Source organism: Parambassis ranga, chromosome 17 (genome assembly GCF_900634625.1).
Source record: "Parambassis ranga chromosome 17, fParRan2.1, whole genome shotgun sequence".
Lineage (NCBI taxonomy): Eukaryota > Metazoa > Chordata > Actinopteri > Ambassidae > Parambassis > Parambassis ranga.
This window is the reverse complement of record NC_041037.1, coordinates 5,357,068-5,459,576: the sequence shown is the minus strand read 5'-3', so window position 1 is coordinate 5,459,576 and position 102,509 is coordinate 5,357,068. Positions and strand designations below refer to the sequence as shown.

Sequence of the window (102,509 nt, the reverse complement as noted above, 5' to 3'; positions counted from 1 at the left end):
CAGGCGACCTGCTGCTGTCAGTCACTGGCACTGGGGTGGGTGGGGGAAAGCCCACACTGGAAGACCAAAGAAAATACCACAGAAGCCAAAGAATAGGGACGAGAGTTGTAAGACTAGATGGACATGTGTTCTACCCATCATAAACAAATAGAAGTGTTGATTTGAGGAATATTATTGTGGCTTTGAACGTGTGGGTATTAGAAATACTCTTCAACCTTCAATCTGTTATATGTCAAGCATGATAGATTTGAAGTATTACTGTATTTTACAACATGAAGTCATGACATAATTATGGGCCTGACCAGCTGAGTGAAGCAGCTGTCACCACAGTGGAGTCGGTGCTTCCAGTCATATCATTATTGTATTATTCACTATGACTGCTTTATGTGCTGCAAGATGTTGGAGGGTATATAAACATGAAATATGCTTCCAGCAAACCCAGGCAATGAAGAAGAGACGGAAGAGAAACTGTCTGTTGCATTTAAAATCTGTGGAGCTTAAACCTGAAGAATCCTGGTTATTGTTCATTATGGAGCCAGTTTGGTAATTTTTTCACAGGAAAGATATCAGATCCCTAAATGTTGTTGGTCCAATGTGCAAATTAACTTTAACCTTTAACGTGGGTCTCACAGGAGCTCAGCTCACTAACATGCTGAGGTAAGCTGAGCCTGAATATCACCAGGTACAGATAGAGGTGGCAAGAGATTGATGTGCACATCTCACATTTACACATGCAAAGAAAGGCTAAAGAAGTTCAAGTGAAGATGGGCTTCATAATTAATCAATGATATTTCAATTGGGCACTGACTCAAATTCACACACAATAAATGATCAATAGAAATAAACGTCTGAAAGTCAAAGCTGACGCAGCTCTAACTGTAACTGCAATGCAGATGCATGCATATTTAAGTTTTATTACAACATAGATCATTTAATGGAGTTACAAATGGTGATGATTACACACATATAAACGCTTAAATCTGACATTTCTAGGCAGTTAGGATTAGATGGTCTGTAGCATTATAATAAAATGTATTTAATAATAATAATAATTTAATACATTTATTGATAATAATTTAACATTTCAGAAATGACGATACATGATTTTATTATTTTTATTAATTTTATTATGTTTGCACAAGGTAGCCTTGCATCACACATAGACGATTGTAATGCACTATTAATAATAATAATAATAATAATAGTTTTTGTGTAAATTATGACATTTATCATGCAAATTACAAAATGTATAACTTAATTCTGCTCACACTTGTCTTTTCTGGCCTGTTTCATAAAGTAATGTTCTCTGTCTGAATTGAGTCTGCAGCTGTGCAGGTTGCAGGTTTACTGTCACTGGAGGTCGGTGATATTTAGCGGGGTTGTTTACCACCTAACAGTCCGCATTGTTGGTGCGCAGCCCCGCGGAGGCCTGGCCTGTCTGTCTGCTCTCTGCTTCCAGACCTCACCAACAGGCTCCTATCTCCTATCTGCGCAGCGAATGACAAGTCTATTTTGGACAGGAGGCTGCGCCAAAACAGGCACGTCAGCTATTTGGCATCATGAGGCACCGGAGAAGAAAGAAAGAAGAAGAAGTCTAGTCAACCGCCCACCGCAGGAGACTGGGGGATGTTCCGCCATCCTGGATTTACAACCGTTTCAAGGATATTTGAGCACAAAGACGACATTATTTTATTTCTCTCTTTCTGTCAGTGAGTGTGTGTTTTTTTTTGTTTTTGTTTGTTTTGTTTTTTTTTGGCACAGCAGGGGGTCATCTAATCAAACCTGGACCTGAACTGACCATCACATGATTCCGTTTTACCTGCGTGGTTGAAGACTCAAGGTGAGGAAGTAAAGCTAGGCTCAACAATAATAGCTTTCACAACAAATAAGGCACTAATTTATTATACGCTGAATATTTATTTATTTGACTTTTGTTCAGGTTTATTAGTCGCTGTTCTTTTTTCACCTGTGCCTACCGTTGAGTTAGCTAGCTACAATCGATTAGCATCACAAGTTCCTGCTTCAGCTAACCTATACGAACTTTTTAGCCCAAATCTTCGCACTTTTTACAAACTGTAAAAAAGTAGCGAAACTTTTAAAAAGTTAAGAAGTTTTTTTTCCCAGCTGATAGAACACAGACAGCTCTAGAAGTAAAGTGAGTTTCTTTATCAAACAGCTGATGCCCCCTTTGCTTCTACAAATGGAAATGGACAGAGACGGGGCCTGACAGCTGAGGTTATTTTTGGGACAGGCAGTTCAAGCGACAAGAGGTGACAAAGCTGGTAAATGTCACTCTCTGAAAGGCACAGATCTGTTGTATTCGACCTTGTTACAGAGGGATTCATTTGTTGTGTTATTAAACTAAACTTCCACTGAGCAGGCTGCGTGGAAATTTGTGATTTCATTCATAATTGAGCAGAGCCAGGGACAGGACAGGAGCATGCTAGCTGCTGTAACTGACAGCTATAAATATACCAAATCTGAACTGTGGTTTTATGTCTATTTTCATAGCATAACATATATAGAGAGCTCACAGAGCAAACGGTCATATCTTTCAATGGGTTTGAGAGGGCTTGGACGAATATAAAGGGCAGGAAGTAATTTATGTAGGAAGTTTTCTACATGCACACAAAAGGGATTATTATATTACACTTTAATGTTTTTGCTGTTAAATTATTTCATCGGTTTCTCTTCATCTGAAATACCATTTGATGTTTGTTAAAATTGTGTTTGCCAACAGCTCTGACTACATCTGTGTCATAGTTTATTTGTAATGGTGATGAAGTATTCAGATTATATGCTGATGATGAGGTGTTCAGATTATGACCTTTACTTCAGCATTAAGAAGTGAGAATACAAATTCAGTATATGGAATTAAAAGAGCTTTTACGAAAAGTACATAAATATCAGGTCCCTCTGACTGATTTATTATTATTTTATATGACACCTCTGGATTAATAACTAAATTATCCGCGTGTACACAGCATGTTACTGTTAGTTTATACACAGACGCAGCAGATAAATCAGAGGGGCTGTCGGATGATTTATGGGATAGGAAAAAAGAAAAGGAAGCTCTAAAATGTGAGGCAGACTGGAGTAGTGGAATAGATTGTACTTGAGTAAATCTACCTAAATTGGTTGTGGCCATAAGACATTAGGTTGTTACCTATAAAAGTAGCCTTCGACAGATTAAATGTCTGTCTTCATTCTGTGTTGTAATATTTGTGTTGTCTTTGATTACAGGAACAAAAAAATGGATCAAAATTTGTTTGGCGGAGCCCCCAGGTTTCTTACCCGCCCAAAGGCATTCTCAGTGTGCGTGGGGAAGGACGCAACACTGAGCTGCACTATCGTGGGCAACCCAACCCCACTGATCACCTGGGAAAAAGAAAAGCTGAAGCTGACATCCGGGGGCCGCTTCAAGACCGTGGAGGATGGAGACGTATACCGAATGACCATCTATGACCTGACGCTGGAGGACAGCGGACAGTACATGTGCCGAGCCAAGAACAGTGTTGGGGAAGCGTATGCTGCTGTAACCCTGAAAGTGGGCCTTCCAACAGAGATGGCTCAGAGGGCTCCTGTTTTCATGTTGAAGCCTACCTCTACTCGTGTGGGTCTGGGAGGTGATGTTGTCTTCCAGTGTCGGGTGGCAGCCCACCCCGAGGCCAACTTCGACTGGGAGAAGGACGGGCGTTACCTGGGGGAGACTAACCGCATAAAAATCATTTCTGACGGCGACAGCAGCACCCTAAAGATCCAAGGCGTGCGCAACCTGGACAGCGGCACCTACACCTGCAGGGCTCAGAACTCTGTTGGCCGTGCACACGCTGCAGCAGCTCTTGTTGTAGAAGCTCAGGATTCTCGCCACCTGGCTGCAGATAAGAGCACCTCCCTCCTGTCTCACCTACAGAAGCGTAAAGAGGAAATGAAGAAGGACATCTCTATCTATCGCACTGAAGAAAGCAGCACCTCAGTGTCTTCCTCCACCACCGCCAACATAACTGATGCTTTGACCTCTCTGAGTCTGGAGCATGAGCTGAGGGCATCTGCGCTGGCGAAGCTTCCTAAAGGTGTCTTCACCCGTACCTGCACAGTGACAGAGGGCAAACACGCTAAGCTCAGCTGCTTTGTGACGGGTCACCCTAAACCTCACACTATCTGGAGGAAGGATGGCACTAACATCAGTGAAGGCCGCAGGCATGTCATTTATGAGGACCAAGCTGAGAACTTCATCCTCAAGATCCTGTATTGTAAGCAGAGCGATAATGGTCTCTACACCTGCAACGCAACCAATATGGCGGGGCAGACCTACAGTGCTGTGTTGGTTACAGTCAAAGGTAAGCCTTTACAATGGATAATTATGTCATTCATGCATGTTTTGAGTCTGCAGGGCAGAAATAAATGCATCATTTCTAGGTTTACATACATAAAACCAACAAAACCTCTCCCCCTTTGGCACTCAGACCTAGAACTCAGCCTATTCATTCATACTAAAGGGAGGAGCAAGTTCTCTGTGGAGTATTTAGCATCAGATTTATTTGCTGCTCTGGTGAATATTAATAACAGTGAGATGCTGTATGTGTTATTTACTTAAAATAAATTCTGTTCACTGTAAAATGTCAACCAGCACAGCAGTGCGCCTCATTTATGTGTTTTTTATTAGCTGTTTGGCACCAGCATCAGTGGTGTAAGTGTGAGTGTAATCACTACCATAAAGTCTCATTTAAATCTCTCAAAACGAGGTCATATTCTGGCTCACCATCTGAAGGAAGGTGTTGTGTTGCAGTTATTTTCTGCTGGTGATGAGTAGTTCACAGTTGCTAAGATGGTCACTCACTTACTGGACAACTTTGGCACATTGCTGGTGTGACTTCCCCTGGGAAGAAAATGTCCCAGAGGATGAAACTGTAGAGTTTATGTCGGTTATGAATTTTCTGAATATTGCAGTTTGTTGGTTTTGTTTTATTTTATAGGAACATTTTACTGCTGTTTTATGTAATACAAACACTAGTAAAACGTGGTACATTCTGTGTCTAAAAATGTAGGCATCCTCAGTAAAGTGCTGAGAAAATAACAGCACCTTTATTTATTTTCTGTGGAACAGAATATATGACTCTTTACCATTGTTAATGCTTAGTTCATCATGTACCCTTGCTCATGTACCCTTTCATTCAAGTAATTTATGTGAAGACACTGAATGATTTGCTCATCTTAGGGAATTGTGCCATAAATCAAATTGGAGTTCTGCATGTTTCAACACTGAAGATTCCTGGAGTTTCAGTTGCTGGCTTGGATGGATTAGATGCATGGATAGAGTGAAACTGTAACCCATGATCGTGTTGCACAGTGGAGGAAGAAAAATTAGACCTCAGTTGCAGTGGAAGCAATCAGATCATGGGTAAATGGAAATGTTCTTTATGTTGTTGAACGGTTGTTGATAGAAAGATTCTGTTATTTTTCAGAGCCCAAGGTGCCATTCAAGAGGAAGCTGCAGGATGTGGAGGTGCAGGAGAAGAGCTCAGCCACGTTGATGTGTGAGGTGCCTCTTTTTGCCACCCAGGCCAACTGGTTCATGGAGGAAACACGGCTGGAGCAAAATGCCAAATATCGTATGGATGAGGAAGGCACTCTGCGTCGTCTCACCATACACAATGTCACCACCAATGATGACGGTGTTTATATCTGTGAGATGAAAGAGGGCAGCCGCACCGTGGCAGAGCTCACTGTTCTGGGTATGGTAGAATTATTCTCTTTCTTTTGATGATTATTTTACTGCTCTCTCCAGGAACACAGGTTTCTTCTGGGAGTCACTACTGATTTCTTTTTGAAAAATCTGTTTATTTCTATCTTCCAGGCAACATCACTAAGAAACTTCCTCGGAGAACTGTGGTTCCTGTCAGTGACACTGTCATCTTCTGTGTGGAGCTGGAGCATCCCTACCCAGATGCCTTCTGGACCCGCAATGGCGAAAAGCTGAAGGAAGATTCACGTATTTCCATTGCCTGCGTGCTTAGACAGTATACACTTACAATTAGAGATTGCCAGACAGATGATTCAGGAGAAGTGGCCTTCGTGGCTGGAGACTGTAAGACGTCTACCCGATTCTCTGTCACTGGTGAGTCAAATTAACACATTTTTGATCTGCTTGTCCAACTACAGGGATGGGATTTAGGGTCAGCATTTACTGTCCTGCAGGTTCCTAGTTACCTGTCAGAGGACATGGTGTAATAGGAAAAGGCAGTGAAAAAAAACAGTGACAGAAGGTAGTCTGGTCAGATAAAACGCATCCTCTCCACTTTTTCTTCTCTAGCTGCACGGAAGCATCCGCCTGATCCCCCAGTTGAAGCTGTGGTGCAAAACAAGACCGACTCATCCATCACTATTCAGTGGTCTCCTCCTGATAGTGATCGTCCTGTGCCCATCAAAAGCTACATTGTTGAGAGGAGAAAGGTTGGTACTCAGACATGGCAGAGGTGCAATGCTGGAGAAACCGTTGTTTCAACACACATCGCTATCTGCAACTTTGCTGAGGAAGCCAGCTACCAATTCCGAATCTCTGCCATCAATGACTTTGGCCAGAGTCCCTACCTGGAGGTACCTGGAAGCTATTACCTTGGTAAGACTGATGTCTCTGATGTTTATCATTTAACAGCTGTGTTCTGTTTTTGTTTGCCCTCTTGTTTTTTTTAATGTTTTGTTGGTCTGTTCCTCTCAGAACCCACAGCAGAAGTCAGACAAGGCCTGACAAACAGCACTGCAGTCTCTGGTGAGGAGTTCTCTATTTCTGTGGAGCTCTCTGCTGCCTGTTCTGGCTTCTGGTCCATGAATGGCCGTCTCCTGCGCAGCGGAGCTGACTACCTCATCACCAGGACGAAGAACATCCACACACTGCTTATCCGTGTTGTGACCATGGAAATGGATGGAACTGAAGTCAAGTTTGTGGGTGGAGGCTCACAGAGCAGTTGCATCCTATCTGTGAAGGGTATGCATAAAAAAACGGCACTAAATTTAATCTGCATAAAAACCTTACCTGGCTTTGTGAGATGCAAATCTGTCACCAGTTCTTACCAGATGACTGTATTTTTAGCCCCTCCTGTTAGGTTCACCAACAAGTCAGATCATCCAGAGGTGGTGATTTGCAGTGCCCAAGCCTCTGCTCAGTTGACTGCTGAAGTGTCAGATTACGACGCGCAGGTTTGTCATGGAAGCATTTGGTATTTACATCTTTTACTGTTTGCTTGCACACATTCTGTCAATGTATATTAACCCGTGATGAGTGTAGTCATACATTCATAACTTTCAATAATACATTATACCAGACAGATTTTTCAAAAGAATATAAGAAATGTTTCCATTTTGGAAACCCACCCTTTGCCCTGTTTTACTGATATCCTGATACTGTGCTATTCCTTCCTTTAGGTCATTTGGATGAGGAATGGGCGTGAGGTGAAAATGGGTAAGAAGTATGAATATCTGATGACTGACCGCAAGAGGATCCTGATGGTACACAATGTCACAGAGGAAGATGTGGGCATTTATGAGTGTGTTTTAGCCAATGACCGGATGCCCATACAACTCTCCCTTAAAGGTATTTCCATCTAAATAAATGTAGCATAACCTTTAAGCAAAGATGATCTTGTACTGGGTTGAAATATGACATCTGCTAACTTACGTTTGGAGCCATCAAACAGAGGACAGAGCTGTCATCATGTTGTAAATACCAGGGTATCTCTTCCACCCGTGCTCACGCTCCTCCTAAACATGTGCTCTCCTAATGTTGGAATTTGGAGTATTTTTTATGTGTATTATGCTACTTTTTAGGACCCTAGCACAGTCATTTTCTGTAATATGTAATATGTAATGTGTAATAAAAATACCTCTTTACCTCTTAGATGAACCCGCCAAGTTTTTAAACAAAGCCAGAGGTACCATGGGTTTGTCATCGTCCCTTAAAGGAGATCTCGAGCTGAGCTGTGAGGTGTCTCCTGCCAGTGCTGTTGTTGTGTGGAGAAAAGATCAAGTGGAGATCACTGAGGACCAAAGAACTACCTTCATCTCCAAAGGGACTCAAAGGAAGCTCATCATCAAGAATGCCAAGAAAAGTGATGAAGGACATTACTCCTGTGAGACAGCAGCTGACAAAGTCACATTCCAGGTCAAGATAAAAGGTATGACCCTTGCAGAATACAGAATGCGCCCCTTATGTTGTTGTATGTCAATTTAGTAACACTAGTAACGTTTTTTTTCTCTCTCAGAAACGCAAGCCACAGCTGCCTTCTCCAACAAGGAGTCAGTCCAAAAGGAGGTGAAAGCCACACTATCCCAGAAAGCAACTCTTAGTTGCAACGTGTCAGACAGCAAAACGGAGGTGAAATGGTACAAAGATGGCAAGCTGTTAGTATCCAGTAAGACGATATACTCGGAGGTAACAGGCAATGCTCGCCAGCTGGTGATTGAAAAGGTGGAGAAGAGTGATGCTGGAGAGTACACCTGTGAAGCTGGAAGCGATAAGCTTGTCTTCAAGATATCTGTGTCAGGTAGGACTGCCTGAATGATTAAATTACATATAAAATGTTGGTACAGATTTTTGACTAAATGATGAATAATAGTAATATTGATGATGATATGTTCACATTTTTGAGAAGATTCCTTAAACAATTTGTCAGTTACATTGTTTCTAGTTCTGCATATTTCAATTATTGGTGCAATTAATATATATTAATAAACCCCTTAATTTCCATTGATATTATCCACAGAAATTAAGTCTGCCTTCTCCAACAAAGAGTCTGTTCAAAAGGAGGTAAAAGCCACTCTCTCCCAGAAAGCCAGCCTGAGCTGTGAGGTAGCTGACACCAAGACAGAAGTTAAATGGTACAAAGATGGCAAGCTGTTGACTTCCAGCAAGACAATTCATACTGAATCCAAAGGCAAGAGTCGGCAGCTGGTGATTGACAGCGTAGAGAAGAAGGATGCTGGAGAGTACCTATGTGAAGCTGGGACTGAGAAGCTGGCATTTAAGATTCATGTGACAGGTAAGAATGGCTTTTTGAAATAATAAGAGCAAATATTATATGCCTGTTTGTAAGGCTATGAATGAATAGCATCTAATGTTTTACCTTGACATTGCACCTCTGTTAGAGGCACAGTCAGCCTTCTCCAACAAGGAGTCTATCCAGAAGGAGGTGAAAGCCACTCTCTCCCAGAAAGCCACCCTGACCTGTGAGGTAGCTGACACCAAGACAGAAGTGAAATGGTACAAAGATGGCAAGCTGTTGACTTCCAGCAAGACAATTCATACTGAATCGAAAGACAAGAGTCGGCAGCTGGTGATTGACAGTGTAGAGAAGAAGGATGCTGGAGAGTACACCTGTCAGGCTGGGACTGAGAAGCTGGTGTTTAAAATACACGTGGAAGGTATGAAGAATGTGGTATTTTCTATGATTTCACTTACTGTGTAGCATTGTTACTCTATTGTGTGCTCTGTGTTTTATGGCATTTACTTTATTTACCTTCTCTCTTTTGCCCTTTTCTCTGGTTATGTTTGCCTTGTATCACACTTGATGGTATCTTTAATGTTTTGTGTAAAGATTAATTTATTACAATGATATTTTCTATTTCTGTTGCTACAGAGATCCAAATCAAGTCAGCCTTCTCCAACAAGGAGTCTATCCAGAAGGAGGTGAAAGCCACTCTCTCCCAGAAAGCCACCCTGAGCTGTGAGGTAGCTGACACCAAGACAGAAATAAAATGGTACAAAGATGGCAAGCTGTTGACTTCCAGCAAGACAATTCATACTGAATCGAAAGGCAACAGCCGGCAGCTGGTGATTGACAGTGTAGAGAAGAAGGATGCTGGAGAGTACACCTGTCAGGCTGGGACTGAGAAGCTGGTGTTTAAAATACACGTGGAAGGTATGAAGAATGTGGAATTTTCTATGACTTCACTTACTGTGTAGCATTGTTACTCTATTGTGTGCCCTGTGTTTTATGGCATTTCACACTGGGTGGTAGCTTTAATGTTTTGTGTAAAGATGAATTTATTACAGTGATATTGTCTATTTCTGATGCTACAGAGATCCAAATCAAGTCAGCCTTCTCCAACAAGGAGTCTATCCAGAAGGAGGTGAAAGCTACTCTCTCCCAGAAAGCCACCCTGAGCTGTGAGGTAGCTGACACCAAGACAGAAGTGAAATGGTACAAAGATGGCAAGCTGTTGACTTCCAGCAAGACAGTTCATACTGAATCCAAAGGCAAAAGTCGGCAGCTGGTGATAGACAGTGTAGAGAAGAAGGATGCTGGAGAGTACCTATGTGAGGCTGGAAGTGAGAAGCTGTCATTTAAAATACATGTGGAAGGTATGCAGAATGTGGTATTTTCTATGACATGACTATGTGGCATTGTTATTCAATTATGTGCCTTGTTTGTTTTAAGGCTGAAAGTTTCTGGCTGTGTGTGCGTTTCTGGTTGCCTGGTCTATCTTCACATGTACTGTTTCCATATGCTTAGCAGAAGCTCCAGCTGGCTTCTCTAACAAGGAGTCAGTAAAGAAAGAGGTGAAAGCTACACTCTCCCGAAAAGCCACTCTGAGTTGTGAGGTGTCAGATTCTAAAACAGAGGTGAAGTGGTACAAGGATGGAAAGTTGCTGACGTCCGGCAAAGGAATCCACATGGAGTCAAAGGGCAAGACTCGGGAGCTGGTGATCGAAAAAATGGACAAAAAGGATGCTGGAGAATACAGTTGTGAGGCTGGAACAGAGAAGCTGGTATTTAAGCTGCAGTTGACAGGTATGTATGGTTCAAATATAAATTTTGGATCAATATGTTCATACACAAAGCACTGAAAAATATTTTTATTTTAAGATGTAGCAGTCAAGTTCCAGAAGAAGTCTGTCAAAGACACAATTAATGTTCAAGCAAGTGAAAGCATTGTTCTAGCCACAGAGCTGACCTCAGAGAGTGGCAATGTGAAGTGGTTTAGAGACGCTGTGGAGCTCAAAGAGAGCAGCAAGTATGAAATGAAAAAAGATGGCCTTTCTCGAACCCTGATTGTGAAATCTTCAGAAACCAAAGACAGCGGAACATACTCCTGCCAAACTGCTGATGACAAACTGGAGTTTAAAGTTCAGGTTAAAGGTAGGTCACAGAAACCACTGCATAACAGACTTTCTGCTATATGTTGTTTTGATGTTTAACTCTTCCTTTTATTTCAGATTCAGCTCTGAAGTTTGTTGTCCCTTTGAAACCTACCACAGTGGAGCTGGGAGGTACACTTAGCTTGGTGTGTGAACTAAATCAAGCCTCTGGGGATGTTGTCTGGAACCATGATAATTGCGAGATTAAACCTGGAGGCAGGTATTCTGTGAAAGCAGATGGTTCTAAGCGAGTTCTCAGTGTGACTGGTATGGCTAAGGAAGATGAAGGGGAATACAGCTGTGTATGCAGAAGTGACAAAACCACTGCCAAAGTCTCATCTAAAGGTAATTAAGTATAAAAAAAGATGATGAAGAAGAAGAAGCTTTTTGTTTCACACATCTGTCTGCTTCACTTCTTTCAGCACCGAGACTAGTCAGGCTGACCACCAAACTGAACAATGTGGCTGCAATGGAAGGAAAAGATGCCATTTTCAAGTGTGCTGTCACCCCAGCAGACGCCAATGTGAAATGGTTCCACAACAATATCCCTGTCACTCCTGGGTCTAAATACAAGCTGGAACATGGAGGTGGCAGTCACTCGCTTACAATCAACACAGTCTCTCAAAAAGATGCAGGAGAGATTAGTGTTGATGCAGAAGGCAAAAGCTGCAAAGCTACCCTGCAAGTGCAACGTAAGAATACAAATTAATTTGAACAAAAATTGTATTCATGACTAAACACTGCAGTGTCCTCATGCTCTCCTACATTCTTTGTGCCCATCAGATGAGCCTGTGACATTTAAGAAGAAACTGGAAAACCTGACAGTGGAGGAGCAAAGTGAAGTGAAGATGGAAGTGGAGCTCAGTAAGAAATCAGATGAAGTCAGGTGGATGAAGAACAGTGTAGTGCTGCAACCTGAAGGACACGTGGAGATCCGGGTAGATGGAGCTAAGCAGACTCTCGTCTTCAAGAATGTGACTTATGCTGACCGTGGCATCTACTCCTGTGAAACTCTGGATGACAAGACACAGGCCAAGCTCAGTGTGGAGAGTAAGACTGGCCAGATTCAGGATAGAGTGTATTAATTCTTCTAATTCTACATGTCTCCTGTTAACCTTTCCTTCTCCCTACAGTGAGGAAGATTCAGGTGATTAAAGGTCTGACAGAGACCAAGGCCCATGAAACTGAAACAGTAACCTTAGAGGTGGAGCTCAGTCAGGCTGATGTTGAAGGGTCCTGGGCCAGAGATGGGGTGAAGTTAAAATCAGGGTCGAACTGCCAAATTACAACTCTGGGAAAGAAGCATGTCCTCACACTGTCCAGTCTCAAGAAAGAGGATGCAGGAATGATTTCCTTCCAAGCAGAGGGTGTCCATACCTCATGCAAAGTGATTATCACAGGTATGGCCTGCTTCTGCTCCTCTTAGTGCTCTCAGGGTCTTGCTGACCTGTCATTCATGTTCTGTTTACTAACTTGTTGTGATTCCTCAGAACCTCCCGCCATGATCTCCAAACCCATCATGGGCATCAGTGTTCCTGAGAAGGAGAAGGTTACCTTTGAGTGTGAAGTCTCCAGATCAAATGCAGAAGTTAAATGGTTCAAGGTGAGCGCAGATTGTCTGCGTGAGTAAAATAATAGTGTTTAAAGTATGCTGCTAATAAATATGTAAAGTTATTATCATATTTTAAAAAACAATTGATCTTCAGGATGACGTGGAACTGAAACCAGGGAAGAATTTTGGTATTCATTCATTGGGCCGAAAACGTTCTTTAATCATCAACAAGTGCACCCCTGAAGATGGAGGCACTTACATCTGTCGCACTGCTGATGATAACACCTCTGCCAAGCTCACTGTTCAAGGTAATGACTAATCATGTAATCACAAAGTAAACAAACCAGTCATGTAATGTTTTTAGTGTTTCACAGTGTATTCATTTTCTCCTGCAGCTAGAGAAGTAAAAATTGTTAAGAAGCTGGAGGACGTGGAGGTGATGGAGAAGGAGAGTGCTTCATTCGTTTGTGAAATCTCACATGATGAAGTGGAGTGCCAGTGGTACAAAGGAAACAACAAAATAAAAGCCACTGACAACATCAAGATGAGACAAGAGGGTAAAGCCACACGATCCGTCTTATTTAATTAATCGTATATTCATGCAGTTTTGAAAGATTGGAGTAAAACTGTTTTTATTCCAGGCAGAACCTATGTACTCCTGTTCAAGTCTGTTACTCCTGAAGATATGGGTGAGATTAAATTTACAGCTGAGAAGGCATCTGCAACTGCAAAACTTAAAGTGAAAGGTAAACCAATCTTGGTGCTGAAAAAAAGCAGTATTTCAGTATGCACTGTTGCATGGAATTACATAACTATTCTGTCACAATGTCTGATGTGCTTGCAAGTAGATTATTTCTGTCCACTGTGTCAGATCTCATTCTGACAGTGCATAGTTTGGTAAAATAGAAAAATCTGCTTGCAATCTGCATTCACATTGTCATTCCTCATTGAAGCCTGATGGTGAAACAAACAAAGCATCTCAACACAACAACACAACTGTATGTAGGATTATTTTCCAGGGGGCTCTTCATAGCTTGAATTTATTTATAGAGAAGGTTATTTGAGATATCCTTGGCTGTCAGCTGATCATAAGTTGTAATGTGCATCAACATGCATATGCTGCATGGTTTCTGTGTTTGTGTCTTGCTGAATGCAATCATACAAACTGATGTATAAAGAGAAATGTATGATTGCTCCAGCAAGTCACTCTGGTTTCTCCATTTAATTCCGTCATTCTTATAATTTGCTGCAACCTTTGCAAAAACGTTAAAACGTCTCTGAAAGATTTCAGCCCTATTTGCTCTGGCTTTGACGTAACACTTTCAGAGACCATTGTCTACTCTACAATGCGCTTCGACAAAGCTTTGGCAAGGACTTCGCATTAATGGCACTTAATGTTCCTTTGTGGCACAGATGATGGTACTCATTGATTAAGTGTTGTTGTTACTGTAGAGCTGCCTGTCAAGTTTGTGAAGAAGCTCAGGGATAAGATAGCGATGTATAAGCATCGTGGCCATCTTGAATGCCAAGTGTCACGTGCCAGTGCAAAGGTGAAGTGGTACAAGAGCAAGATGGAGATCAAGCCCGGCAAGAAGTACGAGGTCAAAAGCGAAGATGTGTACCGAAAGCTCACCATCAACGATGTGGATTCTGGGGATGAAGACACATATACCTGCGATGCCACTGATGACAAGACATCCTGTAAACTGCTTGTGGAAGGTAACACGGTGGATGATGACATAGGTTGATTATAGATTTAGTACTGGTGTAAGCACATACTGTTATCACAAAACAAGCCATCAGACTTCTGTTCAATGAGGTATTTGTCTGTCATTTTAGCTATCTAAAATATTATACTAATAGAAATTTGAGAGCTTCGTTTCTGCTTCTGTAACAGATTACTGATTGGTACTAAAAATAAACAACTGATTGTTGTTTATTGGTACTTTCTTAAATGTAAATGTTTTTCCTAAAATGTAGTCAATTTAAGCAATTAATTAACAAAACTTAATTTCCGCTATAACTGGAGTAGTTTTGTGACGGTACTTCAGCACATGAAAGTACCACAAATGTCTAAATGCTTTAAAAAATAGCAGAGGGTTCAGCTTGCCTGTGTAACTCATCTGATGTGTTTAGTAGTATAATTTTACTTAATCACTCATTACTAATAGTAGGTTGACATAATAGTAAGTGTCCGGCAGTTTTATGACAACGCTTGTACTTCCTGTAGTGAAATTTTCTGTTTGTGACTAAGTTGTTCTTTTGTCATGATCCCTCCAGAGCAGTCCATCAGCATTGTGCGGGAGCTGAGTGCAGTGGAAGTAACAGAACCTTTTGCAGCTGTTTTTGAAGTTGAAATCAGCATGGAACTGGTGAAACCTCCTATATGGACTTTGAACGGGGTTGCTGTGCAGGAGAGCGCTGATGTTGAGATGGAGAAAGAAGGCACTATGCATCGTCTCACTTTCAAAAAGACCAAAGCAGCGATGACAGGTCCTGTGCAGTTTACTGCTGGGAAGAGCAAATCTTTTGCTGAGCTCACAGTCAAAGGTAAATGTTTTGAAAATGCATGGTCAAAATTACTTTAATTTTGTTTAACTGGTTAGTCACATAATATTCTTTACATTCAGAGCGTCCACTGGAGATTGCAGAGCCCATCAAAGATGTGAAGGCAAAAGAAAAGAGCTCAGCCATACTCTCCTGCAAATTTTCTGCCTCACCCAAAGAGGTTAATTGGTTCAAAGGTCAGGCACCTTTAAAAGCATCAGACAAGTACAACATGAAGCAAGATGCAACAAGGGCCCAGCTTACCATTCAAAGGTTGACAGAGGAGGACAGTGGAGAGTACCGCTGTCAGTCTGGACCCGCAGAGACCAAAGGCACACTTACTGTTGAAGGTACTGTATGCACTAGAAGATTTACACATAAAGAAACTGTTAAGAATTGTAATTAATTGATCTTTAAACTAAACAACTGTCTTGATTCGTCTGCCTAGTGCGTGACATTCAGATCACCAAACACTTGGCTGACGTAGAAGTTGATGAAGACAGTGATGCAATGTTCACCTGTGAGATCAACTATCCAGATGAAGAAGTGCAGTGGCTTCTGAATGACAAGGTGCTCTTCACTAATGAAGTCAACACCATCTTTCATGAGGGGAAGAGTCACAAGCTCACACTGAAGAACCTGGCACCTCAGGATGGAGGAACTATTACCTTCCAAGTACGGAAGCTGAAAGAGTCTGTCACGCTAAAGGTTAAAGGTGGGAGCTATCAGTCTATATATTTTCATATACGTACTCTTTTTGTTGAAAGGAATATTCTCTTCATGTTTACTTTCTTAATATCTCTGCAGAAAAGCGTGCTGTGTTCCTCAAGTCTTTGGATGATGTCATTGGAGAAGAGAAAGGCATGATAACTCTGGCATGTGAGGCATCCAAGCCAAGGGTTTCCCCCACATGGAGAAAAGAAGGCAAAGTCTTAAAAGGTGGACCAAAATATGAGCTCCTCCACACAGGCAAGTCTTTGGGGCTGATCATTAAGGATGTCACCAAAGAAGATGCTGGAGAGTACAGTTGTGATCTGGGCACTGAGGTTTCTAAGTCAAAGGTCACTGTCAGAGGTTGGTATTTTTTACAATTTTGTATTACACTTATGACATAAGTGTAGTTAAATAATACACTTCATGCTTTCTACTCCAGAAATTGGTATTGGAATCACTAAATGGTTGAAATCAGCCGAGGTGAATGAGGGAGAAACATGCAGCTTTGAGTGCATCCTGTCTCGTGAGAGTACAGATGAATGTTCCTGGACCGTTAATGGCCAAACAGTCACAAACGGTGGACGCTTTAAGATTTCCACTAAAGGACGCAAGTACATGCTAACTATAAAGGATGTCACCCCTGCTGATTCTGGCGAGGTGGTCTTCAACATTAAAGACCTGAGCTCTAAAACAACCTTAACAGTTGAAGGTAAGCTACACATCAGTCTTTAAAATATCATGAGGAATGTGCTAAAGTAAATATTTTATCATCCGTTTTTGCAGGGAAAGCCTCATCAGTTGCAAAAGAACTGCAGAATGTTTGTGCTGTTCAAGGCGAAGATGCTGTTTTTACCTGTGAGGTGACACAGGCTAGTTTCACTGTAAATTGGTCCAAGGAAGGCAAAGCCATCAAAAAGAGTCAGAAGTATGAAATCAGCCAACAGGATAAGGTCATGAAGCTGACTATCCATAATGTGTCTGCTCAAGACTCTGGAGAGTACAGCTGTGAAGTTGTTGGAGGTGCGACCACCAAAGCCAAGCTGGAAATCAAGGGTAAGACTCATAAATCCATTTTACTGAACCGTCTTTAAAGTATTTAATAAAACTTTAGTGTTTAGGCAGACATGTAATGGGAGGAATTTTGCTTTGTCTTCCAGCAACATAACTGTGTTCAATATTTGCTTTTCACAGACCCAATCCATAAATTCACCAAAGCACTGAAGGATAGCGAAGCAGATGAGAAGAGCTCTGTGACCTTGCAGTGTGAGACAGAACAAAGCCCATCCACTGTAATATGGCTTAAAGGTCACACAGAGTTAAAGCCTGGAGGTCGATATGAGATGTCTCAGAAGGAAGGGATCTTGACTCTCACTATCAAACAGCTGGAGGAGAAAGATACTGATATCTACACCTGTGATGTGGGCACTGCCAAGAGTATGGCAAAGTTGACCATTAAAGGTAAGAACTTATGCATGTATAAGACTGACTTCCATAAAAATATACACATAGCTACACAAAATGAGCACAATAATGGTTTGCTTGTTTGAGAATGTCATGTTCATGTAGCTCATGTAGTTCTTGGAGAGTGAAACAGGTTCTCTGTTGTTGCTGGATCAGAACATGTGTACATCATCCCTTGTTTTCAAACCACCCATTACCAGGCAGTTACTAATAATCTACAGTGTAGATTTGTCATCCAAGTTTCAGAGGTGGGATACATAAAATTGCTGGCTTCATCAGTTTGATAAAGTGGTGGCTTTCAGTGTTGGTTGGTCTCAGAAAGAGCTGTGGTTTGTGCGCGTTTTTTTGCCAGATCCATAAGATTGGATGTTGCTTCGAGCATCTTGCATGTCCTTAAATACCGTCTTGATCAGCATGACATGTGCTTATTTTTCTGAGCTCTGCTCCTGGCTGTGAAGCTGTTTTTCATTGAAGTTCAAGTCCATGTCGCCTGTGCAGGTCCTTTGATGCCTGAACTTCTTTCTTGTTTGTTTATTAGTTGTATTATTGCGGTTGCCTGTTAATGCTTGTTAAAACGGCTGCGTTCTCTTCAGACCCATGCCATGTTGAAAGTGATATGTCAGTCTTATTAGGTCCAACCTGCATTGTATGGATGATAGGTGATGACCTTTCCCTGTTTAGAGATGGTTGTTCCAGTTAAATGGCTTCCTTTACTCCTTATTTAAATCATTAGTCTTCTCTGGTCAAAACGGATGCATTTTTGTTGTCAAATAAGTGTCAGCTGTTGCTCCACGATCAGTGGATTGATTTTAGTTTGTGTGTGATACCGCTTTGTTACATGTTCAATGTCATTTGTGTCCTTGTTGCACATCCACAAACGGAATGTTTCGATTAGCATGTGCTAATGTTTCTAAGTTACTTGTACTTGAGTATATTATCTTGTTATACATTCGTGAGATGTTAGAGTTTGCATGTGGATTGCGTGCACTATTGTATGCATCATCAACAGTAACATCAGCCCAACTATGTCTAATTTCGGACTTCTGGAGCACCTCAACTCATCCATTATCCTCTCCTCTAATCAAGTGCAACCCTGTGTCATGTTATCAAGTCCTTGTTCATTGTATTTTAGCCGAGCCTGCCAGTTTCAATGAGAAGCTCAAAAACCAGGACAAAAAAGAAGGGGAGTCGGTGACACTTCGCTGTGAGTTATCGAAGTCTGCAACCGACATTCAGTGGACGAAAGGTGCTGAAGTTCTCAAACCAGGAGAAAAGTTTGACATGAAGCAGGAGAAGACCTCTTGTGTTCTTCAGATAAAGAATTTGAAGGTGGAAGATAGTGGAGAGTATTCTTGTGTGTGCGGAGCCCAGAAGACCACTGCAACCTTAAAAGTCAACGGTATGATTTCAGGGTGCAAAGTTTTTTTAAACAACCAATTACACCTAAGTATGAGAAGTAATGAAAACTTGCTTGTGCAGCATTGCCCCCAACATTCAAACAGAAGTTGGAGAGCCAGGAGTCTGAGGAGGGAGTTGACATTACTCTGCGCTGTGAGCTCTCTAAACCTGGAGTCCAGGTGGAGTGGAAGAAGGGCACACAGGTCCTGAAGTCTGGAGACAAGTACCAGATGAAGCAGAAGGCCTCTGTGAATGAACTTGTGATCAACAAGGTGGTACCAGAAGACAGTGGAGATTATAGTTGTGTGTGCGGAGATGAGAAGACCACAACCGCCCTCAAGATAAAGGGTAGGAGGAAGAGCATCTTCTCTGTTGTAAAGTTCTCTTTAAATGCTGCATGTCATTGTGGATTAGAGTTTCTCTGTTTGTTGCTTCTTTATATGTATCTTTATATTAATGTGTTGGCTGACCACTGGTTACTAACAAACTAATAAACTCAGCCCAACCAGTGACCTTCAAACAGAAGTTGGAGAGCCAGCAGTCTGAGGAGGGAGTGGACATTACTCTGCGCTGTGAGCTCACTAAACCTGGAGTCCCAGTAGAGTGGAAGAAGGGAACACAGGTCCTGAAGTCCGGAGAGAAGTACCAGATGAAGCAGGCAGCCTGTATGAATGAACTTGTGATCAACAAGGTGGTGCCAGATGACAGCGGAGACTACAGCTGTGTGTGTGGAGACCAGAAGACCACAGCCAGCCTGAACATAAAGGGTAGGAAGAAGATTTTAAGCTACCTGTATATAACGATCAAAATGTACATACTGTATCTGCATGTCGACAGGGACTGGAAACTGTCAGTATTTGTCTGTTGTATTCTTGGATTGTTTGGTGGCATTTATTTTGTTTGTCAAAGCATGTCACTGACTAATGAACTAATAAATGCTCAGCCCTGCCAGTGACGTTCAAGCAGAAGTTGGAAAACCAGCAGGCCGAGGAGGGAACCAGCATCACTCTGCGCTGTGAGCTCTCTAAAGCTGGAGTCTCAGTGGAGTGGAAGAAGGGAACACAGGTCCTGAAGTCTGGAGACAAGTACCAGATGAACCAGAAGGCCTCTGTGAATGAACTTGTGATCCACAAGGTGGTGCCAGAAGACAGTGGAGACTACAGTTGTGTGTGTGGAGACCAAAAGACCACAGCTACCCTGAACATAAAGGGTAGGGAGATTTTCAGAGTTAGTCGGTTTTCAGTGGTTAGAGCAACAGAAGTCAAGATTTGTGAAATTCCATGTCATTAAGGATGGCAGTTTTTTATATGTATCTTTTATGCTATGAACTGCCAGTGATTACTAACAAACTAATACATGCTCAGCCCAACCAGCGACCTTCAAGCAGAAGTTGGAGAGCCAGGAGGCTGAGGAGGGAAACAGCATCACTCTGCACTGTGAGCTCTCTAAACCTGGAGTCTCAGTGGAGTGGAAGAAGGGAACACACGTCCTGAAGTCTGGAGACAAGTACCAGATGAAGCAGAAGGCCTCTGTGAATGAACTTGTGATCAACAAAGTGGTGCCAGAAGACAGTGGAGACTACAGCTGTGTGTGTGGAGACCAGAAGTCCACAGCTAGCGTGAAGATAAAGGGTAGGACGAAGTTTTTTTTTCAAACAAATCTTATGTAGGTATTTAAGCTTCTTTATTGTGGAGTTTACATGTCATTTGGAGGAGCATACTGGCAGTGTTTGTCTTTCCATTTTTATTGAAATATGTCATGGCATGTCACTGACTACTAATCAACTAATAAATGCTCAGCCCAACCAGTGACATTCAAACAGAAGTTGGAAAACCAGCAGGCTGAGGAGGGAAACAGCATCACTCTGCGCTGTGAGCTCTCTAAAGCTGGAGTCCAGGTGGAGTGGAAGAAGGGAACACAGGTCCTGAAGTCTGGAGACAAGTACCAGATGAAGCAGAAGGCCTCTGTGAATGAACTTGTGATCAAAGAGGTGTTGCCGGAAGACAGCGGAGACTACAGCTGTGTGTGTGGAGACCAGACAACTACAGCCACCCTAAACATAAAGGGTAGGAGAATTTGTGATTTAACCACCTACACTATATTATTGTTTTTAATACAGTAATATTACTTATGTTGTAACATGTTTGTCAACTGTCAATTTACTGTTTAGGAGGAATACATGTTTTTGTGTCTTTTTGTGTCTTTGTTTAACATTATCATTAGAGTTTTTTTCTCACACTGTAATGTGTGAACAGGTTGAAGGTCCTCATCTTGATTACTTTTCTGCAACTCCTCTGAAACTCTTTCACTGTGACAGATTTCTTTTTGCTTTTCTTGAGATGATTTCTCCTCACTTCTCAGACTTCTAAGGCTTCTTCTTGGCTTTGCACAGTCATTGTAACTCGCGTTGCTTATTTGAGCTTGTGTGAATGTCTGTTTTTGCTAGTGTTGGCCACAGACAAACGGCTGTATGGATGGTCGTCTGTAAAAGTTGTTGTCTACCACACTGAAGCAAACTGATCTTTTTGTGGCGTTAAGCTGAAACGTTTGAAGCATTTTATTTTGTGATTCTCCAGTTTTGAGCTGACGTGCTGTGGGGATGTGATTCACTATATTATAGGAAGAATGAATTGAACTTGTTTCTTCTCAGCTGTGAAGCTCACGGCTCCTTCAGATGCTAAACCAGAGGCTAAGAGGCAGGAGACCAAAGAAAAAATAGAAGGTATGAGGGAAAGTATTAATGTGCTTGTGTGACTTTCTTTGTCATGTGCTCTGTTGGGTTTGTTTTGCCATCTGCAGTCTCCCCAATATTTGAGCCTGATCTTTGTGAAGTTGACAGTAGACAATAGACAGATATATTTTGTCAGTTCACCATATTTATTTGGTCAGCAGGTCTGTGTGCTTCTGCTATGTCAATTGATCCTCGTCTTGTGCTATCTGCACAATATGTGTCAGAAATAGAAACCTTGATAATCTGTGCTGGTGTCATGCTAATGACCCCTAGAACAGGGCTGTCATAAACGAGGCTGTCAATGTCATTGCGTGCAGCAGTCACACTGTAGGTTTATCATTAATATTTCAGCCAGCGTGCCTCAGACCTCTCCATCAATACCTGATAAAGAAAAGGACAAGAAGCAGGAGATAAATGAACTGGTAGAAGGTAATTTTCTCAAGATTCCGAGTGTTGGCTTGTTTGTGTAGCATATATGTGATAAATAAGTATGTGCAATGCAGTGTTGTTGTTTAAGGAATGAAAGAAAAACACAATGTTCGTGATTTGGATCATTATCACTTCATGGCTGCCCAGTCGTTGTTGCTGCAGAACAGGTTAATGATTTGGCTTACATGATGTCTTGTTGCTTTCAGGGCCAAAGATGTTTTTGCTCAGATTTTGTTTGTTTTGTTTGGCTGAAGGTGCTCTATTCCATGTGTGTGCTGGTAACGGTGGCGAATAAATGTCGAGCTGTGCTGTGGCTTTTTTTTGTTGTAAACTAAACGGTCACCATCTGTGAATTTCTGTGATTGTTGCATGGCTGTTGCTATAAAGACATATTTGTTGCCATCAGCTGTGTGCTTCATTTGATGAGGCTTGAGTGTTACCTACAGCTGGTGTTTTTCCATGGAAATTTTAAAATTGTGGGCCCAATGATGATGTGTTCAATCATTTTAGCTATAATATTGCCAACAACTGGACAAACCCCTAAACAGCAACCAGTCAAAGACGAGGTTCAGGGAGGTTCAAAGGTTGGAAGTGAAGGTAATGTAACACATTTGCATGGGTTTTGTTGTATACTCATGTACAGTGTGCTACTGCTGTAAATGTAGAATTCCAGGGGAAAAAAACCTCATGAGAGTAGAAAAGGAAAGTGTATTGGTATCAGTTTTATGTTGGCTAAAATGTAAGAAGAAGGTAATTTGTTTTCCTGAGAAATCTTTATATTATTCTCATGTCAGTTTGTTTTGGATCAGCTGATATGATGTGAGAGATGAGCTGTGATCTGTGAGAGAGAGGCTTTGTTGATTCTGAGTCCGATCGCTCTCCTTTCTCACAGTTTTGTTTTGACTCTTACCTTGTGGACACGAGTCAGTATCCACAGTTATACAGCATGTGCATTTTCTTTGCTGGCTCTGGTTGGTTGTTATTTTTAAGTTAAAGACGTACTGCAAGATTATGAGGTGTGTGAGTATGGTGTGTTTCATCCCAGCAGCCCAACAGGACACCCAGAGGCAGGGGACCAAAGAACCAGTAGAAGGTAATAAGGCTTTCAGTGACTTACTGCTTCCTTGCTGTGCAGTACACGTCCCCGCCATGTTCTCACTTTTTGTGTTGCCACACGCAGGTGTTCTTCCTCTACTTGCTCAGTTATTCACTTGTCATTGTTGTATTTAGATGTTTCTTTTATGTTGCCTGTGGCTTGCCTGTATGACTTTTATCTAATTTGACAATATTATATTTGGAAGCAAGTGTATGGCTTACGTATGTGTACCATCTGACAAATTGAATTGTTGAGCTTCTCCGCTGTCAGTCTCAGATAATGGAAACCATGTGTTGTTCTTTGTGGCTATAAAACATGTGTAGCATGTTGCTTTTGATTTGTCACAGTCTGTTGATCGAAGTGAAGTTCCATGCTATGTAATTAAACCTACACCTGTATATGTCTTTATCAGTGACTTCCAAACTTGAAGCTGAGAAGCAGGAATCCAAAAACAAAGTTGAAGAAGGTATGTGCTGGAGATGCAGAGAAACTTGAAAAGCACAGTTTGTGGATGCTCTGTCCCACAGATGTTTTTGTATGCTGGGTTACAGCTGAAGCTGTGTACTCTGATGGCATGTTTGAGCATTCAGATGTCCTTGTGTCTCGGAGGTTTTGTTTTGTTGGTTGGTGAGTTGGAAGTGTCACATAGGCAGTGAATTAATATCTCACTCTGTTTCTCTACCATTATATTACCCCCGCCTCCAAGAGCTGTAAACTTAGGGGGAACACTGTGACAGTTTAGATGGTTGTTTTTCGTATATTTGATCAGTTGTGGTTTTTGCTCTGCAATGAGGTCTTAATTAGTTGCCTGTTGATCCTCTGGTTGTCCTGATTCTAGAGTTTACAAAGTTGGAAACTGACAACGCTGAGCTTTTGTGGCACCTTTTTTAATGTTTGTTTCCCTCACTGGTGGATTTTTTGTATGTTATTTTTCATATTACTGTATTTTGGTTGATTGTTTTTAGATAATTGAGGCCTGTGTTTGTGTCTTTTTGGACTTTTTTTAAATACTTGGCAGCTGCTATTGTTGGATCATTGGCTGTGCATTAGTGTCGTGTGTGTGTATGCAGTATGTATGAAACCAAACATACTTAGGCTTTAATGGAGGTAAGTTAACATATTTATACATAGCAAAGTGTAATCTCAGTGTGGTATTAACTTTTTTACAACAATTTTTTTTTAATTTATTAAATCCCCAGCACTTCCTGTTGTATTCATTCAAGACCTGGAGAGCCAAGTAGTAGCTGAGGAAGGAGGCAGTGTGACTCTGTACGGTGAGCTCTCTAAACCTGGGCTCTGTGTAGAGTGGAAGAAAGAAACTCAAGTCCTGGCATGTGGAAAAAAGTACCAGATAAAACAAAGAGGGTTGAGTTATGAGCTACAAATCTTTGATTTGAGACCTGAAGACACAGGCAGCTACTCATGCTGTGCAGAGGAGACGATAAGCACAGCATCACTTGTAGTGAATGGTAGGATGGAGACCATCCGTCTCATGTTGTCTTCATCCATCTTCAACGTCTTCCATCTTTCACGTCATTCATTTATTTATACACTTCAGTGCACAACAATTCTTTGTTTCTTTTCCTCATTTTGTAGTTGATTGATTGTTTTTCTTTATCAGCTCTTCCAGTTATTTTCACAAGAGAGCTAGAAAGCCAAACAGGTGATGAGGGATCCAGTGTCACATTTCTCTGCGAGCTTTCGAAACCTGGTGTTTCTTTGGAGTGGAGGAAAGGAGAACTGGGTCTTTGCGCTTGTGCCAAATATGAAATAAAGCAAACAGGACGTCTGGCCACTTTAATGATCCATGATTTAGACCCAGAGGATTCTGGAAGTTACACATGTGACACTGGTGAAAATCAAAGCACTGCACAACTAGTTGTGAAGGGTATGCTTGCTGTTACATGTAGTTTTGATGAGGGTGAAAGACTAAAGACCAAATTTAGTCTCTGTTTATTTATCCTAAACATTTGTCCTCATTTCTTTATTTTACCCACAGCTCAGCCTGTCCTTTTCAAAACACAGCTACGGAACCTTGAAAGACAGGCAGGGGAGAGTGCTAGTCTTCGCTGTGAGACCACAAAGGCAGGAGCGTCTGTGGTCTGGAGGTGTGGGGACAGGGTGCTGTCATCCAGCAGCAAGTATCAGCTGAAACAGGAAGGGGCTGTAGTTGAGCTTGTCATCTATAAACTGCAGGCAGCTGACTCAGGAGAATACTCCTGTGATACAGGCAGCCAGAAGACGACATCTGTCCTCACTGTGCAGGGTAGGAAGTTTCTAGTTGAGACTTTGCTTGCACCCTCTGGAGTCCCATCTGTCTATCTGTACTACATCACTCTTTTATTGACCATCTTGTCACAAAACAACACCAGAGCATGAAGTTCATCAACTTATCAAATCCTGCTTGTGTTCTTCTTAACTGCATTTGAAAAGTCACTCTTCACCTCGTCTATTCCTGCTTTGCTGTTCTTCACTTCAGTTGTTTGTACACACTTGAACCACTGATCTTGTCACTGTTGTTTTTGCTTTTATCACTCCTCATAAATATTAACACATTCTACCTTGTGTTTCTTCTCTTGGCACTTCTAACAACCACCCGTTACAAATTGATCAAATTGAACTTCATCAAACTTATGCTGCTGTCATGTGTTTGTCAAACAGATGTGGAGGTCACCATACTGAAATTCTTGGAGAGTTGTGTTGTACATCAGGGTGAAGATGTACGCTTTGAGTGTCTGGTGTCCCATGAAGAGGCACCTCTGGCACAGTGGAAACTCCAGGACGTCCCACTACAGAATAATGAAATGAACCTGATCAGGGCCGAGGGCCGGTTGCATAGCCTTACACTCAGAGGTGTCACCACAGCTGACTCAGGAACAGTCACTTTCACTATTGGAAACCACACTTCTACTGCTTCTCTGACAGTTAGAGGTGAGGGAAATATCAAACCATTTATTTCTAGAGATAGAAATGAATATTTGTTTGGGTCATTCTTTATCAGCTTCCTCGAGGGACACTTTCCCTTCTACCATTTCAAGTTCTCAAAACTAAGCATGAATGATAGTAATTTCCTGAAGGCCACTTTTTAACTTTCTTTTCACCTTTCCCTTATCTTATCTCTTCATCTGAGAAAATCTTCACTTTCCTTCACATTCTCAGTCATATTTCTACAGCACAGTGTGCATGATACTCCTCTTTTCATTGTACCTGACCTAAACATCTCTTTTCTACTTTTCACTGCTGTACTTCACTTTCATTTTCTGTCATTTACCATCCGTATTGCAGTTTATTTGTGTACATTGTTCACAAATCGGTGAGTCCTGGACATTTATTCAGTGGTTGCCTTGCTGCTGCATCATTCTTTGTAGAGATACCTTGTTTAGATGTGACCAGTTTTTTGCAACAGTCCTTGAAATGACTCCTGCTCTGAAGCCAGATTTCCATGTCTTCCAGCCCTGTATATTTATACCTTATTCCTTTTTATGATACTCACACACAAATACATTATGTACAGCTCAGCTATTTAATTTAATCACTGCACTTCATTATATTAAATCAATCAATGTAATGTATTTAACTTTAAAGTGGGCTGAGTGCATCATTAGGTGTACTGTGGTTGTTGAAATTGAGGCTATAAATAATGTTGCCTTTAATTGCAGTGTGTTTTGTGGTAGCCCCATTCACTTCTAAAACATAAAAAATCATTCATCCTGTAAATTGGTCTCTCTGGCAGCCACCCCAGTATTATTCAAGAAGGAGCTGGAAAGTCAAGAGGCCACTGAAGGAGGCGAAGCCTCCCTGTCCTGCGAGACTTCTAGCCCTGATTGCAAGGTCACCTGGCAGAAGGGCTCAACAGTACTCATCCATGGAGAGAAGTACACCATGCAGCAGAAAACTAGTAGCCACGTCCTGGTCATACACAAACTGGTCACTGAGGATAGTGGAGAATACACCTGCAATACAGGAGAAAGGAAAAGCACTGCTACCCTGACTGTCAAAGGTAACGGAGCTCTTCCTCATCTTTGTCTGTTGTATCTTCATCCTTTCTGAAGTTTACATTCATTATCCCATCCGTCCCATTATCATGGATGAAATCTTCCTCTCAGCATCGTGTTCCGTTGTATTTCACAGTTACATATGTCTGAGTTCGGTGTTGTAACTGGACTTAAATTTACCTTTATTGAAATGTACTCAATGGAACCTACAAGAGTTGATCTGCCGTGTGGTGGGACTAATTTTAAGCTTCATATAACGTTTATGTAGCTTAGTTGATTGATGTAAATCCATCTATAGTTATCAGTTGCCACTACATACATGCCCTTGAGATCAATTTGTGTGAGTGACAAATTCAACCTTATGGTGACCTGCGAGATCTGACTTCCCATCATCCCATTCACCCTCAGAGCATGTGCGCATCACCCGAGAACTGTGTGATATCACTGTGACCACTGGTCAGGATGCCGTCTTTGAGGTGGAGCTATCGCACTCTGGTGTTACCAATGGTGAATGGTGGCTAGGGGACAACCTCCTTCAAAACAATGATCTGAATCAAATGAGTTGCCAAGGCAGAGTGCACCGTTTGGTCCTGAAGATGGTAACCACAGATGAATCCGGAGACGTTGCCTTCGTAGTGGGTGAAGAGAAGAGTGTGGCCTGTCTTCAGGTGGAGGAAAAGCCCAAAGGTAAAGGAGATGACATTAATCCAGCCATCCATCTCCATCAACTAAACCATTTATTCTGACATCATCATCATAATCATCATCATTCTAGTTTTTGAGTTGTTTTCTTGTAATTAATTTATGTTTCCTGTAGAGAAGTTTGCTATTTGATAGAATTTCTTAGATTATATCATAACACTGTCATAAATGTTGTCATTTTTTTTGTTTTTTGTAATTAAATGTGTAGCACATACAGTTTTTGGTATAGTAATTAGTGCATGTACTCTGAATGTATATGTATATAGCTGATTAAATGATGATGTCAGAGCTGTAGAGAAGGGGAAAAGACTGCATATAAATGCTACATTTCCCATATTTTCAGTGCTAATATTAGAGAAGCCGCACAACACTGTGGCATTAGAGGGCGAAACTGTCACTCTGGCCTGCACCATCTCTGACCCCCATGGCAAAGTCACCTGGATGAGAAACAACATGACCATTCAAGCTGGTCTTAAGTATGACCTAAAGAACAATGGAGCTTTCCATCAACTTCGCATCCACAACCTGGTGCCTGAGGACTCAGGAACATACACCTGCGACACTGGAGATGCACAGTGTGGTGTCACATTGACTGTGCAAGGTAAAGACCTGTAGGAAAAAAGTCCTTTTCTGTAGACCAAATTCAAAACTGGACCACAATAGGATTGAAATGGACTTCTGAAATATTCTTGAACCTCCACTTCCCTGAACCTCACCTCCAGTCTGGCATCATAGTAGAACTTTGTCTTATGGGATGTTTCTTTTGTCAACCCTGATGCCAGTTCTTCTCTAAATATCTTATGTCAAACTTTTTAAACTCTCCACTAGGTGCGCCAGCATTCTTCCAGAAAGAGCTCCAGAATCAGGATGCCATAGAGGGTGATGATATCACCATGCAATGTCAGCTGTCTAAGCCAGGTGTTCGTGTTGAGTGGAGGAAAGGAGGTGTCGTCCTCCAGTCGGGTAAGAAGTATGAATTGAGGCAGAAAGAGTGTATTCAGGAGCTATGTATACGGAACCTGGAGCCTGAAGACAGTGGCTACTACACCTGCGATGTTGGAGACCAGCTCACTACAGCTTCTTTGGCAGTGCAAGGTAGCCTCCCTATAGTATTGCTGTCTTCACCTGTACATTTTCTGTGTCTCTGATGTAACATCATTTTATTTGTTAATAGAGTTGTTTGAAGCTGAGTGCATGTATATGTATATTTTTTTTTTCACTCAACAGTGAAAGAAGTCTTCATTGTTACTGGTCTTATGACCACTGATGTCTTTGTTGGGGAGTGGGCAACATTCTCCTGCCAGCTGTCTGGTAGGGCCCCTGGCAAGGTGGAGTGGTGGCTGGATGGCACCTTGCTGGAGAACAGCCCCTTTAGTGAGATAGGGCTGAGTGAGAGCCACATCCACACACTCACCTTAAAGAACTTGGCCACAGATGATTCTGGCACTGTCATCTTTAAAGTTAGCAGTTTAACATCAACAGCCAAGCTCTTAGTGAAAGGTATTAAATTAGATATTTCCATATTTCAGCATTTTTTTTATTTTTTTTACGCCCTGCAGAAGTTAATTTTATACTTAGAATCACATGAATACAGTATTCATAATTTATTAATATTTTTGAGTAAAAGGAACAAGTACAAATAATAAGATACTTAATGTATCTTATTTGTGTGTAATAATCAACATTGACCAAAACAAATGTGTCGTTCTGAGTGACAAATAAATCGAATTATTTTCTGCAGGGTTCTGAAGTTTGTGATTAGATTACATAGATTAGATTAATAGCAGATGTTTTTCCATTTTAACATCATGCATGAGAAACATAGTTTGATTAATAATAATAATAATAATAATAATAATAATAATAGTAGATTTTTTTTTGCTTTTTTATAAATAAAATGTGCTACTGGGTGCAGCACCACGGCAACATTTCCTCATAGAGATGAACTACGTAGCTCCTTGACACCTAAATCTTTGGACTAGATGTGCTTGTCTTATATACTTTCTGAATCATAGAGATTTTTGTCTATTTTGGGCTGCAGATACTATAAGATGATAATCACGATTATGTTTCTTATATTTGAGTTTACAGGGATTTGCATTTACTTTTATACATTTTAAACATGGCTGCCATTAGTAATATCTACATTGCTGACTATAATAGGTGTTTAGTTACACAACATGGTAGTTTCATGTATAGGCTTGCAGTTGTGATTGGTTTACAGAGAAGATCTGCACCAGTTTACCTGCTTGATGACCACAGATAAGATTTATTTGTCTAGTCTTTGTCATTATTCCCTGATGGTGTGGTCTGCCTGGGACTTTCAGGTTAGCATTTCTAGTGGCTATATTGTCTGGTGCTTCTGGTGCATTGAGCTGCCATGCTGCTGCTCTGGTACTTTGATAAATGAGATAAATCTGTCTTTCTGAAACTAGTTACTGAAAGGTTGCTTTAAACAAGCAGTGATGCAATGATTCTTTTGTTCTGAAACCACAAAAGCATGGTCGTGATTATTATATGATTGACTGTGTAGCCCTATTTGTTTGAGTAAAACAATGAGCATTATATGTTTGTAAAAAAAAAAAAAAAAAATACTTTTGGTGATGTGAAAATTGGACCCAAGTTTCATTTAGCAGAGTAAGTTGACTATAAATTGTGTGAAGAAAGTGCTGCTCCACCCATCCATACAGCCTGGCTGCTGTTGAATACTCATGTTCTATTCGCCATCTTACCAAGCACTGGCCCTAATGTCGAGCACTAAACCTCTAACTATCACACACTTACTGCAAGTTTGGCATTTCTCTCCATTTACTCCAGTTTATCTCATCTTAGCTGCGTGAATTTTGACTGTTGGACTTTTTGACCCCCTGACAGCTTACATACTTAATACATTGGTTACACTGCACAGTAAAACACACTGTAATATACTGGACCATGCCATATAAAATTTGCACTATAAAACATATCACTCACATATGTACACTTTTAACATCTTTGGGGGTTATAAAGCCCATACGTCAGTCAGCATGTCTTGCTAATATCCTCATATCCTATGGCCAAGCCCTGACCTTATAACCCCCCGATCCCAATCTCAGATCCCACAGTCGAAGTGGTGAGCGAGATGGAGGACCTTCGGGTGGTTGAAAACCAGCCGGCTGAGTTCATCTGCCAGTACTCTCGGCCAGTCAAGGCTCAGTGGAAGAAAGATGGGCAGCCTTTGCAGCCTGATGGCCGAAGGGTGGTAGTGGAGCAGGACTGGAATGTGGCTCGTTTGTACTTTAGCCGTGTGTCCGCAGAGGACAGGGGCACATACTCCTGTGAGGCAGAGGGGACCTGTGTGGTTGCTTCACTTTATGTGGAAGGTGAGCTTCCCTCCACATGGAAAAGCACCAAGCTTTAGGGAGTCTCCTCTGCTCCCTCACACCGAACAACTCTTTGGCCATTTGTCATCACAGAATTTGTGTCCATTGTTAAAATTACTCAATTTTGTTAAAGGCTGCTTTAATTTTCGTTTTCTTTTTCCATTTGGTTTTTTACAGCCAAACCCATTCACATTGTCCAGGGCTTGGAGAATGCAGAAACATTCGATGGAGGTGAAGCACTTTTTGAGTGTGCCCTCTCTCGTCCTGAGAGCAAAGATTGCTGCTGGCTTATGGATGGAAAGCCAGTGAAAGAATCCCCAAATGCAGAGGTTGTGTCATTTGAGAATGGTCGTCGCCATCTGCTCCTGCTGAAAGATTTACATGTTAAAGACTGTTGCACAGTGACCTTCAAAGCTGGCACCGCTTCCACATCTGCCCAGCTGTCTGTCAAAGGTGAGTAATCCAATTGAAGCTGTAGCCACAGTGTTATCTGGCATGAATAGTGACAGCATGTCATTTTGTGGGTTTTCCCTTATTAGGTTGGCAGCTGGACATTGTGAAGGGTTTGGAGGACAAAGTGGCTGCAGTGGGAGATAAGGTTGAGTTTAGTGTTGAACTGACTGAGCCTGTCCCTGTGGCAGAAGTGACGTGGTATGCCAATGGAGTTGAGCTCAAGCCCAGTGACCTCTGGGGCATGAGGGCTGATGGATGTACTTATCACCTTGTGTTGAGACAGGCGCCTCTTTTGCCCCAGCAGGAAATTACATTTGCCGCTAGAGATGCCCTCTCTTTGGCTAAGCTCACCATTATAAGTAAGTGTTTATTAAACAGTACAGCCATGATGCAGCTGTTGATGCTTTGTTTTAGGAGTTTTGCAAACATTTCTAATTACAGTGCTTAATCTTTCTAATTGTAAATGATATGTCCACCCTTACTCACAGTTTTCTTCTTTCTACCAGCTGTACCTGATCCCCCAGAGGACCCAGAGGTCCTTAGTAAGACTCCACAGTCTGTCACTCTCTCCTGGTTTACTCCCCTTCATGATGGAGGGAGTCCCATTCTGGGCTACAGGGTGGAGATGCGGCTGGTAGACAGTGCTCTCTGGCTTCCAAGTCACTCCGAGCCTGTGTGTAACACAGAATTTGTGGCTGAAAATCTTAGCCCAGGGAGCGCCTACAGGTTTAGAATAGCAGGCATTAACAGAGCTGGGACTGGAGAACCTGTTGAGCTGCCTCAGACTGTGCAGCTTGGTGAGTAGACGTCTGTTAAAGCTTATCTGGGCCGTCCTTGGTTGACACAGAAATAAGAAATAAAGCTCTACATATTTTCTAGAATGTAATTTTATGTTTTATCTTGTAACAGAGGGACCTACAACACCACCAATTAGCTCAGGTAAGATAATGTTTGTTTCAGAGCATTCAGAAAGATTTCATATCATATACCCAAGAATTATTATTTAGGAACACTTGTACACACTAACAATAACTCTATTGTGTGTTAATATGTGCAGAAGAAAAACAGGCTGAGGTGGAGGCCTTGGGCCAGCCTAGTCTGCCCCCTGAAGCTGCTGAAGAAGGTGATGTCCATGAGCTATGGGAAGCATTAGCCAAGAAGCGGCGCATGAGTCGAGAGCCCACTCTTGACTCTATTACTGAACAACCTGAGGACGATGGTAAAGGTGGAAAAAACAAATCAGCACAAAAGGACCTTACATCATCCGAGAATGTAAAATCATCAGAGAAAGAGCAGGCCATTGTCTCTAAACAGCAGACAGAATCCAGCACCAGCTCTCTGGATGAGACGGTTTCTGGAGGTTCCACACTTGTGTCCTACCTCAAAACGAGCAGCAAAACTACTGTGACCAGTGAGGTGGAGTCCTTAACCACTGAGAAGTTCTTTGCTCAATTCCAGATGTCAGAACAGAAGATAGTACAGCAGACTGATGAAAAACAGGTGTGCACAGAGGACACTAACATCATGGAGATCAGTAAAGAGGATGAGCCTGAGCTCACAGATGCAGCAATTAAGATTCAAGCTGCCTTCAAGGGCTACAAAGCCCGCAAAGACATGCGTCCTGTCTTCAAAGGGGTCTTCAAAGACCAGACCAAAGAACCTAATGGCACCATACATCTGGAATGTGTCACAGAAGGTAAACCTGAGAAGGTACGCTGGTTGAAAGATGGAGAGCCACTGACCGATGGCAAGCATCATCATATTGACATCTATAACGACGGTACCTGCTCTCTGGTCATTACTGCCATCACCACCAAAGACACTGGAGTGTACACATGTGAAGTGACCAACAAGTTTGGAGTAGCTTCTCACAGTGGTAAGGTGACTGTAGGAACAGTGAGAGAATCATCAGGGAGACGGCCCCTGACAGTGGGCTACAGTGCAGACAGCGAGCCTGAGAGCTCCTCTGGTAGCGAGATGGATGAGTCACTGAGACAGGCGAGCAGACGCCTCCGACGATTGTTGCGCACACGTCTCCCACCTGATGTTGAGGAAGAATCATTTCTCAGTGCAGAGGAAGGAGACCTTCCAGATCCTCACTCCTACCGTGAGGATGACATGTATATATATATTCGCTTTGATTCACGGACAGAGGCTGAGGTTGCTTCTAAAAGGTTCCAGGAGATGTTTACAGTCCATGGGGTCCCTGTTGAGACCGCCATTATTCCAGCAGGACCTCCAAAAGTAGAGCTCCGGATTAGAAAGATGGGCTACATACAAGATGGCACGCAGACCCCCACACAGGATAGAGAGGTTTCTGCTATTATGACTGGAGTTCCAGGTAAGAAACAGATATTCTCAGCTAGCTCCTCAGTTTATCACTAACTGTTAATATTGGGTCTTTTTCTGTTTGCTCTTGTTGTCCAGCTGCCCCAGTCTTCTTGACAGAGCTACAAAGTCAAGATGTTCCAGATGGTTATCCAGTCAGCTTTGACTGTGTTGTGATTGGCAAGCCCCCTCCCACTATTCGCTGGTATAAGGACGGCAAACTGCTGGAGGAGAATGATCATTATATGATCAATGAAGACCAGGAGGGCTGCCACCAACTTATCATCACCTCTGTGTTGCCCACTGACATGGGTGTTTATCGCTGCACAGCTGAAAACAGCAGTGGCATTGGAGCAACTAAAGCTGAACTCAGGGTTGACAGTAAGTGAATTTGACATCACACACACATTTTGTATCATATGTGGAAGTAGGCTTTACCTTCATTCCGTTGTCAGTAAATAAAAGAAATCTACATTTTGTATGATACACAAATTGTTTCCCTCAGTGTCTTGCAGTTCAGACTATGACACTGCTGCTGATGCCACTGAGACATCTTCCTACATCAGTGCCAAGGGCTACGCATCCAGGTGAGTAGACAGTGTTTTACAATTTTCAAGAGATTAACATTGACATAAAGTTTGTAGATATTGAATAGAGACACCCTGTTCTGTCCTATTCAAGTAGGGAAACGGAAACCTTTGAGTCTGTAGCTGAAGATGATCAGTTACCACAGGTTGTGGAAGAGCTACACGATGTTCACGTCAGTCCAGGTGCACCTATTGCAAAGATGCATCTTAAAGTAAAAGGTCAGTTTATTAATCTGTTCTATTTGTAAAGTGACACAATGACATCATGAAGTATGCTTCTAAAATCTACTGTATTACAGGTTTCCCCAAACCCAGAGTGTACTGGTTCAAAGATGGCCACCCTCTGCGACCATCAGACAGAATGCTCTTGTCAGCAGAGCGAGATGTTCATGGAGTGGAGATCCTGGAGGTGAAGAAAGAGGACATGGGGGAGTATTCTGCCTACATCAGCAATGCAGCCGGTTCTGCTTATTCCTCTGCACGCCTGATGGTGTTAAGTAAGTATACCCATGCCCTAATATTTTACTGATACATGCAGCATCACAGATGCTCAAAGATTAACCGTTTCATCTTTAACAGGACCTGGGGAGATGTTGCCACAAGATAAAAAAGGTAATTTGATATTTGTCTTACAAACTTTTGTTAATGTACTGTAACTATCACAGCTCTTGTTTACACACTACATTTTAACAGATTCCAAAGAGCCCCTGGTGCCACCCCGCTTCCTTGAGAGGTTCAGCAACAGGAAGGTCAAACAAGGAACAAGCATCACGCTGTCTGTCAAAGTAGAAGGTTTGTGTTCTTTTTCTTAGAAGCATTACAGCTGAATTCCCAATTCCTTTATACTCACATGTTACTCTTCCAGGGTCTCCTACTCCTATGGTCTCCTGGCTGAAGGAAGAATCACAGGAGGATGTCATCTGGATTAAGCCTGACACCAAGGGATACAAAATGGCAAGCTCTGGCCGACAGCACAGCCTCATCCTGATGGACGTAGGCACAGAGTACACTGGTGCCTACACTTGTATTGCCACAAACAGAGCAGGACAGTCCATCTGCACCGCTCACTTAGAAGTGGATGACAGTAAGAAATGATGTTAATGTTTAATGAAGATATTTGTGAGCCTAAAAACATTAAGTAGAGTGCTATCTAGAGATATTTCAATTTATCACACCTTTCATCTTACAGCACCACAGCCTAAGAAGGACAGCAGACCCTCAGAGTAAGTTTTCTTTCTCATAAATCATGTGTTTAAAATATGTTTTAAATACTTTCAAACACATGAGAATAAAATCTTGTTGTTGTCAGGATTCTTGGGATTACGGTTAGTCCTCCAGAAGATGAGGTTAGCAGAGGGAAAGGTAAGTCACCTTGTACCCTGACATTTATTATTTTTTTTATTTATAGTAACATAAAATAATAGTAATACGTCTTACAATGTTTATGGTATCCCTTCCTTTTTGCACACACATGAAGAGGGTAAACTACCTTACCTTGGGGAAGTAGGTACAGAGGAATTCCTCATGAAACTCACCTCTCAGATCACTGAAATGGTGTCTGCAAAGATAACACAAGGTAAGTGTTTGCTACAGACCTGCTTATAGAGCTTCATATTTTATTCTGTATATTTTATATATTATATGTCCTGGGCATAGTAAAATTTTTGTCTAGCAGCAATAAATAATAATAACATATTTTTTGTTTTAACTGTGTAATTTGGTAGTTTGGTTACATTGTTTACATTGGTGCTGAGTGTCTGGGAGAGTAGTAGATCAATCATTAAATAAATGTATAAGAAAATACAAAATGTTTTCACTAACAGAAAAGCTGTCAAGAGCTGAATGTCTCTGGACACTTAATCTGCATGTGCAACTAATATCTTGCTCTCATGCGGTGCTACGATGGAAATTAATCATATATTATTATTTATAAAATCTCTTCTGCCATCATCAAGTGAACTGGCATAATAACATACTTCGGTCTCATGTCCACTAAAATGTTGACAGGTTTTCATTCCAGCCCAACATTATGGCAAACTTTTGTGTTGATGACAGCTTCACCTAGGTGCTGGATGAAGCTGTCAGACGTGACAGTCTGTTTGTCAGTCATCTAGAGTTGGAATAGAAATCTGCAGGTTGCTTATCCTTCTGCTTCCTAGTTTTTATAAAGATTTTTTTAATCACTTTTACACTTCTTTAACTAAATATCTTTTTCCAATACATTTGGGATTGACACTGAACCTGACAGAAGAGGGCACCTTTCTTGCTTTTCTAGTGCTTGCTTTTCTGCATGCTTTGGTTTATTTATATGTATATTGAGCCTCTCATCGCTTCATACAGACATTTCTTAACCACTTTTACACCCATCAATTTATCAGCCACACCAATTAAATTCTCACTCAATCATTAATTTGTTATTCAGACAGTTTACAGAATCATGAAGTGCTCCAGTGGATGAAATCTTGGCCCAAAAATACCAGTATGTATCCCAAGTGCATCAGCATCACAGTTAATTTTCATTTCTTCATTAAAACACCTTGTAGCTTTAGATGTTAAGTTTACCTTACAGTTACGTACAGGAAAAAAACATCCCACACTTTTCTCTGTCAGCACCTCTTTTTGTGTTTGTGCAATGACATACGAAGTCTCACCTGCTTGTAGTTGGTATACATGCTCACTGACAGACATGTATTTGGGGAGCTCATTGCTGTCCGTACTTGCATGCAGTTACAATACTAACATAGTAGTAATACTTGGTAAAGCATTACTGTGGAATGAGATCATTGCTGTGTATTTTTTCCTTTCCATGTTGGTTACTTAGAGTTACAATTTCAGAATGATTTACCAGGGTTGACATTATCAAGTAAATACATACCAATAGAAAAGATGCAGTAGAGCCTTAGGCCATTGCCTAAAATGTGAATTTAAGCCATTTCAGCCATTCATCAACAAACTGATTGGAATCGGTACTGACAGCAGCTAAATAACTTTAAGCAACAGTTGATCTGTCTCCCTTTGACTGCCTACTTATCCTTCCTGCCCCAGCTTCATTACGCGTACCAGGTGGTGACAGTGATGATGACACTAAGACCCCTTCTGCATCACCTCATCATGGCCGCTCTCGGCCTCCCTCCCTCATTGCAGACTCCTCTTCTGAGTCTGATGAAGGGGAGGCCAGGGGAGAGGTGAGATGTGTGGATATCATACATTTTAATTTATTGTGGCTAAAACTGAAAAAAAAAACAAAGTGGTTTTTGCTGGAGTTATTTGAATGGCATTATGTGAGCTGCCATTAATATGTCTTGTTTTTATTAGATGTTTGACATCTATGTGGCGACGGCTGACTACAATCCCACCATAGCAAGCAAAGATTCCATCTCTCTAAAGGAGGGACAGTATGTTGAGGTTTTGGACTCAGCTCATCCTCTTAAGTGGTTAGTCCGGACCAAACCTACCAAAACTACGCCATCCCGCCAGGGCTGGGTCTCACCTGCATACCTGGACAAAAAACTCAAAGTATGTCTCAGAACAATAACAGCAGATTTTCAAATACATATTGACAACTTTTTTGTTGTTTTATCGCCTTCAGTTAGTTTACATGATGTTTGTAATGTGTTTTTTTAGCTTTCTGCTGAAGCGGGTGACCTCCCAGAAACAAATGTGGAGGAAGTGTCTGAGGGAGAATACAAGAAAAAATTAGTGTAAGTAAATCACATTTAGTATCTATAGTGACAAAGCAAAGGATACACTGTAACTATTATTTTGTGCATCTAGCCAATTGATCCAGGACTTGATTCTTGGAGAGTCGGAGTTTGTCAAGGAGGTGGATTTCTTTACCATGCATCACCAGAAGCAGGCAGACAGCCATGATGCACCACCTGAGGTCACCAGCCAGAAGACGGCCATCTTCAGAAACATTGATGATATCAAGTCCTTCCATAGCAGGTAAGCTTTCTTAATTACTTTTACTATTTTTTTTAATGTGTCTGTGCGTGTTTGGATCTAAGAACAACATTTTTGTTTCTAGGGCATTCCTCCCAAAGCTGAACGACTGTGACACAGATGATGATGTAGCCATGTGCTTCCTGAAGAATAAGGAGGGCTTTGAGAAGTACCTGCAGTATCTTGTAGGTCAGAGTCTGGCTGAATGTGCCATCAGTGACAAAACTGTCCACCGCTTCTTTAAGGTAAGAACAAACCTTTTACTGCTGCACCACTGCCTGAACACTTAGGTCTTCCTTGTTGGACTGTTTAATTGCTACATTCAATGTTCTTCTTACAGGAGTACACTGACAAAGAGCAAGCCAGTGCAGACCCTGCAGGTCCACCTGTACGAAGTATCAACGCCTACCTCCAGCAACCACTGGAGAGGATTCAGAAGTACAAGGCCTTCCTCAAGGTAAAGAACAAATCAAGTATTAACATTACTGAATTATCATCAGTGCAGTTTTGCTGATTTTTCTCCTCTAACATCTTCAGGAGCTGATTCGAAACAAGGCCAGAAATGGTCAGAACTGTTGCCTCCTCGAAGAAGCCTATGCAATGGTGTCTGGGCTTCCTCAGCGTTCTGAGAACACCCACCACGTCTCCATGATTGAGAACTATCCTGCCAACTTGGAAGTTCTTGGAGAGCCAATTCGACAGGTAGTATAAATAGTTACAGCCTGTTGTGTGATACACTGTGTGTAAGTTTGATTTTCTGTGTATGTTTTATTTTCTCCTTGCACCAGGGACCTTTCCAAGTGTGGGAGGGAGCGCCTGGAATTAGAACATCCTCTAGAGGTCACCACCGCCACGTCTTCCTTTTTAAGAACTACTGTATAATCTGCAAACCCAAGAGAGACAGCAACACCGAAACACAAACATATGTGTTCAAGAACATGATGAAGGTACTTCAGTATAATCACTCTTTCTGTTTCTGTCGTCCAGCCTGAATAATAATGATTGCTGTATTATCTTTGTTGCAGCTAAATAATATTGATGTGAATGAAACGGTGGAGGGTGATGACCGTGCCTTTGAGATCTGGCATGAACGTGAGGACTCTGTGAGGAAATACACCTTACAGGCCCGGACTGTCACCATCAAGAACTCATGGCTGAGAGACCTTAGAGAACTGCAGCAGCGATACAGCATGCCTGCATGGAGTGAGTGGAACTCACTATTTGTAGTTGTATTGCTGAGACTTTCAAACAGTGTCTTTCATGCTTAAACTCTTTTTACAGGTCCTCCTGATTTTGATGAAATTCTGGCAAACTGCACAGCAGAGTTGGGCCAGACTGTTAAGCTGGCCTGCAAGGCTACTGGAGTACCCAAACCCACAGTTACCTGGTACAAAGGTAAGACTTTTAGGACTTGTCTGAGCAGTCCTCATTATAAAGTTTAATATGTTCATTTGTTGCTTAATTAATTAATCGGGTCTCTTTTTGAATGCAGACGGACGTGCAGTGGAGGCAGATCCTCATCACATTATTATTGAGGACCCCGATGGTTCCTGCACGTTAATCCTGGATAATATGACCGCAGATGATTCTGGCCAGTATATGTGCTTTGCCACGAGCCCAGCTGGCAATGCTAGTACTCTAGGAAAAATCACTGTTCAGGGTAAACAATCTGATAATGTACTGACATATCAGATGTCTTATCTGCACATATAATTCATTGCTTAAAATATATAATTGATCAGATAACATAACATCTTTTCTGCTGCTTCACTACACTTCTGGTTTGTCTGTTGCAGTACCTCCTCGTTTTGTGAATAAAATGAGGAATGCTGTGTTCATTGCCGGTGAGGATTCTCAGTTCACCTGTGTAATACAGAGCGCCCCCAGTCCTAAGATCAGGTATGAATGCTTTGCATTAATCTGTCAAAATGTGTTGAGTCACAAGTTAAACATTCATTAATCTCTGTTCCAGGTGGTTCAAGGATGGCAGGCTGCTGACAGACCAGGAGAAGTATCAGACCTACAGTGAGCTCCGCAGTGGGGTTCTGGTTCTGGTCATCAAAAACCCAACAGAGAGAGACCTTGGACACTATGAGTGTGAGGTTGGTTAGACATTTTCTGTGAAACAAATTTTTCCCTATCACTTTTTAAGTTTAACACTTTTAGCAATTTTTAATTTAATTTTTTAAAGTTTCTAAAACTGAACTCGGCATGATTATTTACTGTGTTTGCAACTACAATTGGTTCTAAGACAGCTGTTGTCAATTAGCAGCAGTCAGTCATATTTAGAACTCTAAAAATATATCCTGTGTTGTTGCCAGTTGTCTAACCGCTTGGGCAGCGCCAAGTGTGCTGCTGATTTAGTCCTTCCCTCTGCTGTGGCTCGCACTGGTGAGCAAGCCATCACCATTGAAGGTAGGGGCACTGATTTCTTATTAACATTGTTTGTAATATTTTTTTAGATTCTGAATAAACCAATAAACCAACCATATATTGTGCTTAGACTAAGACTAATTTAAGGCTAATCTTCTTGCTTTGCGCATTAAAACTGATGCCTTCTGTTTCTTTTGTAGTTACCGAGCAGGAGACTAGAATACCAAAGAAAACCATCATCATGTAAGTGAAAGCAGAACCAGCTGACAGAGATATGATGATACTCTTAAGAATATTCAGTGGTGTTTGTTGCAGAATGGAGTTCCTCTGCAGTTGCTAGATTTCTGTCGATATTTTTTGCATAAAGGGACTTGGGAGCACTTTCGCCTCTTTGTGTGAGTGAGTGAATGTGTGTGTGTGCGCGTGCTTGCTTTTCTCTCTGGCTCCTATATGTATTGTGTAGTATGTAAAGCCTGAATGCCAAAGAATTCTCTCACAAGCATGATGAAAAGGATGGGCTGTTTCCATCTGGGAGCTGTCTGTTGAACTGCAAACTTACAGCTCATCACTGCTTTTATATTTAAATTCAAGGTTTGAAGTAAGGTCTGTTTTATTTACGTGGTCTAACATCACAGGTCAGACCAAACAAAAGGGGGTTTACAGTCTGTGCAAACACCCTACATTATTATTGTCTTTATTTAAAGTAAATCATACACAAATTATAGTGCATTGGACTATACTCCCATTTGGGTTTTTAAATAGTCGCCCTTTCCTTTATAGTTACATAGCTTAATGTCACATACTCATATTGGTGATTGATGACTGGCCATTTACAAGTTTTAATTATCACTGTGAATGCAAATGCCATTTGTCTACAGTCGTAGTAATGTCCTCTTTCCTCTCCAGTGAGGAGACTATCACCACAGTGGTGAAGAACCCACGTATGAGGAGACACAGATCCCCTGGCCTGACTCTTGCTGGAGCCCACCGCTCTGAGACCTCCACCCCTGAGCCTCCTACAACCCGGCTGAGGAGGGTCCCCACTCCAAGAAAGACGACCATCCCAACACTTTATGTTACTGAGGCAGCGGGGGCCGAAGCCAGGTCAATGGAGAGCAAGCCCAGGTGGGTTGAAGTAGAGGAGGTCATTGAGTACAAGGTCAATAAGTCTCCCAGGCTGTCCAGGAGGAGAGGTATCTCTCCAGCAGGGTCTGAACGCTCAGTCACTCCATCCAGACCGAAACGGTCTCAACTTGAAAACCCAAATGTTAACAACTCCAACAACAAGCTGGTGAAGCAACTACAGGGAGACCTCAGCAGCCAGCCACTCGCCTGGGAGGAAGAGGAGACTAATCCTGCCTCTGAAGCTGCTTCTGGAGAGCCGCATGAGCTCTCATCTGTCCTCAACCCAGCTGGAGACGATAGCGATGACCTGGATGATCAACAGACTGTCATATTTGAACCAGATGATGAAGATGATGATCTGCTCAGAAAACAGGAGGCTGTAAATGTGAAACAAGGGGATCGTGTTTTGACTCTTGAGGATTTGGAGGATTATGTCCCAGAAGAAGGAGAGACGTATGGCACCTTTGACACTCACCATGTTTCCAGTGAAAAGCCTTGTGAGATCTCTGTTCTTCAGAGGGAGATTGGTGGGTCCACGGTGGGGCAGCCGGTGCTTCTCAACGTGGGCCGGCCTGATGTGGTGGTGCCAAGGCAGAGGAGCAGTTTCTTCAGTCGTTTTAGGGATCATCTCTCCAGCAGCCTTTTCTCATCTGCTGTCCCACAGGCCAGCACAGCCCGGTCCGGGACGGAGAGACGCATCCCCATCCAAGTGAGCCATGCACACCTGGAAGTGAAGCCTTCATACTGCTCAGAGGTGCAGAGAGTTGAGGGTGGGCAGCAAAGCTTTAAAACCAAAGTGTCAACTCGCACCTACGGTTACACATCAGTTGGCAACCCTGTCACTGTTCAGATTCGAGATAACCAGTCTCAGAATGAGTAAAGGCAAACACATTTAGAACCCTCTCAGTCTTAAATGAGGACATTTCTACATAGAGAACAAAAACGACATATCCTATCATTTACTACATTTGACAAACCATTCCATTTTGAAGCTGCCAGTTATTTTCTTGAGAAGTGGTTGGCATCAGATGGTCTCCTTAGAAACTGTAGGGATAATGTTACAACTGCTGTGGGTCATATACAGCATTGTGTTATACAGTATATATGCTGGACGGAAGCCAAGAATTGTTCGGTTAAATCCCAGAAGACAACATTTTCCATCCTGACCTTCCTGAAATCATGAGCTTAACTCGTCAATATTACCTGATCCAGGAGTTATTGTTAGTTTGGCCCTTGTTGCATACATAAACAAATCATTTTACAGTACGTATATATTATAAATATATTTTTGGCTTTACTTTTGTACCTTTGTTGCATTTTATAGTTCCTTGGATGCAGGAAATGTTGGGAGTTAATGAGACAATGACAAATGTGCAAAGAACAGGCCTTTGGTTGTAGTCCAGTGGCTGTTGTTGATCCAAGATTTGCAAAATATAGATTTGTCTACGCCACGAATATGGCACCTCTACATGCTTATTTTCTGGTAGGGAAACATTAATATTCACATCATTTATTGTTATGCAGCACATGTTCCTACCATTTTATACTCAGCTCTTCACACCTTTTCTGTGCTTATGCAGTGCAGTTACCTGCAAACACAGGTGAGCACAGGAAGGCATTCATGTGTAAGTGACATATATTTAGATGAGTGACTGCATGTTTTGCTTTTCTAAAGCAAGAAGTTTATACTCAGAGATTTAACTACCTTTAACGCTGAGTGGAATGACTTTCCTCCTTGATGAGATGTGTGGCGTTGGTGTTTAAATGTGTTTCAGTCAGTGGTTATGTGATATTGCTGAAGCCCTAACAGGTTCTATTTGCTTGTACTGTACATGTGTAGTTTTGGACATGGTTGAGAACAAAGTGTTAAATAAATGTACTGCTCAATAATAACCAGATTCGTTTAGATTTTCTTCCTACATCACAAAGAAAAATTTGGCAGTTTTGTAGTGTAACATGTTTATTGAAGTTTCAACATGTAACAATCTGTCTGTTGGACATTTAACAGACATAATATACACAACATTTTTTTCCACCACAAGCTGGTTTAGTTTTAAAGGGCAAGTCAAGAGGGCCGCATGCATTAAACAAGTAGGGTTTCAAATTTGCACGATTATTTTCTTTATTTAACTGACAAATGTTAGTTTTAGGAATATCTGAGCAGAGGAAAATATATTTTAGTTGGGGTGTTTTAATATCCACATGCCAATTTATAAATGGCTGAAACATATTTGTTGTACTTTTCTAGTAAAATAGGAGATTTTCTGTGTGCTTGATTTTGAGAGTTATGTATATAAAAAAAAATCAACTTGCCAATTAATGTTTAAAAAAATTCAAAAACAATCCACTGAATATCATTTTACTGTACAGGTAACGCTGAAAAGTGAGTTACACAATATAAAAGTTTAACAAATTTACAACTGTAAAATAAACAGATTGACTGTTAAATCCCCCGCAATATAGTTTTAAAAAAAAGCAACATTAGATGTACTATTGTCTTTTGTTCTACACAAAGTTTCCATTTTTATAATGGGATTTAATCCTACTAGAGCTTTAGCTTAGCATTAATGGTTATCCAGCAAACTGTAATGGAGTTAGCACATTATCTGGCAATTTACAAAAGTCTCCCAACACTGGAATCATTTTCTTGTTCCAACAGTACAGTTGACTTGCATGTAGCCGCCATGTTTCCAGAAATAAGTCCTGTTTAGGGATGTGATGTTAAACTCTCCCAATGTCCGTCCCTCAAAAAACAACAAAGAAAACCTACCTACCTCATCATCAGCACACTGTCTGTAATAAGCAAAATCATTAGACATATGCTTGTTCATGCTCTTTATAGACCAGTTTGTTTTCCTGATGGAATGAGTTGTTACTCTATATTGGTGCAAACACTCTGCACACCATACCAGTCGCACTTCAAGTAAGAATTACTGGAGTATCTTTATACAAGTGACAATAAAATATGGAAAGCGCTTCCTGTGGGTAAAAAAAAAATGTTCCACTTTGTAATCTCACCATTTGGTAGCTACTACTTATAAACACTATGTAAAACCTACATGTTTGTGTCCCCGTTAGAGGGATGTTGTCTGAGCTGCACAGACCACAATCTGAGGGAATGTACATGAGTGGAATGGAGGTCTGTGGTTTTGTGTGGAGTGGATGGACAGGATCAGGATGAGTCAGGATGCTGCTGTCTCCTATGAAGAGGTGTTGATTTTCTTCACTTGACCAATTTCCTACAAAGATGGGATAAAAAAAACAATGTAAACAACAAATACACAGCCATACACTTCATCTGTGCAACAGCAGCTGCTATAGTGAATAGCAGATACAGTGGACTGTCCAGTTTATCCTGATCTTAAAGGAGATAATGAGGGAGGCACCGAAGCTCGTTTCCTTAGCATTTAGTGTTTACATTTAGTCTTTCTACTGGAGAAACTGATTGAAAGGGTGAAAGTTTCAACTGGACCAATTTGTGCTCACCTCAAGGAGAGCTTTTTGTAACTGCCCATAAGCATCCTCCAAATTATCATTGACAATGATGACATCAAATACACCAGGTTCTTTACCTAGAAGGAGATGCATTGAGTCATTATTTGCATATATATGCCATTTAAAGCTTTGATTTGCTGTGAGGAGTGTGTTTATGATTACTTACTAAACTCTATGTCCACCCTGGCTGCATGTAAACGCTTCTGGAGGCTCTCCTCCGACTCAGTTTTTCTGTCTCTTAAACGCTTTTCCTGAAACATTCAAACCAGATAATTCAGCATCAACTCATAGAAGATTTCACAGAGCTGCCAAAACCAGTATAACCAGATCATTGTAATGCAAAAACAAACAACTCAAAAAATCTTCAAGGTCACACCCACACACTTGAATATGTGCTAACTGGATTTGTGCTCACCAGGACAGCCATGGAAGGCGGCTGGATGGAGATGTAGATGGGATTGAGGTCTGTCTTCTTGATGTTCCTGACACCCTGCATGTCAATGTCAAGTATACAGATGAGGTTCTTGGCCTGGACGTCCTGCACGGCGGCTTTGCTCGTCCCGTACATGTTGCCTGAAAACTCTGCATTCTCAATGAAGTCTCCATTATCGATGCCTTGCTGCATCACCTCCCGTGTAACATAATGGTAATCTGTAAAAAAAAAAAAACAAGCGATTACACATAAAACAAAGCAGAAAGCTGTTGTTTCAGGAGGGTATGAGAGCTTTTAGTTACATGCTGTACCTCTGCCATTCTCTTCTCCCGGTCGAGGATTTCTTGTTGTATCTGAGAAATAACACATAATATAATTTAAAATCTCACAGACTGTGTAAAGATTTTTTTTGCATAAAGAATGTGGAACACTAAAATCCAAAAGGATGCAGCATTTGTGCTCACTCTTGGTTGTTCTGCCTTAATGTGCAACACCAGCTAGTGTTAGCTTGCCTGCTAAGGGGAACAAATTGCCAACTACTGTAATGAATGTAGGAAAATACAGGATCTCTTTCTTTTGGATCTGGTTAGTTTGAAAATTATTTTACCAGCCAAAGACAAACCAGATCCATGCTGTCTATCCAAGTTACATTAGTTAATTAGGGTTTTCTAATTCTTACATTTAGGAGGTTTGGTGGAAATTTTAACTTTTTTAGTGACATTTAACAGATTGTGCCGACACTTGGCGTCGTCTCTGGGTTTGTTGTGGTGTTAATCTACTCTCCAGGTGGCTGATTAGTGGTGGGGGTGCTCACTGTGTTCCTAGGATACACCAGCTTTGGCTGCATTGTAATCACTTCTCCACTCCCCAGAGGCTGGGTTTGTTATGTTGTCCTTGTTAACAATATGTCCCGTCAGCACCCTAATACAAACTGCAACCAAATTTAGTTTATTAGGACATTCTTTGTCACGCTTTTGTTTTGGCTGTTTAAGACAAGTCACCAAAAAAAAAAAATTAACTGATTCATGAACAGCGAGCAGTAAACTTACGAGAGACGCTGAAGCCGAAGACGCTGTCATATTCTTTCATGAGTCTCTTGAGCAGAGTGCTCTTTCCTGCCCCTGATGGGCCGCTAAGCACCACAGGCCTGGGTCCAGCCATAGCTGAAAGAGAGGTGAAGAAAAGAGTGCAGTTTACTACAGGGAAAACAAATGGGTGGACCAGGATGGAGGATGATGACCACTGGAATCTTACATGAGTCATCAGAGGAGTGAACTCAGTCTGTCTGTGTGTCTGTGCACAAAGATAAGACCTAAAAAAAGATATTTTAAGACTGAAGTCTAAAGAAATGTCTTTTTAGTCATGTGGGGGGAAAAAAGCATAAGCCAGCAGTTCTCAAAGTCACACCAAGTGATCAATAGCGGGAGCAAAAACGAAGAAGATCTGAGGTTACCATGACACTGACAAGAAACAATTACTCACTAATTGGATTGCCTCACTCAGGAAAGAACGGCAATAAAAAACCTAGACAAAGACCAAATGCAAACACACTTCCTCCAACTAAATCACGCAGCCATGTAACACCACCACCAAACCAAACAGCTGATGACTAATCTTTTAGACCTCTCAGCATCTCCTCCACCCTGCGACAAAACATTTGTCTTCTTCATCATTTCAAGTGAAGTATAAAGTCTGTAGTGTGCCTTCTTACCTTTCCTTAGAGCACAGAGCTCAAGCAGACAGTGAATTCAAGTGAGCAGGCAGGGTGTGAATGTGTGTCGGAAGATTGTGTATAAAAGCAGAAGGGAGGGAGAAAGAGAGAGGGCAGGGCCAGGCTGTTAAAAGAAACCAAATATTTAATTGACGATGACCTGGCACTACAGTGAAGACATGTTTTGGTTTCAATGTTCAACCTCTTATTCACATTGCAGTGAAATAAAGAAAACAATGTGGAATAGCAGAAAATTCTGACACATTTATTTGCAGTAAGAATGCAGCTTTACCTCTGCTATTAGTTATGCTATTATAACTGGTTACTTACATCAATGTCAGGGATCAGACGGGTTGGTAACTAGTCCAAAAATGAGGTGTTCCACATGGCATGATGACATGCAGAGGATTACAGATTAAAAAAAAACGTATGTAAGTCTAGGCCATCTTTGAAAAGAGAGGTAAACTCTATTATTCTGAACGTCTCCGATCTTTCACACACAGCATTATGAGCCTTCTTGTTTCCATGCAAAGCAGATGCAGCGAGGTGGTCCTTGCAGGTGCAAATGACAAGAGTCATTCTCTGTTGCCTCTTGAATGCTTCCCCTAAACAGCAACTCGACTAATTAAAGGTGCAGGAGGTGTTTTTTTAGGAGACACTGAAGAAGCCTCTTATTTGTTGTTTTTTTTTAGAATGCTGTCTCTGTGTGAGAGTTAAACACATCTCACAGGACATTTTAAAAAGATATCCATGTTATTCAATTCAATTTTATTTATATAGTGCGTTTTACAATCAAGAATTGTCTCAAAGCGCTCTCCCAGAGCCTGAACCCCCCTTAAGAGCAACAGTGGCAAGAAAAACTCCATTTTAACAGGAAGAAGCCTTGAACAGGACCCGACTCATAAGGAGAACCTTCCTGCTGACAGTCGGCCGGGTTAAGGAGGAGAAGAAGAGGTAGACACTACAGTTACCATTCAGCCTGCAGTTTACCATTCAGTACCCAGGATGATTTTCAGAGCCAAAAATGTCTTCAAAAATCAGATGGTTGATAGTATGTTGATAGACTGACTGAGAACAATATTCCTTCTAAAATATCACCATTAATATGTAATACACACACAGAATGAGGTCACCATTCAAGTCATTTAAGGACAGACGACACCATTCCTTCTGCTGAGAAAGTGCCTACCCCTCCCACCACAGATATAGGCATAATTCCTGTGAATATTTTTACTGTACACCTTCTGTCCTCACAGATAGGAATGCATATAGTTACATTTTCTAAAGGTGTTCAACATATTGTGTTTGTATTCTATTTGGTTTAAAGAAGAAACTTTTAATGGCTTATTTACGCTTAATTACACAATTTCCCCATAGTGGGACTAATAAAGGTATTCTTAATCTTAAGCATAGAAAGTATACATTTGCATTTCTGAGTAGCAAAGCTCCTGAAACTGTTCTTAACAGAGAGCTGCATGACAGGAAATGAGAGCCATGTGAGTTCCAATCAGCACGGGCTGTCCCTCGTTAGAAGTCGCAGCGTGATTGTGCATTAAACGACATGTGACTGCACATAAATCATGTGAAATCTATTAAGTCGGATACAATGAGAGCCAAAACATACAATTTTTTTTTTAAAGCAAACATTTCATATCTGTAGCTCATTAGATATGATGTTTCACGTGGTATCTAAGAAGATAGTTCTGAAGTTTGAACTGTTGTTTGGCCTTTGAACATGAACATGCTCTAAGAAAACTAAGTGGTGTATATATATACATATTTACAGTTGTCTGCCACTTTACAACCTGTTAAATTCTGTTTACCCTAAACTGTAAACTTTCAACCAGTTAACCCTTTGGTTAGGATAGTGTAATTTGTATGTTATAAGGTTGATGATCTTGTGGCCGAATCATCAGTCATCAAACCAATAAAATCTACTAGCCCAAGTGTACTTTGACTCAGTGTTAAGAGTAATAAATTGTTGGACTGATAAACAAGGTAAGGGAGAAGAGCTGCAGATACAAATGCTGTTATTAATATGAATGGGACCAATTTGGCCTCACAGACTTAAGTACATTGAAACACGTCACTATAATGGGCAGTAAATTACACAAAGTAATATGATCATTAGTTGAAGTATAGGGTGTAGTGGATATCTAGGGTGTTGTGTTCAGGAGTTAAAACTCAACATAAAAGCAGCCAATAAAAACACACACAGCTGCCATCAAAGGGGTTATCACCTCTCATCTAACCTGCATACCAACAATTACACTACAGGTAACCTTGCATCAGCCATCTTAGCTTTAATACAGCTCGGTAAACACAAGAACCATCATATCATGCAGCAACCTCTCTTCCCAGATGAATGGCAACGCTCACATACTGTGATAACAGCAGTCTAAATTCAACATATCATGAAAAGAAAGCGGCGTCCTCCTTCCTACCTGAAAATAGCCTGGTAAAAAATCTCATGTACATCGGGAGTGACGTTAATCCAAGAGTTTGGGACGGTCTCCGGAGGATTTTCTCCCTCCTCTGCTCTGTGTCTGTGCTGTGAGAGCCATTACAGAAACTGCGCCGCCTGCCTACGTCATCACTGCGGGCCAAAACATCAACACTGCACCTTCGCGAACGTCCAGAATGCGCGCGACAAAACACAGAAATGAGGAGTATTTGTTAGCATTAGCCACAATGATATTACAGACGCAGGCGTTTTAATTATATGTACGTTATATGCCTGAAATAGCAGCTTCTTTCCTAATAGCGGTACACACGTACGCATAGCCGGACACGGTTTTCATTGTAACGTTGTTGTTAGGAAGCCTTGTAACAGTTGATATTTAAGATAGCTGATAGCTTAAGCTAACTCTTGTTTTTACGTAGCTATTTGTCTTGCGCTTTTGCGGCTCCTTTGGAAAAAAACGTAAGCGCAAAGACCACCAGGAGTCACGCCGACCTGACCTAAACGGGGAAGTTCAACTTACCGAAAAACTCCCCGGATGAGTGTATGCTGAAGGCCTGACCGGTCCGCGCAGTTCATGTGCTAACGTGGCTAAAATTAGCTGTCCACGCTAGCTGCACGCTGCTTTTCTCTTCTTGAAGTTAACAATAAACGGCTGAGATGTTTGGTTCCTCAAGAGCTGGAGGGGTGCGAGGAGGCCAGGACCAGTTCAACTGGGATGACGTGAAAGTCGATAAACACAGAGAAAATTATCTCGGTAAGTCGATAGACTGGAAGCCAAGTCTGCTATCAGTGCTAACCAGAGAGTGCTGGAAGTAGCTGTTAACGGAGCAAGTTATATTAAACGACACACCATGCCCACGCACGCTTTTTTTCCTCCCATACCTTTTGTTGTAGAGTCCCTCATCACACAGAGTCTGGACTAGTCTGAGTCGCTTGGTGTTGTTCACCGTTACACACAGCTGGTCCTAACTTTCATCACTCCACCCTCGTTGATCAGGCACACGTAGCCTCTCCGCTATCTGAGCTCACACCACTGCCAGCCTGCCAAAGAGGAGGTCTGCGTAGCAGACACAATAGAGATGAGACATAAATGGCCCAAAACATAACGTTACATAACTATTTTTCCCCCTTTGTTCACCTCCAAATGTTATCACCAGGAAGCACCAGAGTAAAGACGTGACATACCTATTGATATACATTAAATCACTATAGAACGCCAACAATACTTCATTGAACAGCAGGTGAATTTGGGAAACGATGCAACCTAAAAGAACGAAGGGAAATGTCTTTGCCCTTCATTTATTAGAAAACAAATCTGTACTATGTCAGATTGTTTTTCTTTTGCTGCTCCCATAAGTTTGGATATTCAAGTAATGCCTGCCAAAATAAGTGGCACCTCCGTCTGTATTTATTCGGACCTTATCTGTGACAAAGTAGTGGGACATAATATGGAAGGACTGGTTCCAATTTATTTGTTAAAACTGGGCTATTTAGCATTACTTCTATGTTTGCATATGTTTAGAGGGTATGTCAATACCTTGAGAGTAGTTCAGCCATGGATGTTAAAAAGGGGAAAAAGTTCTGTTCAGTTATGTTCCTTCAATTAATACATGGCCTAAGAAATACAAAGGTTAAATTGACCAGGTACTGTAGCATTATTCTTAACCAGCATCACAGTGAGTTTGTTGTTAACAGGGAACTCTTTGATGGCTCCTGTTGGACGATGGCAAAAAGGCAAAGATCTGAGTTGGTACTCAAAAGACAAAAAAGGTGGCGCACCATTGACTAAAGCACAGGAAATCGCTGCTGTTAAGGCAGCAGAGGAAGATGCATTGATGGCTGCACTGTAAGTACAATGTTCATTCAAGGAAAATCCTATGAAAATGCATGTTGAGCTGATAAATAAAGCCTGATTTCTTTTTTCAAGAGGACACAAGAACATAAAGAGGCAACCGACAGGTCTGACCAAAGAGGTATGTGACTCTGCTTATGACCATGTTCACTCTGCCATTGCTAAAAAGGCTGAATGATTTGAACTTCACTTCGTTTTGCTGACAGGATCTTGTGGACGTGTGCAGGAGGGAGGAGACAGATGGTGATGAAAGAAACGTGGACCGTGTGTCAGGCTTGGGAAGCTCCAGGTGATTATAACAATAGTGAAGCCTCAACCTGTGAAAAAAAATGTTTTTTTACAGAATATTTCGGAATGCAAAAATATACAGAAATTGACAACAAATATCCCAACACAAATTTTAATGCTTTATTTTTTATTATACTGCTTACATTAAAAAATTCACAGACATCTGCCATTTTAAAGAGTTCACCACACCTAAGTGTAACCTTTAAAATGCAGTTTTGATTAGAGGGAAACAACAAGAAAAGGTTCTTCTTGACAGTCAAGTGGTGGCAAGTGAGCCGTTCCATGAGCTGCTCTGTGATTGTGAAGTGTTTGTTTTCATTTGCAGTGCAGGGGCAAGAAAAATGGTGCTAACCCAACAAGAAAAGGAGGCAGCTAAAATAGGCCTGCCAGTCTTTACAGTAAGTGACTTTTTTTTTTTAACTCTCCACTGTTTTTCGTAGTTGTCATATTTGAAAGATTGGCTGGTGGAAATACTAAAAACAGTGCTGCAAATATGACCTTCATTGGTTTACTTGTTTTTGGATATCAGTAACAGAGCAGTGTGCTAGACTGTAATAGTTTATTTAATGGGCTCCACAATGTAATGTGAAAAATAATGATGCTTTCCGTCCAGCACCACAAGACTGAGAGGCATCCAGAAACATCAGCGCCAAAAAAAATTGAGAGTCCACAAAAAGAGGAGCCAGAACAACGGTGAGACAGCGTAACATCAGTAATAACCTGTGGGAAGTTTCGGACACAGAAATGCTTCCTGGACCAAAAGTGACCACTATCCCATGTTTTTCCTTCTGCAGACATGAAAGCAAGAAGAAAAAGAAAGAAAAGAAAAACAAAAAGGAGAAAAAGAAGAAGGAGAAAAAGAAGAAGAGGCAAAGAAGAGACTCCTCTTCCTCAGAGTCAAATGATGACAGAAAAAGGTAATATCATTTCTCCATTTACAACCTTTGGTCATTAGCTGCCACCTGTTGGTTGACAAAATTACACAACTAGCACGTCACAAAAACATCTTTTTAAAATGTTGAGGAGATAAAGGCTTTGTGTTGGACATTTGTGTAGCACTCAAATTAACAGTCCTAAAGATTTTCTATGAGACAGCCTGTCAGCACTAGAGGGCACTGAGAGACTGTCCTACACATAGCAGCAACTTGAAAAATTACCTCTCTTAAATCTGGGGCGCATGTACCACAAGCCTTTAGATTTATCAGAATCAGAAATACTTTATTAATCCCATGGGGAAATTGTTTGCATTCCCGGTGCTCCATGCATACTCAGAAACAGGTTAGAAATATAAAATAAGGCAAAACAAGCAAGAACAAAAATAATCTATATCAAAGGCATAGGGAAACGTAGGGATATAACATAGGGATATGTTACTAATGTATTTTTGTAATTAATGGTGATGATCGAGGAGTCATAAAATTTGTGGTATGATATACAAGTTAAAAAGAAGTTTCTACAGCCCATTATATTCATTTAGAGGCATTTTATCTATGCTACTAAATAGTACCTGCTTCTTCCCCATCTGCAACAATATATTTTCTCAGATCCCCACCAGTCACTGAGTGTTTGTGTCCTTTTACTTTTCAGGCACAGAAGGGACCACCACCATCATAATCCATCATACCGTAGTCAGAGTGGAGCCAGACCCCATGACAGCCATTCAGGGTGGGGAGCAAAGGCCGAGCGACATCCCTCCCACCCCCATCATCGACCACAGCGGCATGACACAGACTCTTCTGATGGGGGGTCTCCTGTCCACCGTAACCCTGCTAGCCACAAGAAGGCCCCTGCTGGTCCCACACAAAGCCACAGGCGACGCCACGACACAGACTCGGACGACTAATGTCCTGCCCACCCCCTCATTCAAAGATGTGTAATGTGAACAGAGTGCTCTACAGCAGTTTGACCATCCTTGAAGACCTTATTTACTCCAGAGAAGCAAATAGAGATGTGGATGGAGCTGGTGAAACAGACTCTGGCCTTAAATTTGAACTGCTTCACTCTGTAAGCTGGGCGGTTGCTTGGTTATATTTTTTTCGCATTTAACAAGTTTATCTCTAACATGTGGCGAAATTGTCAAGTAAGTTGTTTTTTTTCTTTTTATGGATCAGTGAAAATACTATGCAAGACACAATATTTTGCAAATCAAATAAAAATCAAAATAATCAATTCTTCTATCAGGCTTTTTTTTTGGGTTGAAAGCTTGAGAAATTTTGGATGTTTAAAAAAAGAAATCACTATAAAAAAATCCCTAATAGTTGCAGCAGCATTTTTTAAGAAATTTACCATTTCTTAAAAAATCACTATAAAAAAATCAAAGTGCAGCAGATATTTCACTATATTATTGTTACAGAAAGTGTCTTCTAACACCACAGTGAGTTTAATGAAGAAATACTGCAGAATTATGGAGAAATGGAAGGTTGAATTGGCACTAAAATCTGGATTTTTGAGAAATTTTGCATTTTTAAAAGAATTCACTATAAATCATCCATAAAAGCTGCAGCAGATATGTCACTGTATTATTGTTACAGAATGTCTTCTCTATGACCACAGTGAGTTTGATGAAAAAATACTACAGAATTATGGAGAAATGGAAGATTGAATTGGCACTAAAATTCGAATGTTTGAGAAATTTTGCTTTTCTTAAAAAATTCACTATAAAACATTAATAAAAGCTGCAGCAGATATTTCAATGTATTATTGTTACAGAAGGTCTCCTGTAACACCACATTGAGCTTGATGAAAGAATACTGCAGAATTATGGAGAAATGGAAGGTTGAATTGGCACTAAAATCTGGATTTTTGAGAAATTTTGCATTTCTTAAAAAGTTCACTATAAAAAATCTATACAAGCTGCAGCAGATATTTCTCTGTATTATTGTTACAGAAGGTCTCCTCTATGACCACAGTGAGCTTGATGAAAGAATACTGCAGAATTATGGAGAAATGGAAGATTGAATTGGCACTAAAATTCGAATGTTTGAGAGATTTTGCATTTCTTAAAAAATTCACTATAAAACATCCATAAAAGCTGCAGCAAATATGTCACTGTATTATTGTTACAGAAGGTCTCCTCTAACACCACATTGAGTTTGATGAAATAATATTGCAGAATTATGGAGAAATGGAAGGTTGAATTGGCACTAAAATCTGGATTTTTGAGAAATTTTGCATTTTTAAAAAATTCACTATAAAAAATCCATAAAAGTTGCAGCAAATATTTCACTGTATTATTGTTACAGAATGTCTCCTCTTACACTACAGTGAGTTTGATGAAAAAATGCTGCATAATTATGGAGAAATAGAAGATTGAATTGGCACTAAAATCTGGATTTTTGAGAAATGTTTTCATTTATTAAAATATTCACTATGAAAAATCTATACAAGCTGCAGCAGATATATCACTGTATTATTCTTACAGAAGGTCTCCTCTATGACCACAGTGAGTTTGATGAAAAAATACTGCAGAATTATGGAGAAATGGAAGATTGAATTGGCACTAAAATTCGAATGTTTGAGAAATTTTGCATTTCTTAAAAAATTTACTATAAACCATCCATAAAAGTTGCAGCAAATATTTCACTGTATTATTGTTACAGAAGGTCTCCTCTAACACTACAGTAAGTTTGATGAAAAAATACTGCAGACTTATGGAGAAATGGAAGATTGAATTGGCAGTAAAATCTGGATTTTTGAGACTTTTTGCATTTCTTAAAACATTCACTATAAAAATCCATAAAAGTTGCAGCAAATATTTCACTGTATTATTGTTACAGAAGGTCTCCTCTATGACCACAGTGAGTTTGATGAAAAAATACTGCAGAATTATGGAGAAATTGAAGATTGAATTGGCACTAAAATTCGAATGTTTGAGAAATTCTGCATTTCTTAAAAAATTAACTATAAAAAATCCATAAAAGCTGCAGCAGATATTTCAATGTATTATTGTTACAGAAGGTCTCCTCTAACACCACATTGAGTTTGATGAAATAATATTGCAGAATTATGGAGAAATGGAAGGTTGAATTGGCACTAAAATCTGGATTTTTGAGAAATTTTGCATTTTTAAAAATTCACTATAAAAAATCCATAAAAGTTGCAGCAAATATTTCACTGTATTATTGTTACAGAATGTCTCCTCTAACACTACAGTGAGTTTTAAGAAAGAATACTGCATAATTATGGAGAAATGGAAGGTTGAATTGGCACTAAAATCTGGATTTTTGAGAAATTTTGCATTTTTAAAAAATTTACTATAAAACATCCATAAAAGCTGCAGCAGATATTTCACTATATTATTATCACAGAAGGTCTCCTCTAACACCACATTGAGTTCGATGAAAAAATACTGCAGAATTATGGAGAAATGGAAGGTTGAATTGGCACTAAAATCTGTATTTTTGAGAAATTTTGTATTTTTAAAAAATTCAGTATAACAAATCCATAAAAGCTGCAGCAGATATGTCACTGTATTATTGTTACCGAAGGTCTCTCTAATACTACAGTGAGTTTGATAAAAAAAATTCTGTAGAATTGGGGAGAAATGGAAGATTTAATTGGCACTAAAATTCAGATTTTTGAGACATTTTACATTTTTAAAAAATTCACTATAAAAAATCCATAAAAGCTGTAGATATTTCACTATATTATTGTTATAGAAGGTCTCCTCTATCACCAGAGTTGTGGTTCAATTTTTAATACATTTGGCTTACTGAGACCATTACGGAAATGTCTCACTTGACTTGACTCTCACTTTTTTATAAAAGAGATTTAATGAAAGCGCAGAATGTCCCCTTTAAAATCATACCAAACATAATACCAATACCTATACCAAGATATGCACCAAAAATGCATTTTATTTTCACTGGGGGAGGATAACTAACAGCTGACAACAATAATTTAGCCGTGACTTCAATCATGCCAAAATGCTGACTACAGACTTGTGTCTTTTTAAAAGTATCATCAACCTTTGCCACCTTGGGTGGTACTGACATCTCGTCTGGCTCATGGACTATGACAAGTGTGATACCATTGGAATGCTCTCTACTGCTCATAATAGAGTGTAGTGTTTGCATTTGCCTTGAATTGGTCTGAAAGGGGGTATTCTGCTGGCAGGCACCTGGGGGTACACTAAAAAAGAGCAAGGCATTCATAAAGAAGAGTGCAAAAAACCAGCCTGGTCCTTTTTTATATGGCAGAGTACCGTTAGACCACCACACACAAACCAAGCTGATGAAGCAGCAGGAGAGGAGGCTAGACAAAGACAACCTATGAGAGGACCTGGAACTCAAACTACCCCCCTATCCACCACTACCATACTCTCCTACAATGTTTTACAGGCTTGGCTGCATTAACCACAGCAGCCTAATCAACCTGCAAGAATGCTGTCCTGAATTGCCACCCTTATACAAAGTGAGACAGGTTGTGCACTCTGCATTACTGCTTTAACCTAAATACTGGGTGGTTTCATCACCTTGGGGCATCACATTTCTCCTCGGTCAAAGGGTGACAGCCCTAAAGAGGTTGCTATGACACCATTTTTTTGGGGTTTGTCTTGTACAACAATTTCAGACACTATGTCCTTTACTTACTGAATGTATTCTTTTAAAGGATCAATTCAATCAAAAAATTGACAATTACAGGTCTTAATAATTCAGGATTTAGTCAATTATCTAACAAATTATCAACAAATAATCATGTTTATGACAAAATGTGCCCTGCATAAAAAATAGCTATATGAAACACACTTTAAAATTAAAATGAAATAATGAAAATCAGCTGCAGGATCATTTTCCAATCACTTTAATAACAGTGTCTTTTTCCTCACAAAGCTTTACATAAAAACATATGCAAAATTAAGAGATTAATATAACGTAAATAAAAAAAAATGCACCCATAAGATAAGAACACCTTTTAGAAATTCAGTTTGGAAAAAAGGCAATGTTCCTTGGATAAAAAGGCATTTGTTTGGCCTCCAAGGACGGTGCAATGTTAACAAAGGAATACTGGCACTATGTAGTTTTTTTTTGTATTGCCATCAAAATGCCATTTCCTAGTTCGTTCGAGCTGAATTAAAAAAAGGCATAACAAACAGCTTCTTACAGCTACTGCTCACAGTACACAACATAATGAAACAGGATACTGGGCTGCAGAATTATGGTAGGTACTCAATCGGGTAGTTGTCCCTCTGCTGCCTAATAACACCCAGTAGATATGCATGCCCTTAAAGACCAACAGACCACATCGTGCAGTTTTGCTAAGAAGTACATTGCAAAGGCATCACAACCTGAGACTCTAAAATACAAAAATCCGATGCATACTCAACAGCCTTTCCCAACAGAGTACGTAGAGTTCCTCCTCTATAACAAAGGCTGGTGAGTATTCACAGAGCGGTGTCAGTACAAATAGTCAATGCCAGTGTTTACTTAATGGTAGTTTGCGGGGCTGGTATGTAGTCACAGGCAAATGTTGCCAGAGTAGCTGCAGATAGTGCATCGGTATACAGTTTTTTTTTGATAATGAGGCCCTCAGTGATCACTTGCTACAGTACACAGGACCAGATAAATCACAAGTCATTAGATTGCACTGAGGTCTGGTTGACAACAAGTGCTGGTATATTTCTTGTCTTGTCCCTTTTCTTATTAAACACACACATGGCTGTCCAACAGCCAGAAAGAGGAATAACCACAGTAGGATTTATAGAGTGCAACAAGCTGCCCCATTACCAGATATATTTACAGTTACATAAAAAAAAAAAAAACAACAGCTTTAAGGGAATAAATCACCCCCATCACTGGCCTGTATGTTTGTGATATTAACAGGTGAGATGAGGGCAGCTTCCAGTACAAGGAATTCAGTTTACACCTTAAGAATAAAGAGTAGGATCAGAGAATACGGGACTTGATTAGTTTTTCTGGATAGCTGTTATTATTAATGGTTTTTGAGCTGATTAGACAGCCAGTCTAGTCCTTCATAGAGACCATCTCCAGTGGTGGCGCAGGTTGCCTGAATGTACCAGTGTCTGTTACGCAGGGAGTGAAGATTCATCTTGTCTGTGAGTTCTGCTGCATTCATCGCATTTGGAAGGTCCTGTCAACAAAAACAGTGAAATAAAACAATTGAAGCCTGTGAACACTAGTTATGACGTACATCTGCTTATATCCAAGGCTTTGACGACTTACTTGTTTGTTAGCAAACACTAGTAGTACAGCATCACGCAGCTCATCCTCTGACAACATTCTCATGAGCTCTTCACGAGCCTCTGCACATCGCTCTCTGTCGTTGCTATCCACAACAAAGATGAGGCCTGCAGCAAGAGAAAAATAAAGGATGTTTAATACAAAGCTATTAAAGTATTCAAGTCACCGTGATTTCATGTAGTAAGAAAAATTACCCTGTGTGTTTTGGAAGTAATGACGCCACAGCGGTCGAATTTTGTCTTGACCACCAACATCCCATACTGTGAAACTGATGTTCTTGTACTCAACTGTTTCTACATTAAAACCTAAGAGGGAACAGAAACATTAGAAAAACAATAACTCTTAGTAATAAGAAAGAACAATGCATGCATGTTGCTTCCTAATCCATGTCATATACCTTACACACCTCACCTAACTGACCTGTTAATCCTGAAAGTTGTTATTTTTCTTTGCTAATATAAGACTGACATGGTCATTTATTATCTGGACAGTAAAGATATAACTTCAATTTCAAGTTGTTTTTAGCTTGCAGCTGCAAACTTTCTTGTATTTTCTTTAACTGGCGTGCAATTTATTTAGAAAAAAAAAAGTTTAATAGAGAAGCCCTGCATTGTACCTGGTGTATAATAACAATAAAAATAATTAGTTCATACCTATTGTTGGAATGGTAGTCACAATCTCTCCAAGTTTAAGTTTGTACAAAATGGTTGTCTTTCCGGCAGCATCTAGACCAACCATGAGTATCCTCATCTCCTTCTTTCCAAACATTTTAAAGAGCCCTGCAAACATATTCCCCATGGTGGCGGGTGATGGGAATCTCCTTTGTGGAAAAAAAAGGAAAGCCTGCAGAAAAAAGAAGAAACAGGATAAAAAGGTTACATGTTCTGTCTAAAGCAAGAGAAAAAGTGGCAATATACAAAGTAAACTCAAGTACTTTATTATAGATTACACTGTGATAAATAAAGGACTGCTTCTGATATTTGTATTCTGTGCCAAATAAAACAAAATTCTCTTTGGGCTACAGGAAGCATGTTATTTATTGCTACCTGTATGCTGGCAGGATTTAATCATACAAAAACAACAACAATGCTTTGTTCACCCATACTTAAGTCTAGATTAGACAATGTGATACAAACAAGGAAAACAGCTCTGTGAGGCTACAGTGTGTCTGCAAATTCACCACAGCAGATTCAAACCGTGTGAGAGTTTTAACCCCACTTAATAAAAATGTGTCCCACTGGAATATTTTTTAAATCATCGTGGTGGAAACAATCATACATTCTTAATGAAAACATTATTATCTGCAAAGAGGTCCAATGCTAAAAGTTGTCCAGCCACGAAAACAACAGCCGACGTTAGCTTGCTGTAGTACAGCTGTAGCACAGCAAGCTAGCCGTCCGATAGTTCACATTTTTGTCGGTGTATTTTAAGAGCAGACGTTAGTTGCGTATTTCATGCTAACGAACCACCATGGATGTGTGGATGTGAGTAAGGCTAGAATAGAGTAACAAGGAGAGGACATCTGTCCGGATAAGTTAGCTAGCTGTTCATCGGTGAAGTTAGCTCTTAGCGGCAAATCAAACTGTTTCTCCAAATATCTTCACTGCACTCACTCACACACAAGAGCCCTTTTGGTTCACAAATATATCACTCTTCATACGACTACAGTCGGATGGTTTTAAGCGGTATTTTACTGTCTTATTTGAAGCATTTTCCACACTTACTCAGTTGATATGTTTCCTTCCCTTTAGGCGTTTCCTTCCTCAGGAAAATGGCGACAATTGACACGTCAGAGGTTCAAGCAACACTTCCGCGTTTGTCAGGCTGGGAGGTGTCGCCCCCTGTGGCCGAGAGGAGAATTACACGCTACACTGCTGTCAGCCTAGTAAATGATGGTTTTTAAATGTATTTATCATTAGTAGCAGCTGTGCAAAGTTATAATTGTGTCGTCTGGTTTATAACTACAGCTTTGTCCAAATATTATACATTCTACACTAAAAAAACGATAGATCAGTGTAAATTTGTCAAAAAAATCTATCATTAAAATACTTTAAATAACAAATAAACAATGTGCAGCATGGTTAATATTACTTTTAGCTTTATACACACAGGAAAGCTCAAATATTTCAAAATGTTATTATATATATATTGTTTGATTTAAAATAGTTGTCCTTGGGTTATACAATCTAATTCAATTAAAATTAGATTTAATTGGATTAGAAAATAAAAGTGCAATTATGTAGGCCTATGTGTAATTTACAACATCATTTTTGTATTAAAAAAGAGGTCTGAGGTCTGGTAAACTGCTTTGATTTGACTAATTTAGTGTAATGTGGTGACTTACAGTGATTCTAACATGCTGCTTAGAGCTGTGACAGAGGCTAATTTAAGTCTATTAAAGTATTTGTTTTCAAACTTTGCAACTTCCACTTTCTTTTGATCCACAAACCTGGTCGTTAAGGAAATGTCTAACCACCTTATTGTTGGGACAGTTGAATTTTAACCAGGGTCAACAATGCCTGCTAACCCCAGCAGAGGGGGCAGCAGGAGGGAAGAAGGCCAGGAGAGAACAGCAGGAGGGGAGAGGGCTGACGGACCACACAGTAAAGGCTCATAATGCCGTCTCACTCTGCAACCATAATTTGTGGTTTTGCCCTGCTGAATGCCGCTTTCAGCATTTTTTTTTTTATTTTCACAGCAACTGCTGTCTGTTTCAAGTGTGTGCAAGGTGTTTACTGGTTGCAACTGCATGTATTACTCAGTCATTCAGCAAAGTTTTGTTGTCCTTTTTCTTTGGTTATTCTTTCTGTTATATTGCTCGAGCTCAAAGAATTCTAGTTAGACTATTAGGGAATCAGAGCCTATAGACTCTTCACAAATGGTGCGACAATCTCAAAAAGCACATTAACTAATCTCAACTCATTAGTAGTAGCAGTGTATATTTGTCAAAAAAAAAAATCTATCATTAAAATGCTTTAAATCTCAACTCATCAAACAAAGTTTTGTGCCATGGCTGCATGTTTGCTATAAGAATACAGTCCATGGTACCATGGTTCCATGGTATCTCACCCTTCCAGAAGTAATTCAAAAAAAATAAAGATAATAAATCTTCAGAGACTCCTTCACAACATCTGTGCTCACATTGTGGATGTGTCTGTTAAAGAGTGAACTTCAGTACTGTCTGTTTTTACCTGTAGGAAATTAGAGGTTTGTGAACTCACTGTACCACCATTCCTATTATCTGGAGCACATACATTTTTTTACTAATATCTAATTTCAGGGCAGGATGCTCCTAGGAAGCCATTTTGAAAACAATCTTTTTCAAAAATGTAATATTCACGTCCATGGAGGCACTGGGGCTGTTGATCATGCATGTGAGTGATTTTTGGGTCCTACTGGCACCAAACGGACAAGTATCATCTACCGTACTTAAATCACAGTAAAACAACACAGCATTGCTTTAGATAAAAATAGAGCTCAGTCCACAAAATTTAAAAAAGACAGTTTAAGAAGACAAAAATAACTTGATTTGTTGTCCTCCATACAGCTGAAAACAACACCAGAGTCGGTGTAACACAGGTGCAGCAGAAGAAGGGTGACAAAAAGGTAAAGGCTTGCAATGAACCTATAACTACTGTAAAACCTCTCACTGCTCCTCACTGCTCATGCTTTGCTGCAATAAAACATGCCTTCTGATTGAAAACAACATTATCTGTGACCATCTGTAGATGAAAAGATTCATTCAAAAATGAAGAAAAGGTAAAAAGCAGATAATGTTGGGATGACAATTTCATAATATGCATGTATATCATACCATCTAGTGAGGCGAAGGTACATGAAAGATCCTAGAGGTGATGCTAAATCCATTGTAGTCCACAGGCAAACCCGGCGGTAATATCCGTTAGAACGGCTCCTCTCTTTCCTCCTTTTCCTCCTTTTCGGCTTCATATCTCACCAGATACTGACAGTTGTGATGTCTGGACAGTCGACTAAAAAAAGGACAGTAGGGGGTGTATATATTACACGCACACCCCCTGAAAGCACACACACAAACACACAAACGCAAACAAATTTTGATGGCACCACTCGTGTAGACGCTTTACGACGTTCTCCCAAACATGCACAAACACACGCACGCACAGACACACATGTGAACTTTTTTTTTGTAAAATAATGAAAAAAAAAACCCTCTTTCATTCATGTTAAATGTGTACCCAGTGTACTGATGCCCACCTGGGGGGCCACAGCCCCAGAGGGGTCGGCTACAGTAGAACTCTTTGGGGTTTCTCATGAAGTCGCCCCTCACTGGAGGACTTCTGGTAAACTTTAATAGAAATATGGACCATATCATCACCTGTGAGGTATTATCTGAATCCTTGAGTCAGTTATGCTTAAATCAAAGTGAATTTATGGCTGATGAGACATAGAGCAGTTTGTGAAAGGAGAAGAGCTGCCAAGGGGCAAAACAGGCTTTGCAGTAGGAAGTGGGTAAGGATCTCAGTAGGGGCCTGACTCCCCTCTGAGACAAGGCCTAGCAAGGATAAAACCGCTCAGTAAGGGGCTTGGGAACACTGAACTGGTGTGTATGTGTGTGTGTGAGATAGAGAATGAATCTGTGTGTGTGTGTGTGTGTGTGCGTGCATATATTTTTATGCATAGGAGATGCGTTTCAAGCACTTTCACAATACATTGAATAACTTATTTTGGTTTGTCGTTTGCATTGTAAAGCTTCAGAAATCATAATCATGATAATAGACGCACATTATGAAATACCCCTGGGGCAACCAATAGACCGCTGTGTGAGTCGTACAAAGGAAACGGTTTGGGCTAAGCAGTGCTGGAACTCAGATGGACAGGCATGGGATGCCTCCCTCTGCGTCTCATGTACTGGATTATAGGTCGGGCAAAATTCCAAAAGGAGGTGTGACGCAGGAAACAAACCAAACATTATTACAACGACCTGCATCGTTGCCATGAGAGGGTCCATGCTGGCTTCTTCCATTGGCAACAAGTGCCACTGGGCACCGTACCCCACGCCTCTCACAGTAGGGGGCGCTACGGAGAGAAACAGGCCAGGGCAAAAGAATAAATGTGCACCAGTGTCGCCTGCCAGTCACTTTTGTATGGTGATTGTCGGCGGCCTGAAAAGGTCGTTAAGGGGATTTACATAACATTTTGCACTCCGCCCCTGGCACCCCATCACCAGCTATGAGGTCGTCGAGGTCCAGACCTCGACATTTTTTTTCCCTTTAAGCCTGATGTCATGTATTATGAATGAACATTTTTTTATTTTGTGAATGAAATCATTTTGACATCATTATAAATTCCACTGCTGTCTCGTGTTTAGACTGCTGTTTGAGCATAACCTAGACAGAACGAATGAAGGAAGATTCAGTCTTATTCTCACTATAGGTGAGAACAAAAAGAGCAGGCGATTCATGCTCAGTGAAACCACAGTCACATTGGAACTAATTCATTTAAACTACATGTCTTTGGGAGGGAACACTTGAACTTAATGCAGAGAGGCTCATTCTAGCTAGAACTTTGAGCCAACACTGCTGCATCACCACACCACCCATAGAAGGCTTTGTAAAGCCAAAGTAGGGCAGACATGTACTCTCAGTAGATGAGATTGTCTGCAGGCTGATTGTCACAACAAGTCTGTCTTATTACAGAGGCATCTTCTGTATTTTTCTAGTCACAAAAGATGCATCCATTGGAACATTGGTGGTGGCAGAAGTCATAAGTACTAGAGGTGCTCCGATGATGGTGACGATGGTCATCTGTATGCCAGACCATTTCATTTAGTAGCACTATCGCCTTCATAGTCTGTGTGGTTGTGTGTGCCAAGTTGTGTCCAGTTGTGGTACTACTTGAGCCTGTGGAGTGTTGCAGTAAAATGTCTTAAAACGTTGTTTTGTAAAATAAAAATAAATCTGTTCTTGACACCGTCAGTGATTTTTGGTTGTGTTTGATTTAATTTGGGGCTCTAAAATTAGCGCTTGTGTTTTCACGTAAATCAAGTATTAGTTTTCATTTTGTGACCATTTGCTCCCATCACAACTGGCGCAGTATATGTGGGAGCCACTGATGTCCAGGGCGATCCGTGACAGATGGGTGAGACAAGCTCTTCAAAGATGCACTTCCTCAGAAAGGACATGGGGCCCTCTGGTGTGGTAGGGGCGATGTATTAAGAATGGGAATTGCTGGCTTGAAGGAAGTGGGCATACTGGCAAGGTGTAAGGGTTCACATAGAACACGACGTCCATGCCAGGGAACTGGATTTCCTGGTAAGGGATGACTTGGTCGGACGTGAGGTTACCATGGTCCATTTCTTCAATTTCTCAGCAGCCTCTAATGACCCACATTTAAAAAGACATTTCATCACCTTCTGTGAACTCAAAGGACGTTGTGACTGGTGTAATATCTGACTCGACTGCTCTTTCTTTGAAAACTGCTTCATGCATCTACTTGGGAGATGTTTGCAAGATGAAACAATAGTGAGGATAAAGACATTTCTTTGAAAGACCTTTTTGTTTCCCTCAGTGGGCTGGTTTGAAGTTGATTCATGTTTGCTATGTATACACTTTTTTTAAGGGCTGTCCCACCCTTGTTCACTGTTTTAAATCCAGCTATATCCCATTGGAGGAGGCATCAAAGATTAAAGTGTGAACCTGTTGCACCTTGGGTTAGATAATTAGTTGGAATGTGCAGCGTGTTGTAGCAGGGCCGCCAGGACAACCACCAGCAGCAGCAGCTACAACCAGTAGGATCAAAACCAAGGCAGTGTCCAGATCTGGATTTTTTTTTTGTTCACCTGTCACATTGACACTAAACGTTTTGTAACACAGGCTCATGCTAATTATCCAACATTCAGACATCTGTGACATTGACAGGCTTCTTCTATGTGGCCCTGTGGGCCCTCTAGAGGCCTCATGTGACAGGCCTAACATGCTCTCAAGGTGGTCCAGGTAGTGTTTTTTTATTGCTACTGACAACTGATCTTTTTCAAATATGTTAGCCTCTCACAGATGATCCTTAACTGACTGAATGATTAATTTAACAGTATAGGGAACATTGCATTTAACTATGAGCAGTGTGAGGTAATTAGTAACAACTTATAAGTCAGGTAAGCTACTTGGGCAGTGTACAGATATTTAGCATGTATGCACTGTACCATTTGTCTGGTCATTGTTTAAACAGAAAAGGCTTCTGTGTGTATGTGTGTGTGTGTGTGTGAGAGAGAGAGAGAGAGTGTGTGTGTGTGATTGTAGTGTGAGCTTCTTAGCGCACCTGTCTGCCTCGAGGCTAGAAAGATACAACCTCTCATTTCTGCCTGGCACTCGTGTGGTAATGCATTAGAGAGCTTGTCATTGTACTTTACTGAAAGTCTCTGACAAGCTATCTGACACTCCTGACAGGGTCAGAGGTGTCAACTTGCTCAGACTGACAAGGAGATGGACACATAAGGGCACGGGTGAATTAGTTTAGCTGCCCGAGTCAATTGCAGGTTGTAGCCCTAGGGCACTTTGCTGCTCCACCAAGCCCGGATGCACTCATGTTTGATGCATAGACTGAGAACAGGATAAAAGTGGATTGCTTTGGGCCATTTAAACTGCATGTAAGCAGCAGAGGCTTGCATTCCTCAAACGTGTTTTGCATCCAGAAACAAACTGCAGGTTATAAATCTGAATAAACTGATAATTAACAGAGTGGAGGTATTACTGTGTGTATACTCGCATGTAGGGATAGAAAATACCTACAGGCTTGTAAGGGCCACAAAACAGCAAACAAAGCTAAAACTGCACAGGATGGAAATAATGGCAGAATGAATTCTAAAGTCTCAAATCCTTGTTAAGACCCTCCATCTTTCAAACTAAACTGGATCGCACCAAGAATCTCCTATCCCTTTATCCTGTTTAGATCCTCTAATCCCTCAGCCATTTTCCATTCTCTCTCTTTTTCTCATTTCAAATGGCAACTGTTTGGTTGTCCGGCATTGGAACGTTGAGAATTCGTCCTCTTGGTGAAAGGAAAGTAACTATATTGAAGAAAGGAAGAACAGCTTGACAGAGCCAAGAATGCTACAGATCTCTTTAAGTCCCATAATGAGATGTTTTCTCTGCTTGGAGCTTGTATTGACATGGAGACTAATGATTTCCACAAAGTAATAGATTGAGAGAGTAATGCACAGGGGTGGGAAAGACAACATGAAGTGATTTAAGTCGAAGAGTAGCCAAGATGCTCAGCGCCTCTCTTTGTATGTGATGTGAAGAGCCTTATATCACTGTGGAGCACACACTCACAGACTCGCAGACTCACAGAGGCATTACAGAGTTTCTACTTCTGTGAAACTCTCAAATTTAAAGTGTGAGTTGTCCCAAAATCATCTGAAATGATTCAGGAAATATAATTAAAAATTGACAGGACTTGTATGAAACTTCTGAGGTCCGAGACCATCCAATTAGGGACTAATGTCATCTATATTAACCCCTCGCCCCCTCCCTGACTTGGCTTTATTGAGGGAAGGGCAAGGGGGTTGGGGTTGCCTCAATAAAAACAGCACTAAAAAGCAATTACAGTGCTGTGAAGAATGGGACTTGTCAGTAATTTGCTGTCTAAAACCGAGGAGATTGCAGGTCTGGGGCCGACAGGAATTCTGAGCCTGCAGTGCAGTGTGGGAAAAGCAGTGGGAAGGCAAGCACCACCCTTTGTGAGGTAATTACTGGAACTACCAGAGGCCAGCACCAGTCCCTGCTAATGATAACCCCTCTTCTCTCCCCTGCTAGTCACGTTGTAATTGATATAGCCAATCTCACTTGCTTAGGACATGTACACAATTAATACAGGCACATTTACACCACACTCAGAACTGTCTTTCTAAAATGGAGAAATGAAAGAATAAACCCAACTAATTAAGAACAGACAATTTGATCAATAATTAACCAACATGCCTCCCTTCAGTCTGACTGCTGGTGAGGTCACTGAGTAACTAAGTGAATACAAACAACCAAACAAACAGGAAAAAAATCTATTTTTTTTATGCCCATGACACTGTTGTTGGCAAGATGGTGGCTTATAGTTGGAACTCTCATTACTGGAAGGCTGAAAGTCCACAACATTAGGGATGAGATATTTCAATTCTGAATAAATTGCAAGCCAGCACAGTCTGAGATAGTGGACAACATCACATGTCTTTGTGCAGACAGCCAGGGTTTGAACTTGTCCAACGTCTTGCTGGTTATCTGATTGGGTAACATCAGGCACAATCAGACACCACTTTGACTGTAATTAGCTGTGAAGTTTATTCAATTTTGACAATCTAACCCGTAATAGGAGTAATAGGCTTCTCTGCTTTCACACTGAAGCAAAAATCCCACTAACATTAGGTCCTTGTTTGCAATGGAGCACAATGTTATCCCCTGTCAAGTTAATTCACTCCCACTATCAGCAGTAATAAAAACATGTGTTTCAGTGCTCACACATGCTTCATTCAGTGCTTAGTGTTGAAAAAGCTGAAGCAAAGGTAAACACTGTAGTCACCGGCCTTCATGCTGCCTTCTACTATTTACTCACTTATTAAAAAGTCCCACTGATAAAGTACAGCAAAGAAAAAACTGGGATTCTGCAGCTGGAGGTGTGTGAATGTGAATGTGCGCATCCTACCTGTTGGCTTTGAGCTGCTGAGAGGTGAAAGGGTGACTAATGAGTGATCATGTCTGCCTTCACCTCCCCTTCACAACCCCAGCCCACATTGATCTGTAGGATGACCCTTTGTCAACCTCCAGGCTCTGCACCCCCACAACCCACCACCCCCCACCACATCTTACAGCAGTGTGCTGCAACACATGGGGCTCCTCTGGCAGTGTTATTATCAAATGCACCTACAAACACACACCTGCAGTGTGTGTATAGCGCATTAGTTATGTCTGCCATACAGACCCCCCCCCCCCCCATAAACCCTCCCCCTCCCTCCCTCCCTCCCTACCTCGTGTTATCTCCCAGCTTGACTTATGTTCTCATGTAAGTACAGAGGTGGCAAAAATTCCTTTGTTGGCTTCAACAATACAAACAGGCACTTCAAAAGGGGATAAGGCTGCTTTACAGGTGTCACATCTCTCTTTCAGAAATCTTTCAGATAACCCATCATCCTCATTCAAGGCAGGTGACGTACTTAACACGTCCCGCTTGCTGGGCTGTAAAAAAACAGAAAATGCACTGCCATGACTGCTACAGATGTTTCATCACCGCCATTACTGTAAAGAGAAAGGTTTCTGTTGTATCACTCCAGGTTATATCACTCGTAGAGCGAGTCTAAAAATCCAAAAGTGATCAGGAGTACTGTGTGATAAACAACACGTTGGATCAAGTGTGAGCGCTGTCAGGATGAAAACACAAGTGAGAAACATTATCACTTAAAGGCCGTATAAACAGGACTAACAAGACAAGCCTAACTGAGATCATTCAGAACCCCAGGGTGGTGCGCCAACATCTTTTCAACATTCATACAATAACAACACACATCTGGTGTGGTAAATGTGTGAAAAGAGATGCATTGAATGCGTGTGATTCCAGGACAGAAGAACTCATAGACTTCAAAAGACACAGCTTCAAAGTCAGCCACATACTGAACCCACACACTGCACCGGCCTCTGTAGTTCAGTTTTGCCCCATCACCTTTGCTGTGTGTGTGACCTACAAAGAGAAGTTCTGGAAGTGACATTCTTGAAAAGCTCATATTAAAGGTGTCGTGTACAGTTTAAAAATGGTTCAACATGATGTGTAGTATTTTGTAAACACATTGTTTTTTTATCTAATAAAATATTATATCCATCTATATGATTGTAATCAATAGATACGATGTGGCTTGTAGCTAGTGTGATTCCTGAGCAGCTGAGTATGAATTAATGAGAAATGACATTCATTTAAAGGCATGTATCATGTAATCTGTATTGAAGAGCATTTTAAAAGTAATTCTCCCATAATGATAATAAATAAATTCCCCCTGGGATCAATAAAGTATTTGATTGATGATCCCAGCTTGTGATTTTCTTCTTGCAACATCAAAAGTGAAACAGATCCTGGCTGTAATGAGTGTGTGACTTCTGTGGGAGTATTTGCATTGTGTCATGGGAGTGTGGGCCTTTGCACCACTCCTTGGTATATACTGTATGTGGCCCCACACTCTGTCCCACAACAACATTTGAAATGCATGCAAGGGTCTGTAGTGAATGTCAGGGTGAAACTCAGGACCTGAAATAAAAAAGAGGATACTGATTGCAATTAGGCCCATTGTCTCCTATTTATATGGTTATTGGGTGGTGCCACTTGCAGTCTGGTCGCGTCAAATTTCTCACAGTCAGGATGCCATCTCTCTCACTGCAGCCTCCTCTGTCAACTATCTGCTAACAATGTTCATCTCACTTGGGTGACAAAGCTGCGAGGAGGGTCTGGCTGGAGGGAAGGGCCCATTTCCTTCAACTGGAACAGCGCGTTGCTGCAGGGCCGGAGTTTCTGTCCATCCTGTGAGCTGTTTCATGTTTTGTACTTGTTTTCTCCCATTCAGATGGTGTGAAAAATGTCAAAGGTCACCGTGTGGAATGAGCCACTGACACCCGCCCAGCCACTAAAGCAAACCTGAACCTGGCTGTCTCCCAGGGGTTCTTACACACCAGAGTCTTCAGCACATCTTTATCCATTTCCCGTCATGAGGCAGGGCTTAAAGGCCGCTACATTTTTTTATGAATGTCTGGGGGAATAAGCGCACACGAGTAATTCTAGTCCTACTCGCAGGACAAACTGTGACAGACAGCTTAAAATATAGTTTGATGTGGGGGTGGGCAGACTAATGAATCCACATGAATGAGAACGGAAGGGTATCACTTTTTCTGTGGTGTTTCCACTCTGGAGGGGGTGTGTATCAATCTTTCTGTGTGATAATGGGGTTAGATAGCAGTGAGACCTGGCCTCTGGTGGTGACATTGTGCCGGGCTCAAAGACTATCAGGGGTCCAGCGGCTGAGCTGGAGCACTGGTGGGCTCCATTCACACCCAGCCCCTAATCTATCTTGAGATCAGCTCTTTCTCTTCAACAAAGCTCCATCTTTTTTCAAACTCTCATCACTAAGATCTTTTTTTTCTGTTATTATTGTTTCTCAAAAAGCACAGCTGGCTCCTGCAGCCTGTCAAAGGAATCAAATTATTAGTCCAACCTTATTTTCTTCTTTTTCCCTCCCATGACAAATCCAGAGCTCACATTTTATGAGGTTTATGGAGTAAAATGTATTAGAGTTCATGAATGACAGCACATTCATTGACTGCAGTTTTCCATTTTGTGCTGAAACTATAGAATTCATCTGTTTTTTTGTCTAGTCGGCAGAAACTGCCAGCCCAGTCTCACCCCATAATGTCAGGTAGTCACGTGATTTTGAATCGTTTCGTTCATAGTGACACAAATTGTTCTTTTTTTTGTTTTCGTGGCAACAGACACACATGAGGTGATGATCAAAAACAGAACTTAACCGCAGGTGAAAACAAAGCAGCTCGATTATAGCAAGGAAGCTAACGTGTGCCGTTTGCCACACATTCAACACATTGAGCACAACTAAACTGCTTTGTTCGTTAGTAAAAGTTACGACGATAGTTTGGTTGTTTATGTCGTTTTATTTTGGTTAGAGTTAACTTTGAGAAATTACTACAGGCAGTAGGACAAACAACACCTGTGTGCAGTCAGTGAAAAAAAAAAACAGAGATGAGGTAAAGAGGCTACAGCGTTACGAGTCACAACACTGTTTCAAAACAAATCTTGTAAATATATACTTTTACTTACTAATATGTACATGGCAAGAAATAAATAATCATAAAAAAAGACATCAAATTTTAGGAATTCATAAAAATGCAAAAAAACTAGTTTGTACAAAACTTTGGATTTAAAGACAGAGAAATTAGAACATAACCAAATTGTCTGCACAATCAATCACTCACATATAAAGTGAACAGTAATGGATGATGGATGAACAGATCTGGTTCTGATAATCGATGCTCCTTTAGTTTAATGAAGATGGAACCGGTTATAGAGGTTTATTAACACTTTCAGTCAGGGTGTAATCATGCAGTGGGCAACTCTTACATGCCTGAGACATACAGTAGCATTAGACTGGCTGTAAACATTGCTTCTAGAAAAGCATTCCTCCACATTGAGATGACAGCCATTACGTTTCATTATGTAACTTTCTGTCTCGGGTTTCAGTAGTTTTTCCAAATAAATAAATACGGTACTGGGTTTTTTTCCTTAGGGAGAGTAAATTGAATGATCTTTGCCCTGATGTTTAGCATGACTACAAAATACAAAAATCATAGACAACTACAAAAACACAAACTATTTTGGTCTATTTGGTTAAATGGGTATTACTGTAAGCAGGAATTAGTCAAAACTTCACTTTTTTTTAAAGAATATCAAACTACATAAAATAGATTTCTTTCACGGAAAGAATCAACACATGCAAAGAATACACACACAACGAGACAAAAACACACTATATGTACTGTGTAACAACCTAAACACACACACACACACACACACACACACATACATACACATTATCTTAGCAGCATTAAAACAGGGGAAGTATTGATAGTTTCAGCAATGCTGCTTGTTGTTTCGTTTGGGGAGCCACGGCTGAGAATCGTCGCATACACAGGTTTTGGTCGTCACTGCAAACACACAGGGCTGATATAACACAACTTTGTGTTCTATTTAGTTTTTTTTATATTATATGTGTGTAAAGGAAATAAAAATATATCCCTATTATAAATAAAGATCCCCCTCACACACATACACACACTCCAGGTCACATGACATGTTGCTAATACTGTTACAAACAAGGAACATGCTTCATATTTCTCAACGGACACAAGTGCTGACCTTCCAGACTCACTCCCTCACAGGCTCATTGGGGTTTTTCTTTTTTCTTTGGTCTTAACTATTTGTCTCTCTTACTGCTGGTGTCTTCTTGTCAGGTGTTTTCAGGAAATTTGCAGACTGTGTGTATTCTCTGATGTTCAGTGTATGTGGCTCATGTTGTAATAGATAAAATTAGTCATTTATAAAGCAGATATTAACTGGTTAGCTTAGTAATTTGAGAATCTGTAAACATATTACAGCAAAAATAACTACATTCACTCAGGTGCAAGTGCATTCTGACCCAGTAACACTATGAAACACACTCACACAACGATTGTGTTAGTTTTCAGACACACACACACACACACAGACAGACTAGTAATATTGAGGTGGAGAATGCATGTTGTTGAGTGACTGACTGTAAAATTGCTCATACTTGTTACTTTTTGTGGCAAAACAACAGATAATTAAGAAAATTCAAAGTCCTTTCCATTGTTTGCCTCAAAGATTTTAAAAGCAATGGCAGTGTCAAACTATTCTCATCTACTAGGAACACAGGGGGGCAAAAGAAAAATCACCAATATGGTGTTATCAATAATACAACAGTTTTCCTGTCCTACATAAACACACAAAACATTTGTCGCTACAACAGTATTGTCGCCACCATCACAGTCATAGGGATGATGCTTCTTTAAGAGTCAACTGTTTCAGTTGATTTAGGCAGAAGCTGGCTCTTTGTAGCATCACAGCATGAAACACAGCTGTGCCTGTGGACAGGTCCGACAGTGTCTCAAGTCTTGTAACCTGCATTTGTTCTTCTGCGTACTGAAGTCTTTACATTTTGGTGAGAAAAGATGAGGACTTCTACGTCTCTATTTGCAGGTGTGCACATCGTACACTCTCACGCACTCCTGGCAGCTGACGTAGCAGCACCAGTGGAAAATGCAGTGACACTTCTCCTTTCTCTTCTCAGTCCGGGTATTGTGACCTCTGCCGCAGCACAGGAGGTCACAGCCGTCTATGCCATGAGATGTCAGGTTACAGCTGCGATCCCGGGTCCCAAAGGAGCCGGTTTCGGGATTAGGGTCGCAGAAATTGGGCGAAGTTTCGTAGTAAACCAGGTCACGCTCTGTAGGGGGTTTAAAGTAGTTGTACTTGGGTCTCAGGGTCTCCACCCATCCACGGGACTCCTTATGTTTCTCCACCACCATCTCAGAGGCACTGTCGTACTTATCCTTCATGTAATCACCAATGACTCGGAAATCAGGCTGAGACCACCAGCATGTCTTGACCTCACAGCTACCCGACAGACCATGGCACTTACATTTCAGAAACATATTGTCGTTGAGGGACTGTGGATGAAAAGACAACATGTTTATACAAACATAATTTGAATAAATTGACACACATTTTGCATAAAGAAACTTGATGAAAACTAACCATTCGTCCTGCCTCGTTGTTATGGCGGTTCATTGCTGAGCGTGCATCAGGACGATTCTCCCTTGCATCAGCAAACTCCCGAGACACCATGCTGCCGAACTCCACATCCTCGCTGCAGCCACCCCACTTCCAGCCCTCACCAGGGGGGCCCTTGTGACGTGTATCACACCCGCAGATGGTGGCAGAACCTTCAGCGCAGGCACGGGTCACTGCGAATGCCACTCCCGCTGAGGCGATGGCGTGAACAAAAGCTGACTCTCGAGTGGCTGGAGAGAGAATTAGAGACATAGACTGTAAATAAACATGGACGACATGACAGCTCCCCAAAAGTGTGGCAAAGACAAGTAGATAGTCCCCTGGTGGCTGACTGCAGCATAGCTCCTGCCCTACCTCTGTCCCTATGTTAGTAGATGGGACAAGCTAAAAAGGGAGGAAGTAATGTCTTGTCAGTAGCAGATGGAGCAGCCAAGCTAACCGAAGAGTTGAGGGATGGGTTTGCTTAATGCAGAAGTGGGTGGGTGTCTGGCTGAAACAGCAACTACTCTATAGCTTTATCTTTTGACCTCTACTGTGCAGACTCGGGTCCTTCCTCCAATATGGAAGTGCAACATTTTGGCCTCAATCTTGCACAATGGGTGGAGGCAAAGCCTCTTCATCTTTGCATAGAGTGTATGAGTAAGACATTTAGCATTTAGTATGCTTGTAATGAATCAATCACCTGCAAAAAAATGTAGGTCATCACATGTTTCTTTGGAAATATGTTTGTGTATGGCCTTGTACTTACTTACAACCCAACATCAAAAAACTTGCACACATCAGTAAACTGTTGGCTGTACGTGTTAAATCTACCAAAGTGTGCCAGTGCATAGGTTCATTCAGCCCAGACATAAATCGTCCTGTCTCTAAATAAGGCCAGCAAGGCCTCTGTGTCTCTGCCTGCCATAACTAACTGATGAGTCAGAGGGATCAGGATCTTCCAGAGAGAGATGAGAGGAAGAGACAGGCCTGACAGGGCCTATAATTAAGAGACTCATTAAGCCTTTGAAAGGTTAGGAAACATCTCTCACTGAGGGGACAACACACAGACATGATGTGCAGATGAATCTGTAAGTGACCAGATATAGTCCCAAAGGGAGATTGGAAATGAAAGATAAGGCAGCTGACTTTCCTTGTCAGGATCCATTATGGCTTTGAGTGTATGTACTTGTATGGTCTTGCACAATCACAAGAAAAGACAGAGAAAGAGTACAGAGAGAGAGAGCCAGTAATATACAGAGATAGCTCATGAGTGGAATCTGGCATGGTGTGTACATGAGAGGAACAGTGCATGCTTCTGTCTAAAGAACAAAAACAATAGGGAGGGAGAGAAAAGAAAGAAAGAAAGAGAGAAAGAAGGCATACAAAGCTAAAGGGAGTAGGAGCTCCTCCCTTACAGCAGGTTACAACCAGTTTGAGGACTAAAGGGCATTAGTAACAATGATGCAAGAGAAAAGGTCTGCTGGCATCCTCCACCACCCATTTCAGACCGCTACTGTGTGTGTACAAGGTTACTGATGTTCACCTGATTGTCTGGTGCTGATTAAGGATTCTGTAAATACAATCAAATTGTAATAATTTAAACGTGTCACGCTGCACAGACTTTCATTTTATTTTACGAAAGTGTGATGTTTTCAAGAGGAATCCTTTTGGAAATTGTGACTGCATTGATGACTGGCAGTGGAGCTACAGAGCATCAGAGGATGGAGAAGTGAAAAAAAAGGATTATCTCAGGATCAAATGAGTGAGAAGGAAGGATGGACCTGTGAGTGACTCAAGGAACTCACCAGGAATAAAGGTTTTTTTTAAGGAGGTCTCTCAGGTCATGGATTTCTTGAGATGGGCGCACAATTAAATTTTATTTGATTGTTCTTGATTTTTTTTTTTATGACACCTGGAAACACCTCTGACACTGCTTTTCTTAGCTTTATGACCAATTTATGGCATTTAAGGACACTTTTTTCCAGACAATGTGTTTCCAACAAACTTTGCCAGACCCTGACAGGCTGAGTGGTCCCTACAACCTGCTGGGGGGTTGAATCCCCTATTGTGCTGCCACTGTCACGCTGTGTTAGCCCCACAATGGCCCCAGATATTTTATATGAAATTTGCCCTGGCTTGTGATTAGTGGGGACCAAGTTAAGTCATAGCAACAGAGAACTATGCATTGGCTGGACCCCGCTTGTCGGCAGACAGGGAAATCCCTATTCAAATGGTTTAATAAAACAATCTAAAGGGCGTGTGAATGGGGAAAAGCACTTTTTCTCCTGCTTAATCTCATGGTTGCGAAGATATTGTGCTCTGAGCAGTGCCCAGCAGGGAGTGGGGCTAAGGTCCCCCCATCAACTCCATTTACCACACCCCTCCTTTCTTTCTCGCCCAGAGTTAATGATATACTGGTGCGCTAGCTTCCCTCCCCCAGCACGGAGAGACATACGTCTCATGAAAAGCAGAGACCTCTTAGCTCATCCTAAATAGTTACACTTTCTTATCCTCAGGTCATAGGTCGAAACCCACATCCCCTGACCTTTTCCTGGTTAGTTTAGATGCGACTCTGTGGTTTAGGTTAATTTATTAGGTGTATTTCCTGCTCTACAAAGCTGCTTGGACAGGCCACAACAGGGCATGAAGGTTAGATAAGCCCGAGCTACAACAGTGTAAAAGCTTTATATGCTCTGTATATATTCTACAGCAGCTTCCTATGCATCTAATTATAATTTAATGGTTTCAAGTAGAGTAGTGATTCTGCATGTCTCTACCTGTACGGTTGGTAACACCTGTGAAATTGTCCACTTTTTCTAGCAAAGGTACCCTTTACTAATTTTGTCATATGACTCATAAACCAGCGATCATACCATTATAGTAGGAAGGCGTTCTGTAAATGCCAAGAATGCCGAAGCGGCTATGGGATCGGCTCCGTGGACTCAGAACACCTGCGTAGCTTTCACCTTTCATCACTGGCAGATTCCAGCAGTGCATGTTTTGACACTTTAGTTAATGTAAATTAATGAGCGCTGACGCAGACGTAGCCTGCAGGTAGGGCTTGTGATATGGGGTGTGGAGAGAGAGAAAGAGAGAGAGAGAGAGAGAGACAAAGGTTTTAGACTATGTGTAAGTGAGAGAACGAGAGACAGAATATGCCTCTGTGTTAAAGACCTAAAGAACTTTTTTTTATACTTTTAGCTGTAGTCTCAGTTCATAAAATCTCCCAGCCTTCCTCCTCACTCCATCTTAATCCACCTCAATAAAACAAACTTCCAGTGTCCTTGCTGAAGGCGTGGAGGACACGGGCAGTGATGGGCTAAGTGACTAAGTCTCTGACGCCAATAAAGGTGCCTATACACTTCCTTTCAGCTCAGCCCCCCCCCCCCCCCCCCCCCAAAAAAAAAAGGCAGGAGGAAACTGACACACAACAGTCTGAACTGCAGACAAACAGACACCAGTGAGGACAATGGCCCTGTTGCACAGACAAACACCAGCATCAATCAAATCCAATGAAATAGAAGCCCTCTCCTACTAAGCCCTATCAAAGGCCTGTGAGCCCCTGAGCCACTCTCCTCGGCCTTTGACAAAGGCACTTAATCCAGCCACTTTGACCTCTCACATTATTAAGAGCCTGAGTGACCTTAATCCAATCAAAATGATTTACTAAAGCCCAGTAGCCGCCTTCTCTTTCCAGTCAGTACCCCTGCAATTTAGGCCTGAGAGGGGAGGCGCTGGGATGTGGTGGCATTTTGCACCACAATAGGGTTAGGATTGAGAACCCCTATCGTTAGCCACCTACTTGAGCTCAAGCCTCCTCTATCAACTGACTCAAGAGTTTATTAAAAGCAATTGCCCTAACTGACCCCACCCAAAACCCCTCATGTGTGCATCAATCTTCTGTAAACTAAGTGGAAAGTTTAGATTCCTGACCCTCAACTTGTGCGCTAATTCTCCATTTTGAAGCCTATAATTCATTGTAGGCATCTGAAACGTCTAGTTTACATTTTGAACACATTGAAGCTGTACTTGGATTATTTTACTTATTTGTTTTAATGACCAAAGTTAGATGAAAAGCAAAATCTAAAATCTAAAACCAGCAACTCCCATCATGTATCATGGCACTGTTTAATTTGTATCACTGACATAATCTCTTGAATACACTCACATACGAAACTATAAACAGTGTTTCTTTCTTGGTTTTGAGCCTGTATTGGACGGTGGGGATTTCTGTTGCCTGAGCTCCTGATTAGACACATACCTAAGAGTCATCATCACATAATCTTAACTTGGTTCACTTTGACTTCTTGTGCAGGTTACTTCAGAGGTAGAGCAATCCCAGGGGATCCCCTCCTAAAGAAAACTCCAACAAGACAGAACTCACTCGACTTAGAGCTGATTGTGTGCATTATTTCATGCATACAGGCCTCTCGGAGCTTGTTCAGTCTGAAGTCTATTTAGACAAGGATTTGACTCAGCATAATGAATGATGCACGCAGGGAGGGCAGCTTTTCAAATGCAAATATAAAACAAAGAGATTGTTAAATGAAGAGTTTATCAGTGCAGATACACAATAAGTCACTTTTATTTTTCATTTTTCAGGTCGTTTAAAGACTTTGCAGAGGGTGACACAGCGCCAAACAGAAACTCAGACGCTGTTGCTATCCCTAAGGTGCAATGTTTTGTGTGTTCACACAGGATTTAAGGTATAGTCATTGTGATTTTCTGCAGAATGTGCAGAAACTGTCTGTTCAGCTTTGTGAAATGTCTGGAAAGAAGAATTTTAGCTGACTTCTGACCCAGACGTTATTGGAACATTACCTTTATCTAAAACTGGTCCAAATATGGCCAGGTTGTTGTTGACCGTGGTGCAGTTCCAGCGTCGGCCTCTGAACTGGTGCTGGCATTCCTGGATGCCAATCTTCACCCCTTCTGCCACGCTGGGCATGATTTCCACATAGTTCCGGCAGAAACGCAGCTGCTTGGGCACCAGACCTGGTATGCTGCCACAAAGGATAGGTTGAGTACCCAGTGATGAGTACTGCTGGCCCACAGCTAGTGACCTGGAAGGAGAGAGGAAGTCACACTGTCAAGGGCATTCTCATAATTATCTGTCTGTGTCTTCCTCTATTGATAAAACAGGGAGACTTATTTCCCTCCCGGTGCAGTTTAATGTTACGTCTGACTGTGATCGTGTGTGTGTTTATTTGCTGTATCAGATGCTACCATTAGGCGTCCATCCCTTATCCCTTCAACCACCCTCTCTGCAGACACCTGGCCTTTGTGTGTATTGAAATTGCAGCCCTGCCACCACAGAAGCAGCCAGTGTTTCTGCTTGAGATGAAAGTCCACGATGCATCTAGAGGTCTTCATAGACCTTAAGCTGACAACTAGGAAAACTACACCTTGTTATTAACTGTCCGCACACTTAACAGGCCTTCAGAAACTTCAGAGAGTGTATTAAGAGTAACACCAACACCCCCCCCCCTCCCGTTTTCGTCTCCCTTTGAGGAAGGTATTCTGGGATACAACAAGTGCAAACTTGGTTCAGTGATTACATCTCTCTGTCTTCATGCCTTTATTGCTTTCTCTCTGTCTTTATTTTCAGTGGCCTCTCAATTAGGAGATTTTGTAACTAGCAATCAGAGAAATGAGACATCCATTGTACCACAGCACGCTGTGTAATTGAGCCACTTTAAGAAACATTTTTTCTAATTTGTGCTTGTTCGTTGAAGCTTTGAAATTTCCACAACACACAGTGGTGTATTCAACCATACTGTATGTACTGTTTAAAAAAACGCTGATGTCAGGGAGGCATCTGTCCAAGATCCATATGCAGCAACAACATCTGATCTGAGTACACTGCACTGTACTGTGGTTAGAAAAGGTTTGAGCCGGAAACATTTTTTTTTTTTTAAATATATGAACCTTTGACCTCTGATGAGCCACCAAAATCAATATTTTGACTCTCAGTCACAGAAGAGCCAAATTATTTAATAGCAGAGTTTCTATTATTTTTGGCAGATGCTTGCAGAGTAGCTACAAAGTAGTTTGTTGGCAGTCCAGACGAGTCCTTGTTTTACATCAACTGTCTATTAAGACTGAACACTGGCAGGAGTGCCTGACGATCCTCCCCTCAGAGATACCAACTCTACTGTACTGCTGTACTGTAGGCGAAGGCAGCAGGTGTGCAGCAATTCTGCTGCTCACTTAGCTCAATATCTGCTGACCTGTTCACTGTTATTCCAGACTAATAACCAATCACAACAAGATTACCAAAATTCCTGACACTGACCCTCAGGCAGTGTTGTTAACAACCCCCAAAATAATGATCTCCTCAGCCAGATGACCCCATCCTGTCGGATCTGCAACGTGGCTGATTCCAGTTCGCTTTCATTATTAGACCTTAATGTCAAGGTGTTTTTGAGCCATCAGCTGACTTGCTGAGTGAAACTCAGTTATTTCCCCCTCAAGCAAATGTCAGAGTAATGTGTCACATTGGTTTCAATTGAATTCTCTACAGACTAGACTGCTCTAGTTAATCACAAATGAGACATCCAGTAGGCGAGCGACAAGTCTGATACAACCATCAGTAAACAAAGCCACCCCTGCTGCAAATTCACCTTCATGTGGTCAGCGGCACATCACTCTCACTGAAGTCCACGTCACTAACATCTGCAGCCCACTGAATTAAGACATCTAATGCTAATGCTAAACTCATTAGCATCAAGTAGAATATCTGGTTGCAGATGGGACAGAATCTGTTTTCATGCCATACCCGACCAACCAGCAACTCAGCTGTCTGACAGAGGACATGTTGTTAGATTAGCGCTGCCCTCCATCTTTTGTCCTGCAAGACACACACTTTTTGTGTAGCCCTGAATCAACACAACAGCCATTTACAACCATGATCTCCAAGGTCTATGACTGTGAGAGTTTGGAGTGAAGGGAGGTGACATGAAGCCCTGTGCAAGCCTCCAACAAGTAGAGGAGCATCAGTGTGAAATTACAGAGACAAAGAGGCATCTCTGAGGTTTTACATGAATGAACACCAACAGACAGACAGTAAGCTGAAACACAAGAGTTCCAGGAGTGCTCTCTCAGTCTTTCATGATCCTCAGTGCTCATCATGACTACACCTGTGAGGGTCAATTTGCATTCATTTCTGCCAGGTCATCTCGGTGATGAATCAAAGTGCTGAGGCGGCTCCACTTTATGCGTCTCAGTGTCTGTCTCAGTGGGGCTGAGTAATCCATGCCACCTCTTCCTGTGCCTGTGCAGGGAGGCAGGGCATGTTCCACCAGGGATGATTTATGATTTTTTTGAAAGCAGCTATTGCATAAAGAGCAGTGTTTTTTGGATACATTCTTCCAACAACCATTTAAACCTGGCAGCAGATATTTATTGAGGGTTCCTTACTGCAGCATCTCTACTTCTTCAGAGGCCACAATGTCCAATAGAACTGATAAAGAAACAGCAGATTCAAGAGTTTGTTGTCAAATGAACACTCTACAAATAAATACTTAAGAAGAACATATATGACACTGAATTTTTGTCTTGGTGCAGACTTTTCCCCCCTCTCATCTAAGTGTATCCAGAACAGGTTTAATGCATATTTCAGCAAGCCCAAGCAGGGTGCCTTAGAATTACCACTTACTCGTGGGCCCTGAGGCCTTGGAGCCGACTTTGACATCAAGAGAATATGTTTGGGAAAAGGAATGTGCGGCAAGCTTTCACCTCCAGGTATTTATCTTCTAAGGTGGGGTGGACTAGAGAAGAAGGCGGTGGGGATCGCGGGTGCAGCCAGGCTATGTCATGGCAGGTCGAGCAGAGACAGACATGAACCTGTCTTATAGTGCAGATCTGTATCCACACAGACTGCTGCGGCGCACAGGTTGAGTGTGATGCCGCTCTGACGGCCACTTGAAGGCAAGTTCTGCAGCTTCTGTCAGCAAAACATCCCAAGTTCCCTTTTCACATGAGCCACAGATCTTACAAAGCTGGCGTGCCGTTTGCAAAGAAAGGAGGACAATGCAGGCTTATTGAGCGCCATCTGAAAGGAACCGCATTATTTGTCTTGGGATGAGTTGCCATGAAACAAAAAAAAAAAAAGAAAAAAGTTCAATGTTACGTCAAGACAGCAGAACGCCATGTGCTACTTGTGCAGTCAGAGGTTGTTTGTATTGGTGGGAGTGATACAGCAAACCAGGTCCCACTATGTTTACACGCCGCTCTTCTGTTGTTACACTGAGCTGACCCACCCTCTAAAATCAAACCATCAACACAGAAAGTTTGGCTTGCTGCAAGGTTTCAGTCCTGACTGAATGGAAACCTGCCTTCCATTGTGTCCTCCACACGGCTCTTTGAAATTCAGAGCGCAATTCAACAACAAAGGTAAATCAGATGATATTCAACATATATTCATCAAACAATGAGGCCACAGTGTTCAGTGTTTCTTCAGAGGGCTCTCTGGATTTCCTACCAGCTGAGCATGTAATTAGTTTCTCATCAGTCTTACCACAAGGGGACCCATTAGGAGGAGTAGATGAGGGAACACCCAAGCAACCCAAAATATTAATAATGATTTACAAAAAAAATCTGTGACATTTGAGGTATTACATTAAACTGTATTACATCAGGGGTTTTGTATGATTTAAAAGATGAATAAACAAAGATAAATATCAATGTCATATATATATTTATGTTGTTAGGTAAAGGTTTTGCTTACTATGAAGATGGAGCCAAACTTCCTAAAAGGGAAACTATTTCAAATGCATCGATCATCTTCATAACACTGCAAGAACTGTATCATTTATTTACCATCTCTAAACGCTGGTGTTTTTTTTTCTTTGCCCTGTGTTCCTTTGACCCCCCCCCCCCCTCCTCACTTACGCGCACACGCAAGCACACAAAGTTTGCACCTGCTGCACTTTTAAAAAATGAACTATACTCTCTTTTAAAATGCATCGATCATACTGCAAATAGGAGTCCTACCCATAAAAAATAAGCTTTAAATTCAGGCAGAACTGTGCATTTTCCTCAGATTTTATATACGTCCCTGTAGGTCTGTTGTCTTCAGGTGATGCATGATATTATCTAGGATTTATTGATAAAATCAGCATCTGCACCTCTGTCAAAGTGAAGCTGCAACAACTTTACCATCAGTGCGCACAGCCGTGCCGCCGCTGTCAGCAAAGAAACACTCAAAGTGACACACACACACACACAAGCTGATCTTATGATAACATTAAAAAACATGACATGCTTTGTGCAGGAAATAATGAAAATAAAACTCACCACCAGATCGGATAGCTTGCCATGACATGCGTAAGCCCACAGAGCAACAGGAAACATCCAAGGTATATCATCCTTAAAGTTTCGCAAAACATCTCCGGCAGAATGCCTACATGTGCGCCCATCCGCGCACAGATTCAAACTGAGGAGCGAAGACCAGGCTGAAAGGAACCTGCTGTGATGGATGTTTATTTCTAACCTCTCCAAAAAAACACTGAGGGAAATCTTTCTTTCGCAACTCAACTGCTCGTGGCAGAACTCGGCAGCTAAATATTAAAAGTTAAAAGCTGCTTGCTTTTTTTTTTTTTTTTTTTTTTTTTAGGACCCAATCAGCAGGTATTGCCAAAGGGTGAATTCTGATGATATGTTCCCTCTCTGTTGACTAGTCAGGCGGTTTGAAGTCAAAGAGCAGAATGAGCTAATTTTAAGATGTGTTTTAGTGCTCACTGAGAATTGGTCGCATTAGCATGCAGTGTGTGTGATATATAATGTTGTTTAAAGGCAGAGAGAGGGAGGGTCTGAGGGATTTTAAATAGACATCGGAACCCCTGTGGATTGCGTAGCTATAACAACCTGTCCGGATTTCACTCCCTGGCTTGAAGCTGCTAAAATGCAGAAATAAATATGTGTGAATTGCTTAAGAGCATTATTAAGGTCTGCAGCCCCTTTATTTGTGCCTGTTTGTCATGGACGGAAGATTAGAAGTTTAGAAGTTTTTTTCTGATGGGTTGACAACGAATTAAATGAATTAAAATTAGTTTTTTTCCACAGTAATTAGTTTAATCTATTCTTTATTATGTTGACTGCATTCTAAAATAAATAAAAAGCTCACATCCTGAGCATTCATTAGAGAGGACAGGTATTTTTTTTACTCTGTCAGAATATTCCAACGAAAATATCCCATAACTGGCCGCACCATTGACTTTAAATGCCCGAGCGTGTTTCCTTTTCTCAATGTCAAGTGGCTGTTGATAGCTGATCTAATAGGAGCTGGACCGGTCTCTCATTTACAGGCACTGATGCTTATCTGTAGATTAAAAAAAAAATCCTGTTGTGCAACATCGGTGACTAATCAGATTGTAAAGAAGACAAAGAAGCGCTTAAATGGGCTCTAACACACACAAAAATAAAATTTTTATTTTCACAATGCTTTAGAGAAGACATTTTGTTTTTACATTATTAAAAGATGAGAATAAAAAGTGTTGATGTAATTAAAAAAGTGTCATGAATGTGTGACTGAAAATAAAGTGGGCCTTCCCAGATATGCGTGTAAATGAAGCCTGCGTGTATTCTACCTGTCCTATAACGAATATGTCCACCATTCATGTCCACAACACACACACAGTGTCCCTTTACCTTTAACACACTTTCTTACACTCAGCGCGGGGAAGGGGCTGAACTCTGAGCGCTGCAGCTGGATTACCTCTGATTGTTGTTGTGTCGTCCGCTGATCCAGCGACTCACACAAACCTGTCATTAGTTTTCTAATTTATTTATATATATATATATATATATGTTTGATATAGCTATATATATAGTGATGATGTGAAATCTTTAATCCTGACTGGTCTGGAAGAGGCGGAACCGTGTGAGGCCTGCACGGGGCCTCTGGAGGTGGTACAGAGGCAAGATGTTAGCGCCATCTAGTGGAGCCTGGGAAAGGACACTCACTTCTTACCATAAGAAATACTTTTCAATCCAGATTTTTGACAACAAGTTCAATCAGGCATTTCACATGATATGAGCACTTAAAAAACTGTCCCTGTAAGTTCGAATCAGTCCTCCCACCTGGACCTGAACACGTCTTTCCCCTGGTTCAAATGGACATAGAGTCATAGACGATTTATGGCTTAGAATTATCCCTTCAAATCAATCTGTCAATTAATCAATCAAACTCCATTTAGCAGTGCTTAAATAAAATGCAAAGTGCTTTACAGGAAATCCAAACAATTTAAGTAATAACAACAGAATTGTACAACTGTATTTATTATTAAATTGCTCCAAAAAAAATAAGAAAGAATGAAAAAAGCAATAGAAAATAAATTATATAAAATAAATAATATTTAAAATAAACAAAAACACACTGCAAAAAGTCAGACTCACTCGATCTTGGTCAATATATATATATATATATATATATGTCTGACTATATATATATATATATATATATATATATATATATATATATATATATATATATATATATATATATATATATATATATATATATATATATAATAATTAGACTGTGATCACTAACAATACCACTAAAAGCACCAAAACATTCATAAGATAACTAAAAGTCTGAGAAGCTGCAGAGTACAGCTGCAAAGAGGGGAAATTATGCAGCGTGAGCGACTCAGAACTTTTTTCCTCCCAGCTGTCAACACTGGTGCAGAGTCCAACTCAGCGAGGGCGTTAAATGCATGAGAAAAATGTGATGTCTGCTAAACTTATGGTGTCTGAATGGACTTAAAGAGCAACTACCAGAAAGTGGAAATCACATGTATTCAGAGGAAAACCCAGTGCTGTTTACATGTGTTGTGGCTCAGCCACACAATCATAATCACAAACAGACTTATTCATGTTTCTATCAACATGTTCTTCTCTGTGCAGTCTCATTTTAGGTTTTCCCCCACAGAGCAAACATAAGGAGATCAGGCCACCTCTGAGTGCCCATGGTAACCTCACTGTGATGGTGAAGTCATTTAGAATAGTGCCCTCTGCAGCCAGTCATGTCTGACAAGTGAGTCTTGTCATTGCTCTGCATCACTGGCCTCAGTCAGCCTCCCCTGTGTTTGACATAACGCAGCCACACTAACATCATGCAGTACAAAAATATTGAACTAATCACACACTGATTACCTCATTCACGATGTGACGCGCCACCAAACAGTTAATCCTCTGTTGTGGCTTTATAAGAACAAACAAAGACATTTGTTCAGAGCAGATACGAGTTAACATCTGTGTTTATGTACACGTATGACAACACCACTAGGTGTCAGCATCGTAGTGCTGTTCTGTCCTAATCTATTGCCCCTGCTGAACCTAAGGTGAGAAAAAACAAACATCTCAATTGGAAGCATGTGTGGACCATGCGTTTGTATTTTCTGGCACCTTTTCTTGATTCTTTAAGGTAATGCAAGACAAGATTTATATAGCACAGAGGAGGGTTTTTACATAAAGCAACGAAACTCATTAAAAACAACCTTCAAAACCACAGTAAAAATATAGAGTTCAAATAAGATAAGAATGAATAACTGAAATACCAAAATAAAAGTAATGAAACTGTCTGCAATAGAGGGACACACAGGAACCACTTCCAGAAATACTTATAAAGACTTGCAGATTATTCATAAATCATTTGTATTTTTTTCATCGTGAGCAAGCTAAAAAAAGCAAAAGTAAGCTGAGCCTTGAGACGGCCTACATTGATCTCTCTCAGGCTATCTGCTGTCTCATCTGTTCTCTGAACCTTAAATTCTTTCCTGTAAATGATCAAATAAAAAAATCCCATTACACAGCTCACACCTGGAAACAACTCATCACTTTCCCTCATGCTCCTCCGACAGTCTCCAGACATGGGAAACAAAGCAAAGGCTCTGCTCCAGCTTTGACTTTATCTTAAGGATGGGCATTGCCACAGGCGTTGACATCCCTGCCTGACCTAAGCCGCCTCTTGGTAATACAGGGTGCAAAAAGGCTTCTGATAAGAGAAGTCATGGTAATACACTGACACATCTTTAAGTCCTGGAAGTCTCTGAGGTCACACTTCCTACTCTTAGACACACCCATGAAACGTCATGCTGCCTACTGAATGTCTAAGCTGATGATTAGAGGGTCAATCCAGCTGCAAGCTGTAAAGAAAAGAAAAATACGTAAAGAAATAAGAATAGATAGGAGGAGAAAACAATCCTTAACAGGTTCTTATTGCAATGCACACTTGATGTCTACATATCATATCTGAAAACTGCTAATATTAGAAGCTTTAAGAATCAACCACATGTCTGTGTGCATGTGCAGCCCATAATGTTTCCTTTTGTCTTCAGCAGTCTGCGGTGGGAATCTTTGGCCCTGAGGTTTTCCCTCAGAGGCACTCAAATAATTTAGTCAGTGCTGAGGTCACACATTGAAGCAGCAGGGTGAAATTTTGAAGGCCAGAAAACAAGAAGAAACAACACAGCTTTAATTACAGGAACAGCCCTGCATGTCATATCAGGGAGCTGTGTTTTCTATCAACTCAGTGAGAGAGAAAGTCTTCCTTTCTCCACCGTCTCTTCTTCTCTGGTCTTTTCCACTCATTGACACTCTCCTCTGGGTCATCCCAGGTCGCAATCAGCTGAGACGGAGGCTGCAGCTGGACTCTGTCTTGTTTCATTAAGTCTGAGCAAAGCAGATCATATCATTCCATCAACAACACCTGCTGGTTAGGAGCAAGCAACGGGCTGCTAACGTGTCACTGCTTTTCTTGTCTCGTGTCATGGATGCTTCTCCAGTGACATGAAGTCAAGTTGGATGAATGTTCACGTTTGTTCAAGGACAACAGCTCTCAGTCAGGGAGTTTTTCAGTTTGCTGGCCAGACTGTGGCCAGTAGAACTGCCGTCTACTACTTCTAATATGTGAGATGAATATTCACCACAACACAACTTGTTGTTATTCTTTAATAAAAAAGCAAAAAGTAATGTTTGTTAAACCAATCAGTAACCTCTAGGGCAGAGAAATAAAGCCTGTGAAGAAGTGGCCAAAACTGCAGTTCCATGAATGGCCACATGAGGCTGCAGGATCCAGACCAATTGGAAGGATCATTTCTCACAATATCACTTCAAAATAAAGATTTTGCATTTTACCTGACATCAGACACAAAGCAGCAGCTTAGATGTGCCTACTTAAACATTTTCAAGAAATGACATGCTACCACATGTTCAGTGTGTCACAACACTTCACGAGACAATGAATGTGCACAGGCGGTGGGTTACATGCCACAAATCAAGCACTGGGATTAAGTTCCACTACAATGTTTTTTTCCTCCTTCCATAAACTGCAGCGAATGCTTTGATTTTTGCTTAAGAAGACATTTAATTTTTAATTTTAAACAATCTTCTCGTTCCTCTTCTCTTTATCCACGTTCTCCAGAGTCTGATTGGTTGTTTTGTAGGACTTGCTCAATTTGGAGGTGGACAGTTCTTGCTATGTGTGAGTTTCAAAAACAAAAAGCTACCTCCGCAGCCCCCTGAGGACGGAGCTTTCCTGTATCCTGAGTCCTGAGAACAGCAGCACATGGTGCACCCGACGCCTGAAACAGCAGAGCGGCGCAGACGCACCGTCAGCCTCCAAACCTAAGCCACAAATTATGTCTGGTACATGGAAAAGATCATGTGGCCCTGCAGCGGAGTAGAGGTGGTGAGAACGAGGAGTTTGGTGGTAACTGGGTTGGGATTGGACGGATACGATTTACATTCCTCTCCAGGGATGTGATATCAAGACAAGGTCAGACCAAGGCTAATACATAAGACTCTGAGGAGAGGGAGGAGGAACCTGATCTGACATTTCATATAGAATACAATGCCATATTTTGTATGTTGCATAACCTTCAATGAAGTGAAATCTGCCTTGCATTACATTAATTGTCTACATCTTTCTGGAGATCGAATTTGCGTGGACAGATGGCTTGTCTATCAAAACATACACTGTAACAGTGAACTGTTTTGAATGCATTCAAGGAGATTGCTTCTTTCAAGGAAATACCTCAAACTGCATTTACATCCTACAGCACATTCCATCTCATTTGAATAGTCGGTGCACAGACCAACCTCAATGCCCAGAGGAACCTCATTGTAATTGCAAAGAAACGTAACACTGCAGGCTGACGCTCTAATCTGAGCTGAGTATTCTGGTCACACTCAGAGCTCAGACAAAGTTTACTTTTCTTCTCCGTTACTTAAGGGTGACTCTGTCATGGACGATGCCTGCTTTCAGAATGATCTATAATAATGTGTTTATTTCATATGCATATATATCAGGAGAGGAGATCAGATTATAGGTAGACAACAGACAGCAACATGTCATGGCAGCCCTCTGAACTTTTATAGGAGCTCTAGCACATGAATAAATAAGTAAATAAATAAAAATAACCACACTTTTTTTTGTCCTCGTGGCCATGCTCCCTTGACTCCAGAATAAAAGCTTTGTTTTCTCAGTCGCTGTGTCTGAGAAAAAGGGCCGAGTGTGTTTTAAGAAGGGTGTGGGAATCAATTATCCCACTCAAGAGACACGCAGGACCAGTGGGTATTGCCTGGGATTAGTGTCCATTCTTGTCATGTACTGACAAACCCTCCCACTGATCTCCTTAACACCAGGTGTTATTAACAAGCAGAGCCCTGACTGGGGGCCTATAGGCTTCTGAATAACTGCCCTGTAGGAATGACTGACAAGCTTATAATGATGAAAAAAAGCACATTCCTGTGCTTTCATGTACTCACCTGTATGTGTGTGTGTGTGTTCTCAAATGATAATGGGTTAAAAGTAAAATATTACAACAAAAAATCCAAAGAGAATTATATCCTTAGCAGGGACTGTGTTGACTAAGTAAGAACAGATATTTTAAAGGAGTAGTTTGGCATTTTAATTTAGACGATGGTCATTATGTTATACTGTACAAGATGACTGAAACTTCTACAGTAGCTGCAGTCTTCTAAATATAAAATGTCAAATCTTCTGGTTGAAGGAGAACTCAGTATCATGGCAGCCTGTTAATGTTCAGAGAACCTTGTGCTTGTGACGTGCATTTTACGTTATAGAGGTTCTCAACCATCATTCTCGAACTAAGCAGTTTTATTGTGCACGGAGAAGCTAAACGTGAGGATGTCAGTTGGACTATTTTCCTTCACTTTCAGACTGTGCAGCTGCTCAAAGCTGAGGAACACTCCCACAAATAAGTTTCTTTGTTAATTTAACCAATATAACATTTAACATTCAAATTAGTGACCTTCAAACAATGCACACACACAAAAAACGCCACATTTGGTTTACGCTAATGAAACACATGATTGTATTGCCCAACATCATCCAATGGCACTGATACAGCTGCAAGTCCAATTAAGGAGGAGAGCTGGGGATGGTTGGGGGTACATGCAATGCGGCAGGCTCACTCAGGAGTCTGAGGGTTCAAGCCCCCCGACACTGCAAGCTGTTTTGTTTTCACCTGGTGTTAAGTTTCTTTTTCACCCTAGATTAAGTTTATCTTTTTTAGCGATGGATATTGCAAAAAACTGCTGGTTAAGGTTAATCATTAAAAACAGGGTAAGAGGTTCGGTACAGAACATCTTCAAACACATGTATTCATAGCATTAAACTTGTTTTAGGGGAACTGCTGCCATGATGCAGGAGTGAAATATGAGCCTCATGTTACGTTTTCCTGGTGAGGATGGGCTGATTATAAAAGATGTTTTTAACTTTAGAAGGAAAGCTGGCTGTGTTATATTCAACAGACATCTGCATATGTAATTAATTTTTACATCCAAACAGTAAAAATAGTAAGAGTGTAAGTAAGAATTTTGCCCCAAATACCAATATTCTGCTAAAAAATGCCTTCCCACAATGCAACCTGTCATGATCAAATTACACACACAGTTTAATAACTGGCAATCTGTTGACAGGAACGATCATCGGGGCTCCAATATCACATGAAACATGCAACCATAATTATCAAGCTTGCTCACTTTAATCTTGAATTTGAGGCGCTCATTGTGTTTACACACAGTAAGTAGAAACTTGGCTCAGTGGAGCCACTTGGCCCATCTGTGGCTGTTTGTGATCTGGCTGGATATTGTTTGAGATCGGGAATGAATAGACTTCATCCTCAGTCCTGGCAGGAGTGCTCCCCAGGTGTAGCTGAGAAAACTTGGACCCTACCCAAGTTCAGATACCTCTCTCTCTTTATGTGCCAGAAATCAAGGTGTGTGCGGACACAAAAGATGTCAGGCGGTAGCTGAGCCACTGAAAGGTGTTTACACAGGAGTTAAGTAGGGTTGTCCCTGACTAAAGACATTCTCAGTTGGCAAACAGTCGCTGGATATTATTTACAAATCAAGAGGTCAACAAATCTGAAAAATCTTGTAGGTCTGTAAATATTGTGAAACATACCTGGAACAGATATTAACCTTCATCCTTCAGCTAACATAATGTGAGAAAGAATCTTTTGTATTATGTGTCAGTGTATGTACAACAACTTCTAAATACCAGTGAGTCAGTAGAGTTTGCATGTTAAAGAAGGTTTTCTGTGACAATAACTAGATGTTTCGGTAATCTCTAAATCTTATGCAATCAGCTGCGTAGGAAGAGTAAATATTTTTCAGGAGCAGGCCTGCCAAAGGGTTCAGGTTACTTGCCAGATTGATTGATAGTTTGCCAATTGATTTATGGCACTCAATATGATATTTTGCAAAGTGATTAAAGGTTTCGTCTTCAGCCTTCAGATTTGTTATGAAATCGCCTGCAGTTGTATTTGAGGACAAATTCACTTGGTTGTGAACTGCACATGAACTCACCTCAGCACATGTGATTTAGGAGAACTGATCGCTGAGTCTCCAAAAAAATAAAACAAAAAACAAACAGCCGAAATCAACACAGTGATGACAACATATGAGCGAGTTTGGAATCCAGACTCTACAGTCTGAGCCAGTTTTCCATGGGTGGTAAAAACATTTAGATCATTTGCTTACGTTGAAATAACAATACTAGAAACTGTGAAGTACTCAATCACACAACTTCCAATGTATCAGTGTGAATGAGTGTTAATACTGATGCATGAAGGTATGACTCTTAAAGTTATAGCGGGTAAAAGTGATCCTGCTTTAGAAGTACATAACACTGCCCTCTGCCTCCGTGCAGTCATCCACCTCAGTCTATTATCATGCAAGGACAATACGTCACACAGAAAAGTTTTACTGTGCTTAAAAATGTCAAAACTGAAGCGGTTCCAGCAGTTTGTGATGAAAAAAAGTATTCAGATCCTGTATTGAAGTAGAAGTACAAATTCAAATTATTATTATCAAATTAATCCCAGCAGTGCACTGTTTTCTATAATATCATCGCCCTTGTCCTGTACAAACACATCTCCAAAATGTCAAGTTATTAAAGTAAAGTTTATATATGTTAGACAGTAGGGGAGAAAGTCCTCAACCACAGAAGACCACTGTATACTTCAGTGATTACAGATATTTAAAAGTATCACATTTAGCAATGATGTTTTTTAAAAAAAGAAGATAATGAACATTTGGAATCTGATTAGTGAAGAGTCACATTATCCTCTGCAAGGTTTGAGTGCAGCCTATAGACTGCTGTTGGTGTAATATACAGCTTCTGCTGGATTAATCCAGGTTTTGCCATTTTGGAAATAAACAGTCACTGGTTGAAGGTATTTTATCATACAGTCCAGTCCAGCTCAGACTGACCCCAGTCTGCACAAACAGTGATGTGTGCAGTTTAAACTGCCCGCAGAGGAGACGCTGTCACACCAATCATAAATTAAGACACACTAAGATGAATAATCTGAAACCTGAGAGGGAATTGTGAATCAGTTCAGTTGTCAGTATGTATTGCCCAGGCTGCTCTCTCTCCCTCTCCCTCTCTCTCCCTCTCTCACTCCCTCTCTGTGCGGATGGGAGGAGCGCAGCGCAGCTCCTCTCTGTATAAGAAGTGTTGAACGTCCAACAAGGGATTTTACACAGCTACTCAGGAGAAACGAAATGATCTGCCCTGGAGCCGCAGCAAAATGCTGGATGGACACCTACTCCTGGGATGGTTATCGGTCACAGTTATAGTGTATCTTCTCCACTTGCCTGGACCCACCGCAGCATATTTCGGGTAAGGACTGATTGACACACTGTGATGCTGCTTTCATTGATTTGATTGGTTCCTTCATTGCAAACTCTAATAACTTTTCTCTCTCAATCTTAAAAACAAAAAGTGTGCAAGAAAAGTCTTTATTTTGATTGGGAGGCCGCACAGCTGCAGCAACAGGTTGTCTGCGCATGATCTTACCGCACAATGAATAAACTAGTCTCAGCGGGTACTTCACTAAATTAAATGCAGCATCTATTAAAGGTGGATGTAGAGAGTTCACCCCATTGTTTTTTTTCTCTCTCTCTGACAATTGAGCCAGCGCCCACTGTAAAGCTCCTCCTGGCACGTTTGAATGGCAGGTAGCGGTCGGGTGATTATTTTGCTGAAACACTTGTAAAATCATATCCTTAGTCGACTCTGAAAACAGCCGCGGAGCGAAAGGTGAGTGTATATATATTGCCTCAGACTCAACAGCTGGTAACAATAAAGCAAAATCTGACTGACTGAACTGGTGGCCGAAACGTCTGCTCAGCTTGCACAGAAAAATTCCCCCATCCAGCATAAACATCACACAGCCCTGGCAGGGGCTTTTTCTGCTGCCTCCATCAGATTCTAAAAAACACTTGGAACACGTGTTAGGAAATTAATCAGGAAAAAAAAAATCATGAATCATGTCATATACAGACAATAATGTTTAATTTAGAAGGAGCACCAGGGGTGTATAATTCAAAGTAAGTCATTCCCAGGGAACGCCTTGGATTTTAGGTGTAGCCCACTATGACCTGCACTTCAGAGTGGCTCCTAATGCACTGAACTCCAGTCTGTCAGCTTTCCTGTCTGTCTCAGGAAAGCCAAGGTCATTCAAATGAGGTCAGCACGTCAGGTGGGACGGACAGATTTATTCTAAAAAAGTTGACACCTATGGTGGCATCTCGTGTGCGAAATCTGTGCTGTGCTTTTCTGTGCCTCTATGTCTACTACTAGCTCTGTTGAAGGGTGTTGTTAGTGCTCCCCTTGGCTGCGAACGGTGCAGACACACAGAGAAACAAATGGTTGTAGACTGCAGAGTGATGACACTTAAAGCCTCTCCAGCAGAGTCAAATTTATAGTAGGTATGGGAGTTGTGCAGGATCCAGGAGTGTTAGGTGATCTGGGAACTGTTGTGAACCTGCAAGAGAGCACAGCAAGTGTCCCCTAAGGGCCCGTTAGACTAATGTGTTAGACCTGGCGACCTGTCGAAGAGGGTTTCACCTTCTCCGGGAGGCATAGGTTATCCTGAATAAGGTTATAAGTCTCACACATAAGTGTTAAAGTAATCTGCATTGTTGTTGTAGTTTACACCCAGTTTTTTTTGTCAGATTTTTGGCACTCATCTTTGGAAAGTGGATGATGCAAACATGCTGTATGGCACCTGCAATAGGTCCATACAGTATGATGGAAATATCTCAGCCCTTCTGAGTAACGCGTCATCATCTGTATCAAGTACTTTCTCCGTCTCAGACTTCATCATTGGTTTCAGTTCAGTTCTAAAATTGCATTAGAAGGACAAATGTAACCCCGCTCTCTGTTTCTGTCTCCCTTCCTGTTGCAGTGTCGCCCTTGGCAGGCGGTGTGTATTAAAGGCTGACGTGCCAAATTGGCACTCACATCAGCCTTAATGGTTCTAATGGTAATGCGTATTTACTTATTCAGTTAGCACTTGTTTTCAATTCCCTCTGTCAGCCTGTTCCCTATCTGTGGCCGGCGTAGTGCAGAGAGACATGTGGTATTAGACAGAGTTATTATTCTGCGGCCCAGCGAGAAGAGAATATGAATGAGTGTCAGTGAATGATTTAGCCCTGCAGCTGAGGAACACGAAACATACTGAAAGAGCCTGCACAGGTGACACAGATACAAAATGTGACTGCCCCGTGGCCAGCTTCCCAGAAACTCGACACCAGTGACGCTCTGGCACAGTCCTGCACAGCTTTGAATGGGAAAGGGGGGGGGGGGCACTAACACAAACCTGTTCAAATAAATATTCCACAAGCATGAGGCATCCTAGGGCCTCCTGGGTACTGATTTACTCAAAATAGAGGGTCAATGTTGCATACCCAATTTCCAGAGTGCGGTGGAGCGTAAGTGTAACATAAACACAACCTCTCCTGCCCATAGTCTGCTCGACCGAGGGTGGGGTGGGATTCCTGGCGTAGTCAAGCACCCGCTTAAATTGTCATCCTTTGCCACAAGAATGCACACGCTCATTTTCTTTCCCTCAGCCTGTTGTGGCAGGTGCTGGTTCTGCTAAATCGGTTATCATTAGAGTTTGAATCGGAGATGCTCGCCAAGCTTTCCTCACGTAACTCCAGGTGACAGCACCTACATGAGGAAATTGAGCAAAAGACGCTGGCGAGGGGACTGAGGGGAAGTGATCAGTGTGCTCAGTGTGGCTCTCCGAGACAGCACTGTTGGTTTAAATTTGAGTTTTGGTAAAAGGCATGTCATTCTGTGGTCTTGTAAACTGGGCTGAATGTGAGTCCTTACACAGAGTCAAGAGTTTGTTTTTATTTAGTTCATGTGCGACATATACAGGAAGGCTGCCCACAGTCATGCAACTGGGATTTACCAATCACAGAGGCACCACAGCATCCGGAAGAAGCAAACGTAGCGGTTGCTATGACTTGCTGTTTAATTGCTGCATTATCATCAGTTTGTTTTCGAAGGAGCGCTGACGCTCTTTCAGATGCTATTATTGTTTTCAGCGCTCCATTAAGTGAGGCAGCATGCCAGAAACAACAGGATAACAAAAGGGATGTGTGTAAATTTATTGAGGAGTGATTTTTCAGCATGCAGCTGTAAAAGGGTTTTTATCACTTCGCTGAGGTGGTTCCTGGTGTGTATCAAACAGCTGTGCATTTTAAAGGAGCCTCTTTTCTTTTAGCACAAATTTGTTTTTTAAGCTGCTCCATGTAACCATTTCCTTTTTGGTTCCCTCCTTCTCTCTCTCCTTCTCTCTCTCCCCTCCTATCTTCTGGCTTGCCCCGGCGTTATGTGCGTGCCGGCATCCCTGCAGCGGTTTGTGGGGAGCTGCTGGGTGATTACCGCTCATTAGATGGAGCAGAGTTAGTGTGGGCTCCGGCTGGCGTTGCCTGGCAGACAGTGGTGGCAGGCGTCTCATTACCAGGCCTTAAGGACTGATTAGCCCTGACGTGCAGCAGGGCGGGGAGCACCGTTGATAGAGGGATTTCCCAACTTCATAGGATATCCTGTGGCTACAGCCACACCTCAAAGGGTATCACTTTAGCATGAGCCAAGAAGATAGGATTCTCTCAGCGCTGGCGCTGCGACACTGCAGTGTGGTGAGATCACGCAAACCTGCAGGCTTAGATAACTGACCACAAGGTCTCTTAAAAGAGAGGGTTTTGTTTTCTTTATATGTTTGTTTGATACATCCAGATTTGAGCTAAGCTTTGCTTTGCTTTCAGTCCTTAGCACTATGACATTCATCTGGAAAAGCCTGCTATGCCTGCAGATGCCACAGGGTGGTGCAGCATCTTCTGCATCTTTCTGGTGAAACAGCAGCAGAACAGGGGAAAGAAATAATGTAAAGTCAATACAGTGCAACAATAGTTTAGGAAAAACTAATAAACATCCTATAAAATGAGCTCAAAGTCACTTTTCTACACATCTAAAGTGGAGAATGTACAGCCTAACTGTTGATTTCAAAGTTAAGTCACTACACACCTTTGCTATGATAGTTTCAGTGGTCTCCGTTGTGAATTGTTATGGGGCTCATACTGTATAATAACATGGTTGTAATGGATATTTATGAAGATTACATGGTTTGGCGAGGCTTTTAAAATGTGTTTGGCAAGCTCACATCCTCAAGACGTACATTTCTAGTGTCATCAGAATGCAGACGAGACCGCAGCTAAGACAAGTTTGATTATAAACGGACGGCGAAGATGACGAGGATATGAGGGGAGGAAACTCCCATCGAAGGAAAACTGTTGTTGGTCGCACGTCAAACATGATGGTCTTTGCAGATGGAGCTGGAGACATGGGCAATTTGTGAAAAAGGAAAACTAATATAGACTCAAGGTACTTTTAGTGGTCAGGCATTGATGAGTTGATGCTAGTTAGTGCGACCGCTATGTCCTGTGTTTTCCATCCTTGACCACAGCAGAGATTTCTTTGCTTAGTTTGTGGGAACATGAGAGACATGGCACCTCTTATGAAAGTTTCTGTGTTCAGATGGAGGAAATTGACTGATTTTATTTAACCTTTTGCAACAATCTGTAAAAAATCGTCTCAAAAATCACATCCACCTGCTTGCAAGGATTTTGAATTTCAAAAAAGAAACCTTTTCATAACAGCAGTGTCCGACTCTCACTGCACTTTATCTCACCATCTTGCATAAACACAGTCCTATAGAAGCTTGACCTGATCTGCACTTAGATACTCCTCTCGAATGTGCGTGTTTGCCAAATGGGTGTTCTTATATACACTAATGTTTGCCCCAGAGGGCCCATTTATCCATAAAGCCTGAGCATTAGCCTGAGAAAGGACATAGTCAGACGTACATTGACATGAATGGGCTGAGGCACGGCAGACGTTCTGTGATTAAGCCTGGAAGAGTCTTTGTTTCACTCTAATAATGGCCCATTTTAATGACTTTCAATGCTTTAATCATCATGCAGTTGTCAAAAAACTGTTTCTCTCCAGGCGATATATGAGCTGCGAGTACATGCACAACAGGACAGAAGAAAAATGCTAAGTGGGGAATATTTGTCAGGTGATGTGAACAGGTTTTGTCTTTAATGTTGAAAATTACAGTGCCTAAAAAATGTTTGGAGATCACGAGAAATAACTTTCAGTACTAATAATCGACAATGAAATGAGGTGGGGTGGGGGTGGGGGGGTGTTTTGGATTGTAAACGAGCAGTTTAAATACCTGCTTTCCTCTTGAGTCTACGTCTCGCTCTGTCTCTCTCTCTCACCAAAAAAAAAAAAAAAAACATAGTCTGGTTCTTGTGACAGCATGAGAGCCGAGTACAGTATGTGTGCCGGAACGTGTTTGGTGTGTCGGTGCGCTGGTACAGGCCTGCTCTGTGCCATGGTGTGGGTTAGAACAGGGGAGTCATGCGGACACCGCTGCGCACCCAATCTGTGCCAGTCACACAGTGACTATAACTGAGCTGCTGACCTTAGAAGCCTTGAGTTCTCACATAGCAGTTAAACCTCTTACCATGCCCCACACTCCCATTCCCAAACCCAGGGCCTGTCGTCCTGCTGCTCAGCTACCAGTGTGGTGGATTAAAAAATTAGGCTCAACAGTAAACTTGCCTCCTTTTTCTTTTTTCTTTTTACAAATATAAAAAAAAACTATTTTTTGAGGAAGCTCAGTAAGAATTTTAAATATCATGAGAGTACATGCAGCAGTCAATTAGTGGGAGTAGTCTGACATGCCCTATGTGAGTTGTAAATGACCAGAAGGGACAGCAGATGACATAACATTGGGTCATATCCTGTTAAGTCATATAAGATAGCGGACTTCCCCCCATCCCGCTCCTTCTCACATTGTGAATAGCCACTTTTTTTTTTTAGACGTTGCATGACATTCCCACCATGCCGAAAGCCTCATTACTCAACTAATAATGACTTACTAAGTCCGGGGCCAGTACCACTTTGTTTAAAGTCGTTTTGTCATGTTACTGTACTAAGTCAGTCACAGCTTGTTAGAAGTAATCACAACACCCAGTTCTTTCAACCAGGGACTAATCTTATCTTAGCCTCATAAATAACCGTTCATTCCAGGGATGATCCAGGGAATACACATATCACTAATGTCAGGGTTTTTTATTTTTTTTATTTTAACGTTCTTCATGGAGGTGGACAATAGCCCGGAGACTCCCCCTGAACTGACAGAGTCATTTGACACTGATTCATATTTTCTTCAATGATTCAAACCTAAGCTGTGGAGCACATTGTCAGCCATAGTTAGAGCGGGCCAGAGGGAAAACACCACACACGCTCACATTCCTACTACGTCTGGCATAGCCTGGCCTGTGATACACCAGATGGGACTTGGGCAGGGTGGTCTGAAGTTCATCCAAGATTTCTAAGAAAAAGTGCACCATTTTTCCTCCTCCTCCCACCTCCCACCTCCCAAAAGGAGCATTTTAAACAGCAGAAGGAAAAAGTGAAGGAAAGAAAAGGAGAGGTTAATTTTCTACATAAACGCTATGTTTAAATCACTGAATAATACCATTTTTTACTACTTGCTGATTAATCTCAGGTGAGCACAGTAGTTTGTCTTCATGACAGCTAAACTGTTCCAGGACTCATGTTCACGTCTGTCATTGTCTTGTGTAGGTCACGTCCTCAGACAGCGGCAGTTTTGTCTAGAAGAGGCTTGTTTTGAGCCAACAGCTGGGTGAAATGATTGACATTCGTTTAGTGTAATTGACCAGTGGGAATAGAGGAAGTTCGTAGAAGAGGGGGGAAAAAAAAGTGGAGGAGGATGGGGTGGAAGAAGAGGTGGGGGGTGGGGAGTCGGTAGTGATCTAGGAGACAGCAGAGCAGACCACACAACCTGCAAGTTCAGGCTGATGGAGAAGTTGTGGCTTTTGCCCCCCCCCCCCTTTTTTTTTTTCTGCCCGGGCGCGTTCAGCCACGACTGACTCCTGTAGGTGTTGACTTAAGGTTGTAAGTGCCCACATGTATGCGCGCATGGCTGCATGCACACACAGGTGTATAAGGTAACTGCATACACGGATCTGCACAGTCTCTATCTTGTCGGGTGATCACCGAAGAAAACATCCTATTAGAGTTTAAAATAACATGTTTTGCACGATAACAGCTTTAAAATAGTCTTTGTCTGCGTTACATCTACAGTTTGAGTGCTTTAGCCTCTTGAGATTAATGTATACACACAGACTGAGCCTTCTTTGTTTATATATGGTTGTACGAGTGAGTATATGAATAACAGCAGCAGTTAGAAATCAGCGTGGCTTCTACTTAGAGCAAGCTCTTTGCTAAGTTAAAGTGATGTTTTCCACTATGAAGGGTATTATTACAATTCCTTAACTATTTACATACCAAGCTAATGAAGAGTGAGCAGAAGTAGCAGCTGAGGAGTCACTTCCAGCACTCTAATGTAAAGCAAGGCAGAGGGAGTGATGATGGTGAAGTTCAGAGCTAGTCAATGATTTCCTCCAGGGATCGACGCTGAGGCTCCGCCGCCACGTGAAATGAGCCGTTCGCGCTGAACCCCGCTGCATTGGAAAAATGTATATAAAGTAAATGTCATGGGCAATGGGAGGTGCTGACAGGTGGAGAGAAAGGACTATACAAACTCATGGTTACTAAGTGAAAGACAGCAGAGGAGGGCGCAGTGAGAGTAGGTCAGCGACGTCTGCGAGGAGAAGTGTGTACAGGCAAGTGTGTGAATGGAAAAAGCAAAGCTGAGCAAACATCAGCAAGAATCCCACCTCATATAGGATAATAATGAGTTTTATATGTTGGTGTTATATTCCATGTGTAATTGCTGTTGCTGTGCCAACACCTCAAACAAAAACACCTACAGAAAACGGTCCATGATGTTAGAACACATGTTCTTTACTTTGTAGTACAAGATGGGGAAGATCACTAAACTAAACTATCACGCACGTTTAATGATAATTAACTGTGCTTCATGACCTAATAAGACTCCTGTTGTTGTAATTATTGGATTGTATTTATCATTGATATTTAGAGATAACTGATGTCTCCACCATTTTTGAATGAAAATGTGCTTTTCCATTAAAACATCATTCATTTTTTTTGAGGGGGATGAAAAGGTATTGAGACGTTTTAGTGGCTGTGTCTTTGCTGTTAGAGCAGTCTGTGTGCACTCATCACAGGCTCAGCCATTCATCCCGACCCTCCACATGCCAAATAGAACCCAAAGTCATTCCTAATGACAGACATACTACTGCCATGATAGCTCTGTCATCGCTGGTATGTGTGAAGCAGTGTAAAGCTTAAAAAGACCATTTCTGTACTTTTTGCTCTGACATGCACCTAACAGCCATAAGAAAAAACTCTTGTTTACTTATTTATCAAACAATAAACCTACATTAGAGTCAGGAATATTACTTCTCACTTTGGTTTTCACTCTCTGTTTTGCTACATTTCCAATTTCATAACATTTAACACTCATCTGCAACAAGTGTCTCTGCTCTCTTTGTGGCCACGGTGGTGATTAGCATTAGCCACACCGCAGTCAGAGGTAAAGCAAACACTAGCTGCATTAAAATTCATTTATTTCTTCCTTACTACTACTGTTAAAAATGATCACTGATCTCTGCCGAGTGGCCAATGGTAACAGGAGCTAAGAGTTCCGAATTGTAATGATTTGTGTGATTCAGCCACTGAACTGTTTTCCAATTCTTTTTTCCTCTAAGTGAGTTGAATAAGTTCATTCGTCAGTGATATTTCTTTTGCAGATCATCATATTGGAATGTGTGACCCTTTGGTGTGTGTGTGTGTGTCTGTGACAGCAGGGGTCACAGTCCAGCATCCAGGAAAAATATTGTCTTTAATTTCCAACAAATTTACATTAGATTCAAATCAAGCCATCTACTCTTAAATGTCAATACCCCCCCTGGGATTAATAAA

The 102,509-nt window shown here is 41.3% G+C and overlaps 6 protein-coding genes across 23 annotated transcripts in view; 3 read left to right on the top strand and 3 right to left on the bottom strand.

The window, feature by feature from the left end:
• Positions 1–1,548: 1,548 nt before the first annotated feature.
• On the top strand, positions 1,549–43,822 carry obscnb (obscurin, cytoskeletal calmodulin and titin-interacting RhoGEF b). Of its 18 annotated transcripts, none has more exons than XM_028426856.1 (83): positions 1,549–1,840; positions 3,244–4,340; positions 5,466–5,735; positions 5,858–6,118; positions 6,314–6,619; positions 6,719–6,985; positions 7,091–7,197; positions 7,423–7,591; positions 7,896–8,171; positions 8,259–8,540; positions 8,760–9,035; positions 9,142–9,417; positions 9,633–9,914; positions 10,076–10,357; positions 10,512–10,787; positions 10,863–11,135; positions 11,213–11,479; positions 11,557–11,826; positions 11,918–12,184; positions 12,268–12,534; positions 12,625–12,737; positions 12,841–12,994; positions 13,082–13,243; positions 13,328–13,432; positions 14,139–14,405; positions 14,967–15,236; positions 15,317–15,583; positions 15,682–15,948; positions 16,041–16,307; positions 16,387–16,656; positions 16,731–17,000; positions 17,139–17,405; positions 18,541–18,807; positions 18,888–19,154; positions 19,307–19,573; positions 19,750–20,016; positions 20,171–20,437; positions 20,606–20,872; positions 21,457–21,528; positions 21,889–21,966; positions 22,477–22,563; positions 23,012–23,059; positions 23,475–23,528; positions 25,062–25,328; positions 25,724–25,993; positions 26,796–27,062; positions 27,466–27,744; positions 28,103–28,360; positions 28,588–28,854; positions 28,987–29,259; positions 30,855–31,121; positions 31,299–31,574; positions 31,661–31,933; positions 32,081–32,371; positions 32,484–32,513; positions 32,632–33,915; positions 34,002–34,283; positions 34,408–34,489; positions 34,584–34,708; positions 34,789–34,986; positions 35,069–35,101; positions 35,183–35,281; positions 35,355–35,573; positions 35,679–35,712; positions 35,799–35,851; positions 35,967–36,065; positions 36,912–36,968; positions 37,535–37,674; positions 37,805–38,005; positions 38,114–38,190; positions 38,264–38,434; positions 38,517–38,676; positions 38,772–38,888; positions 38,969–39,133; positions 39,220–39,378; positions 39,457–39,634; positions 39,713–39,826; positions 39,924–40,091; positions 40,228–40,330; positions 40,404–40,533; positions 40,753–40,846; positions 41,005–41,047; positions 41,711–43,822. In XM_028426856.1, the coding sequence occupies exons 2-83, from the start codon at positions 3,254–3,256 to the stop codon at positions 42,807–42,809; spliced, it is 19,083 nt and encodes a 6,360-aa protein (XP_028282657.1). In that variant the 5' UTR covers positions 1,549–1,840; positions 3,244–3,253; the 3' UTR covers positions 42,810–43,822. The 18 variants fall into 18 exon arrangements, with proteins under 18 accessions (XP_028282657.1, XP_028282655.1, XP_028282654.1 ...); XM_028426854.1 differs by having other exon boundaries at positions 10,509–10,787; positions 23,015–23,059; XM_028426853.1 differs by having other exon boundaries at positions 10,509–10,787.
• Positions 43,823–43,871: 49 nt separating this feature from the next.
• guk1a (guanylate kinase 1a) lies at positions 43,872–50,196 on the bottom strand. The gene is made up of 7 exons (XM_028426876.1): positions 50,013–50,196; positions 46,907–47,020; positions 46,169–46,210; positions 45,840–46,075; positions 45,591–45,675; positions 45,416–45,501; positions 43,872–45,168 (listed from the first exon to the last, which is right to left on the bottom strand). The coding sequence occupies exons 1-7, from the start codon at positions 50,044–50,046 to the stop codon at positions 45,130–45,132; spliced, it is 636 nt and encodes a 211-aa protein (XP_028282677.1). The 5' UTR covers positions 50,047–50,196; the 3' UTR covers positions 43,872–45,129.
• A 457-nt stretch (positions 50,197–50,653) lies between these two features.
• c17h1orf35 (chromosome 17 C1orf35 homolog) lies at positions 50,654–54,347 on the top strand. Its single transcript, XM_028426875.1, has 8 exons — positions 50,654–50,786; positions 51,728–51,878; positions 51,960–52,005; positions 52,091–52,173; positions 52,498–52,570; positions 52,786–52,865; positions 52,967–53,089; positions 53,760–54,347. The coding sequence occupies exons 1-8, from the start codon at positions 50,690–50,692 to the stop codon at positions 54,013–54,015; spliced, it is 909 nt and encodes a 302-aa protein (XP_028282676.1). The 5' UTR covers positions 50,654–50,689; the 3' UTR covers positions 54,016–54,347.
• A 3,611-nt stretch (positions 54,348–57,958) lies between these two features.
• arf1 (ADP-ribosylation factor 1) lies at positions 57,959–61,193 on the bottom strand. The gene is made up of 5 exons (XM_028427586.1): positions 61,096–61,193; positions 60,025–60,214; positions 59,566–59,676; positions 59,354–59,478; positions 57,959–59,261 (listed from the first exon to the last, which is right to left on the bottom strand). The coding sequence occupies exons 2-5, from the start codon at positions 60,167–60,169 to the stop codon at positions 59,103–59,105; spliced, it is 540 nt and encodes a 179-aa protein (XP_028283387.1). The 5' UTR covers positions 60,170–60,214; positions 61,096–61,193; the 3' UTR covers positions 57,959–59,102.
• A 12,025-nt stretch (positions 61,194–73,218) lies between these two features.
• Positions 73,219–84,150, bottom strand: wnt3a (wingless-type MMTV integration site family, member 3A). The gene is made up of 4 exons (XM_028427223.1): positions 84,029–84,150; positions 79,553–79,794; positions 74,714–74,979; positions 73,219–74,625 (listed from the first exon to the last, which is right to left on the bottom strand). The coding sequence occupies exons 1-4, from the start codon at positions 84,148–84,150 to the stop codon at positions 74,146–74,148; spliced, it is 1,110 nt and encodes a 369-aa protein (XP_028283024.1). The 3' UTR covers positions 73,219–74,145.
• A 9,588-nt stretch (positions 84,151–93,738) lies between these two features.
• Positions 93,739–102,509, top strand: part of wnt9a (wingless-type MMTV integration site family, member 9A) — an 18,715-nt gene continuing 9,944 nt past the window's right edge. The window contains exon 1 of the mRNA XM_028427991.1: positions 93,739–93,890. Coding sequence (XP_028283792.1) covers positions 93,799–93,890 — 92 coding nt within the window. The 5' untranslated portion in view covers positions 93,739–93,798. The remainder of the gene's footprint in view (positions 93,891–102,509) is intronic.

What these genes read in the sequence shown, in the direction of transcription:
- obscnb (XM_028426853.1), top strand. Translation starts at nt 3,254, where the DNA reads ATGGATCAAAATTTGTTTGGCGGAGCCCCCAGGTTTCTTACCCGCCCA. An exon ending in TGCCAAAGTCTCATCTAAAG is followed by an intron (nt 11,480 to 11,556) that starts GTAATTAAGTAT and finishes CACTTCTTTCAG; the next exon opens with CACCGAGACTAGTCAGGCTG. An exon ending in CAGAAGTTAAATGGTTCAAG is followed by an intron (nt 12,738 to 12,840) that starts GTGAGCGCAGAT and finishes ATTGATCTTCAG; the next exon opens with GATGACGTGGAACTGAAACC.
- guk1a (XM_028426876.1), bottom strand. Translation starts at nt 50,046, where the DNA reads ATGTACATGAGATTTTTTACCAGGCTATTTTCAG. An exon ending in CGCCTTCCATGGCTGTCCTG is followed by an intron (nt 45,676 to 45,839) that starts GTGAGCACAAAT and finishes TGAATGTTTCAG; the next exon opens with GAAAAGCGTTTAAGAGACAG. An exon ending in CAGGGTGGACATAGAGTTTA is followed by an intron (nt 45,502 to 45,590) that starts GTAAGTAATCAT and finishes ATCTCCTTCTAG; the next exon opens with GTAAAGAACCTGGTGTATTT.
- c17h1orf35 (XM_028426875.1), top strand. Translation starts at nt 50,690, where the DNA reads ATGTTTGGTTCCTCAAGAGCTGGAGGGGTGCGAGGAGGCCAGGACCAG. An exon ending in TCAGGCTTGGGAAGCTCCAG is followed by an intron (nt 52,174 to 52,497) that starts GTGATTATAACA and finishes TTTCATTTGCAG; the next exon opens with TGCAGGGGCAAGAAAAATGG. An exon ending in TCAAATGATGACAGAAAAAG is followed by an intron (nt 53,090 to 53,759) that starts GTAATATCATTT and finishes TTTACTTTTCAG; the next exon opens with GCACAGAAGGGACCACCACC.
- arf1 (XM_028427586.1), bottom strand. Translation starts at nt 60,169, where the DNA reads ATGGGGAATATGTTTGCAGGGCTCTTTAAAATGTTTGGAAAGAAGGAG. An exon ending in TTACTTCCAAAACACACAGG is followed by an intron (nt 59,479 to 59,565) that starts GTAATTTTTCTT and finishes CTCTTGCTGCAG; the next exon opens with GCCTCATCTTTGTTGTGGAT. An exon ending in TAGTGTTTGCTAACAAACAA is followed by an intron (nt 59,262 to 59,353) that starts GTAAGTCGTCAA and finishes TTTTGTTGACAG; the next exon opens with GACCTTCCAAATGCGATGAA.
- wnt3a (XM_028427223.1), bottom strand. Translation starts at nt 84,150, where the DNA reads ATGGGCGCACATGTAGGCATTCTGCCGGAGATGTTTTGCGAAACTTTA. An exon ending in GCAAGCTATCCGATCTGGTG is followed by an intron (nt 79,795 to 84,028) that starts GTGAGTTTTATT and finishes CTCTCCTTCCAG; the next exon opens with GTCACTAGCTGTGGGCCAGC. An exon ending in ACAACGAGGCAGGACGAATG is followed by an intron (nt 74,626 to 74,713) that starts GTTAGTTTTCAT and finishes TTTCATCCACAG; the next exon opens with TCCCTCAACGACAATATGTT.